General features: G+C 35.2%; 6 protein-coding genes and 1 non-coding gene across 11 annotated transcripts; 2 read left to right on the top strand and 5 right to left on the bottom strand.

The window, feature by feature from the left end:
* Positions 1-2,753: 2,753 nt before the first annotated feature.
* LOC129246146 (raf homolog serine/threonine-protein kinase Raf) lies at positions 2,754-13,250 on the bottom strand. Its single transcript, XM_054884716.1, has 6 exons — positions 13,143-13,250; positions 12,893-13,047; positions 8,555-8,670; positions 8,384-8,490; positions 3,676-3,907; positions 2,754-3,611 (listed from the first exon to the last, which is right to left on the bottom strand). Exons 1-6 carry the CDS (start codon positions 13,193-13,195, stop codon positions 2,898-2,900), a joined length of 1,377 nt encoding a protein of 458 aa, XP_054740691.1. The 5' UTR covers positions 13,196-13,250; the 3' UTR covers positions 2,754-2,897.
* Positions 13,251-17,235: 3,985 nt separating this feature from the next.
* LOC129245070 (tafazzin) lies at positions 17,236-53,582 on the bottom strand. 4 transcript variants are annotated; one of them, XM_054883038.1, is made up of 6 exons: positions 53,251-53,582; positions 42,537-42,687; positions 21,005-21,133; positions 18,653-18,760; positions 18,172-18,560; positions 17,236-18,100 (listed from the first exon to the last, which is right to left on the bottom strand). In XM_054883038.1, exons 1-6 carry the CDS (start codon positions 53,371-53,373, stop codon positions 18,056-18,058), a joined length of 945 nt encoding a protein of 314 aa, XP_054739013.1. In that variant the 5' UTR covers positions 53,374-53,582; the 3' UTR covers positions 17,236-18,055. The 4 variants fall into 4 exon arrangements, with proteins under 4 accessions (XP_054739013.1, XP_054739011.1, XP_054739015.1 ...); XM_054883036.1 differs by having other exon boundaries at positions 42,537-42,699; positions 53,251-53,581; XM_054883040.1 differs by lacking the exon at positions 53,251-53,582 and adding an exon at positions 48,127-48,599.
* A 391-nt stretch (positions 53,583-53,973) lies between these two features.
* LOC129246052 (39S ribosomal protein L18, mitochondrial) lies at positions 53,974-54,713 on the top strand. Its single transcript, XM_054884571.1, has one exon. It carries the CDS (start codon positions 54,098-54,100, stop codon positions 54,680-54,682), a length of 585 nt encoding a protein of 194 aa, XP_054740546.1. The 5' UTR covers positions 53,974-54,097; the 3' UTR covers positions 54,683-54,713.
* Positions 54,691-55,146, bottom strand: LOC129246053 (cytochrome b-c1 complex subunit 9). Its single transcript, XM_054884572.1, has 2 exons — positions 54,930-55,146; positions 54,691-54,855 (listed from the first exon to the last, which is right to left on the bottom strand). Exons 1-2 carry the CDS (start codon positions 55,059-55,061, stop codon positions 54,820-54,822), a joined length of 168 nt encoding a protein of 55 aa, XP_054740547.1. The 5' UTR covers positions 55,062-55,146; the 3' UTR covers positions 54,691-54,819.
* Positions 55,147-57,919: 2,773 nt separating this feature from the next.
* Positions 57,920-78,235, top strand: LOC129244603 (uncharacterized). 2 transcript variants are annotated; one of them, XM_054882325.1, is made up of 3 exons: positions 57,920-57,951; positions 62,853-63,305; positions 77,796-78,235. In XM_054882325.1, exons 2-3 carry the CDS (start codon positions 62,969-62,971, stop codon positions 77,897-77,899), a joined length of 441 nt encoding a protein of 146 aa, XP_054738300.1. In that variant the 5' UTR covers positions 57,920-57,951; positions 62,853-62,968; the 3' UTR covers positions 77,900-78,235. The 2 variants fall into 2 exon arrangements, with proteins under 2 accessions (XP_054738300.1, XP_054738301.1); XM_054882326.1 differs by lacking the exons at positions 57,920-57,951; positions 62,853-63,305 and adding an exon at positions 67,673-68,141.
* Trnas-cga (transfer RNA serine (anticodon CGA)) lies at positions 58,252-58,333 on the bottom strand. The gene has a single exon. It is a non-coding gene; the product is annotated as a tRNA-Ser (tRNA).
* A 477-nt stretch (positions 78,236-78,712) lies between the features above and the next one.
* On the bottom strand, positions 78,713-83,327 carry LOC129244604 (oocyte zinc finger protein XlCOF6-like). The gene is made up of 12 exons (XM_054882327.1): positions 83,141-83,327; positions 82,941-83,068; positions 82,699-82,868; positions 81,183-81,335; positions 80,977-81,120; positions 80,782-80,911; positions 80,549-80,716; positions 80,202-80,489; positions 79,902-80,127; positions 79,600-79,835; positions 79,341-79,525; positions 78,713-79,268 (listed from the first exon to the last, which is right to left on the bottom strand). The coding sequence occupies exons 1-12, from the start codon at positions 83,253-83,255 to the stop codon at positions 78,764-78,766; spliced, it is 2,448 nt and encodes an 815-aa protein (XP_054738302.1). The 5' UTR covers positions 83,256-83,327; the 3' UTR covers positions 78,713-78,763.
* Between the last annotated feature and the right edge of the window lie 60,852 nt (positions 83,328-144,179).

Raw genomic sequence — 144,179 nt, forward strand, 5'->3', positions numbered from 1 at the left:
ACTGTTCCACAAAGAAGCCTTCGCAATGTTTACCCTCTTTATGGGGAAAACTTTAAGACCAAATTGGAAGTAATGCACCTAGAGACTATAATTCATTATCCATTTCCTGCTTGAATTCGCTTTATCTAGACCTTGTTCGTAAAAATTTTAAATTTTTTTACTTTATATTGAATTTATATTGATTGCTTATATTTTAGCTGCCAAATTTTGCTTGGTTTTCTTTACATTTTTATCTAGTCTGTAGGAAAATTTGTACTGTAGATTATTAAAATAATATAAAAATTCGCTTCTAAAAGTACACAGGTTAGGTTAGGATAGGATAAATAGCAACCCAAACAATCACCCATTTGGAGAAAGAATCAAATTCGTGCATTGTGATGTCATAGAGAGGAAAAACAGAGGGGGAAAACAAAAAAAACCGAAACGCAGGGAAAAAGGGAAATGATGACAAAACGCTGACGTTAACCACTTCAATCTGCTGATGAAATTGACTAGATGCGTAATGTTTAAATCTGCTATATCCGCAGGTGTAGCAAAATTATTCCACCTCGTTCTCAGAACAACTTCTGCAGAAAGGACTTGAGGTAATCACAAGTCTCACCGCATGGGAGATACAAGAGCTCCGGCTTTGTTAGCCACAGAAGTTTCCTTGAGTGACCCCGATCTACCCGTGGCCAGCAGGACGCCGCGATTCTGGACGTCTGCAGGCTGACCCAGCGTTTATTGAATTGATGCGAGGCCTATCTTTCCAGGCTACAGGCTCACAAGCGAACCCCAATCCTCCATTTTCCGGTGAAACCATCTCGAGAGGTCCCTGTCTGGTCAGGCCTAGCAAAAGTAGAAGTTTAATTTTTAATTTTAATTATTATGTTTTTTGTTCATAAATTACTTTAGACGGCTATAATTTTGTTTTGTAATCAACTTTGAATATACTCTGCTTTCAATGCTTTATCTTACATTCACTTAAAATTTTCCGTTCCTGAGTATCAATTGGGAAGTAAAGGCATTAAGTGCAAATAATACTACACTCTAGTATGAGCTTGCTAAGCTAGGATCCCCCGTAAGCTCGCCCGAAGCGAAGCCAGCAAAAGTTCCCTTCAGACGGATTACTGCATTGCAAGTAGATGATGGAAGGACCTACCAACCGTTTGGCCCACCCGACATTGCAAGACTAACCGCGGTTCGCACAGGGCACTGGAAGCACGCGGCGTAGTTAAACATACCACACAGCAAATGTGCCGCTGTTGTAGAGAAGTGGGGGAGAACCAAACTCCTGCTCACTATTTTTACTCTTGTCCGAGTTTATCAGGAGCAAGATTGCAAACTTTCGGCAAACCATATCTCAACAAAATTGTATAAACTTCAGGCTTAGAATTGAGGTATCTTCTTTTCTTTCTAGACACAATGAAGTGGCTATGGGAAATAGCACTTTAAAGAACTCCGTCGAAACTAAAGGAAAACGAAAACTTTAATAACAAAAGTAAAATGAGCCTGCATTTTCCAGCGCTAATCTTTTATGAACTAATCTTTTATTTACCAATAATTTTTATTGCGGTACCTGCTTTAAAAAGGGTTTATTTTTTTGAGGTTTTGTTATTAATTTATTATATAAGATAAGGGAATATCGATTTTTGTATGGAAAAAGGGCAGATAAGTACGCTGATCTTCATCATCTGAATGAACAGCGCGAGGTGCGTCGAAGCTTCCTTCATAATGCTGCCCGAATTACTGGATTTTAAGTTCAAAACCCAAAACTATATTTCGAAAGTTACGACCATCTTATTATTCATCCCATTAAAAATTGGTGCACTTGTAAATTAAAAAAATGCTTTTATTGGGTTTTTGCTTAAGAACTTGAGAAATGAAAATTACAACGCAAAACAGAAATATTTTTGGAATGCATTTTTTTTATTAAAATCTGCTAGATAATTTCATGGCATTTATTTTTTGAATGATATCCGGGAAATGTCTGCTGCGGCCTCGAGTTACACAGTAAATTCCTTCGGTCCAAATTTTGCCTACTTTTTCCAATATACACATATATTAGGCACCCTTTTTGGGTGTTTGGCCGAGCTCCTCGTCCTGTTTGTGGCGTGCGTCTTGAATGTTGTTCCACAAATGGAGGGACCTACAGTTTCAAGCCGACTCCGAACGGCAGATATTTTTTATGAGGAGCTTTTTTCATGGCAGAAATACACTCGGAGTTTTGCCATTGCCTCGTTTTGGTGTTTCACCGAGACTCCAACCTATGTTCTCTCTGAATTCCGAATAGTAATCACGCACCAATCCATTTGGCTACGGCGGCCGATAAGTCCAATAAATCTGAATAATAAACCTAAATGAGCCCACTCAGCAGAAATGCGATGCCATTCTATTGGTTTCAACGAGCTGTATTTTCTAGGCACGTAAGCCAAGATCCGTATGTAGAATTTTCCAAGTAGTCGAATGGCAAAGCCAACAAGTTGAGAACGACGACGGTCGACATTTTGGCGTCTTCTTCAACACTTCGCTCTATAAACTTCACGAACACATTCATTTTTCTTTTTTTGGCAAAGTAAATTTCCACAAATTGGAGGCGTTAGTCTGGCCTTAAACGATTCACGATGATTTGCCAAACCTGACTGAACTCAAAAACCAACACAGTTTGTCAAACCATAGGAATCGATATCTTTAGTTCTCATGCAGCTAAAAAGACCCTATATTTACTATTGTATTTTTGAGCTTTTTTTAAAAACTTACAAATTGGATAACAAATTAATTAATAAAATTGATTATTTAAAATAATGTAACTATAATACACAGTTAAAATTTGTCGAACAAAACGTAGTGCTTATAAAAATCTCATACACACTAAAATATAATATAAAAATTCCTACACAAACAAGTAATACCATATATTACAACAACTCAACTAATTTGTTGCGCAAAACCGACGCTTTCACTCGCAGCACTGGCTCATCACACCAGCAAGCCCTACAAAGCGTTTCGTAGCTCTGCTCCTTGTTGTGATCGTGCAGACTCAACATATCCCCGAACATTGCCAAGGGATCAACAACATCATCCGGCGTGCACTGCTTCTGCTGATGCTTCAGCTGCTGTTTTACCAACTCTTTTGTTTGTTTCAATGGCGAACGTTGAGCAACCGGTGATTTCATGGAATTCAATTCGACATTCAAATTGCGCATGACATTTATTTTCGTATTCAATGAGGCGAATGGACGACGCTCAACCACCTGATGCACTTCATCCACGCCGCAATCAGAGAAGCGTAACTGTTCTTCTGGTTGTTTGGTGCGATTTAGTACATTTGTCAGATGCACCAACGAATGATAGGTGATCTCCTCGGCTGGCGAATTGGCGCAATGGCATTTGTGATGCAGTGGCATAGTTGTGAGCAAAGCACTCTTGCAACCATTGGCGATGTTTGCGATATCAGGACGTAATTTGTTCTTGACCACTTGATAGGCGACCACTTCATTGCAAGCGATCCAACGATAGGGCAGACAACGTTCTCGCATTTGCCACATTGTAATGCCTAACGAGTAGGTGTCTGCGGCGGGTGTAAGCGACTCCTCGCGTAATGCTTCGGGCGACATGTAACGCATAGTGCCCTGGAAATATAATAATAAAAGTTATGCATGCGGCTCCAAAATAGTTAATCAAAGTAAGATTTACACGCGCATTGCCTCTTGGTGCTAGCTTTGGAGAGTCGATCTTCAACGACGCACCAAAATCGCATAGTTTGCAAACATATTGCCGACGGGCGAATAGAGTTGATAGGGTTTCGTCGCGCAGTTGCGGTTGGATGCCAACAAAAGATACCAGCACATTTTGTGGTTTTACATCAAGATGTAGCAGACGCCGCTTGTGGCAATAAGAAAGTGCAGATAGGATATCCAGTGTGATGCTGAAATGGAGGTTTCCAAAATTTAGAATTTTAACAAAAAGAAGATCTACAATTTTTACGTCGAAATGTCAGTAATGAATAATTCCTAAACGGCATAGAAAGAGATAGCATAAATCTTTAACATTTGTCAAATGGACAGATGTAAAATTTTACACGATGGAACAAAACGTAAAAATTATTGAAACTTATTATGGAAATAGTCGATCTCTAAGAACAACGTACTGCAAGATTCGTGTTTCGGCAATAATATTCATATTCAATCTGGTCCTGCACACAGCAAATACCGAACTAAATCCAAATTGGACTTTATGCAACAAGTCGTTCCAGCTTTGTGCGTATGCAGACGATATATGGTACTTATCATGGCGAAAAGCAGGAGTGAATTACACAGTGCGTTTAAAAAACTAGAAAAAAGTACAAACTACCGGGTTAAAAATTAATACAGAAAAAACGAAATTTATGGTCCGGTCCAGCTCCGGTTTAACACATGATGACCTGCTGATCGGAGACTATACCTTCGAGAATGTACAAGAATTTACCTATTTGGGTTTCAAAATGTGAGCCTTATTACTCTAATTTGAAACTTCTTCATTCGAAGTTATTATCTCGCGACCATACGTTAAGGATATACAAAGCCCTGATCCGCCCTGTGTTTTCCTATGGGTGCGAACTATGTACACTAAAACCTACTGGCATTAATCAGCTAATACCATAGTCTTCGAAAGAAAAATTTTACGAAAAATGTATGGACCAATAAGACTGTAGGACGGTAATTATCGAATAAGATATAATCATGAGCTGGAACTATTAGCAAAACATGAAACTGTGATAATATTTATAAAATCTCAGAGGATAAGATGGCTTGGACACGTGTTTAGAATGACCAAGGAGAGAACAACCCGAAAGGCAGTTCAATTACGCCCTGTTGGAGGCCGAAGAAGAGGACGCCCCAGAAACAGATGGCGCGAAGTCGTTGAAGATGACCTTGCAAAGCTGAACGTGCGGCGGTGGAAAGAAGTAGCCATAGCTAGAGGCGGGTGGTGAAAGGTTCTGGTTCTGCCGAGCATGGCAGGCAAAAAATTGGACGATCAATTGAGAACATTGTTTCTGTAGGGCAGAATCCTACTGAACAGCTCTCAACATCGATATCTCGACGTTCTCAACAATTAGGCATTCATGAAGCGACTTCGACTTTTTGGCGGATTTTACCTGTTGACGTGCTCATGGTGGATAATTAAATTAAAATAGTGAAAACTGAAATAATCTAAACTTTTAATTTTTTTTTAAACCAACATCTAAGCGCGCCTTTCGAAAAACATTTTATAAATGCATATAATTGACGCCCACATCCTTTCAAAGATTTTTGGCAACTCTCAAGTGCCTTTTTTCGCTTTTGGCCTTTTTTCGTTTTTGGCCATAGGATAAATTTTGAGACTTTAGACAGCTGTAGGTATTTTTTCCTAATACGTTGAAAATGACATACACAAGTGCTTAAGGAAGGAAAAGTGTCTAAATGTTCTGATGTTCGACACTTAGTTTGCATAGATAGATGAAAATTAATAAGTAAATAAAATTGATAATTTTAATATATTTATAGAAAACTTCCTAAAAATATCTTAGATTAGATTTGTGGGGGGCTGGACAAGTCCGAACACTCAATCAGTAGACCATTGTACTACACCCGGATAGATATCAGTAGAAAGAATAGAGATACGAAAGATAAAAGGTGGATGGTAAAAACGGATAAATTAGTATTAGGTCTTCAAAAAATCTCTTGGATTCATTGATGAATTTTAAGAGATCCGGAAGAGAAGAGTATAAACTTTGTCCATACTCAGTGTATCGCAACCCAATATCCGAAGTCTGATTCTGGAAAATGCAGGACAGCTACAGAGAAAATGCTCTGCAGTGTCGTCATTCTCATGACAGGATAGGCATATCGGGCTGTCGACGACCCTCATGGTAGCCATATGCTGACCACAGACGTTGTGCCCTGTGATTACACCCACCAATACTCTCAGGCCCTTCCTGTTGAGTTTTAGGAGAAAGGTCGCTGTTTTCCTGTTTGGTTCTTTCACAAAGCACTTGGCTTCTCTGGACGAGTTCAACTCAGACCAACGACCTCATGAAGTCCTCAATCCATAGTTGAATCGAAGCGGAATTGACACCTAGAAAGGGTCCTAGCGGCATACTTGCAGAGCCTTCAATTGCCAATTTATCAGCTAACTCGTACCCTGTAATACCACAATGTCCAGGTACCCAAATAAGACTAACTTTGTTGTGTTTTGCAACTCTGTTCAGTTTTGTCTTACATTCACCGACTAACTTCGAAGAGCAGCGTGGGTTAGCAAGGGCTTTCAGTGCAGCTTGACTGTCACTACAAATTCCAACTACAGTGCCACTTTTTCTCAATTAGCCAGTATGACACATTCAAGATGGCATAGACTTCCATAAGGAATACCGTGGCCATCTATCCTGTGGCATAGGAGTACTTAGTGTCTTCGTCTAAGTACCACCCAGATCCGCTTCCATCGCTGGTTTTGGATCCGTCGGTGTAGAAAGTGTGCTGATATCGCGTTAATATGTTCTCTGGACTTAACCATTGATCTATATCTGGGATCAAAAAGTCATACTTCCTACCGAAGCCAACGACAGGCACCCGATTGTCCACCGGCATCGAGAACAGTGTGCACCGCTCTGACAACTGGTGGTATATCTGACAGTGGTCAGTGCTTACTTCATTTCCCTCCCTTTCGAATTTGAAGATCTAGAGGTTGTTCCATTATGACAATACCAAGTTCAGAATGGCATTAAGGGCATCACCAGATGTCGTACTCATGGCACATTTGATACCCAAGCACACCCTTCTCTGTAGCCTGTTTAGGGGTTTTACTCTGGAATTAACCATAGTGGCTTTCCACCATACTACAGAGGCGTATGTAATAATGGGTCTAATCAGGGTGGTGTACAACCAGTGTACTATCGCCGGTCTTAGATAATAATAAATAAATAATTAAATGAATAGTTTAGAAAAATGTTCACAATTACATTAAAAATGGAAGTGAGTAAGGATTTTTGCGATTTACTTTTCTGGGGAATTTTAAACTTTTTTGAGCATCTCGCCGTTTTACTAAAATCTATGTATCAAAAAAATAAAACACACTTCTATAACAATAATTCATTATGTATTATCGAAAAAAATAATAAAATTATTGTTCACTTGTCTCTCAAGTTGAATCTTATAGTTATAGCTAATCCGACCGCACTCTTTAAAAAAAGTTTAGTCGAAGAAACCGTTATTATCTTTTCTATTCTATTGAAAAATTTTTGAAAAAAAAATGTATATTGATTATGGCTTACACAATAAAGGCTATAATCTTGATTTCGAGCTTATTTCATTGCCTCGCTGAAGAAGATAAACATAGGTATATTTAATTTCGGGAGCGTGTCATTATTCTGTTTTACAAAATTCTGGATGACAAAATTCTGTAAATTGCAAAAAAATTCTGCTTTTTAAAATTCTGCTTTTTTAAAATTCTGCTTTTTAAAGTTCTGCTTTCTAAAATTCTACTTTTTCAAAATTCTGCATGTTTAATGCGAAAAATTCTGCTTTATTCAAGTTTTGTGATTTTCGTCATACAAGAAGTAACAAAGTAAGCATTTATTCCATAAATATACATACATATGTATATGTTTAAGCGATAACAATATTTTAGTTTAGCCAATTACAATATTTTTTGGAATTCTTTTTAAATATATAGTGTGACTTAATTAATTTCTTATTTTAATAATTCTTCGCAGCTGTTCGTGTTTTTTTTAGAAGAGTTCTACGCAAAAATACGGTGGATTGCGTAGCCGGAGTCGGACTGATAAGGGTTATTTTTTTAAAGCGTGGCCGAAGGCCGCCCACGCGAAAAGAAGTTCGACGCAAAAATACTGTGGATTCTATCGAAACTGAAGAAAAAATTATTATTATTATTTTTTATTTAATATCTCGAATAATAATAAAAAATAATAATAATAATAAATTAAATAATTGCATTACCTCTTTAACATTGTTAACATTGTATTTTAATACAGAATTTTGTAATACAGAATTTTGAAAGCAGAATTTTAGAAAGCAGAATTTTAAAAAAGCAGAATTTTAAAAAAGCAGAATTTTAAAAAGCAGAATTTTAAAAAGCAGAATTTTATTTATTTATTTAATATATGGAAAATAACAATAAATTATTATTTTACAATAAAAAAAGGAGCACTAGCTGCCAGGGCTTACGGCTCAAAAGCAGAATTTTGTTTTTAGAATTTTGTACAGATAGAACTTCGACACCAACCCTTTAATTTCTACAGCCCAACACTGTAAGTATGACGAGAGAACCTTTGTGTGAAGACATCTATGTGTGTGGTGAGTATGTGTGTATAAATAATTATTAATGTATATATGTGCAAATTGCTTTCTTTTAAAATTGAATAACTTACAAAATTCTATGCTCCAGCGGCAACTGTGTAGCCTCTATTATCTCCTGCAAGCTCTTGCCCATGAACTGTTCCATTATGACAATACCAAAATTTGGCGTGATTTCAACCTTACAAATTATTATTTTTTTTTTTTTAGAAAAAATGTTATTTTATATTTAGTCCATTTATTACCTTGAAAATTTTTATTATATTTCGATGCTTCCAACCCAAAATTTGCATCTCATTGCGCATAGATTGAGCATTTGCCTTACTTACATTTCGCACGATCTTCACAGCCACTGGTTGACCTTTCAATGAAAAATATGGAGCATACACATATAAATATGTAGGTCAAAGTTTCATAAATAAATGCATATTTCGAAAAAAATTCGAAAAATAGAAAAATAACAAAATGTAATTATATTATGTATAAAGTGGTTTTGCTATCTAAATTCGTACTCGTTTTTTTATAATAGGAGCTTATAATGATTTATGGGCCCAACTTTAAATCAATTTTCGACATATGTACATATATATTTTATTTTCTTAGCACTTCTGGATGCTAGGAAAAGTATCAACAGAAGTAGCACGGGGTGTAACAATTAAGTTCCGGGAAAATTCCATTACGTGCATCATTTTATTACTGACCTTCACAATAGTATTCCTCTACATTAGAGTCACCCAAAGGAGGTAATAGTCAGAAGTTGACCCGTTCAGTATCGCAGTTGTAGCTTTCTTTACCACCTGTACGCTGCTGTGATGAGTTTTCTTGATGAGGTACGACTTCTTCATAGGGAAAAGACAAACATAAATGGCTTTTTTCACCAAAAACTCTTGCACAGTGAACGAGAAATGGACCGGCGCATTGTCGTGGTGGAAGATCCGACCGTTCTTCTTAGCGGCTTCAAGCCGCACACGGAAAATGTTGTTGATGATTAGCTCGTCTAATAACGCACGCAGACGGTTGATAGTCGCGTCAGTGCGAGAGGTGACGGCAGCTCCTTCACGCGAATAATCAGCTACCGAATCAGACGCCCATTCTCGACACCAAAACATAAACATACCTTCTATTGGCCTCAAACTTCGACTGGAACTGGTAAAAGGGTGCCACTTTTCCAGACATACAGTGAGTAAATAAAGCACCTAGAAAAAATCCATTTAATGCACTCAGTTGTGCACTTTGTTGGCCATGTACGGGATAGCCGAAGTTAGCTTTGACAAATAGACTGGAAATAGCCATTATTTTTTTAATTTTATAAATTATAAAATTTTTTTAAAAGAATGAAAAGAGTGCAAAAATCAACTATGAAGGCAATGCAAGTGAGGCATGCGTCGAAGATTGCTTAGAAAACAAATTTAAGGAAAATATTGGATTGCGTCGTAAATAAAATCGTAGAAATTAACCAAAGTGTACAATCCTTGCGAAAGCACAAATATTAGAAGTTAGTAAAGAAACTGTCATTGCTATACAAAAAGGAAAAATGGTACCCCTATGAGAAATAAAGGCGCCCGTACAAGATTGTTAAAGGGCTCTGAGGCCTGTCTAATGATGCGGCAACTATTGAAAGAGACTTCGAGAAAACAGAAGCGTTGCAGAGTCTACAAATAAAAACGTTAGAGCCTACAGCGCCCCGAGGACACTGAATAAAATTGAATTTGTTGCAACAATTGACCGAAAAACCTTGCCTTAATCCGGAAAAATATAAAAGCGAAGGTTAAAATTTTGCGGAGCCCATGGAAAAGGATGTTTAGCAGTCTGAAACCACGATATTTTGTCTGATTTATTGCACAAAATTAGTTATTTTAACACCGACGGTAAGGAATATTGCCGGCATTGACCCCAACAATGAATACTACGCTACTAAGTTGAGCCAAAGGTTAAACAAAAAGGCGAAAGTTTCATGTTATGGAGCTGCTTCACTTGTGTCACCAAGCCACTTTTGAAAATAGAATCAATAAATTAAGAAAATATTTTGCAAACAAATTTATCCAACTTTCGGGTTATCAGGAGATGATATTCCAACAAGGCAACGATCCGAAGTACCCTTCCGAAATTGTAAAAAAATGGCTAGGGGAGCAAAAAGTTCAGTCCTTGAGATATGTATGAGATATGATTGTCCACTTGATTAGAAGCCACAATTTTTATGGAAGAAAATGATTATTAAAGCAACCGTATTTGATCTAGTAATCCAAGGTTTCCTGTTAATTCAAGTGAAGACCGTACTTTTCTCGAAAATAAAGGGGTTTTCAATTGGCGCGGGTCGGTTTTGGCGCCCTGTGGCAGCCATTATGTTTTGGTGACATCTGTCAAATCTTTTGTTTATTATTCAGTTGCTTATGCCAAATCATCATGGCAAGTTACTCGACTGAACAGCACGTTCAAATGATAAAACTTTATAATCAAAATGAGTGTTCATTAACGCAAACGTTGCGCCCATTTTTCGGTAGACGTTTGGTGGCCAAATTTGAGACGACCGGGTCAGTAAACAATCAGCCAACACCCGTACGTTCAAGGAACGCAAGATCAGCCGAGAACATTACCGCGGTCCGTGAAAGTGTACAGCAGAACCCGAGGCAGTCTATTACTCGCCGTGCACAAGAACTTGGCCTTTCGCAGACTTCAACTTGGCGAATTTTGCGTCGGGACTTGGGCCTACACCCGTACAAGGTCCAACTGACCCAGGAGCTCGAAGTTGATGACCATAGACAACGCCGTTTGTTCGCTGACTGGGCTTCGAATCGTTTGGAAGAGGACCCCAGTTTTGGGCGAAAAATCATCTTTAGTGACGAGGCGCATTTTTGGATGAATGGCTGTGTTAACAAACAAAATTGCCGTATATGGGACGACACCAATCCACACGAGGTTCACCAGGTGATAATGCATCCTCAAAAAGTTACCGTTTGGTGTGGATTTTGGGCCGGCGGCGTCATTGGTCCGTACTTTTTTGAAAACAACGTTGGTGAGGCGGTCACCGTCAACATATGGACCTAGACGACATGTGGTTCCAGCAGGACGGCGCTACGTGCCACACAGCAAACACCATTTTATTCCATTTCAACATCTACCCGCCCTTATTGAAAAACCCTTTATAACACTGTGCTTGATTCATTGGTCCACTTGAATAGAGGCACTCAGTTTGACTAAATTATTTGCGAATTAAAGCTGTGAAAAAGGATCGTTTTTTTAGGATTCGTTGTATCTGGTCGAAAACTCTTAATTCTAATAAAATGGGAAAGCATAAAGCGATATCTTATCTCAGAGGTACTTCCACATGGCTAAATTGTCACAAAACTTGGTCAAAGCCCAAACGTTGTGGACCTTTACGTTATAAACATTTTCTTACATAATAATTATTGTCTGTAATCAAGAGAACCGGACTTTAATTGGCGCTTACAACTTTTTTTGGGTGTTTGGCCACTTATTTGTGGTGTGTATCTTGATGTTTTTCCACAAATGGAAGGACCAACAGTGGCAGAAATACACTCGGCCTGCCGAGGCGCGACCGCTATTTGAAAACAACTTTCTCTAGCATTTCATGTTTCATGCTCGGAGATTCGAAGCAGGGCGCGTCCGTATGGTACTCACACATCAACCCATTCGGCTACGGCGTCCGTTGGAAAGGACACCACAACATACGAATCTAAATGATGTCGAGAATTTGTCGACTCGTATCAGATGAAGATCGAAGAAATTTGATAGATATCCCTCTAATATGGAGGAGCTCACATCTCATTTGCAATATGAATGAAATAGTTTCCATGAGCATGCCTGGACTAACAACAAGTGTGATCCAAAATAAGGGCGGATATATTAAAAATGCATTATTCTTATATTTTGTCAACGAAGTACAAAACTGAGCGCATGGAGTGGATCTTTTTTAATATCCTTTTCTAAGTTTTGCTCTATAATTTAATTTTTGTAAATATGGGAGTTTGTTTTAAAATAATTGAAATATTAATACAAAATAAATAATTATACAATTAGTTTTAATATTGGCATTACTATTAAATGAAATGCGTGAACGTGGCTAATATGCACTCTGCTTTGCTTCCACCTGTGTGCCTGTTATTGACAGTTTAAATTACAATCAAATTCCCGTGGCTTAATTGCTACACTGAGTACACAAAGCAGAAGACAGTATTTGGTAGCTAAAGCGCGCTAAGCAAGTAAAAAGAACATCAAAAATATAAAATTTAATTCCTGGTTGGATTTTAAAAGAATCCTTAACCAAAGGCAGTCGCCACCAAAAGAGCAGTACTGCCGAAAAGAGTTGAAAATAAGCAGACATTTTTTTAATGCAGCCAATATCAAAACTAATTTCGTAACTTTTCGCCAATTGTCTAGCAACACCCTGTTAACTGGCTTTTATACACTCTGTTAAACACCTTTTTCCTTCAAGTGCTAGATTTGTTTTTGTTTGGAATTTTACTTCCCACATAAAATTACTTCAAAATGCAGAAATTTGAAGCTCCGAAAATTGTTTGTAAATAGTTTTTCATAAATAGTAAATACGAAAAAAGTTGTCTTACCTCGATAAATCGCCTTAAAGACGGTGCCAAAGGCGCCTCTGCCCAAAATTGTGTATTTTGAGTGCGCTGGTACCCCCTCCTTGAGTATCTCATTGCGATTTGGCGTATTCAGCACGATTGCCTGCTCATTATTTGGCGGCAATTGTAACAATGCCCTGTATAAAGTGTGAAGTTAGAAAAAAATGTGCATATATTTACATATATATATTAAAACCAATATGATTCGAGGCGAATAAATGAACTTAATTACATTTTACGAGTGGTATTTAGTTTCGCCGCTGCAGGATTTTTGTTTTTCCACATTTATTTGACACTTATTCCGTGTACGCAGCACTAACGGAATATTTTTATTTTTATTTAGTTGTTTGTGTTCCATGTGAATATGTTTATATTTTGATTTATTTGACAATAAACAAAAAAAAACTTTGTTTATTTGTCAGTGTCTTGCTTGATTTCAATGTAAACAAGTTAAACTGTCCCCAGTAGTTTTAGTAGCCTAAAAAGTGTGCGAAAAAAATGCAAGGCGAATGCCGAAATGTCAAATATCAAATAAGGCAAAAAAGAATAGCAAATAAATAAAATAATAAAATCAAGATAATTCGAGATTAAGCTTCCGTTAGGCGCAGTGTCGTTAGCAACAAATATGCACCGCACCAATTTTGATATAAATGCAGATAAATTTGTGTCTGAGAACAAACAAAAAAACTTAAAATAATACTGTTTCCATAAAAAATTATTTTATAAGCAAAATAGCACACTATTCAATTCAAAATATATGCAAAAAAAAAATATTTAGAAAATATTTAAGTACGGACTACATCAAAAAAATCATCGCCGGCATCAACTACAATAGAAATTCGATTCTTGCGCGTAGTGAAAACCGGGCTCGGTGCAAGTTTCCAGGTTGTCGCTAGTACTGAAGTATTTTTCCCTACACATTAAAATAGTTCTTTAACTGATAGCAATTCAAGGTTATTTGTTTTTATTATGAGAATTGGGTGCAATTAAAAGTGGCGGCCACAGTAGCCGAATAGGTTGGTGCGTGACTACCATTCGGAACTCAGAGACAACGTAGGTTCGATGAAAAATCAAAATGAAGAAAAAGTTTTTTCTAATAGCAGTCCCCCCTCGGCTGGCAATGGCAAGCCTCCGAGTGTATTTCTGCCATGAAAAAGCTCCTCATAAAAAGTACAGTTTGTGTCAGAAAAAAAGAACGGGTTTTTTTTGTAACTTCAAGGTATATTTCGTTCTGCTTTTTGCTGCATAATAGTCCCACTCAAGAGCTACGACGCCAGTGCTAACTCAGTTTCGTGTCGTTCGAAACTTTCCCGTAAACTTACCAAATAAAAATGAGTGAGAAGTACGCCAAGCGTTTTGAGGCGGTATTTTTATGCGCGTATTCGAAAGTGCCGAAATTATCTTACGCCGCGGCTGCTAAAGTAAGTAAAAAATCAAAAAATTTTGTTGTGATGTGGAATCAGCGGTATAAGGTGCACAAAAATGTTGATGACTTTTCCGAGCGCGGCTTGAAGCGAGTGACGACAAAAAAGCAGGATAAAGTGATCGTTCAACTTTTTAAGTGAGACCCTTCTTTGTGACTACGCCAAGCCCGATCAGTTCTTGATAAAAATGGAATAGATGTGACAGTATTGGACTGGCCGTCCCAGTCCCCAGACGCCAACCCCATTGAAAATGCGTGGGGAACTATGAAAACGCATCCTGCCGGAAGGACAGTCCACGGCTTATTGAGTATTTGCGACTCGTAGTTTTGTACATACTTTCATGTAAAAGAAATTTTAAATGTATATTATTTATATTGCATGAATAATCGCGGTTCCTTTTTTCTGACACAAACTGTATTTGCCGTTAGGAGTCGCCTTGAAACTGTACGTCCCTCCGTTTGTGAAATAACATCACGACGCACACCACAAATAGGAGGAGGAGCTTGGCCAAACACCCACAAAGGTTATATTTAATTTAAAGCGATAAGTTTCATTTGAAATTAAAGAAATTTTCGTTTTTGGTGCCTCTGCAGCGTCATAACATCGTTTAGGCAAGCACTGTTTTCCTCTGCCCAATCCAAGCATATATTGAATGCTGATATTACCTTCTCCAATGTAATTTTATTCGTATTAAGGATCACGTCTTTAGTTCCCTCGCCGACTGTTTCGTCGTCTTCATTACAGTATTCTTCATTTAAAGCTGTAGGTTCCGAATGAGCTTCACAATCCATTGCTCGATTTCAGATTGGGGGACTTGCTGCAATGGTTCCACTTCCCGAAGCAAAGATGCAATGAATTGAATTTAGGGTGCATTATCAGCTATCTGTAAACGTAACTCCAAAAGAGGAAAGACAATGTCACAGTCCCAGTCAGACGCTCTTTCAAACAGTTTTTTTAAACGCTGACTGAATTGAAGTTGCAGTCAGAGTATCCCATGCTTTATCTAAAACGCATATTGCATTTTTCAACTCGATATTTGGCAATGACTCATCGAGCGATGACTCAATTTCTCCACGAGCAGTAATGTGACTTAAGATGAATTTTTTGTAGTTCAATTTAGTAAGCCTTATACGTTTTGATCCATGGACTATATTAGAGCCGCGCCGTTTAGAGGAAAGCACATTACCGATATTTGGCCATTGTAACTCTTTAAGGGGGTATTCTAGTCTAAAAATTTGAAAAAATCGAAAATTTTTTTTTTTTGATAGTTTAACTATTCAAAAATATCTCCCTAAAAGGATTTTTCAAAATTCGAATTATTTTCGAAGCTACAACTATTTTAGTGACGCGACAGCTTGACTGGTTTGAGCGGACGCCGAACTTCAAAAGTGTTTTTCTCGAAACTACTTCGTTCGATACGGTCGGCACGATATCCCAAGTTCTAATCAACCGATTTGCTTGAAATTTGTCATGAATATTCCTTAAATATATCTCTATCGTATGAAGCTCGAAAAACTGGAAATTTCAATTTTTTAATATGTGTAAACAATTCGAGAAAGTTTAAAAATAAGAGAAAAATCGACCTCAATTTTTTGAGTAGCCGCCATTTTATGGAAAAAATTTTTTTTCCGTTTTTTCTGGTTCATACGATAATGACATTCATATTAATTAAGAATTTGTATTTTTTTTTTTTTCAGATGACCATAAGGGTAGAAATCGTGAAGGCGGGGACATAACTTTTTTCCCCCCTTCCACTTCAAGGACGCATAACTCCATGAAAATTCATTTTTTTTCTTTCAAATTTATTTTGTGTGCTCCTAATATATGAATAAATAAATGATAAAAAAATGTATCGTAAAAATATCAATAGCTTTTGTTTTATTCATCGTCAAAAAATGCTCGAAATTCGGGCCTCTAGACTAGAATACCCCTTAACTCTCCTTCTTTGGGATGACATGGCGCATTATTAATAAGAAGAAATGTTTTTTTCTGGAAACCGAAGGAACTATTTTACCTGTTTCTTTAAAACATTTTTGTTTCATCGGAAAACACTTACCACCTTCTTAAGCTCCCGACCCCCGAATGCCGTTATCGGAGTCCAACCACCACCCATAGCAGACGAATAGCTCCAGCTAACCCGTGAGACCCGCGTAACCTTGGCACACTTACGTTCTGAATACTGTAGCAGGTTAAACCTCCCATCCAGAGTTGACCCCGACATCCTAAGCACATCTCCAGCATGTGAAGGCACCCCGCACGACACTAACCACCATTTCACATGCCCAATCAAACCCACTCATCTACCACCCCTTTCCCTGGGCCTACCTTTAAATGATTTAGACGAAGACGACCGGTGATTTACAGCACAATGTCAGGGTTTAGTATTGCTGCTACAACAACAACAACAGCCTGTAGTCTGCAGAAATATATTTATTATATATTTGGAGTAAAGGCGCAATTTGTATGCTCCGCATTTGCGTCACTGAGCATTTTCAGAAGTGGTTGTACAGCAAACGGTGTTGCACCTTAGTCAAGATGGGGTGGTATCAAGGATGTTCTATATACTCAACTTCCGCTTCGATACTGCAACTGCGACAAAATTGATTTAATTGGAAATCCGTACCCTTTCTATGCATCCTCATTAGGCAGTTCCCGATTATGATTATTTCAAGTGCTGAATCTAAGGAGATATGCTGGAGGTACATTCACGGCCTACACCTGGTAGTCATATTAATGATGTTATTTCACAAGTGGATTAAATCAATCTTGACGAAACCGGGGGTTTTTTTACACTTTTTTACCGGAGTGACAATTCTTAAGCGCCCTATGAGTAGTGTAAATGGTTCAAAACTCTACTTGTTGCCCTACATTTTATTCTTTTTCTAAGTAAACGTTTAAGTATCGAGTTTTTAGCACAATTTGCATATATTTATAATACTTAAAAGTTTGACAGTGATGCTCGTTTTTAAAATAAGATTTTTCTACATGCAACATTTTTCACAGGCTCTTTTCACAAGCTCGAAGTATGTTCTTGCTCGCTTAGACATACGATTCGCACAACGGTCACAATACGCTTACAATTTAAGTATATAAATATGTTTTATTTTAATTCGCATACCTATAAATTTCAGTTGGATATTTGGTACATACATACATTCGTTATGTATTTATATTATAGCTAGTCATATTTACATAATTTATTTCTACATAAAACACAATATGTAAAAGTGTACGAATACATGAGCCTAGGTAGTGTATTTCAGTTTTCGTTTATTTTTTAAAAGACAAACAACTAAAATTTTAACTAAAATAGGCAAGATACGATGGTTATAATATAATACATAAACCTCTATGCAAAGACACATTTTAGGGGGCGTCAGATTTTTTACATTACTTTTTGTTATAATACAATAGTTCTGTTATATTTTTAATAAATGAGCGTCTTTACTTTTAAGGAACAAATCATTTGCAATGAAAATTAAGGAAACTTGAATTTCGCTTGGCGTTATAGCTACATAAATTTTAAAAGTTTAGATAGAAAGCTTTGAAAAAAGTATTGCACTTTTTTGTTCGAGAAACTTAAATTCTATAATATTTTCGTGATAAATTATTTACTTTTCTTGTATTTTTCCTAAACACATAAGAGCTAAAAAGGCGCAAGGCGCTTGTCTGTGAGTATAATTTTAATTAAATAATTATATACAACAAATTTACTTAATTTCTATAGCCGCTTTTTATGAAGTTCTTGTGTTTCTTTACGTAAATACTGCAAGAAAGAGAGGAGTATAGATGTAAATATATATAAAGCTCACTATTAAGCTAATCTTTCAAACTTACATGCAACACATCCTGTATTTTATCGGTTATTAATTTTCTTGCCTCCGGTTCAGGCACTTTGCGATCTTTGAGATCCTGTATGAAATCGTGCAAGTCTATTGGTTTGCCAATATTTAGTGTCACCTTTTTGCCCCACTTCAGTATGTAGGGCTCTGTGTTGGGCAATACCTCATCCATGCCCTCATGCCACATGGGTATAATGATCGGAATACGTGGCGATTCGTATATAATACGACCCACACCCCACTTGAGGCGCATCTCCTCTTTGGTCATGTTAACTTTACCCTCGGGAAAGACGTGCACCCAATGGCCGAGCGCACATTTTTGTATACACAAATTAATTGCATCCTGATAGACACCGGAGCCACGTACCACTGGAATGCATTTTCCTGCATAAACAAAATAATATAGTAATAAAAATTATTTAGTTGAATTCCCTCATAATTAGTTTGTGTTATTTATTTTAAAACGTTTCACTTACCATACATAAAGAAATTTGAATGAAATTTATTGGTAAAACAAATGTCATGCGCTGCCATCGACCAACGTATCCTAAATGTGTTGCATAAATATTTTATTGGAAGCACACCTGCAAATCAAAAATATTTTCGTTCAATTGTATATGTGCACCTGTGTTCAAAATAATAGCAGCGCGACACATTGCAAAGTTTCGGCAACTTATTACAATATTATTTTTATTTAATTATTTTATATTTTTATAAAAATATTTTTTATATATTTTTTTTGAATTTTTTATTTTATTTTATTTCAGAAATTACAATATATAATTTACATTTTAAAACTATATACAAAATTTATAAAATTTCAAAAAATGTTCACTTTCATATCCCATTGAATCTTGGAAATTCTGAAGAGGCTCAAAAATCGCGTTGATTTCTGATAATTTTTCGATCGCGACGGAAACAAATGCAAAACTTTCTACAAAAACTAAATAGTCAAAGTTTGTGCAAAATTAAAAAATAATCAACATTTTTCTATCAAAATTTCAAACCTTTTAATCGGAATATTTAGAATAATTTCCAGCTTGCAGCCCATAAAATTTTGGTATAAAAAAGTGCAAGTTTGAAGTGGCTCAAAACACACGTTGTTTTTTGACAATTTTTTTTTGCTGACGGTCTTGCATTTTCTCCGTATAAAAAAATCGAGTTTCGTCGTATGGAAGAAAATGCATAGCATTGTCACCAAATAAATATTATCAACCATCCTCGCGAATTATGAGCGGCTTTAAACTGGCAGAATATTGAGTTAAAATTGAATCGGCTAAAAAACTGTGTATTTAGAATTTTCTAGAAAACTCAAGAATTTAAAATTTTGATGAAAATTTGTTGAATTTTTAAATGTTGGATAAAATTTTAAACCTAAAGTTACATATACGGCTTTTGTTGTGGTCAGAATTTTGAAAATTTTTATAAAAAGATAGAAAATAAGAAAAAAAAAAATAAATAAAGAATATTAAAAATAATTCCAAAAAAATTATAAAAAAAAATAAAAAAAAAATAAATAAAATAAAATAAAATAATATTATATTAAACAAAAATATACATACAAAATAAAAAAATAAAAGATTTGCGGGTTTAATGGGGAAGTGATGCATATAAGACAGCCACTCCTTTACAATTAACAACCACCGCCCACTGTCTTCAACTTACTGTTTTGTACTTGGTATGCCCTGTTTTTGCTAACGAGGCTCTCTCGATCGAGTCAAGGCGGTATAACCTTTACATCAGCAAGGAAGCCCCGGTTCCAGGCTCGAATGCAGAAGGCCAATCTACCTGCTCATCTTTAATCTCTAGATTACTGAAACCCACACAAATAAAGATACTGCTAATTCTGATAAACTGTTGAAGACCTTTAGCATGAAAATCGGATCACGAAGGGGAATATGGAATGTGCGCTCACTGCTTGAGCCAACCAAGCTTCCGCAACTCTGTAAAGAGTTTGAACGATGCCAACTTGTTGTGTTTGGTCTCTGCTAAATCAGGTGGCCCGACGCGAGAGAAGTCACCTGGTAACCAACCATCACCAGAGAAGGAGTGGAGTCGGTTTCCTCCTGTCCAAGTCAGCTGCTGCAGCTCTGATAGAATGGAAAGCGCATACTGAAAGAATCATCTCGATAAGACTGCGCACAAGAGCAAGAAAGGTGTCCATAGTCCAATGCAACGCGCCAACAAATTTTGCAGACCTTGACACCAAACGACGCTTTTACTGCAGACTTACGAATGTGATGAACAACATCAAGAGCGGCGACATAGTTAGTCGGCCAGAGCAATATGGGTTTAAAGGGACGATAGAGCGCTCACTGAAAATGGTGCTCTAAACACAATCTTGTCATTGGTGGCCCAATATTTAATCAAAAGCGCTTTCACAAAATAACATGGACCTCACCCCATCGCACAACCGAAAACCCAATTGATCACATTGCAATAAAAGTCGCAGGTGGCGTGGTTTCCTTATGGACGTACGCAACAAACATGGCGCTGATATATCTAGCGATCACCATCTTTTCATCGCGATAGTTAAACTTATAGCAGCTGCTGTCAATAAAAATACTAAACACAAACTGCAAAAGAAGTGCAATGTTGAGAAGCTCAAAGATGCAAAAACACGTGCAGTTTACAAAAGCCCTGCTATTACCTCAGATAACGCACATGCAAACGATTGGCAGCGTCAAGTTATTTAAAAAAAAAATATAAAAAAAAATAAAAAAAATATATTATATTATATATAAAAAAAATAAAATAAATTTAAAAACAAATAAATTGCAGATATACCATACATATGTACTTATGTATTATATATATTTACACCTTACCCCATAATCCTGGATCATCGAAGCATGAGTGATGATTTGAAATTGTGACTAAGGGCACACCGGTTGGACGTTTCCCTAACTCCTTTATCAGTCTTTCTTTGTTGTACACTTTTGTTTTGTTCAGAAAAACTGCAATTAATAAAAAGAAATTAAATTATTATTATTTTATGCATTAAAAGGCGATGGCAGCTCTTAGAAGTTAAATAAAGCCAATCAATACTAAAATATATTTTGAAAGCTATGAAGATTTTGTTGAAATTGTGGCTATGGGCCTTGCATAGGGGCCCATACTGACTGAAATTTCCATACTGTACTGAAATTTGATGCGAAGACATCCCATGCGATGTCAATCCCATACCTATGGAGAAGAAATGTGGTTATCGGAAAAAAGGCACGGCACCTCCCATACAAGCTGAAATTTCCGTACTGCACATGTTTGAGATGTGGTATGAGCCATATTTGGTTAATGCCACATAACTTAATCATAGTTGGAAATACTAAACCTTGGCAGAAGTTAATAAAATACAATTAGATGGTCAGGTGCGGAGTAAAGGACACTCAGAACCCATTATGTCTATTATATTGTACATACACACTTTTAAATGATGTAACGAAATCAGTTCGTGGTCCAGCACACCTTAAGCAAATGTTGAATACTTGAAAATCGCAAAAGTTGTTTACAGTTCAAACTTTTCAATCAACAATGATAAAATACAATTCTAGGCACATTGAATTGGAAAATTGAGCGTAACTTAACCGTGACGTAATCGTAGATGAGATGAGTGAAAGAACTGACACTACTAAAGCAGTTTCAAAGTTTTGTAAACAGAAATGAAAAATTGGGTTAGGTTAATGTAGATAAGAGAGACAATAGAAAAGGCAATGGATGATGTAGAAAAGGGAATGGACGAATGGCAAAAAAGTTCTTTGCCCGAAATTGCCAGTAGAAAAGATTTCAGAAATCAATGTGATAAGAAGTGTGATATTTTGATGGAAACTTGTTGAATATTTGTCAAATTTGCACAAGGTTTGAAACTGAGATTTATAGGTTTTTGTAGTTTTGAGTATAGTTTTTTTGTATATAGTAGTTTAGTGTATATTTGTAGTTTTGTGAATAAATCCTAGTGTTAAAGTTATTTAACACCATACAGGTATTTATATATGCACACCTCACCTCTAACTAATCGACACCTCATTTTCCCCTAGCTGAACATATTTTTTTTTCGTTTTTGCGAAAATAAATAAAAATGCTGACTGCAACATTGTTTTCTACACTGCGTGAATCGCAGAACGGTAATTAACTTTTCAACGAATGCAATGAAAAATGCGTAAAGCCAGCTTAGTTTAGATTTACACAAATCAAGGTACAGGTCAAACAAAGCATTTAAGTACAACATCAAATCCGCACATTGATCATTGCTTAGTGTTTGTGTGGGACGACTCTACTCGCACGCTTCCACTGGTGAAACCTTAAAAATGCAAAGCAAAACATCCACAAAAAATATTCAATGCAGATGTCGATTTTGATTTTGTTTTACATATTTTTGAGAAGAATTTACTAAATAGCGAAATTAATTAAAGATACAAAGTAACTTATAGATGACTCAGGATTTATCAAGCACTTATTGACCATATTAACGTAGTAAGATTAAGTTTTGAGAAAAGCCCCTTTGATGGGTCTAAAAGTCCTTTTTTGCAGAACGGCAAACTGTCTGTTACGCTCCTAAATCCCTATGATGTTCGACAAAGATATCATTACCAATCTAATCTAGCAAAAAAGCCTCGAAACTCAGCGCCACAATTCGTATCTATAATTTACGATGGGCGTCGACCACGGGAAAATAATAAAAAAAAATGTCCAATACCTCACGCACAGCTCATTTCCTCCACTAACCAGAGTGATAGGATGATTGTTAGATTGTCAAAGAGGAAGAGTGCTCCTGATATCCATCGAGACATTTTTGTTCACCTGGAAAAGCCAATAACGAAAAGTTGGGCTTCAATTGGTAGAAGCAGAGCTTCACAGTCAATTGGCACGGAAGAAGCAATGACAACGCCGAATTGTTACTGCTACAACAACAAAAACAACGTCGAAATGAATTTGATCGAGAGCACATATCCTGGACCCAAAATCAGTGACTTATATTTTATTCAGCGATAAAATAAAAATAAATAAAGTTGGTCGATGGTAGGAAGTACCTGCGGCGGCCAAAATGTGCAGCATTCGTCTCACCAATCATAAAGCAAGAGGGGGAGGCTCAGTAATGGTGTGGGCTGCTGTTTGTGGAACGGTTTCGGGCCAATTCATCACATTGAAGGTAATATGGATGCCATTCAAAATTTTGAAATAAATTATTACGAAAATATGAAGATTAAAAAAGTGCGCAAATCGAACAGAGAATGTAAGAGTTATGAAAAATTAAATAAAAGCGGCCACTTTATATTAGTTTGGGGACAAATAAATACATTATTTTCTCGGTAGATGTTTGTAGAGATGATACGTTGTGAGTTACAAAGTGTTAACAATGGAATTCTACAAAGAAAAAATTCGATAAATTATACAGTTTTTCCTTGATAAAGGCGAAAATGCAAGCCAGGCCGCTGAAATTGTGAATGGCGCTCCTGCTGCTGATACTGTAAAAGCTAATTACATATAATTTTGGTTTCGTTTATTCCGTTCAGGCATTTTTCATGTTAAGGAAAATGTCGATAATGTCGATAAAATCGCAGAAATAATCGAAGTTGACCAGCATGTTAGTAGTCGTCGCATCGCCCAGGTGCTAAAGATCGACCATAAAACAGTTTTAAGCCATTTGCGCAAAATGAAAAATAAAAATAATGGATTAATTTTCCCCCAAACTAATAACTTTAAAAATCAAATATGTTTTTCCACACAATTTAAAATCTTTAATTTAAACGCCTGTGATTAAAATAAAAAAAAACTGCAATATTTTTAGCACTTTGCTAATATCTTGAAAACGTCTGATTTTGAAAAATTAAGTACACAAAACAAAAAAAGAAATAGGAGAGTTGTATGTCTCTTAATTTGATCTAACAGTTTATTTTGTTCGGCCAATGGATTCTCAAGATGTAATTTGTATGATCTACCAGCTTTCTTTATTCTAAACCCGTTATTTGGCGATATATCGAAAACCGCAACTGATTTTAAATACATAAGTATGGGATGGTCTTGTTCTTGTGCTTTTTCGGCTGTAAACTAGTGTAATCACTTCAACTACTAAACAAACAAATTTATAAAAATGGTGAAAATGTGAGCCATGGACAAAAGTTACATAAGTATGCAAAGCTAAAACGAGCAGCGTGAGTGCAATATCAATATGCACATGCATCTTCTGCACATATTTACTTACAGCTACGTATGTATATACATATATGTACGAGCAATTATTTCTATAAGTTTTGCTTATTCGACGACATTTGCGATTAGCTATGCTGATAATAAAGGCGTCTCTAATGCCGTTCCATCAAGTTCAAACTGCAGTGTCCATGAAAAATTAGCGAGCGCATGGAAGCAAAACTAGGCAAAGTAAAATAACGTAAACAAGAAGAAGAAGAAAACGCAACAAGTTCAATCGCCTCGAAAAGAAGCCTCAACATGTTACCTCATCTGCATACGGCAAGTCTTTTGCTGGGTTAGGTTATATGATGATGCAACATAAGATATAAATAAAAACAACACCAGCATAAACAATGTATATATGTATGTATGTATGTACGAGAAGTGATTTTTTGCCAACCAAATTAACCAAGGCTACACAACAAAACAAAAAATAAATAAATAAAAAACGAGGCGACGATAAATATATTTAGAACAACCTTAAAACCGTCTAGTCGACACAAGAACAACAACAGTGACAACAATGACGAACACGATAAGCGCCGTCCAAAAGAGTCGATGATGCTGATACGGGTATTGTAAAGTGCTCGTACAATAATAAGACGTTTGTATGGGTCAGTTTATTTGTTGCATGTGCAACAATAATTACTACAACAATAACAAATACAGCCTAAAAGGGTACTTGTGAATAAAAATAGGAATATCATAGTGAATAAATTTGCTTAATAATAAAAAGGCCAATTGATGGCAAGGTTTTTCACAAATCTAAATTAGAAGAATTAAAGCGTAAGATATACATAAATAGCGGAATAAATAGAATATGAACATATTTTAAAAGAGTTTGGGAAGGAAGTTATTTGCATATTTGCAATATAAATAGATACGTTTTCATAGCATATGCAAAAAAAACTCGTAGCCTCATTAAATGCAATACAAAATCAAAACGCTTGTGGGTATACATACATACATATGTATGTATGCAGTCATGTAATATGTGGACATATGTATGTATGTAGTGTAACTGTATATTTTTCCAAAACTATAGTTTTAACATTTTTGTTTTGTATTTAATTTTTTTATGTTTTTTATATAAAGCTAGAGTGCATTCTACAGGAAAACAAAACAAAGAATCCAAAGCTCCAAATTTCGCACAAAATTCAAAAACATTTAACAAATTTCTCCAAAAAAAAATAAAAAAAAATTTCTAAAAAACCTGGAAAATTCTTAGTACGTCGTTTTATTAGTTATTTAATTTTAATATATAACAAAGTGCAATTTTGAAGTTTCTCAAAGGTTTCGTTGATTTTTGTTAATTTTTCACCATTAAGGTGTCAAGCATTGTGGTTTAAATTTTGTGGGGTTGCTGAATTTAAACGTGAACGTACAGCCTTGAAGGCGATCCACGTCAACGACGTCCAAAAACAGCAACAACACCAGAAATCGTAGAAAAACAAAAAATATCGTAATGGAAAATTATCAAGTGACTGAAAGAGATTTAGTAGAAGCCTTCGGCACCTTATTGGGCAGTGTAAGCAGTGTTTTGACTGAATTATTGGGTTTCAGAAAGCTTTGTGCAGAATGGGTATCGCATTCGCTAACAATGGAACAAAAACACATTCGAATGGCTCTTTCTCAGCAAACATTTAGAGCATTTTCGAAAGGATATATTGAGTCTTGGACCCATTGTCATGATCCTAAATCGAAACAAGAGGCTAAAGAGGTAGGTGAACCTGCTCCGAAACGAGGTCAAGCCCAGAAATCGGACATGAAGGTGTTAGCATCAGTTTTTTGGAACGCAAAAGGAATTTTGTTGGTAAATTACTTGCAAACTGGTAAAACAAATAAATTCTGAATATTATTGTAACCAGCTGAAGAGAAAAATTCGTGTTCAAAGACCCAGTTCACAAAATAAATTATTTTTCCATCAGACCAATGCACCATGTCACAAGAACATTTTGGCAATGGCTAAAATCAATGAATTAAAGTTCGATTTTTAGAGCATTCACCGTATTTATCAGATTTGGACCATAGCGATTTCCATCTGTTTCCAGACGTAAAAAATGTATGCGTGGAAAGCATTTTTCATCAAATGTTGAAGTCATAATAGGTGTGGAAGAGTATTTTGCAGCCCTTCTAGATTCTCACTTTAGGGTTAGAATTCATAAATCTAGTTGAAACAAGTGTATTGATGTTCAAGAAGACTATACTGAATAATAAAATGTCTTTCAAACCATAAAATTGTGTTTTTCTTATCGAACCGCAAAGCTTATTAAACAACCTAGTAAATAACAGAAAATATATAAAATAACTGAAAGATTTCATATATTTCCAAAACGCCATTGAAAATCAAAATCAAAAACAAAAATTGCAAATCTTCGATAGGGTGATTAATTTTGTGCCATCTTGTAACTATAACTATAACTTACTGTAAAAGCTACTTTAATACAGAAGAGGAGAATGAAGGATTAGCTAGAAGAAGACTTTACACGCTTGGTAGTGCATCTTAAACTAACGAAGTTAGCTTAACTTATAAAAGCCACAGGATGGTTTAAAAGGGATCCCATAGTGTAAAGAAGAAGGTCCAGTGGTATCACAACGGACCTACGACAGGTCTATGTGTGTCATATTGGCAGCCACCAGACTTACCTACCTACCCTACCTACCATCGCATGACATGGTAAACATAGGTTGTCCATTCATAGTTGGCTGAAGCAATAACAAAGAGCAAAAACAACAAAAGCTCTTGTGAATACCCCGATTACTAATGTTTCCCCTCCTCTCAGCTTTTGTTATTCCCACCGATACTAAACAGCGGGTTGACTCACGTGTCTTTGTTATGTTTTGATCAAAGCAAACACGACCGTGAGTACATTGACTGCACGTCGCGGTATTTTGATCAGTGCATTGCCTACACTTTGCTTTCTATAAATACCTTAGTAGCACGCACATTTACTTATCTAACTGATACGATTAACGTATCGTTTTAGTATGTAAGTACGTGCATGTGCACACACACACAGAAATACTCGCACTTCATTTATTCGGGTGCCAATAGGCTGCTGAATTTGGCACAAAGAATACTGCGCACATAGTACTCCTGAAAAAGTAACTTTGCTTATCTTGAGATACGAGATTTATTTTATAAAAAAGTTATAAAGTTCACCTGGTAATATATGTAAGTGATAAACAAAAGAATGATGGTAATATAATACTGAGTGGTGGAAAAAGAGTTATCACATTTGAAAATAGTTCAGTAAATAAAATAACAATATCTGTAAACATATTTCTAACTCTTTCAAATATCACGTTCTCAGCAAAATAATTTCTGGAATTATCCAGCAGATTGTTTGCTGAGCATCAGCAACAGAGTATTACGAAAGTAGCAGGATTGCAATACACTCTAACCTTCCTTGACTTGTGAGCATTGAATATATTTAACACGTTTTAAATAGAGGTCTTAACCATTAATTGAGCTTTTCCGTTACTAAATGCAATAAAACATGCAAATTTTTACAGAAAAGCTGCTGAATAAAACCTGAATTAAAATGCTTTAATGTCGATACAGCATAACCTCTATTACCCGGACGCTTTCCTTGAGCGGACATTTTTTTCTATACCAGATCTTACGTATCGGAAGAAGTTACCTCCTTTTGAGTGGGACGGATAAAAGCTGACTGACGATGAGTGCCCGCCCAAGGGAGGTTTCACTGTAATAGGTAGAATTAGCAAATACAACTAACACTAAACAACTAATCACCCAATTTGGTTTTTGAATAACTTTTTTACTAAATAAAAATTATGGTGGCCGCGGTAGACGAATGGGTTGGTGCGTGACTACCATTCGAAGAATCTGGGTTCGAATCTCCGAAAAACACCAAAATGAAGAAGGAGTTTTTTCTAATAACGGTCGCCCTCGGCAGGCAATGGCAAAACTACGAGTGTATTTCTGCCATGAAAATATCTACCGTTCGCTGTCGGCATAAAACTGTAGATCGCTCCATTTGTGGAACAACATCAAGATACACACCACAAATAGGAGGAGGAGCTCGGGCAAACACCCAAAAAAGGGTGTAAGTGCCAATTATATACATACATATATATAGGATTTTCCAATAACAGGTGTTACAGCTGAATGGACTGCGCTATCGAGAGATGATTAACGATTTTTTATGGCCGGAATTGGATGGTATTGATCTGGACAACGTTTATTTTCAACAAGACGGTGCAACGTGCCACACAAGCAACGAAACCATTGATCTTTTATGGGAAAAGATTCCGGACCGTGTTATCTCTCGAAGAGGTGATCACAATTGGCCACCGAGATCTTTTTTCTTTGGGGCCACGTGAAAGAGAAGGTCTACGCCAACAGGGTCAACTCAAGAATTCGTGAGGCTATCGAGGACATAGGGCAGCCACTTTGCAATTCGGTTATGGAAAATTTCATGAAAAGGATATTGTCCTGTAAGCGTGGTCGTGGTGGTCATTTGCCTGACGTTATTTTCCACTATTAGCGGCATACCTTCCTCTTTATAATGAAATAAACATCCGATCATTTATATTAATAAAAAGCATTTTTCTTTGAATATGAAAATAACACCTCCTATTAAAAAACCCTATATAAATAAAAAAAAATTATTAATTATGCTTGTCTGTTTGTGTGCTGCAGATCCCTACTTCACAACTGTAAAATATGATTGACGTACGACGCCATTTGCAAAAATTATAAACCTTCCATGATTCAATTTGTGCCACCTTGTATATGTATGACCATAGTTGTCCCGTTTTGATAACCTTCATAAAAACCTTTTATAAAAATTATAAACAAAAGTTTTTAAGTAGAAAAAATTATTCAGTTTTATTGAGATTTATGAACGTTTAAAAAAATGCTAACTAAGTATTGATAAGAATTTCAGAATGATCAAATTTGTTTTTATTATCAGCTCGTTAAGTTTCACTCATTCAATCAGTGAAATTTAAAATATACATATGTAAATGTCCTACAATGTAGTAGTAGGCTTCATGATTATATTTTGAATAGAAATGATTTTTTCCAATTGCACAAATCTGGTCACAAATTTTGAGAGTTTATCTTGATACCAAGGAAAAGGCGTTCTAAGCTTAATTAAACGCGATTTTAAAATTTGCTTGCTTTATTCACTCTAAAAAAGCCTTTTTACTATATAGCTTTAATAGATCCATAGAGGTATTCACCAAATCGAACGAATCGACCGGCACTCATGCGAAAGAGCTGATTAGCTTAACCCCTTCGGACCTCATGTGCAGAGTTATGCACATAATGTTTAAAGCCTTATAATATTTTTATTTTACTTTGTTGACAACACTTGGGACCTAATGTGCATAATTGTGCACATACCGGAAAATTCGGAAAACTTAATAAATATGTACGATTTTTCACACATTTGTTTTTATGATGTCCTTCTTACTAATAATTAGTAAGAAAATAATTTTATTATCCATTAACAATAATTCAGGTCTAACAAAATATGTACACTTAAAGCAAAAGTAGCATTTATTGGAAGAGCTAATATCATTAAACAGGTTGGGTCAATTTCTGTTGTAAGTCTACCGCACTTATAACGTAACCCTGCATTGATTTCAAAAATTTCTCTATTTCTGAGTTAAGGGGGTCTTCTACCGTCACGGTTTGAAAAAATCGATTTTTTTTTTTAGATTTTTTAAAAGCTACTAATGTTAAGAGTATGCTATAAAGAGGGTTTTATGAAAAACATGTTCCTTCATGAGCATTTCGGGGAGAATACATGCATGCTGCAATCATGTGTTATACCAAACTTTATCTTTAAACGCCTTTTCCCGAAAGTTGACTTTTTTCAACTTTCTGGTCACACATCTACTATAAATATTTGTCGAATTCATTCCATCTTTTTTCCAGTTATTCAGTGAACATCTCGCTATGTTTTCCCAGACCACTTTTTTCAATTTTTGATTAGTTTAATTTTGCGGGCCTCTAAAGTGTAAAAAAAAGAGGAAATTTTCAAACTTTTTTTTTAAAATCACGCATTTTTTACAAATTTCAAAATATTTAAAATCGCCACTGGGAAAACATAGCCAACGCTACACTTTATGATAAAAAAAAAATTTTTTTTGATTTCAGATAAGTAAAATGGTCGATCGCGTGCAACAAAGTCGCCTAGGACATTTTTACAAGGGCAACCTCGAGGACGGTTCAAGGACACAGGGCCAAAGAATTCGATTTGAAAAATATATTTTTAAATAGTGCAAACTTGAGCAAATTAAATAAAAAAAATCTGATTTCATTATCTCAAGTGGTTGCTTTGTAATTAATTCCCAAAAATAGGCCCGAGATTAAGGCGCGACGGTAGAAGACCCCCTTAAGTTTTAAAAATGTATATGACTTAATTGACGTTTTCACTGCATTGGGGAAAAGGAAATACATTATTTTCTCGGTAGATGGCTGTAGGGATCGATATGTCGGAAAGTATCGAACAAATAATTTAAAGTTTATCCTCGTTGTCAAGGTGACATTTCACACTAATAAAAATTGTTATTACAGGGTGTTGACGATGGAAATCAACAAACAGAAAATTCGGTACATTTTACAATTTTTTTTTTTTTCTTTTTGATAAAGACGAAAATGCGAAAATGCAAGCTGAAATCGTGAAGGTTTTTATGATACTGTAACAGCTAATTACGTACAATTTTGGTTTCGTCAATTTCGTTCAGCAATTTTTAGTCTTAAAGACACTATCGATAAAATCACAGAAATAATCGAAGTTGACTGGCCTGTTAGTAGTCGTAGCACGGCCAGGAGCTAAAGATCACCCATAAACAGTTTTATACCATTTGCGCAAAAATATCGGATGTATTTTTCCTCAAATTAATACATAGGGTGTTTTTTCAAGAGCTTGAGAACTTAAAGTGATAATATATACAAAACAGAAATATTGTTGGAATTAATTTTTTTTTATTATAGTCTGGTAGATTTATTTTTGAATATAAAATCCGGCGGCCATGGCTACGAGTTACATAGTACATTCGATCAGTCCAATTGACGTCATGGTAGATGGTTTATTGCAATAAAATGATTGTTAAGCGCGCGTATGGCAATTTGCGCCGTCTTGTTAAAACTGAATCGCGTCGGTTTAGCTGAATAGTTTCTGGAAACCAAAATTCAGTCAGCATGGCTCGATAGCGCTCGCCATTTATCGTAACGGCAGTGCTTTCCTTATTTCGAAAGAATGTCAGTGTTCTATGAGATTCGCAAGGGGTTTTTTTGTTTTTTGTTTCAAAATAAATTTCCACAGTTGCAACGTATTGTTCGAGAGTTAAACGATTCATGATGATTTGCCAAACCTTACTGAACAGTATTGTAAAACACAACAAAGTTTGTCTTATTTGGGTGTCTGGACATTGTGGTCTTACAGGGAACGAGTTGGCTGGTAGACTGGCTAATGACGGCTTTGCAAGCATACCACTAGGCCATGAACGCTTTCTAGATGTCAGTTCTGCATTCGATTCAACCATGGATTGACGTTGGTCTTAGTTGGACTTCTGCAGAGGAGCCAGGTGCTTTGTCAAAGAGCCGAACATAGTACTGGTGGGTGTACAACGCGATGTAATGAGTATGGATAAAGTTGATACTCTTCCGAATCTCCAATGATTCTTCAATGAATCCAAAAGATGCGCGGAAGGGCGACCTCAACCCAATTTTTTTGTCTTATCATTCATAATGTATCCTATGCTATCTCTCTATTCGTTCCACTGGTGCTGTTGTTGTAGCAGTATAAACATTGCCCATACATTCGCATGCTGCTGAAGTGACAGTCCTTAGCCGAAAATAAATCCGGGTCATTCCGGTAACGTAGTACCGCCTGTTATGGCAACGATTCCTTCCACTGTAATCTATCCGGGTGTAGTACCATGGTCTTCTTACTTGAGTGTTTGACTTATCCAAACCCCCACAAATCTAATCTTGTCATTCTCAGCTGTCAAACCATAGTTATCGATACCGATAGTTCTCATGCGATGAAAAAAACCACCCTTTATAATAAATAATATAAAAAGTTGTAATATATAACAGCTACTCTATCTTCAATCAACATATGTACATCTCTTACAACAGTTTTAATTAAAAAGCGACGATTAATTGCTTTTAAGTGGTTTGGCACTAGCCTGTCAGGCCATTCAATTTGGCGAATACCCTTAATGCTATTAAAATATATCAGTGTACGTTGAGAGATCCATTCTGGCATGCATTCAAACCAGACAGAAGGAGTTCGGCGTCACACGTGGCTCAATTACGTTCTGGATACTGTAGCAGATTAAACTCCTACTTATACAGAATCGACCCCGACATACTAAACATATGTCCGGCATGTGAAGGCACCCCGCACAATACTAATTACCTTTTCACATGCCCCATCAAACCCATTCATCTAACACCCCTCTCCCTCTGGACCCAACCTGTCGAAACAGCCAGTTTCCTGGGCCTACCGTTAGATGAGCTAGACGAAGACGACCGGTGATTACACTACACTGACAAGGCAAAGTTACTACTCGTACTACAACAACAGTTCGACGTAGTGCTGTGAATTTTTCTTCGGTGTTTTTATCCGTTCAAGGTTTTGTGATCTTATGAACTTAGGTCTAAAATATTAGATTTAAATAATGCATAGACAATTTATCAGGTACTGAGTTACTTAATTATCATGGTTCTGTAAGAGTTGACTCCAATGGAATAATTAATTAAATTGCCAATCAAGTTATGGAAATATTTTTTTATTATAATTCCAAGTATTTTCTTCTATATCTTTATGGAATTATCCTTTTTTCAAGTATAATTTATTTACATATCATATAAATAGCACTCTTTTTTGCGCGCTACACATATTAGAGCTTAAACTAAAAAAAAACTCTCATTGGCAATTGCCTATAATCGATAAGCGAGATAAGTGGTGATATTATCCACAACTATTTATTTAAATTGTGTTAATTAATATTATTTATAACATTTAAGCGCATATGCAACGGCGCGTTTATGGTTTCAATCGTTTCACAGAATCGCTCTCTACGTGACGTCACACTTGTGCAATTGATTCGTGCGTTGTTTTGGTAATCTTCTTTTTCTTGGATTCTTGGGCACATTCCACATGCCCCTCGAATGGGCACAATCTTATATTCTATCATTCTTGCGTGAGTGCCAATTTAGACTGATTCACTCAGCGAATAAAGATTAGATGGCATCTTACGCAATATGGCGTGGGAGTATAAAATAAGGTTGCACTTGCCTATGAAGCGGACAATTGAATGAAGGCAGATCGAATATGAAAAGAGCACTGCTGTCGAATACTACAATGTCGATGTTACTGAATTTGCTGTATTTTGCAACGGGTGTCCACAAATTTCATTATTGTGCCGCAAATGGAGCATATATGTACATACATACGTACTTACATACATGCATACGTGGTTTGTGCGTAACTAAGAACGGGAGTGCATTTCTGCCATGTCAAAAAGCTCGGCCAAGCATCTAACAAAGAATATGTGCGTCAATGCATGCATGCACTTGATCAAAAAGTTCCCGGAATATATTCAGAACATTCAAAATACAAGTTTATTCCCCAAAAACAATATTATCGCCTTCAAAGTATTCCCTATTAACTGCAACGCACTTATGCCAGCGTTTCATCCAGCTCTCAAAACATTTCTGGAACTCTATTTTCAATATAGCCATCAGAGCCGTCGTCGATTTTTTCATTACTTCCTTTCAGCTGTTAAAACGGATTCCCCGTAGTGGTTGTTTGACTCGATCAAACAGAAAAAGTTCGCAGGGAGCCATGTCAGGTAAATTCGATGGCTGTTGGATGGTATTCGTTTCGTTCTTGGTCAAAAATTCACGGATAATGATGACACTGTACGACGGAACTTTATCATAATGAAAAATCTACGAGTAGTTTTCCCACAAATTCGATCGTATTTGGCCAATTGCCTCACGTAAACACCTCTTAACATGCAAATAATAGTCTTTATTAACTGTCTGGCCTTCTGGCACAAATTTGCGGTGTACAAAACCGTTGTAATCCATAAAAACCGAGAGCATCGCTTTCTTTTTCGACTGAAATCGTCGTGGTTTTTTGGTATTCGTTCATTTGGAGTTATCCACTCACTCGTCTGATATCTGTCGTACTTATAAACCTCTCCAGTAATGATGCACTTGATGAATGTTGGATCGAATTCAGACAAAGAAATCATGCTTTTGGCGATATCAACGTGGTCCCTTCTTTGCATGAAATTCAGGTCTTTTTGGACCAACTTTGCAGCAAAACCCTCATTAACTACCATGTCCTGAATGGATCCATAGGCGATGTTCAAGTCCTTTGCCAGCTCTTTGATGGTTATTGAACAACTTTTTTTCTCTTTATTGATGCTTCCCCCAGTTTTCGAACGATCTATGGACTTACGATCTCTTCTGAAGCGTCCATGCTAGTATGTCTCTATTTCCTTTAGAACATCATTACCGAAACAGTTTCCCAGTATTTCTACGGCTTTCGCACCATTGAATTCATTTTTAATGCAAAATTTAATACAAACTCGTTTAAAACTGGAAAAATCGAGAACACGTACAGAGATAGATTTACACAAAACGCCGTAACTTTTACAAATGTAAAGCCATGGCTACAAAATTTTGGCAAGAATGTTAATCATAGATGTGGTCACCTAATAAAAAACAGAACTCAAATCAGTTGACTTAGGGCGTCGCCTGGCGGTTGTTCCAGGAACTTTTTAATCAAGCTGGTATGTACATATTAATATGTCTAACTAATAGTGCAAGTGTGAAGGCATTAATAGTGGAATGCCCCCGCAGTCTGTTCCCAAGCGAAATGCCATATACGATTTTGACCCAGATTTTTAATTATGAGTAAAGCATTTCTTTGTACTTTCATACATACAGTAGCGCGCACTAAAATCCAGACATCTGTGTAGCGATAAATTATAATTGAATTTTAACGGAATATAGGTGACTCGCTGAGAATTTAATGCCTTCAATAGGACAACTCTATTCACAACAAGACGAGTTAATTTTATGTGCCATGTCAATGGGCCAAATGTGTACGGATTCTATTAAGTAGTAAGACTATAGGTAGTTTGTAAGTTTTTTTTAACTTTTTCGCCCTTACCTTTATTTATTCCTTATCAGTGCTAAGGATTATTTGTGGCGGAGAAACGGTATTTTGGCCAAAGAATGGTCTGGAAATAGTCCCAATCTCAACCCGTTCGAAAATATTTGGTACAATTTGAAGCTAAAAGTGACGAAAAGGAAAACCAAGATGCTATCAGGAGCTAGATGTCATTAGCGAAAATGTTTGGTATGATGGCATTACCGACGAAACCATACAAAATTTAGTTGACTGCACATAAAACAGAGGACCAACTAAATTAGAATTTTTCTCAAATTAATTAGAACTTCCAAGCAGCGAAAATATTACTTTAAGGGGGTAGTATGGTTAATTCGGTGTAAAACAAGCATATTTTTCGAAATTTTTTTTGTCGACACAGTTGATTTATTCAAAATTTTAAAATTACTTCATTATAAAGTCATATTTAAAGAATATTGTGTGAAATTTTCATTGATTTTTATGAAGAAATGAGTTGGTGGCAGCGAATCTTCGCGGACGTCTCATAAAAAAGTTTTATTGCGGTGTCCCTCAGAACTCATTACTGGATCAACTAAAATCAAAAAACCAAATTGATTTCATCAGCTAATAAAGTTTCGCAGGTAACAACGTCGAATTTTTTTTTTTTTTTTTTTTAATTTTTTAAAGCGCTTTGAAGTCAAAACACCGATTTTTCATAAAAAAAACTTGAAAACTTTGTTGTTTTAAAATATGACAAAATTTAAAAAAAAAAACTCGACGTCATTACCTCGTGAATAAAGTAAAGAAACAAAAAAACCAAATTTGAAAAGAATCGGTGCAGTAGATATGAATCTACAGTGGACACCGACCGTAAAAAAGGCAAGTGTGAGAAAAACGCGTTTAAAGATTTCGGCAGCGTGAAATCCGGTTGGAGAGGTAGATACTTAATCCTTTGTGTCTTTGTCAATTTTACTCCAATGCATTTCAAACTTTCACACAATAATCTTAAGATGTTATAGAATAATTTAAAAAAAAAAAAAAAAATGAAAAAAAAAAATACCATACTACCCCCTTAAGGAATACTCTCATTGAAAGCTATTAAAAATTTAATAAATTCGTTTAATAAATAAATTGCAATTTCCGCCAAACGCTCTAACATTTATTTTATTTTATTTTTTTTTGTTGGAAATTTATAATAAAACAGCTAAGGCATACAGTTGCGGCCAAAATAATAGTAGTGCTAGTACCGCACATAATTTAATATATGTATTTATTATTTTTCGTTATCTTCTTCGTGCTGTATTCTTCTTAAGATATTGATGTATAGACAGAGTTCAAAAAAAAAAGTATCGTTATAACTGTATACATTAGTACTTGGTGACGTAATTTCATTTATTTTCAAGTGTATTGGCTAATGAGTCAGTCAAAATAATTATTGTGCAAAGAGTGAGCATAGAAAAAAATTTACAAAAAGGTAAGTATTACATTTTTTTATGTATTTACACATCATTTTGTGAAAACCTGATTGAAAAATTTTCAGCTGTGGTACGAGGCAAGCACGCACCGCTGAACAGTGCAGTCCTATAAAAAACTAATTTTGAAAGCGAAAGCTTGCAAAGAAGTTGAAGATATTGTGGGCTGTTTACCGACAATGTTTTGTAACGCATAAAAATATAAATCCCAACCAGAGACACGTGGACAGCGTCCCGCATTTACTGCTAAATCAATTAATAGTGTGGTTAGGTATTAAAAAAATAATCCTTTCGCGCCTGCTACTAAAATTAGAAGTGAACTGGATTTGGAGGCAAACGTGGAAACTATTCGTGGAGGTTTGCGGGAGCACAACTTGGCAGCTCATAGCCCAAGAAAAGTGTCATTACTAACTAAAAGGCATGTGGCACAAAAGCTAAAGTTTGCAAATAAGCACTTCGATTGGCCCACCGAGAAATGGAAAAATATTTTGTATACAGATGAATCCAAAATCGATGGTACCAGAGGATCTCGCTAATACATTAGACGACCCGAAATACACAACCACAACTATTAAACATAGAGGATCAAGTATTATGATTTGGGTACGGTTTTTCATTTTATGGTGTAGGACCGATATACTGGATAAAGGAAACCATGGCTCGTTCTGTGAATGATTTAAATATGGAGGATATCGAGCTGCCATATGCTCGCGAAGAAATTCCACTGCTTTAGGTCTTCCAACAGGACAATGACCCAAAGCATTTAAGCAAGTTGACGCAGCAGTGGTTTCAGAGAAATAGGGTTGAGGTTATGAAATGGCTTGCATAGTCTCCAGACCTCGGTCCAACCGAGAATTTGTGGTGCGATACGAAGAAGAAGGCAGTTGCTGATGCTCATCCAACAAATATAATAATAATCAGCTTTGGGAAACAGCTGAGCGAGCATGGAAATCAATACCTAAGGAACGATGTGAAAATCTCATTAATTCGATGCATCGGCGATGTGTTGTGGTAATATCGAACAAAAGATACGCTACTAAATACTAGTTATTGTTATGATTATTTAAGTATTATTTTTCCTTTAAATGTGATGAAAAGAAAAGGTGTTTTTTATTCATGAAAATCGTACTACTATTTTTTTGACCGCAAAAGTTTTGATGCAAGAATGCGTATGAAATTTAATTATTTTTCTAAATTTACTTTCATGAATTTATTATTAACAGTCATAATTCCTTAAAATAAAAACAACAAAAATATTTTGCATAAAAAATCTTATTTCTTCTTCATTTTTTTCCCACAGTGTGTGCACTAAATTATATTGACCGCAGCTGTATGTATGTATATAAGTATATCCATTCTTAAAATTAATTTCAACTCGGTTTCTGGTGACCAAAAATGCAATAAAAATTTTGTAGATTTTTGAGTGTCCGGATTTCCGTGTACGCTACTGTGAACACTTAAACTTTTTTTGTTTTCTGCATATTTTTTAAAAATTACGCTAAAAATGTCGCAGAAATGAGCAAAGGGAAGTGTTTGAGTATTTGCATAGGATTTGAGACAATAAAAAGACAAACGCGCTCGGGAAGGCTATTTAGTATGTAGATATGTGTATTTATTTGTATTGTAGTAGTACGAATGCCCGCGTTACTGCACCTTTTGCCATAATTCACTCGGCCACCTGTCATGCTTGAACTGAGCCGTAATCAATTTGAATCAAGTGGACGAGCATAAACAATTGCATTGACACTGAGAGGAAAGGATATATGTGTGTATGTATGTATGTACATTAGGGCGACTCGCCGTACCTGCCAAGGAATAGCACTGCTTTTTTAAGCGAATAATAAATGTTTAAATATTTTATGACTTGCGCCAAAATGACTTAAGTGCACATTATTAAAGTGAAACTTCGTAGGCGTCGACGGACGAGCGAGAATGGAGAGTAAAATTTCAACGCCATGCAACGTTTTGGGCATTTTCGTTCCGCGAGAGAGAAAAAAGATATAACATAGAGGAAAAGGAGATACACTTTAGGCTATTTTTCCTGAGTTTTTCCTTGTGGTTGCTAATTTAGATTTGAGAAATAACACTGCCTACTGTTTGGCGCTTGTTTGTTGGTGCAAACTTGTAGGAAATATATTTTTGGTGCCTACTGTTTGGGGCGTTTTTGATCCCATTTTTTTGCGTTTTTTTTTTTTGGTGCCTACTTTTTGACGCTTATTTCCGTTTCCTGGATAGTGCTTGTGCGTACTATAAAGTTCTATCCATTCCGGCGTCGGATTTATTGGTATTGCGGTAATTTGTACCGTTGCCACGGTCCTGGAATCGCTGCGTTTGTGCGTGTACATATGTACATACACCGATCGACCCTTCTCCGTTTTTTGTAAATTTTGTCAATTAGTATTCTCTGCAAATGTTGTAAATTTATTTAGATATATATTCTTTCTCTCTCTCTCATGCTCTCTCGGGTCTCTCCCTCTTTCTTTGTCTGCTGTTTCTCTTCTGTTAAGTGTACTACGCTACACGCACTTTTTAGTAAATAAATTGTATTTTTATTCTAAATCATACTGTTTTATGGGTCATGGCATATCTGCCCCGGCCAACTTCGATATTTCGACATTTTCCTTAATATCAAAAATGCCTGAAAGAAATCGATGAATGGAACAAACAAAAAAAAAGGTTAAGGATTTTTTAGTGTGAAATGTCACCTGGACAACAAGCATAAACTTTAAATTGTTTGATCGTTACTTTACGAGATATCGATCACTACAGACATCGACCGAGGATATAATGGATTTCTTATCGCCCAAACTATAATAATATTTAAAATTCATTGCTCATGGACAATGTAAATTTATTTTATATGCATATGTATGTGTATATATTAAATACATACAAATATAAATAGAAGTCATTCGCAGAAATTACCCAAAAATGGCTTAACTTAATCCAAGAATTATATTTTGTATATTAATTCTTTTAATTTGAAAGTAGATGGCCAAGTTGCGATGCTTCGACAATATGAAGTTCTCATGTTACCTGAGCAAATTAGGATCATAATGAATTATTTCATAGAAGAAGCGTATTCATCTTAAATTTGATTGAGTAAAAACGAACTCCTTACTTTTCTACACTTTGTCCCCATAAATTTGAACGTTTGATCCCAAGTCACATTTTTTTTGTTGCATTTTTAAATTGATTACACAGACCTGCGAAATCTCGCTTTTTTACAGTTTCTAAAACCGCTATGGGTGTTTCCTCAAGGTTTTTTTATGCTGAAAATGAAAATGACCTTGAAAATGCTCCAGCACGTGAGGATTTTTGGCAATTTGAGGTTAAATAGTCAAAAAATTTAGATTTTGGCCATTTTTTAAATTTTTTTTGAATGTTTTGAATTCGCCCTTTACAGAGGCGTTAGACATTAGAAAGGTTGAATTTGCATATCTAAAAGCCTCCAATTCAAAATAGAATAACTTTTTTATATTAATCGTAAAAATATTTTTAAAAAAGGACCTTAAAGCTAAAGAGTAGTACTTTGCGATGCCGTTGTGGAAAATTAAAAAAAAAACTGTACTTTGCTCAAAAACAAATTTAAAAATGGCCAAAATCTACATTTTTTGACTATTTAACCTCAAATTGCCAAAAATCCTGACGTGCTGGAGCATTTTCAAGGTCATATTCGTTTTCAGCATAAAAAACCCTTCAGGAAACACCCATAGCCGTTTTAGAAACTGTACCTCGCAGGACTGTGTTATTATACAATATTTAAAGGGCTTTTTAACAATTTCTTATATTTAAGATTTACACGTTGTAATTGCTACATTCTTGTTTGGAAAATTCCTTTGAATACTAGCACCATTTTTTTAGCAATACTCAAAAGGCTGGAACCAGGCTTTATTGAACCTCTTGTGGACTTCACTTCATACACCCAAGTGATGGTAACCTCATCGGAACATGTTCCGTCAATCCCAGTGTTCTTATAATGAAGCCGACAATGTATTCAATCCAGTGCTCGTGGCGACTATACAACTTTGCTTCTGCTGTAGCCCCATTTTTTTTTTCTTTTGTATAGTGTCTTGCAAAACACGGAACATGTTGATATTTTTTTTTCCGCCCATTATCTTATGGCACAGTTTATAACTTGCTTTTGTCATGTTTGTTTAACTAAATTCGTAACAAAATTTAATTAGCTGTTTTTACTTTTCTAACTACCAGGTACACAAGTATAAACATTGCCCTCAAATTACACAACAACCGGAGCAAAAACTATGGTGACTAGAATAAATTTCAACTTAAATAAACTCAATAAGTTAAGCTTGTTTTATTTGTTGGCATACATTCGTGCTATAAAATTGGAAAGGGCATTAGTTATTGCTCTTGTTTGCTTTATTGACTGCCTTTATTATTACCTGTCTGTATTAGTTCATTTACTGAAGCTAATCTTATCATCTACCATGAATAAGTAAATATTAAAATTATAAAAAATAAAAGTGCATATTTAACTTTTAAGCTAAAGAAAACAGACTACAGCCGGGAGGCAAGAAAATAGGATAGAACTTATGTACACATCAATGAAGATATAGACTGTAGGACACAGAAGGAGAGGCGCTGTAGTTGGGCAGGTAGAAACCTGTAAGCACAAAGGTTCACAGCGAAAGAGTTAAATTCTAATATGTAAACTATCGGCCACTTGTTTAAATGGAACTTACACGTGGATGTGTGGGTGTGTGTGCGAAAGGGGTGTCGCTACACTGGGGCAGAAAAGCCTCAAAGGAAATAACATGATAAATGCAAATTTATAATTTATTCATTAAATATTTAGGTTTTACTAGAAAACTTACTAAAATTCAAATTTCAGCGAATATAAAAACAAAACAGCAAATAAGTGGTGATACCAACGGAATGTTTGTCCTACAAACTTTACTTTACCTCCATTTTTGTTCAAAATGCCTAGAATTAGCAACACAGTGTCTTGCTAAGGAAGCCGATTTGTCAAAAGGGAACAAGAAATTTGTTTGCTGGGCAAACCTTTTATGATGGAATCATGGCTGAAGAGAAGATTTACCGATTGACTGTGTGTAATTTTTAATCTTTCTTTTTTTCGTAAAACTTAGAAACAAAATACGTTAAATACGCCGGCTGTAGATATCTCACTGTTAGCGATCTCATAATAGTATCAAAACGGCGCTTTAGTGCTACATTTCCAGACTGATACTTCAACCATTTCACCTACCGGCCTACTAATTAGCTATTTAACGTATTTTTTCAGTACCTTTATACATTCCCATGGCAGCCGATTCTACGTTACCGGAATGGCTCGGATTTTTCCCGACCAAGGGCTGCGGCCTCAGTAAACTAGCCCTGTCTAGTGAACCATTTATCATCATCGTTTATCAAAGGAAAAACATGTTTCCCTCTTTCTTCATGCTTCGTAAATGTAATCCCTATAAGGTAGTGTCAAACCCCTTGTCATTATTTACCTATACTTTTATAATTGAATCATGCTAAAATACGGCTTTTGTGGCAAATCACAAATTTTTATTTTCTTTTCAAATTTCGCTTGTACTTACCCAGCACGAATTTGGCAAACAATCCCACCGCTGTGATGACAATCTGACTAACAATGAGCCAGAAACCTGAATGATACCGCATACGGTTGAATACCCAATCGATGTTATAGCTCATAGCGAGTTGTGACTGTGGTTGGGGCTCTTGCTGAGGCTGGATGTGATACTGGCGAAATGCAAAGGCGATGATGAAGGCGAGATTTGGTTGTCGTTCGTTTCGTTGTTGGTTGTGATGATTTTGAAATGGTTGAATAGAGAGAATAAAAACACAAGGAAATTAAAAATGTATGAATTAATTGATTGCCGTTTTGTTGTTTTTGATTTTTAATAAAGTAAAACTCTCTATCTGTATTTCATTTCAATTTGTTGCACAAACGAAAATGCAAGAATTGCGTGTTGCACAATGACAGCGAAACGCGGGCGTGCTTAAAATAGCTTCACAAAATATACATATGTATGTATGTATTGTATATGTATGAGCAGGCAATACGAGTATGCTTCTTCAGAAATAATTTTTTTATTTTTTTATTTGATAATCGCACTGGGAATTTATTGTCACTTAAGGCAGAAATTTCATAGAAGATCATAGTTTTTCAATCATCAACATTTTATGCACTGGCAAAAAACGTAAAGAAGTAAGATTTTAATATTACTTTTTTTCTTATTATTCAGCTGCTATTTTATTAATAAACTTTTCTGTTTAACCTTATCGTTACAAAGGCGTTTTACGCGGTTTGCAGCGGAGAAAAACAAAGCGAAAAATTCGAGCTTACAGGTCAAATAAATTTTTATTCATTTTCCATTATACCTATTTAATTTTTAAATCATTTTTCGATGGAAAAAATTAGGGTTGGTGTCGAAATTCTGTATGTACAAAATTCTAAAAACAAAATTCTGCTTTTTAAAAGTCTGCTTTTTAAAATTCTGCTTTTTTAAAATCCTGCTTTTTTAAAATTCTGCTTTCTAAAATTCTGCTTTCAAAATTCTGTATTACAAAATTATGTATTAAAATATAATGTTAACAATGTTAAAGAGGTAATGTAATTATTTAATTTATTATTATTACTATTTTTTATTATTATTCGAGATATTAAATAAAAAATAATAATAATAATAATAATAATTTTTTCTTCAGTTTCGATAGAATCCACCGTATTTTTGCGTAGAACTTCTTTTCGCGTGGGCGGCCTTCGGCCGCGCTTCAAAAAAATTACCCTCATCAGTCCGACTCCGGCTACGCAATCCACAGTATTTTTGCGTAGAACTCTTCTAAAAAAAACGAACAGCTGCGAAGAATTATTAAGAAAAGAAATGAATCACACTACATATTTTAAAAGAATTCCAAAAAATATTGTAATTGGCTAAATTAAGATATTGTTATCGCTTAAACATATATTATAAATATGTATATTTATGGAATAAATGTTTATTTTATTACTTCTTGTATGACGAAAATCACAAAACTTGAATAAAGCAGAATTTTAAAAAGCAGAATTTTAAAAAAGCAGAATTTTAAAAAGCAGATTTTTTTGCAATTTACAGAATTTTGTCACCCAGAATTTTGTAATACAGAATAATGACACGCTCCCAAAAATTAGCTAAGGTTTAATTTCTTTAAACAAACATATGTAAACACATATGGACAGTCAGTGTCACTAAAAATCGTACAATAATTATTTTGATAGTTTAACTTTTTGTTAATTTGTTATCTATACTTTTATACATTCTATCGAAAACAGTAAAACCTAAAAAAGATTTCTAAAGTTAAAAAAAAATTCCATGCAAATTAGAACTTTTCAAATACATTTATTATAGAGCATATTATTATAGAAACCAAAAATAAGTAGAGAATGTTAAAAATTGAGATGTCATAAGGTTTCTAACTCATAACCAGACGCATTTTCTCCATATATGGTAAAAAATTAAATATTTTCGTGATAATTTGAGCTTTTAATTTATTATATCAGGTTTATAAGAATACATACTATATATTTATAATAAATTCGTAAAAATGTAAGCATATCATACAAAGTAAAAACTAACTGTACGATTTTGAGCGATACTCACTGTACATGTTTTGAAAATTATTTTTCTAAATGAAATATTTTGCTATACCGCAGGTGTTGTGACAATAACAATCTTTTGATAACAAGCTTTTGCAATATATGCAATTGGCGCTTACACCCTTTTTTGGCTGTTTGGCCGAGCTTTTCCTGCTATTTGTGGTGTGCGTCTTGATGTTGTTCCTCAAATGGGGAGACCTTCAGTTTCAAGCCTACTCCGAACGGCAGATATTTTTATGAGGAGGTTTTTCATGGCAGAAATACACTCGGAGGTATCGTCATTGCCTGCCGAAGGTCGACCGCTATTATAAAACAACTTTTTCTTAATTTTGGTAGTTTACGGAGACCTACGTCTTCCGAATGGTAGTAACACACCAACAACTCGGCTACTCGGCTACAGCTACTATACAAAACAAAAATAGCGAAGTGAGAATTTGACAAAATTTGTAGTAAATATCAGAAAAAAGTACTAAAAAGCACTCAGTCTATACCATGCAAAGTTCACAAGGACAAAGCTAAAAAATACAGTATCTGAAAAAAGAAGCACCAGAATTTATTCACAAATTGTGGTGTAAGAGCCTAGGTAGCACAGGCCCCAAAGTATGAAGAAATTTCACTTCTATAGATTTCTCACCTTAATATAGGACAACACGGTCTGGGAAGCTTGGAGCAGAGTAATAAAACTGACAGAAACCCTTTTCTTCGAAAGTTATTTTCTTGCTGTAATTATTTTCTGAAATGTTACCAAGAAATTTATCGTAATCCTAATTACGGGCACCTTAAAATATTTTAATTTGCAATGAAAGAATTTGTTCTTACTTCTTTTGGAATTATGTGTGTGTGTGATTTCACTTGATATTGTTTGTTATTTAGAAAACAGAAATTAATTTGATTCGTCTTGGGTAAACAAAATCTTGGACGTTACTAATCGAAAGTCTTTACAGAGCCGCATCGGTTTGCCCCATTTGTCAGTTTTCTTCCACCCTAACTGTCGTTTTCTTAAGCCAGGTTAATATTGCATTTATGTAATCGACGGTAACTTAAGCGAATGATTACTTGAAATTACAATTTCATTTTCACCAAGGTTTAGTTAGCAAACGTCGGCTTGATCGATCATTTTGAATATATGTATTAGAAACGGACCCACAAAAACAAATTGTGAATAAACAAAAATTACACAACAGCTGCATTTTTTGTTGTTACTAATAATTAACTTTAATGATAAAACAACAAGAAATCGGAAACCAAATTTCTTGAATGCCGAATAAAAAATGCATTGACAGCCGAGCGACACGCCACTATTATTAAAAATTAGATGACGGGCATGGTTTCTTGGAGGCAGAAGCGAAAGTTAATTTTAATAAGATTCTTAGATAAATTCACAATCGCAGTGGACACTTTATTAATTAGTGGCTACACTTTTTCCAGAAACATGAGCTACAATAATTAAAATGGTTAAGGTTTTTAAACATTTTTTGTGTCAAAATTTCAAGGCGATCGGAGAAAAAAAAATTAACTAAATTTTTTCACATAAGTCACCAGCTTTTCCAGACAACTGTTTTGGTTTTTTTAATTATTTATTTTTCAAAAACAAATTTGCCAGTTTGTTTCTTGTTTTTTTTTTTTTTTTGCGAAAATCTAGTTTGTGCAACGAAAAATTGGAAAATAGAAAAAAAATTCTCCCTGGAGTGGTTCGAGAGAAACATCTCCTCTAACAAATGCATTTTATTTTTTCGTTCCAGATGATTCTGTTGCGAGTTTTTATACAAAATCAACTTTTTTCGAGAACCTCCGGAGATTCACTGCCACTCGCTCAATTTTGCAATTTTGAATTTCCAAAAAAAAAATCTGTAAAATATGCTTTTTTCATCGAATTAACCTTACCCCCGCAAACTAGATGGAAAGTAAATTCGGGTGAATAACTGAATTATTAAAAACAACTTCAGTAATTTTGCAAACCGATAGCAAAAAATAATGTATTTTTATTTTTATTATTTTTCTGCTATCAGCTACCAATTTCTATTTTCTGTTTCTGTTGGCAGCTCATCTTCCGTTCAACTTTTTTAGAAATTAACCGACAAATATTTGCGTACTAACTTTCTTCTTTATCTATCTACCGAGTTTCTTCTGATAAGATAACAGATATTGAGAAAACGGTTCTTAATAATGTTACGAAGGGTAGCACCGAGACCTCGGTTTTTTTGTTTACTCTAATACCCATTAACTTGCTTTCATTTTATGCTTAACCTTTGAATGGGTATTACTTCTAGGCCAATCTATATTAAAACATAGAAACATAACGAATTTGTGACTTAAAGTCCTAAGGTCTGTTCACGAAGCAAATAGTTTGTTACAAATTATGACGTTTTGGTGTTCATGTACCCAAAATAATAGTAGGGGAAAGTGAGAGAGCAAAATCACATCTCATTTTGAGAGGAAGTCTGCAAATTTTGACTGGATAAATTTTTACTTGTAAGAATTTGCAGCTGATTGCAAAGTAAAAACAAACACGAATTAAAATTGGCGAATTGCTTCTTCAGCTGACAGCAATGATAATCTGAAACAAATTATTGTGGACAAGATGAAATCATGTGATTCTGAAGCTCGTTATTTTACATTTTATTTGCGTTATTTTTTTTTTAATTTTATACGAGGCAGCTCTAGAGAGATTTTTTATAAGTTTTGTGATTTTTCCTGCCTGCAATTTAATCAGCTGTGCATAAAACTTGCAAATCGTTACTGGTTTTGCCTTAATACACTTTTTTAAAATTTGTTCTCTTTGAGAGAGAATTCTCGGAAATTAAGTTACTGGCAAGTTACTGGATAATTTTTATATGAACAGACCCATTGTCACCACAGCCAGACATGTTGCTGCCACCGTATGCATCCCTTTAGGTGATGGCGCTTTCGCTTTGGCTACTCTTAACTCTAGGAAACATGTGTGCAAAGATATATTTTATTCAAATAAAATGTTATGCTAGTAGAAATGATAGCATAAACAGAGCTAAAAACAGGTATTTAAGCGGAAATATTACGTGTTGTTATTGAAACATCAATATTAATTTTTCACTTATTTATTCGCTACGTAAAAGAAAAAATTTTGCAAAACAAAAAGACAAAACAAAGCAATTCAAAAAAAAACAAAACAAATACAAAAAAAAAACAGCCACTGATGACACAAGTTGTGAAGCTGCGATTCATTTTATTTAAACCGGCATGCGTGAGAGTGTTGGCAGGTGATTGCGAGAGCACGAAACAACAAATCCATTGAGATGTTGAACTTCCTGGCTACAGCGTAACTCCCTAGTCGCCTATTGCGGCGGGAGTGACACAAACATAAATAAAATTGTAGTATCTACTCGGGGTGTGACGGAGCCAACGAAAGGCAGAAAATTAAGAAAATGGCACAACATAATTTTTAAAATCATTTTTGTCACTTCATTAATAAAACAATTTAGTTTTTTCCCACATTCTTTCCGTGATCATTATTTAAATGAAATTTTGAAAACATTTAAATTAAGGCTATTTACCGTTGTTAAGTGGCAAAAGCATACGCCAATTCCATAACTAAGCATATAAATTAATTTAGTTAATTTCGGTGGGTTTCCTGCTGCGGCTGCTGCTGCTACTTCTGCCGCTATTATATTTGCTTTTGCCCGGTCGTTGTCGTCGGAAGTGTGCGACGATTTTCATTACTAAATATAGCACAGAATTTTTGATAATTTCTCTAATCAAATTTGATTTTTTACTTTATGTATTAAAATTTCATTTTATTTTAAATATTTTTTTTGCATATAGTTTATAAATAATTTATGCTGACGAATTCGGCTGCATATGTTACACGCTGTATGCTATTTCGATCTTTGATACGTTTTTTCTGACACAAATCTTAACTGCTTGACACTATTTTACTGCAAAATTTCCTTTTTTCTTCACGCAAATTACCGCACGATGCGTTCGCGTTCCTACGCCTTTCCAAACGGTGGAAGCTAACAACAATAACTGACACTCATCTGCCAGCAAAAAGGCAAGCAACCACCAGCTGTCGCGAGCTAGCTAAAATCTCCCAATAGAGCGTACAAGTGAGTGTGCAATGACGCTCCGAGTAGTCCGGTTGTAGTTGTCGGCTGCTGATAGCAGACTATACTCGCACACCTGTGGACATTTCATATTATCAAACTATTCGTAGTAGCGCTCAAAGAGAACAAAACTTTACAACTTCACAATGGCATAGTAAGAACTTTGAGCTACCCCCAAAAGCATGCTGGCGTCTCGCCTGCAGTCGCGCACTTGACAATGTTAAACAGAGAATGCAATTGCTTATGTATGCTTATTCACGCTGAGGAGGTATCGTATACGTTGTGGAGGGTTGACGAATACACTGACGGTGGGATAAAATAACCCATTATATATTTACCAAAAATAATTTTTATTCAAAAAAATATATATATGTATATTTTCACTGTACTACTATAGTATCATACTTCTACACAGTACGCTGTTAATATTTATGAATATTACAATAAAAAAATTTAAGTAAAATACATACAGTCAGCGAAAAACTTGTAGTACCTCAACATTTTGGCTATATGTAAGTTTTGACTATTTATTTTTTAATTTAAATTTTTTTTTTATAGAAATATACTTCCTTCTGTAAAAACTCGACAAATTTTCATCAAAATTTCAAAAATTTAATTAGTAAAAAAAAATTATTTAATAAAAGAAGATACCCATTTTATAGCCCATTAAATTTTAGCATAATAAAAGGAAAATTTAAAGTAGCTCAACGTTCTCATTGATTTTTTATCATTTTTGCCCCTGACGGTGCACACTGTGACTTTTTATTGTTTTAGGATGCCAAAATTAAAAAAAAAAAAGTTCTGCGAAAATGATTTTCTTTCGGTATGTTGTGTAAAAATGACCAAATTTTACGACAGTGTACTAAAAATTTGTCAAAACAATAGTTTTAAGAAAGATAACCGTTTACAAACACAAGCCGGTGCGTCAATTGAATAATTTTTATTTATTATCCGAACATCGCTGTGAAGTTTGTCAAAAGATATAATACGAATAAGTATCAATTTCATAAAATTGAGTATTTGCTGATTAAATTTCTACAATTTTGTACTTCAGGGGTAAGTAAGAGGATTATAAAGTTTTTACTATCGATACAAATCCGCTCAGTAAAATATCACTAAAACAGCCATAGCTTAATATTATTTTTGATATTTTACTGAGAAAAACTTATATTGGTCCATCGAGTTCCGTCCATTCTTTAACAGCGAAACGACCTTTAGGATTCTGTGTTTCAGCTACTGGAATAAAATTTTGCTACAATTTGCTACCACAGCTTTAAAAGAAGTTTTCATGGCGATTCCTCGGATAGAACTTTTTGAAATTTGGCTGACGAGCTCAAAAGAAACGCGTCGTGATGCTGTGTTAGAGAAAATTTTTGCGGTGATCGGAAGAGACGTGGATACTAAAAAGCTAGGAGAGCGTATAAAAAAACTGTGTTACCAATTTTCTTCAAAGTGGGAGGGGTCTTGCCGAGTTAAGGCCCGTGTTCTAGCCCGTAATTATAGTTGGTTTTCCAAGAGTGAAGACTTTGGAAAATACCGTCTTGATGTTGGGCCATCAACTTCATCCTCTATTAGATCCAATGTAGGTAGACCACATGTGGCGTTTTCCGATTCTTCTCTTCGCACAAAGAAAAGAAAAGCAAAGAGTCTTTTAGCAGTATCAAATAGCGAACAAGTGTTAATGGCGGCAGAAATGGGACTTAGATCAAACGGTAAGAGAAATTCCGCAATATTATTTAAAGAGCTGTGTTTGTCTTCAGCGTCAAGAGGTACTGTGTTGAAAAAATCTCGACTTTCGAAAGAGCGCAACAAAAGTTTATCGCCAGACCAAGAAACGAAACTGGGCTTTTAATTGATATGCCAAAAGAGAAATCTGGCAATACAAATGACGGAAACACAGCACGACGTTTTTTTAGTAATGCAGAAGTTACTGCAGACATTACAGGCATTAACTTATGTCTCTTAAAAAGGCTTTTCGCCATATTGTCTTGCTTAGGGTGTGAATTTCAGATAAATGCTGAGGCCTTTGAGGTATACGTGAGAGACACACGCGATCTTTATTTGAGGGAATGTGAGGGGTACAATATGCCAGTCAGTCTGCATAAAATACTGTTCCATTCAAGACATATAATATCGTTATGCATGGTTCCTATTGGTCAGCTTTCCGAAGAAGCGCAAGAATCGAGAAATAAAGATGTCAGAAATTATCGCGAATGGTATACAATGAAAAGTTCACGAACTCAAACCAATGAGGATTTATTGCACAGGCTTCTAATATCATCCGATCCCTACATTTGCAGCTTACGTAAGCCATCGAAAACCAAGCGCGGAACTTTGCCTCAAGATGTAATTGCATTGCTGGCCCAGGAAGAAGTATTATGAATAATTGCTTCTGAATAAGTGTTTATGTTTTGTTATGTTTAATCTTTAGAAACTGTTTATTGGCTTACTATTAATAAAATAAAGATTAGTGACATATTTATCATTGAAACAATTTGTGATTATCTCCTTCATTGAGCAGTATAATGTAGTATAAAAAGGTATCCAGGGGCCGAATGGAATCTTTTAAATATTAGTCATAAGCCTCTAAGCTAAAGTTAAGAAATCTAAACAATTTGTATTTAAATTGGCACTGGAAAATGCTTTTAAAGTAGAAAATATGATTATGTGAAATTTTACCTTATATGTGGGCAAGAAGAAAAAGGGGGCGTATCACGCCCATTTTTATTCTCAAATCAGATTTAGGTATCTGCAACCACACTGCAAAATTTGAAATGAATTGCTCCATTGGTTTGGCTGTTATTAATTTTGGCATCCTAAAAGTGAAAAAAGTCACACTGTGCGGTGTAGCGCATTTTTTTCATGTAACAAATGCATGTTACGAAGGAAAAAATTATGAAAAATGAGATTTTCTACCAACTTGAAACTTCCACAATTTTTAAGTTCTGATTATTGTATAAAACTTGAAATTTGAATTTAAACCATGATTTTCGAATATATAGTGTTACATTCTATTCAAATCAAACTGCACAGCGTTTTAAGGGTTACGTTACGTTTCAAAAGTTCTTTGGTGCGACTAGTTGCAGCATTTTAAAATTAAAGGTCTGAACATTTGACGGAAAAATTTGTGCTGTTTATGGATCGAATAAAGTTACGAATACAACAGCAAAGCGGTTATTCCAATGGTTTCAGTCTGGTAAGTCAATTGTGAATAAAATCTTATTAAAATTCATGGAAGTCGTCGAATCGAGTCGAGCCGGTATATGAGCGCTTATTCCAAAGATTGAAGCAAATTGGTTAGAAAACGGTTCGAAACCATTTGCATAACTTAATCAATATCCTCGTTTAAATAAAGCGGAAAAACGTTGAGCATTTCTTATTCCGCCTAATATAATGGTAGAATCGGGCTTTCGAATCGACAATTGTTGTTGTCATATAATATTAACAAAAACAAATCAAACCTGAATATGTGAACAACAATTTAGCCCTTCTCACGACAATCGGATATTCGCTATCGAAACTTAGCGGATTCGTATCTGGCCAAGGGCTCCTAATCAATTTAAATTTAAATATACGTTTTTTTAATAAAAAAAAAAAACTTTTTAGAAAAATTTCTAGTATGCAGCTTTATACATAATTCATTGAATTTTGACATAACAAAGTGTAAGATTAAAGTGCCTCAAAATCTCGTTGATTTTTTACAATTTTCTTTCCTAGGGTCTTATGCATTTTCTCTATATAAAAAATTTCAAGCATTTGAATGTATACGCATAACACCGTCAACAAAAAAATTATAATAAAAAATTAACGCTAATTTTTACCCTCTTTGAACTGACGCTAAATCATATTAAAATTTACAAGACTACATACCCAGCATTTTTCTAAAAACTCTGACCAAAAAGTTTGAAATTTTCATAAAAATTTGTGCAATTTTTTAAAGTTTGTACAAAGTTTGACTTCAATTTCTATGGTTTTTGAGTGATATAAACTATATTTTTACAAAAAAAATTAAATAAAGATAAATAAAAAATCAAAACTTGGCAATATGTGGCGCTGCTCATTTTGTGAACACAGGTGTATATATTTTTCCTTTTAAAACACTATTTTAATTTAGATCCTTAAATACATCCTTTTCCAACGCTCACAATTTGGGCATGTGGAATGTTGACATTTTCATAGATGTTTGCTTAAATCGATAAAGAAATTGGCAGTGCTGTGCGCAAACTTTTAAGTTTTCATTTGTACTTTTTCAATTCTGTCCGCCTTCAAAACAAGAAACGATTTTTAACCTTGATAATAGCCTCTGTCAAAAGCGCTATTTTCAACCGCTGTCTCTTCCATGAAAATAATTAAGTGTGTCTTCGAACAAAACAACAAATGAGAACATTGGCCGTGAAAGTCACGCCACTTGTGACAAAAACGCAACCTTGTCTGCACACAATGTTAATAGCTTATAACCAAAGTGCCTTGGAGAATAATTGGATTTATTTGAAGATTTTCTGTTTTTGGATTTATTGAAATTATGTATGTATGTATGCATTTGAATATGTCCAGGATGTTCAGATATTCACTTACCCGTTTTGATGAAGTTGGATATCCAGCAGCGCAAGGTTTTTGAAGGCGCACAATTCCCATGTGACTCGACGCACCCATGAGCCGTAAACGGCTGCAAAAACTTGATCCAGCCAACCTCAACATCTCCTTTCTGATATGTTGCCTTTCCTGCTAATGAAAGATCCTAACAATACTGTTAGGCAATGTTGATCGGAGATGTGCACAACAGAACGCCAACGTCTCCGAAACCGCACTTTTAGCTGCAATCCGCAGCCAAGTTAGTTAATATATTAACTTTAGTCAATGTCTTTTGAAACGGAACATAACTAAAATTGGCAAATATAAATAAGTCTGATTTGCAGAGAACGTCAAAGTTCTCTGTTATTTGGCATTTTGTTTTGTATTATTCGTTACTTTTGCAATTCATTCGTAAATATTTATATTTTCATTGTGAATGAGATTGTTAGTGTTACCTCTATTCATTAGCTCCCTTGGTTTCTCTGCTTGGTGTTTAATTAAGCAATAATAAAAAAAAAAAAATACATATACTAGTTATTTAGCACAAAAATACATAGCTTCATTCTTTACTAAGCGAATTCGTCGATCTAGATGCATGTAAATATTTTCAAATTATTAAAATGCAAACTTATTTCACGGATTAAGAAACAGAAAAACTATAAATTGACGCCGTTGTATTAAAAGACACGGGCGTAGAATTCTCGTACTCTCTGTCGGCACTGTCATCGGCGTTTATCAGTGGCATAACTATTCGTATAAGAAGTTAACATTTTGCGGCTGGTGAGTGGTTTGTTTTTCCAGACGAAGTTATTTTATTAATACTTGAACGGCATATATACCAAATTACATCATGTCTGGACATTTCCAACCACTTAAATCTTCACGTGTGCTACGTAAAATCAAAGAAATCACCAAACCCACAGGAGAACCGGTGATAATTAATCGTAATCCCCGTAATCTGGAAAGATTGCGTATTGCACTTAAGCCCAACGGATATTTTTTGGAAAAACCAGGACGTTCATTTTGGCACAAATTGGAACTCACTGTAAGTGGTCGCTACGCTACTGCAGAAGTCAGGCATTTCCAAAATGGACCAGTTATCGGCGCTAGTACATCGGAGTGGGCCATTAAGAAACATCTATACAAAACATGCGACACACCTGCCTTCGTAAATCTCGCACGCGTATTTGCTATGAGATGCCTTCAATCTGGTATTACCGAAATGGCCTGCAATATCGACGCAGTTCCTGGTGGTAAAATTGACAAATTTCTCAGAACCTTAGAAGAAAATGGTCTTAAGTTGCAAGAACCTGAACGATACGTTGCACCACTGCCGTGGGATGCTGTGAGACACGAAAAACCATGGGAAGTAGTGGAAGACGTTTTACAATCCGAACAACAACCGAAGAAAAATGTATCAAACAAAAAAGAATAAACAATGGGTTTTCCTTTTTTTTACCGATAAATCGTTTCATTTTTATTCAAGTTGAATGTATGTATGGTTTTAATTCATCGGCAGCGTGAAGAATATTCCCTTGACTCGAATCAAAAACTCATCAAGCACCGGCTAACTTATTCATATTTGTCCTTGATATCCTTCCACAGTTTCTAGAAAAATCGTAAAATACATGGTCAAATATATGGTCTTACATAACTGCACAGGCTGACGAATCTCAACTTACTCCTTTATTGATCGAATCGAAAATTGTGTTCGACGTTACATCAAGTGCGCGCTCGAAGAAAAACACTGATGCCATAATTGCCACGGCGTAGGTGGAGGTCCTTTTGAACAAAGAGTTGTAGATAACCTTCATTTTCCCACAATTATTTTAACGTTTTCCAATTGACTCGCAAAATCGTTTCGTAAACTTACGTAGATAATTATCAAGTAACAGCTGTTGTCAAAAATAATGTGGTTGTCAAATTATCCAATCACAGTAGATCCGATAAACATCGATTAATTGTGCAAGGTTTTATGCTGTGTCTCCACCCTACGGAATTCGCCCTACTTTCACGCCGCATTCGTAATTCACCTAGGCAGTTTTGTTTCCCATTCTTATTTGTTGCTTGTTATTATTATTTGCTGTGAACATTAGATTGGGAGAAATAAATATTTTGCAGCGAAAAAACTGAATTAATTTACTCTTTTCAGCAATAAGAAACCAGCAAACGACATTAGACCGTCGAAAAAACCATAATAAAAATAGATTTGATGTGGGGCGAAAAAGTAAACGGAATGGTACTGGAATTGCAGAACCAAGGATTTGTGTAATCGGTAATGGAGATGAATACAAAATTTATAGAAAGAAAATATAGAAATATTTTGTATGGCGAATTACGTAATTCGTAGCGGGACTATAAAGAAACTGGGCTATAAAGGATTCCAAGCTAATTCCAATGACTTAAATATTTTTGAATATGAAAGAAAGTTTCGCATTTGGCCCGGGGGTGGAGAATTGTTATTTCGATAATTCAAAATTGTTAGTGCCTTCTGTATGTTGAAATTCACCTTAGAAAAACTGGTTAAACACAATTTTCATTACATAAAAAAATTACTTTGTGAAGAGAGAAATTCCTGATTGAGGATTTATTTAATAAGTGTTTTTTATTGTACTTCAGAACGGTGCATAATACTCAGTCTTCAATGAATCTCATAGAAAAAGGTTTTGACCTGACATAATTAAAGAGTTTCATTATATTTAACATACTTATTTCAGTATTGTGTTTGCTAACAACTTATTTCGTATGTTTATAAAATTTACACATGCTCATTATTTTAACATCTTCCACCGGTTTCTTTTACAATCTATCTAAAATCGCGTCACGGGAAAGTAACTCCAAAATTTTTACTTCAATCTGCAAAATCTTGTGTTCTGTCATTCTTACGAACGCTTGCTATCGAATTTTAACTTTTATTGCTCAAATCTACCATTGTGAATGCTTTTATTGTTTTCTTGAGCTTTTTAACCATCTTCATTGTACGTCACAAGACTGCAAAATCCAATTTGAGTTATAAATATTCCAACCAAGTGAAGCTTTGCTGAAGCCGCCAGCTAATTATTATAATTAAAGCACAAATATTAATAATTTAATTTGTAGTTTCTTTCTGTTCATACACAACAGTGAAAAACATGGTTGATTTAACTGATGCATCTTCACCATTTCAACAAAGTATTCCCGATCTGGCAGTTTATATACCGGCTGTGATTGTATTTGGGATTGCAGGTGAGTGAATGTAAATGAATGGACCATTTCATGAATTATCAATATTTTTCCACAAAAAATCTTTCGCATGCAATAAAAGATGGATAATACTGTTACCCGTCTGCTACTAAGACGTTTCGCAATATAATCAGATAATGTTGATTTCCTAACTAATTCGCCATCTATAATTCTAAGCTATGTTAACTTGCGTAAGCTAACTGTTCCCTAATTGTGCTGAAATTATAAGCATACCCATTTGTTGCTGAAGGATCCCAAGGAAATTAATGTTCTCTGATATAATTAAACCCAACTTACTGTTACTTTGCAATCAAAAATTATGCCACGTTCCAACCGAAAACTAGCTGTTGTTTTCAATTGAGTTTTGCAGTCATTCACACCTTTTAGATTTTAGTACCGGCGGCATGCTTTTTTACTTATTTCATATTGAAGTTTTCTTGCTCTTAGCGATTTGAAAAATAAGATGGTTTTGAATGTGACGTTTCTATTTTGTTTAGTTTAGTTGTATGATATTTCGAATTCTTCCTGCTGTTTTGCTAACTTCCTAATGAGTTTGTGTTTTATTGGGGCTTTATTCTTTCAATTTTTATAACATTTTCTTTAACCCAACACAATAATAATATGAAAGTGAGAAAATCTGGAAAAATCGCGATTATAATTTTGTTTGAGTCAGAATTAATAAAATGCAGAAAGTTCTTTTAAAATTGACATCTTTTTTTAGAATACAAATTTTTAAATAAAGCACAATAGGTACAACTAAATACATATAAGACGAGTCTTTATTTTTATCAGTTCATATTCGTTATACGGGCAAACTTTTAATGCTCTAATCTACAAAAATATACATACAAAAATATTTGAAAAGCAATGTCGCGCTCCCATTTTTAATTTGTTTAATGCATGCGTGTTTACATGAATATACACATGCACTATATTTGGTGATGGAAAAATGCCGGCAATTTGTTATATTGAGGCAAACGAAGCTACGAACGCCAGCCTATCAAAAACACAAAGCTTTTCATATCTTATCACAATTTATATGATATGCGTTCCTTTGATTTTTCATATATGTACATACATATGTACATATATGCATATTCGTACATATATGTACATATGAATATGTATGTACATACATATAATCTGTTTTAATTTTTTTGTTGTTGTATATTTTAAATAATAGCGTTCTATGTACATTATACAATACGTATTTTATTATATTTCATTCGAACACGTCGATTTATTTGCTTTGCCGACCATCGCATGCGTGTTGGTGGTCAGAGAAGTGCTGACGTTGTCAAAAGTCTGCACCTTTCAAATAAAGTATAAATTATTTTTTGCGTTCAAGCAGATTAGCGCTATATTCTTTTACAATTTACCTCAGAGAAAAACCCATTTCTGGACTTCTATTGGCCACAATGCTTTTTAATTATATTAGTATCTTATTTAGTGAACTACTGTGCGGCTGTGCGTTCAGAAATTGTAATTCTTTAAACTAATTTAATAAATATTTTTTTAGTTGCGGTGCAATAATTTAATTGAAAATTTGCAGTTAACGATGCTTTCTGGGGAGGCAGTGATACCTCGAAATTATATTATTTTTATTAAACGCTTGATTTATTAGTTCGATTCATTTAAAATTGTGGTTGATGAACTATGAAAAAAATATCACTTTTTACATGCCACTTGGGACATTAATATAACATTAATAATTGATTGATGAAGAATTTAAATGCATATATTAAGAAAATTTGTTTAAAAAAAAAGAATAAAAAAAAACTCCGCAGCCGGTAGGATTCGAACCTACGCTCCCAGAGGGAATCTGATTTCGAGTCAGACGCCTTAACCACTCGGCCACGACTGCTTATAATATTTTATTGCTTAAGTTGCCACTTCAATCGGTTGTGCATGGCAGGCAATTATTTTAATGTGTAGAATAGCGCAATAGCAATGCTGCCGGATAATTATAAATGGAAAAGCATTAAAGTTGGGGTGTATCATCAGGCAACTTTTATCTATTACTATTGATGTTAATGCACAAAAACACGAACTCCTTTTTTTATTTATTTATTTGGATTACTAATTTATTGCTAACACGAAATATGTCCTTTAGTTCATGTTTGTAATTTTTTGTTAATTTTAATATAATAAAATCTTTTCTACAGTCTTGAGCAAAAAAAAAACCATAGGTTATATATGTACATTTGTAAGACTGAAAAATCACGTTTTTTTTTGAGAATTTTTTACAAAGAACGATTTTATTAAACAAATACAATTTTTAATTATTCAAATAATGTCTACTTTAAAGTTACTAATAGCACGTAAAGTTAGGGAAAATATTGAAGTGCACGGCACCTGCAGATGATCTCCCAAGCGTCCTAAAAAAAACAGCGTTCGGCGGTGGACAAAATATCTCCGGTTTGGATTATCTGAAATCGAAAAACCAATTAGATTCTTTTTGTTGATAGATAAAGCTAGATATTAATCGAAGGAATAGTCAAAATTTTAAACTTTGATAAAATGACGGCTATAGGAAAAAAATCGAATTTTCTACAAAAATTTTCGCGAAAAATTGCCTAAAAAAATTGCAGCATTCTTATTCCTTTAATTATTTTAATTTATTAAAACCTGGAGAATATATCTGAGAAAGTTGTGTTAAAATTTCAAGACGATCGGTTCAGCCGTTTTTGAGAAATCGTGTTCACCGACTTCGAAAACGCAGTTTTGAGAAAAACGCGTTTAAAGTTTGAAAAGCACTTTACATAGGGTAAAAATTCTCTGAAAAGCCTTTTAAAAATTGCGTGTAACTTCGAAAATATTCACCGGAACGATAATAAATTGTCTGTGTGCATTCTTAAATATATGTACATTAAGAAAATAAAATAAAAACAAAATCGATTTTTTGAAAATTCTAACTATATATAACCCCGTAAACATCTCTCGATAGCGCAATCCATTCACCAATAACACCTGTTATTGGAAAACCCTTTACATTGTTCTGTTTGAAAATTTTATATTTCGTGGGAGTTAGATTTTCAGCCAATTATCATTGCAACAACAATAATTGATTATCGTGTCATATCTCCCAACTTGTTTTTTTTTTTGTTTTTGTAAATTATCTCCTGATTGTGATCAAAAACTGCTTTAGTAAACTTCTAAAATCATAATTTGTCGTACGTAAATTTGACATAAAATTAACTGAGTTCAAAAGTGATTCAACTTTTGAGCAAAATTAGTAATGCAATTTATTATATAAATTATTAATTCTAGTTTCTCACAGTTCTATTCTTCAGTACTAAATACTTACATATTATAAAAAAAAGAAAGAAATTAAAGACCATAAAAATGTTGACTTGCTAAATTAGCATTTTTAAATTCAACTTTAGTAGCATTAAACTTTGTGCGAAGCTGTATTTCTTTGTTGAAACCTTAAAGTGTTGGCATGCTTCCATCTAATTTTTTAAAGCATGATTTGTTTTGAATAATTCATTTAAGTGAGAAAAAATTTACACTACTACTTTTTGCAGCGTTTTAACATATATTTTTTTCAATTTATAACATTCAGTAATTGCTAAGAAATACTTTCAATTATTCTTTATTTTCCAAACGCATTTATCGTAGCAAACGTTTTCCAAGAAGTACTTGTTGGTACTACTTTTAGAAAGAATCCTTACCTATGAAAAAAAAAATAGCTTATGATTACATTTTGTAGAATTCCTAAATTTTTGCATGCTTCCATAGTACTCGTATATATACATATATAGGTTAATTCTAGCTAAATTCTATAAAAGAATAAGAAAGAATAGTGTCTTATAAACCAGAGGCCTTGGTAGTTAAATTGTCCATTCAGTTTCTCATTTCCTCAGCATGTGGCTCATCATGTAAAGAAAAGAATATTATAATTATTTTGAATACTCTGACAGTAACTGTAGTACAAAGCAAGTTTTTAAATACAGGATAAGATTCTCTCATTTTTTATCGCTATTTTATTTTATTTAGTTTGAACAGAACTTTCAATGGAAAATTCTTCGAAATACAACTTTCAAAAATCGATTATTGAAATAAATTTATATTTCATTGTCTATTCATCTTGTTTAGGCCCCTAAGACTCTGAATCGTTCCTTCACGCATGTTACCTATAAGGAGGCACAAAATTAATCGTCCGTTTTTTTTTTTTTTGGAACAACTTTTAACTAAATACAAAAAACAAAAAAAAATTGGCTTGAATGATGGGAATTTTTACTTTGACTTTTGCGTGCTCCATAGACCAGCTATGTGCTATCTAGTTCACAAGTGTCAAATTCTGATTGACATACAGGGTGGCTGATGAATTTTGCTACATTAAGAAACTCAAATAACTTTTTTTTAGTGTATGGAATTCATTTATTTTTTTTTCAAGTTGAAGGTCATTAAATTTTATTAAATGTAGCTTAACTAGTTTTAAAAATAATTGAATTTAAATGCCCCCCATGCTCGTTGACACAAGTGCGGCATCTTAGTAAAAAGTTGTTCATTGCTGCTTTGAGAGTTGCGACAGGAATAGCCGCAATTGTTGCCCGAATGGATTGTTTTAGTTCATCCAAATTTGTGGGCTTTGTTTTATAAACTTCTTGTTTACATAAACCCCACAAGAAAAAGTCAGGTGCAGTAAGGTCAGGCGACCTGGGGGGCCAACGAAATTCGGAGTTTCTTGAAATCAGTTTATTGGGAAATTTTCGTCGCAACTCTGTCATAACAGTCTGGGCTATGTGAGACGTTGCCCCATCTTGTTGAAACCACACAGAGTTGAAAGGAATTCTCTTTCGGCGTAGTTCTGGATAGAAAAACTCTTTCAGCATTTTCAAATAACGGTCTCCAGTAACCGTAACGGTGTGACCATTTTCTTCAAAAAAATAAGGTCCGACAATACAGCGTGAAGAAACCGCACACCACACTGTCACGCGAAGAGGATGCAATTCCGTCTCGTGGAGTATCTGTGGGTTAGAAGTACTCCATATTCGACAATTTTGTTTGTTCACATTGCCGTTTAAATCGAAATGGGCCTCATCAGACATGAAAAGGCAGTTTAACATGTTTTGGTCTTCTTCCACCATTTGCAGGATCTTCTGGCAAAATTCCAAGCGAATCGGCAAGTCTGCTGCATTCAGTTTGTTAACCATTTGAATTTTGTAGGGAAATAAGTCTAAATCTTTGTACATTATTGTTTGCAAAGACTGTCGGCTGACACCAAGTTGAGCAGATAAGCTTCTTGTTGAAACCCTTGGATTGCTTTGTATAGCTGCAGCTACAGCAGCGATCGTTTCCTCCGTCCGATCTGGTGGGTTTCGATGATAAAGCCTTCTTGCGACTGTTCCTTGCTCAGCAAAATTATTCACCAGTCTCATTATGGTCCGTCTGCTCGGGGGATCGCCGCCAAATATCCGCCTGTACTCTCTCTGTACCAAAACTACGGACTCCAGTGCGGGATAGCGGCGGACTATCCAAATTCTTGTTTGCGTGTCCCAGTTATCCATTTTAATAAATTTTAAAGATCAATCTGCAAATTAAAACAAAAATGGAACAGATAACTTAAAAAGAAAAAAAGTTATTCAATTTTTTTTTGGTAGCGGCTTTCATCAGCCACCCTGTACAACGCCATTTGCAATAATTATAAATCTTGCGAAAGGATGATTAATTTTGAGCCACCTTGCATATTCACTTCACGCTAAAGTTAGTACGCTCAGTTTAGTTACGTACTTCCACTTTCACAATATTTTCTATCATTCTTGAAATGTTCCTGTACCGGTCAGATTACAGAAAATATCGCCACTGTAGGTTCTTGAATTCAAAATGAGTCTATTCTATAAATTCCGTTCACAGTGACTGGGGAACTATTGGACTTATTTTTAGTAAATTTAAAGAAGTGATAAATTATGAGAGCGCTCTTGTTTAATACTGTCAGTCTTAGCGCCAATTTTGCAGTGCTAATTCAACTGTTACAAAATTTTAAATTAACTTTTAAATTTGGGAGGAAAAAAATTGGAAAATGGATCTAGGTTAGGTTACGGTCGTTGCCACACTCCATAAGAATATAGAATAATTTTTTTTTTAATGAAAAATGTATGTATGCATTACTTTTGGTTTAACATCGGTTTTCAATTTTAATTATTATGCATTTTTTTTTTTTCAAAAAATGGTTCGTTCCAGTACAAAATTTGTATTTGTGTAATTTGTAAGCTCTCATCATATACGAGTATTCGTCCTCCCTTGCAAGCATAATCGTATGATCCTTTTAATGCAATTATTTAAATGAAATTACCTTTTCTACTCATAAAAATAAAAAATAAATATTTTAACCGAAATCACATGTACAACAATAAATTATCACATACGGATTGCATTAGAATTTCGTTAAAGTGCCAATTATCATATCCTGAGCAAGTGCTTCGCGTATCGCAGGAGCAGTCACAAAACAGAAAAACGAAAATAACGCATTAAACAGACAATTACTTTGCTCACAATGGCCGATGATCCAGTAAATCAACAACAGTTTGCCGAAGATGTGGCAGCACTTGCCGCCGCTGGTTCTGGTGATAATCTTGGTAATCCGTATGGCAATCTTGGTGACCCTAAAGGCAATTTTAAAATGCCTAGTGTTGATGAGGTTTGGAAATTGATCCAACAGATGGAGGGTATAAGCGACGAGGAAAAGGAAAATTTAAAGGAGAATCTTTACAATCCACAAGAAGGCACAGCTGAGGATTTTATGCGCCGCTATGCTGAGCCCGGCCCCGCGCATTCCTCCTGGGATTATATGATCTTCTTTGCAATGATTGCGCTTATTTTGCTCGTTTTTGGTAAGCCAGGAAAACAGAGGAAATTTCTATACTAATTAACAAATTTCTAAAAATTAAAAAGGTTTTTAAACTGTATATGCATATATATTTTTATTTCTAAGAATGTGTGTTTTTATTAAATATTTGAAGTTAGTTTTAAACGAAATCACGCCAACAAGATTTACTACCATAAATTACTAAATTCTTACAGATAAAGTTCTATATCTCCGTAGTTTTTTTTTCTCGGCTGGCTCGACTTTTTGCGACAAAATTAAGAAAGTGTTAGGACTTAAAAAAAAGGGGGGAAAATAATACCCGGTTTCTGGGAAGAATCCTTAAATGTGCTTAAAGTCTCACTAGTTCACATTTGCCCTTACTAAAGTAAGGTAAAGGTAAAGTTCTATATCTCCACTGATAGGCTTGAAATTTTTACATAATGCGGAGGAAGTGTTAAGCCTTTGAAAAATTAATTTTGAAATAATTTGAAATTTATTATATTTTAAAATGAAAAAAAAAAAAATCCAAATAATAAAAAAAAATTTTTCTAATTGCGATTGTTCTGCGGTTCCTGCCATAATAATAAATACCGTACTACAGACTAGTTCGTTGGAGGACTGCTCCTCTCAGAAATGTTCTCACAAAGCTAAGTGCACGCACTGCGATTAGGACTTACTCGTATTTGGAGAGAATTAATATTTCAAATATTTTATATCATTCCTACGCTTCAATAATCAAATATCCGTACCTAAAGGCAGGAAGGTTCATCGTTGGAAAATGAACTTGCAGCTAATAACTGTTTACTAACTTAATAACTTCCACCGTGATCCACTGATTCCAAGATCGCAGGAAGAAATCAACGCTATAGACTACTAGGGAGGTCTTAACATATCATTTAATTTAGACTTGTTTATACTTAATATAGTTTTGTATATGGACTTGAATTGCACTTAAATTTTTGTCTATCTTCTAATCTGAAGGGCCGTTTTCCAGATTTTGCTGTCTGTTGATCACTTCAGTTTTTCATGCAGAGATGAGACTTAATACACGGTGGCGCAAATTAATCATCCTATCGGAAGATTTATAATTTTGGCAAATGGCGTCGTACGCCAATCATATTTATTTGAATTTTGTGAACTAGAACTAGAGTATACAAACAGACAAGCAATAGAGCGCGCAAAGGTCAAAATAAAGATTTGCATCACTTAAAACAATTTGCGGTATTTAATAAAAAAGTTATTCAAAAACAAAATTTGATGATTAATTTTGCGCCACCTATGACATACCTATATCATTAGTCAAAAATTGTGCTTTGCCCTAGAATCCAGGAGTAATTATGAGTAATGTTTTCTGATATATATATATTACATATAATTGGCGCGTACACCCTTTTTTGGGTGTTTGGCCGAGCTCCTCTTCCTATTTGTGGTGTGCGTCTTGATGTTGTTCCACAAATAGAGGGACCTACAGTTTTAAGCCGACTCCGAACGGCAGATATTTTTATGAGGAGCTTTTTCATGGCAGAAATACACTCGGAGGTTTGCCATTGCCTGCCGAGGGGCGACCGCTATTAGAAAAATGTTTTTCTTAATTTTGGTGTTTCACCGAGATTCGAACCGACGTTCTCTCTGTGAATTGCGAATGGTAGTCACGCACCAACCCATTCGGCTACGGCGGCCAATGTTTTCGGATAATGCAACATATTTTCGTCCCTAACAGCGGTAGTCAGACGTTGAAACTTATTCGCAGTAAATTTCTCCTACTCAGTGATAAGATCAAATGCATGCTTAGGTCTATGGGCCGCGATCTGGGTCTATCTATAGCAGAGAACGGCCGGACATCTATTTTTGAGGTGGAACCAAGCATCGGCCAATTTCGGCCGAAACCGAACTGAACATTTTCAAGGGCCAAAGTAATAAGCATACAATGATTTTTTAAAAGTTCACTTATTTAATTGATAAAAAAGCTAAAAAGCTACATAAATTTTAATTAAATTAATTGAATCTCTTGTTGTAGCAGCATAAATGTAAATGCTGGAGTGACAATACTCTGGGTCGTTCCGGTAATATATAATAGACTGGCATGCGAACGAATTTAAGCTCATAATGTACACTAACGGGCAATAAAATTGTTATGCAACATATGAACAAGTTGTTACATATTTTTATTTAGTGTTTATTCGTTTTTTTTTATAAAAGTTTAACTCATTATACAACAAAAACCATGTGAATCGTTTTTTCAAACTTTTTGCAAAAATTCTGCAAATTTTCAAGAAAATTTCAAAATTTTTCAGCAAAAGTTCAGCCATTTTATATAAAGAATATATAGAAGAAAATGCGTGACATTGGCAACAAAAACAAAAAATTTCAAAAATATGTGGTCAAAATGTAACGCACCTATTTTATTCTCCATGAGTGTACTTCTAGAAATAGATGCATAGACAAGTTGTATCGAAGTTATGAACGCCCCAATGACTATTGAACGACACCTTTTCCTTACTTCAGAATCATCAGTCATATGTAGAATGTACTCATAATAGTTATTTGTGCATTAAAGGATATAAAGTTTACTCCAGAAGCGGTCTGATGCATGTACACATGTAACACATGCGCTGAAAAGTCCCAGGCCTAACAAAGAAAACACGTTTCTTTTTTTTCAAAATTAGCTTTATTCATCAACTTAATTTCCATCAAAAACAACGCAATCATTCCAGCGCCGCTCTAACATTTCAATACCATTTTTGTAGAACGATTTTTTTTTGCCTCAAAATAGGCCTCAGTTTCAGCGATAACCTCTTCATTCGAGCTAAATTTCTTACCGGCGAGCATTTTTTGAGGTCCGTAAACAGCCAGTAGTCAGCCAATTTGGCGAATACGCGGACAAGGGCCGTTGTCTTGAAAGTGAGCAAACGCTAGATCCACTTTGAACAGAACTTTCTCATAGCCAAATGCTTATGCAATATAAAGCCAACACAATCTTTTGATATCTTTACGATGCCAGTTAACTCACGTAACTTCACTTTTCGATCATGCAAAACGATTTTGTGGATTTTTTTTATGTTTTCTGGTGGTACCGCCTCATTTGGAAGTACACTGCGTTGTGCATCATAGGTGTCTCTACAACCAAGTCAGCAAACCATCGTTTTGTTGTTGTTCCTGATGGAGCGGAGTCTCCATAACGCTTTTCAAGCCATCGATTCACGTGAGCGGTATTTTTTCCCATCAAAAAGATGTGTAAAATTAAAGCACGAAATTCTTTTTGATTCATTGTTTCAAAAATTACAAAAGTAGCATCACTCTTAGCACAATAACTCACGAACTATGAATAGAATATAATGAAATTTTAGCAGCTAAGGTTGGTATTAACTGCAAAAGAGGTGAATGCAATAAAACTGGTGCCATCTATGTGTTAGGCCCGGAACTTTTCAGCCCATGTGTTACATACACATATGTATTCTTTAAACATTTTCTTCGGACCCATTCTCCCTAAGCTTATCAAGTGTTTTATATGGAACTCAAGGCATTTAAGGTAAGGGCCACCCTATAAGCAAATAATGCTTTAAGAAAGAACATTTCAATTAGAAGAGTTCCAGCCTGCGGGATGAGATAAAATAGTATACTACATATATTCAAGAATGTTCGGGGTTATTTATATCTGGTCCCAATTCTTGTGTATAAATCTATAAGCTGTTATTGGTTTTCAATAACTTTCTCATACGATGCCCACCAAAGTGAAAATAATATTTTAAGGTGCTAAAACCGACTTTTAATATGTTATATTTTCTCATGCCATTGCGGAAAGCAAAATTCCTAACTTCCTAAATAAGCTTAATATGTTTCAACTCCAACTATCTACCATTCGCTTATCGGCCATATAAGTACGATAAGTTATACGATATTCAATGTAAACACTATCGGCAAAATGTTTTAGGTCTTACATACTGATGTATAGAGCGCAACGCTCATTCGCTGGAAGAGTAGCATATCTAAAAAGCATTTTTTTAAAGATAATATGCAGAAATGTCAACCAGCCTTCCGTCTATGCTGTGTAAAATATAATGAGCTCAGAAACATAAAACAATAAAATATGAGTTGTTGTAATAGAAAGCAATAGTAACGGAAGACTTTAAGCCGGTTTTTTTTTGTTTTTTTTTTTTGATATTTTGATTTGTTGAATTATGACGTTCTTCCAGCAAACGTGCGACATGTATACTCCAACCATTACATACATGAAATACACAATAAATGGAGCAAAGCTAAAACAAAAATAGAAAAATAAAAAATAATAAAACAATAAAGCGCGCGCCAACTTCTATGCGACTGTCTTGCATTTTTTACGCTCCCACCACGTGGTTCCTTTAACGACTCGCGTGCACTTAGTGTTCAGCAGTTGTCGGTCTCTCCGCTTGTTGGACGGGGATTCGTTAGCAGTCGAACGCCGTCACTTAAAATATTCGTACACAATTTTTCGTGGCATTGCTCGCTCGCGTGCACAAACCCATAGATAGTTTTGTAGATTCGTCCAATACGTGAGCGTATGTTCTGACGGTTATGGCAACCGGCGGCGGTGAACACCTTCACATAATCGATCAGCTGCAAAGCACTGTGCAATCGATCATAAGGCAAATTGGCGGCGATAATAGTTATGCAAAACGGCTGGTCGACAAAATACATGCCCTGCAGGAGAAGGTGGAATCGCTTTCGGGCCAGGAGCGCATCGAATTTCTACACAATGCTAAGGATACGCTGCGCAACACTATCGAGCATGCCGAGCAAAAGCTAATGCAATACACGAACTTTCAGCAGGTTTACACATACTCGATCGTGGCGGCTGTGATATTTACAGTGCTTTTAGTGATCGGTTTGTTGGAATTTTAGCTGAATTACATATTTTTTCTTTGTTGCTTATTACGATTATTGTTAAATGATTAGTATGAAGAAGCTTTGAAAATTTGAGTGCGCGTACTTGGGTTGTAAAGTTCAATTATATTTCTATTTATTTGTGATCGCTCTGGGTGTGAGAGACTATGAATCAGCTGTGGCAAATGGTTTCACTAATATTATATTATTGTTAGATGGCTTTTAACATGATTACAAACGGAAATTTATTCGACTACTGATTGTGTGTGTGCACTTTGATCTCGCCCGAAACAAGCAAGCAAGCAAGAGCAAGAAATGCTCTGAAATGCATGAAAATGATGTTGCGTGTTTTGATTACAGTTCGACGTTGTTTATTTAATGAATAACGTTAAAAAGAAAGTGGTTTAACGGGTTTTGTACGATGTTTGTTTCCAGCCTGGGCACGTAGTAACCATTTCTTCAATTCACTAATTTGTTTTGCTGCTGTTGACTTGTGTACTCACGCACGCACATACGACTAACGACATTAATACATGTATGAAAAGTCATGTTTTCTCGGTCAATAATTAGCTCTGTATTTATATAATATAGTATATTAGGGCGAGCCATTTTGTATGAAACTATTTTTTCGACTTCGTGCCTGGCAGATTCGAATTTTAAGAATTATAAGAAAAAAGTCCATTTGAGTCAATTTTGAGTGCCCCAAATTTTAAAAGTAGCTTCACTTGTATTCACATGTCACTTCATGTTTTTACAATATTCCAAATATTTTCTTGCTAAAAATATTTTGCGTTGAATTTTGAGAAAATTCTTGTATAACCAAAACCTTATAAATCAAAGTTCTAAATTTTCTAAAATTATTATCAACATTTCCCATTTTCTAGTATTATCATCAAAATTTCAGATTTTTTAATCAGAATTTTTAAAAAACTCCTGGGTAAGCAGTTTTATATAAGTATAGAGCATTCCTCCAACAGCCAGTTCTGCGTTATCGGAACGACCCGGATTTACTATATATCCGGCCAAGGACTGTCACCCCAGCAGCACTCCCCGCACATGTATGGAGAATGTTTTTGCTGCTGTTGTTGTATAGAGCTCATTAGCTCCTTCGAGGAGTATGTTTTATACAAATTTTTTTCAACAGAAAATACGGATATCATATGATACAGTATTAAAAAAAATTTCCAAAAACTAAGAGTTTAAATAACTCTTGAAAAATAAAAGAAATATTCAGCCAAAGTTCAGCTATTTCTTTGCCCAAGACGAAACAAAACCGAAGTGATCTTTTGTGACCGAACTAGGTCGAAATCGAAGCCGAAGCCGAAGTTCGGTCGTTCTCTAATCTTTGGGCGTAGAAAATTTGTATCGAAGTTATGGATGCCCCAATTACTATTGAGCTAAATCTTTTCCAAAAAAAGGTACTTCGGCAACCCTTATACGTATGTATAATATAAGTACTTTCGTTTATTTCAAGTCTAGCACAGAATTATAGTTTGTACAGATAACTCAGAGCGAATGTGAACTTAAATTACTACGGATAATTAAATTAAAAAAATAGTTCAGATTTCATAAAAATCATTTTTTGTCACCGAAAAATCACGAGGGATAGAACTCGAGATCTCATTGAATTCTCTTAGAGCGCGAGCAATAGGATAGAAAGGGAGTGTTCCTTAAAAAGGATGAGCAATCAATTTCTCCTTAAATTATTAAAAACAAAAGGCAGTGAGAGTATAGACCTGCTCTCTAGAGACTTTTAGTTAATTAAAATCAAATGGGACTTATAGGAAGGGATAAGATATGAGAATATAACATTTCAGAGCATATTTGAGGAACACCTTCTGTACACGTTCAATTCTGCCAATTGCAAATTGGTGGCAAGGCCTCCATACTCTAATTTAGAGCGAATAAAGGAAATAAAAAGTAATTGGTGAGTGTCAGGGTGCAGGAATTTCAGGCTATTATGCCGTATAAAAAGTGTGCCTATTAGTTATTAGGATGTGCCTATTAAATGAAAAATGTGAGTCAAAGATCACTCCAAGATCTTTGAATTCACGGACAGATTCAAGAAACATTTGGAGTTTTGGCGAAAATTACATGAAAACATTTCTTGATATTTAGAGAAATGCCAGAGTTACCGCACCAGCGAATGAGCGCATTAATTTCCGATTGCAACATAGTTCTTCTAACCACAGAAACTATTTTCAAATCATCAGCATAAAGAAGGAAATTGGCAAACGAAAAACTAATACTACTACTAATATCATTGATAAATAGAACGAAGGGTAGAGGCCCTAAAATACTGTCTTGTTGCAGTGAAAGGTTCCGTTCATCCATCCTCAATCATGACTACACATTGTCTGTCGGATAAATAAGATTTCAATCATTGAATGAAAACAGAATGAAAACCAAGCGAGGCTAACTTACGAATTGCATAAGAAACTCTATCAAATGCTTTAGAAAAGTCCGTGTAAACACAGTTGCCTTGAAAACCTTCAGCAAAAGTTGAAAAGCAATATTCACCAAAAGCAGCTGTAGACCTACCCGTGAGAAATCCATGCTGATTGGGCGAAATTAAACTCTTAGTCACAAAGTACATCTTATCTTTTACAATTCCTTCGAAAATTTTGAATATAATAGAAAGAAAGTAATTGCACACATCATTATTTTGGCCGCTTTTAAAAATTGGGGCAATAGTTGTGATTTTCCAATAGTTGTTAAGAACTCCAGAAGATGAAGATTTTTTAAAAATTACTTTCATAGGAATAACAATATCCGGACAGTTTTTAAGACAAATTTCGGAGAGCCTATCCTTATCAGTCCGCGTAGAAATTTTTAAACCCATGGCCCCATTCGCAATGTCCAAGGTTTAAATAGCCAAAATTAAAAGGTGAAAGTAGATTAACATGACAAGAAGAAAATGAGTCTGCATCATCAGTAGTGGAATTAGATTTTGAAAAAAATCGGCAAACAAGTTGGCTACGTAGTAGTACAATGGTCTACTGACTGAGTGCTTGGACTTGTCCAACCCCCACAAATCTCAAATCTAAGTTGTCTACGTCCGCAGGTGTGGTAGCAGATTTCTCATTAAAACGCGCCGCAGAAAGGACTCCAGCGCTTGACTTTTTGGGTTTAACAAACCGCCAAAAGGCCTTGGGATTTGACTTAATATTCTCTTCAATTTTAAGAATATAATTTCTATTCAGAAAATTGTTTAAAAAGTTGAATTTTTTCAAGCATTACTGGTAATTTGTAAAGATAGTTTGATTCTTAGATTCTAAAAATTGTTTCTGAAACTTGTTCTGCTTGTTTTTAAGTTTTTTAAGTTGACAAGTGTACCATGGAAGCTCAAAACCTTGTTGTTTAATTTATGGTACATATTTCATGAAAATTTCGAGCAACTGAGCTTTAAAGGCAGAATAGAACTCAAGAATATCTAACCCAGATAGCAAATCTTTCCAGCTAATGTCAAGTGAAACGCTGTTCAATCTAGAAAAGCACAAGAGTAGAAATAGAAAGCAAGTGCCTCGTCTTCGTGTCTAGTCATGGCAGCAAAAACTCCAAAAAAAAGACATTCATAATAATTAAGTAAATATTAATTTCGATATAACTCTCTTCGTATTAATTAATCATAGCATAATTTGACATTTAGGGGGCTCGAAATTAACTTTAGAGCTTTCCTCTACTGGACTTTGTTTCTTATAATTTTAAGTACAATTCGAATCTGCTTGAAACGATATCGGAACAAAATGACCCCGCCCTAATATACATACATACATGTGTATGCAATAGGTGCCTCTTTTAGAGGTATAGAACTTTTTTCTGTAAAGAAAACACAAAAAACAATATTTTTATTCTGTTTTCCATCATTTAGTGTTTATTAATAATTTCCCGCGCGTGGCCATCACCACTGTGCCCTTTAATGAGACTCCGATCGCTCCAATTTTGTATTTATACCTGCATAACCGACTTAACCTGGCTAATAACGACCCGAATGCAGGCCTCTAAGTCGTCAATTAGAACAGTGTGTTGACGTACCCTCACAATAAATAGTCCAAAGTATTTCAATCACATAACCCAGGCGGCCAATTTACAATTTTATTTGCTGACTATGAAAACGATTTGTTCAATGAATTACACTGCACAACAGTATTTCTGATGATTGGGTTATGATATATGTTTTTAATCCAATTTTTAATGACAATTTCAAATCTGTAACTGAAATTCCTGTATCAGCTCTATATGACTCTATATGACACATTTGATTTTTTGTAATAAAACACTATAGATTTAAATATTATTTTATTTTATTGCCTTCTTAAGTTTAAAAAAATTTTCTTTTATATGATTTCCTTGCTGAAGTTGAAGGCATAGAACTGTTGTTAATGCTCCAACAATAGTCGGCCATCATGTGTGTGTTCCAGTAACCTTGATAGCGTTCCTCCATCGTACGAAGGTCCTGGTGGAATCGCTCGCCCTGTTCTTTGCTGAGATCCCCAAGATTGGCTGGAAAATAGTCCAGATGGTTGTGAAGAAAGTGTAATTTAATGCTCATATTACATCCAACCCTTTGGAAGTGACCCATTAGTTGTTCGACGTGCTGAGAATAATCAGAACTTTTCTTATTTCCTAAGAAATTTTGAACAAGCCAAACAAACTCATTCCATGTCATTTTCTCAATCACTGTCATAGTGTCTATGAAATTTGAGTCTTTTATTAACGGTCTTATCTGTGGCCCGTCAAAAATACCCGCTTTTATCTTTTCTGCACTCAATTTTGGAAACTTTTTAGACAGAAAAAGAAAACAATTTCCATTTTTGTCAAGAGCTTTAACAAATTGTTTTATAAGCCCCAGTTTTATATGTAACGGAGGTAAAATTATACGATCCCTTGATACTAAAGGTGGGTTTATCACGTTCTGTTGTCCTGGTACTAACGCTTCCCCAGCAGGCCAATCTTTTTTAATCCAATGTTGATTTTTAGCTCTACTATCCCATTAGCAACGAAAACAGGGAAACTTTGTGTAACCACCTTGTTGGCCTAAAAGAAAGTTTACCATTTTTAAATCGACACATATGACCCAATTGTCGTAGGGCTCAAAACACGTCTATATGCCAATCGTATGAAGGATATTCCCATTTGCCTCGATTTTTTCGGTTAATGCCAGTTATTTTTACCATACAAAAATAACAGTCGTCGTGGTGGTTCACAGGTTCAATCCAGATCATAGCAGTTTCGTATCTAAATTTATTCTTTTTCTTATTCGTCCACAAACGTAGAAACTTAACGCACGTTTTGCATACCTTTTGTGGAATTCAAGGCTTATTTTTCATTTCCATTGGGTGACCGAAGTAATTTTTGTACGCCTCATTTACGAACGATGTCACATTCAAACGGTTTTCTTGAAACATATACTCTCCGCAAATAAAACAAAAACTATTCCGGTAATTTATACAAACTCGTCTTGACGATGCCATAACAAATAGTATTAAGAAAACTTAATATTTGTTTAAATATTCGTCAATTAACACTGAAATATAGTGATTTTTTTGTGATAGCTATAACTCGTAAACAAGAGCTGTTACAAAAAAAATGAGGGTATATTTAGAATCAGCGTTGTCAAATTAGTAAACATCAAGTATCAAAAGTCATTCATCAGACAAAAAGTGCGATTTTGTTTTTTTGTGTTATGGGTGTCCATAGAAGTGAAATTTGTATATCATTTTACGTAAAAGCTGCTCAGTTGGATAAAGTGTTCAGTAAGTTTAACATACAGAAATTCGTTTTAGAAATAAAGTTCCACATTTTTTAAAAATGGTTTTACTGTGAGCAGTGTAAACATAACAAAAATGTGCCTTTATTAGCGACTCGCTTAACAGATAAACTCTATCAAAAGTTCATCAGGTCTAAAAAACTCTCGTTATTTATTATATTCAGCGTATTAATTAAGGTTTTTCTCTTTTCCAACACGTTTTTATTAGTGTTTGGTCAGGAAGGGCAAAAAATGTATTCGTGTTTAGTTAATTAGCGACTCAAACTGAGCAAGTCCCATTTCAATGCAAGTTAGGGTGCTTGATTTTCTACTTAATTTATTATAAAAGTATAGAAAAATAATTAATGGGAAAATTTTACTTTTGAAAATCAGACAAAATAAACACCTTAAAGATTTAAGCCATTTGAATAAATAATTGCTCGTATTTGAGTTTCTACTAGGGCTTCTAAAATCCAAATTAATTAATTTATTTATTTATTCAAAGGGTCATAAAAATATAATTTCCGACTGACTACTAAAACTAAAGAGTAATGGAAATATATACATAATTCAATTAGAAACTTACATCTAACTAAAATATAGAGTCAGTAGAACAGAAAATTCTTTCTTGGTAACTGAGAAAATTAGAATTGGAGATGTCATTAAAATTACGAATAGCACGTTCAGTAGGAGCATTGCGGGCACAATTTGTATTGAACTTATCGAAAATATTTAAATAGAAAGGAAGGGAATTACGAAGAATTCTGTGAGGTGTAAGAAAACTTATACTTTGCTCTGCTAAGAAAGCCCTAATCCAATATTCACTAAACACAGCGAGATTATACCCTGTGGACCGTCCAGTGACGAATCCATGCTGATTGCACGATCCTTTTAATGGCAAAGGACAGACATATTTTCTTTGACGATGGTTTCAAAAAGTTTTGAAATTGTCGAGAGTTTGGAAATTGGTCGATAATTACTTACTTCATTCTTATTGCGGCTTTTAAAAATTAGGGATATACTTGTTAGTGTCCAGCCATCAAAGAAAATTCCACAAGATAATGACTTACTTTAGATTATTTTTAGAGGTGAAATAACTGCCTGGCATTTCTTTAGAAAAATTACAGGAAGCCCATCGATATCTTTCTGTGATCAGGGGTTTTAAGCTTAATATGCCATGTTCGACATCATCATATGATAGACTTAGTCGCCTAAAATTCAGAGTTGAGGATTGATTTTTAAAGATCGATCTAAAAAGCGATCAGAATCTGAATCACTATCATTCTGAACAAAATTAGATTGGAATATTGGCATTATTTCCAATATACTCAGACATGCCGAAGTTTTGGTGCACAGTATGAGCCCTACTCGCTTAGGGTAATGCGACTATCACTGCAGCAGTATTTCTCAAAAATTGAAGGGGGTATTTTTTGCAACAACAAAAATAACAGTTCAATGTTGCTTAATTCTGTTAATTCTTGGCGTATGTGAATTCGTAAGCGGGATTTTCATGGGAGCACAGCGTCGCCGTTACACCTGAAGATGTACGAGACATTCCGAGCTCCATAAATATGTAGATCGGACTGGACCTTTGTACATTTCATATTGATAAACTAATTCCTTTCTATGGTACATATATAAAAGCTAACCAGGCCTTCTTTCTATCGCAAGAAATGTGAAGCTTTACTGGGCTCCGCGACATAAAGTAAAAAGGGAATTGAAGAGCGGCGGGTTATCAAGCTAGTCAAGTAAGACGTATGTCTAAAGGGTGGACCTGTCAATATTTGCAAGTTCTTCTCAATCTCGTCTTCTCCGTTTTCTTTGGAACATTATATTTCCTTTTTTTCAACTCATAATGACGTGCTTACGAAGTTCCTGTTCTGCTTGATCGGCAAAATTGTCGCATCAATCGTTTTTAGACATAGTTCATGGCATCCACCAAGCGAGCAAAGTTTTGGGCAAACTCCAAGCCGTTCAATGGATGTCGACCTGTACAAAAAACCATGCCATGAACATCAAATTCCACTTATCCGTGTGGTTGCACACAAGAAATTGGGTGAATGGTGTGGACTTGGCGGATGTGCTTTTGTGGTTATTAAGGATTTCGGGCAGGAGACTCCTGCTTTGGATATTGTGAAAGAACATTTGCGACAAAAATAGCTAAATGCGTTCTGAATATTTAGTTTTAAATAACGTGGACCAAATATTGTATTTTTTGCTGCGGTCAAGGATAACAAACTATTATATCAAATTCGTGTGCTTTTGAGTAGTAGAATCCTTTCATAAATAAAAAATTGAATTTAATAACATGCGTGCCGCTCAAAAGTTGGATCGCCATATGTCTATGTTCTATTAATTATTATGGCCATCTGTGTCATCTATATGTTGTCCCAGGTGACGCACTGTTTCGAGGAGTTCAGATTAAAAGGTGAACCGGAAATGCCGTACAGAAATGTGTTGAATCTATCGAGACCGACTTTGAATAGGTGGGCGTTGAACCAGCTACTGCATCCAGCATCTCTCAGTGTTATGCAGCTCAATGTTGGTCGTTGTTGGATTGCCTCGTCACACAAATTCTTCTGCTGGGGGAATGATGCTGAAGTGGCAGTCTTCTACTTTACATAGATGGCACTACAACCGTATATCGGTTTTGGCCGAAGCCAAAGCCTTGTGTCATCTAGCTCGGTTCGCTGGCGTCAATTGGTGACACCGAGTGCTGCCTCAGTGCTTTGATGACTCACTTGGTCTCTCCAACGTAGATTATGTATTCCTTTTCTCGTCGTCCACAGGTAGGTTTCCCCGCACTTTCGTTCATCCTCGAGACATGGCCAAGTCAGCGCAGCCGCTGTATTTTAATACGCTTCACAATGTACACATCTCGGTATAGCTCATACAGCTCGCTGTTCCATTGGATACGAAACTCATTCTCCCCTACGCGAAGAGGACCAAAGACTTTTCGGAGAATTTTTTATCTCGAACGCTCCCTGTGCTTTGTCATCCGTGGTCGTCATCGTCCAAGCTTCTGCGCGGTATAAAAGGACGGAGATGCTTTTGTACAGTGCTGTTTGCGTTTTTCAAGAGAGACTCTACTTCCCAATTGTCTACTGAGCCCACAGTTACACCTGTTGGCAAGAGTTTTGGTTGTTAACACTGGTTCCAAAATAAAAAAAAGGGCTTCACCACTTAAAATTCGCATTTGCCAACAGTGACGTGTTGTCCAAGACGTGAGGACTCTTTGTGTGTTAACAGCAGGCACTTTGTTTTACTCTCGTTCACGGCAAGATCCCGTTTTTCTGCTTCCTTCTCCAGACTGGAGTACGCTGAACATACGGCGCGGTTGTTCAGGTCGACAATATCGTCGCCAATAGTATGACTTTTTTGTAGTAGATAGGGCCAAAGCGATTCAACAGCACGAATAATTTTTTTCAGTAGGAGATTAAAGAAATCACACGAAAGAGATTCGCCATGTCTGAAAACTCGCTTGTTATCGAACGGCTCGGAGAGGCCGTTTTCGATCCTGACGAGGCTTACTGCAGCGCTCAACGTCATTTTACACAGCGACCCGGATTTATATCCGGCCAAGAACTGTCACTCCAGCAGCATTCACCGTATATAAGTATGGGGAATGCTTATGCTGCTACAACAACAACAACAAATACAGATATAAATCCAAAGCATTCCGGTGAAGTAAAGCCAAGCCAACTGTCGTGTTTGGCGTATCTATTTCCACAGTTTTGTATTTTGCAGAATTGCATTTTCTATCGTTTAATAGAAGATTCAGTATTTCATTACTTTTAATCAGCACTTGAGCATAGTCTAAGAACTAAATTTTTGAAATTCTGAACTCGTTAAATTAAACAAAAATTATTTATCACTTATTTATGTAAATTTTTTTATTTTTTTCAGCGCTCTTCGGCTACAAACTATACAAGTCGCTAATGGAGAAGGAACTGAAAAAGCAAGAGAAATTAAAAACCAAACAAGCCAAAAAGTTAAAAAAGACAAATTAAAGTAGACAATTTTAATTCATATATTTACACTAAAGTTACGAATATAACATTCTAAACTGGAATATGCCAATTTTTCTTCACGACGATGCTAATTGCGTTGTATCTTGATGATATGTAGATGAAATCAAATTTATGTATGGCAATTGAGCGCAATTAATATTTAATACCGTAAGTTGTAGCGTGTTTTAAAAACTTATAATGCAATATCTATACAAAAGCTCTATACACCAAATCAAAGGCATATGTACGTAAATTTACGGATACATACAAATATATATATACAAATGAAGTTGGATGTAGTTCAATAAATATATAATATATACAAATAATCAAAAAGCGCACGTGATGTATGGTGTTCGCACCGGGTAGAAACGAGAAGAAATATAGACCGTAGACCGAATCGAGCAGCCCTTCGTTGTTTCTTTTTACTGCCAAACATTGTAGTTTACATATGCAATGCCATTGATTGACTTTTAACAAGTCTTAAAACACCAAACAATAAATACTCGTCAGAATGTATTGCGTAAGTAATATCCATATATCGCCCCTTAGTATTAAAAGAGCCTATAAATTTTTTGATGTTTTGAGAAAATGAATTTCAAACTTTTTGTCGAAAGTAGCTCTCACTCAAATCTCGTTATGTCTGTAAATATTTATTATTTTTTGACTGACGTTTCGACCCACTTTGTGGAACTAGAATTTGACAAAATTTTGACCACATATAGAATCGACGATGGAGAATCCAAAAATGCAAAAAAAAAAATAATAGCCTATGAGCACATAGGTTATTGTTATACTAAGGGGACGATATATATGTGTGTGTAAATTATTTTTGGGGCAAAAAGCAAGTGGATTAGCAAACATTCAGCTGGTGGGATATTCGACGTTTTCAAGTAGAATAAGTTCGCCATTACTGTTGTTAACCATTTCCATAGTCTCATCGTCCACTACCACCAGCATATACGTCTCGTTATTGCCACTCGGTAAAACTTCAGCAGCCATGAAGGATTTCTCACTCGGCAGCTCCACTGCAGCAATGCTCGATTCCTCGGTTTCAAAAACTATGTCAACAGCGCCTGTATTGGATAGTGTAATATCGCTGTTTGCATTTACATTCTCACACTTTATTTCTTCGGCTGTTGACTTGGACTTGTTTTTCACTGTTTCGGTTTCGGTTTCTGTTTTGCTTTTTGTTTTTGATTTTGATTTTCGTATTGAGGCGGTACTTTTCTTTTGCTGACTGGTAACACTATTTGCTTTAGTTTGTTGCGAATGCAAGGAATGTTTTCTTTTAATGTGATTATTTAGTAGATGTTGTGTGACGTATGCAGCATCACAGCCATCAACAATGGTGTCTGAACATCTGAAGCTGTTTGAGGAAGAGATAATGATAAAGTTTTCTTTGAAATTTTCAAATCATTTCTAATCGCGAAATACTTACGGCTTATCAGCCTTATGCCGTCTGATATGCATATTAAGCGCGCTTTTACGTCCAAATTTTTTCGGGCAATGCGGACAATTGAATTCGGAAATTTCCAAATGCCGAGCAATATGGATATCTAATGATTTTGCATAGTTTGTTGTAAATTTACATTCGCCACATTTGTAAACTGCGGCCGGGTGAACCTGAAAAATACACATAAATTCGCATATTCAAAACACATTTCCAATATTAATTTATTTTGCTCTTATTAACATACATTCTCTTCATGCAATTCTTTTTGCGAGCGATGATAGAAACCTTTATTGCAATGCGTGCAAAAGTATCTGCATTCACTAACATGAATTGCTCGCATATGAACCTCTAAATATCGTCTGCATTTGATTACTTTTCCACAAAGTGTACAAGGGACAGGCACGTGTACATAGTCGATATGCTCTTGCAAGGCCTGCTCATCTCTATATGCGGCTGAACAATGCGGACAGAAGACATTCTCTGCAAGAAGAGTAAGGAATTATTAGCAATGAAATAAATTAAGCGATTCTAGGCGCATGTACATACTGTTATTGTGCCTTCTAGCCACATGCACGGCCAAGGACATTTTGGTCGGACATACTTTTTCACAAAATTGGCAGGTTAATGCAGTTAATTGGCACTGTGCGATGTGCTCTTGAAGTTCATTCGAATTCGCAAACTTTTGATCACATATCCGACAGGTATTTTTTTTGTGAGCGTGACGTTTGTGCCTCTGCAATGGAGTCCATTGCTTGTAACACTCGTCACAATCCTTAAAATTTAAATATTTAAAATAAATAAGGAATTTTTAGGAGTTTTAAAACCCATTGAATAATAGACACTTACGCCCACATCACACATCAAGAGTCGTTTTAGTGGCAGACTTTCTAACCAACTTTTGTAATTTTTGTGCGTAGCCATATGTATACGCTTTGCTTTATGATCTTCGAGTTCTTCATTGCATAGGGGGCAGAAAAACATTTCATTTTCATGGACGCCCGTAGCACGATGCTTTCGAAGTGAATCTTTGTCTTTAAAATCTTGTGCGCAGAAATGACAGCTGTAAGCTACAATGAGTATTTCCTCTTCAATTTCACCATAAAAACAGTCAGTGCTGAGGTCTGAAGTGTGTTTCTGCAATTGCGTGAAAAATATAAATGGAGATATTTATATCTAAACAAAATTGTACACACCTCTAAACTGTCGCAGTCACTTCCAATCAAGCCACAACTTGTACAGGTAAACACTCGCACTTCGGCATCAGAATCATGCCATTTCAAGTGATTTTGAAGGATGGCTAAACTGGGAAATATTTTCGGACATAAGTCACATTTATATTCAATATTGGTGTGCACACCTTCCTAAAAGTTAAAAATGGTACTAATTAAAATCGAAGAACAAAAAAAAATGATATTTTTAATCATACCTTGTGTGCTTGTAGTAATTTTTTGTTACGGTAAGTTCTTAGACATTCATCGCACTCATACTTAGGCTTTATTTTATGCGAATTTTGATGCTTGACGAACGGCTCCATTTCTGCGAATATGCGATCACAGCTAGCAGTGATGTGGGGTAAAAAGTTAATACATTTCTTAAATACTTCATTACTGCTATTACTTACATGGTGCACGCCAGTGTTCCCGGTGGTTCGTGCTCATAATTTACATGCACGAAGAACTCGTCTACATTGGTAAAATCTTTGTTGCAAATCAAACAGATTTTAGAACGCCGTTTTGCCAAATGAAATTGCAAGTGAAAAACAAATCTTGATTCAAAGTAAAAATATTTTTAGTTTATATGGAACAATATTGTCAAATCCGTATTTACCTTTTGTGTGAGACGAATTCTTGTTTGCAATATTGGCAATAAGGCTGCGTGCAAGCTCTGCGCGTTAGTTTGCGATAACAGGAATGCTTATTCAGTTGATGAAAGTTTGAGAACCGTAGATCGCAATAGGGGCAGCTACCGTATATTTTTATGCTAAACGATCAAGAAATAAAGGAATACAAGTTCTACAGTATATTTTTGCCAAATATTAAATAGATATACATTCTGTCAAAAAAGTACCGGGGATTGTTCAATAAAACGCAAAATGATTGTTTAATCATCAAAATTTATTTTGTCGCCTTCAAAATAGGCTCCATTCGAAGCAATACACATATGCCAACGATTAGTCCAGTCTCAAACCACCTTTTAAACGCATTTGAAGAGATCTTCTTCAGCTCCTTCAGCGAATTCTCTTTAATGGCCTCTATCGACTCAAAGCGGCGTCCGCGGAGTGGCAATTCAAGTCTTGGGGAAAGGAAAAATCACAGGGGGCTAGGTCCGGTGAAAACGGAGGTTGTTCGATGATATTTGTTGAGTTTTTGGGCAAAAAAGTGTTCACAATATGAGCCTTGTGAGGCGGTGCGTTATCATGGTGCCGTTTCCTACGCGCATAACTTCCAAATAATATTCTTTATTTACCCTAGAACCATTTGCAACGAATTTGAGTGCAAAACACCATTATAATCAAAGGAAACGAGTAGTATGGCTTTCACTTTTGACCGACGTGGACGTAGTTTTTTGGGTTTCGGCTCAGGTGGATACCACCATTCAGCCGCCTGTTGACTTGTTTGCATGTAAAACTCATATATCCACATCTCATCACCTGTTATGATGCGCTGGATAAACGTTGGGTTCGAATTTATGTCTTCAGCCACCCTCTTTTGATGAATTTTTTGAAAGAAATTCAACTCTCTTGGAACGAGTCTGGCAACCACGCGTCTCATGCCTAATTGACGGTGTAAAATGTTGCGAATTGATTCGTGAGACACACTAAGATCACGAGCTACCTCCCTCAAACTTAAGTGATGGTTTTCCAGTACCATTTCCTTGACTTTGTCGACATTTTCATCCGTTGGTGGGCGACCAGATCGGGGCAAATCTTCTACGACTTCTCAGCCCTCTGCAAAAGCCTTATACCACTCGTAGACCCGTGTTTTTGATAAAACACATTCGCCATAGGCTTTCTGCAACATTTTCAACGATTCGGCACACGAAATTGCGTTAAAAACTCAAAATTTTAGACAAATACTTTTTACATTTTTATCCATAGTGAAAATCATAGAGCACACCTGTGGTTGACTGATATAATTAAATGCCAAAAACAAGGTAATTGACAGATCACGCTCAAACTCTGTGACACTAGAGAGAACCAACATTCCAGCAAAAAAAAAAAAATTTAGACGCATGAAACTCGCACTTCTTAAATGAGCAATTCCCGATATTTTTTAGACAAGTTGCACATTGGAATTCTTTCGGCACAACCAACATTCACACCTGCCCTGGTATTCATGCCTACCTTTGCAAATCGCTGTGTCGCAATACCAAGTGTCTGGCAAGTGAGTACTCACTTCGAAACACCACATCACAATCCTGCAAGGTGCATGCATATTCGTTGAACTCATTCTCATGGAACATTATGCAATGTTGCAGCAAGTCTTGATACTCTTCAAACTGCTCGCAGCATATCTACGAAATTTAAAATCACATTGAATGTGTCGTCTTACTGCTATTCCTCCATTCTATATTGCGATTATTTACCAAACATTCACTATTCCATTTGAATTCCAATGTGTTAAAGTTACTTGCGACGGCTTCATCTAAATATTCCCTAAGGCTATCTGCATTGTCGTCTTCAGTGTTGAATTCATACAACAAATCTGGATCATCTGCATACGAAAGGCATTAATATACTATGTACATATGTACACAAGCACGTGCATACGTTCGATTTAACTCACCTTTTAGATTGGGGAAAGCAAAATTTGGTAGCGCTTCATCATCGCTTCCGATACTTTCAGGAGCGTCCGAAAACTGTTCATCTTCGCTGGTATTTTCTGGCATTTCTTCAGTCATTAGAAAACTATGATTTATTTACAAAAATATTTGACGTGCACTTGCGCGTAAAAATTTTACTACTGAAGAACCAGCTGATTGTGTGATGTGCATGGCGACATCTACTTGTGAAATTATGGCGAGATGGAGAACAGGGAGTCGCTAAATTCAGTAAAAGAATTATAAGAAGCAAACAAAAAATTGCTGAAAATTAAAAAAATAGAATAAGCGTTTATGCTCTTTATTTCATATATCGCTGATTGAGAAAAACTATTTTTCCGTGTTGTTTGTAATTCTGTTTTGGGAAAGATGCAATTTTACAATTTTTATGTTTGATATTCTATTAATTTCATTGCACTTTATTCATTGGCTTGTCAACAAGAAGCAAGTATGTACGAGGTCTGTTCAAAAAATAAGGTGAATTTTCAAATCTCGTGGGCTACGTTCATTTGACTTTCGATTATTATTTTTTTTTATGTTGGTACACTCGTCTGGAAGATATATTCACTTTTTTAGCAATATAGCATGTTTAGTTTGTTTGTAAACGGCATAAATAAGACAAGTGTTTTGCGTGTTCGGTGATTTTCTGCTATCGACTCTTGGCTCTGCTTGACTCGGTTGGTTTCAATGTCATAACCTTTTAAGCAAATATGGATAATCGACGATGCTCCTGCGACGTTGTTTTTGGTCAAAATTCAGCAATTTTGTAATGAACTTCGCTGCCACACGCTTCATGTCCAAAATTCCCGAAAAGATTGCATGGCATGAGCCAACCGATATGCCGATATCCTCAGCAACTTCTCTTATTGTGATTCGACGATTCTCCACAACAATTAAAATTGAACACATTTTCCTTGTTAGTTGCAGGAATGTCGCATTTTGGAAGCGTTGAAATGCTCCGTTATATGGAAGGTGGGCTAGGTTGTTGACCGACTTGGGTCATTTTAAACGGTAACTTACTTCATCTCAGGACTTTCATTAATATATCTGATATTTTACTTAAGTTATTGGTTGCGGATACATACGTACAGTGGTGGCCAAATCTTGTACAACCATTGCTCTATTATACAGGGTCCGGCACTCGAAGCGTAACCAATTAAAAAGGCCATAAATTTAGAGTGGAAAATTACTTATATTCAATTCAAAGTAAAAAATGTGTGAAAATAATGCAAAATTAAGAATCAATTTACTTTTGCCCGATATGACCACCTCTTGCATTGACTATGGCCTTGAGACGGTCCAGAAACGAATCGCAAGCTGCCCGAATGTGACTTGAAGGTATTTTGGCCACCTCGCGAGACTCAGCCCCTCGAGACTGGTGAATCTTTTAGTTCGGACCTTGCTCTCCAAAATGGCCCAAAGAGAAGAATCCATCGGATTCGCATCTGGTGAAATTGAGAGCCGTTGTGTGGCCATTATGAAGTACGGAACGTTATTTTTTAGCCATTCTTGGTTCTCTCGAGCTTTGTGAGACGGTGCCGAGTCGTGTTGAAACGCCCATGGTCTGCCACCGAAATGTTTGTCTGCTCACGGGTTCAGGCTCGATGAAAACGATGACTCAAATTCTCGAGTGAACGGTCCGTGAAATAAACCCTATCGTCTTGGGAGTTTACGAATTGCTCAATTTCTCGTCAGAAAACGCAATGTTCGGGAATTGGCCGTTTTCGGCCAAGCGAAGCAACTCCTTCGCTCTTTCAAGTCTGACTTGTTGCTGCTTTGGTGTGAGATCATGCGAATTTTGGATCTTGTAAGGCTTGAATTTGAGATCATTTTTCAGTATGCGGTTGATGTTACGGTCAGATACTTTCAATTCTTTCACCATTTTATTGGCACTTCGTCGCTTCTTCACTTTTTGAACCATTTCACGTGACGTTGCAGTCTCATTGTAACGAGTAATGGTGCGATAAATAAAAACTTTATTTACTTTGAGGTGCTCGAGCTCACGAACAATCGTTGTGATTTTCCAGCCAAATATAATGCAATCACACTATTACAAAAAAAGCTTGGTAATATTTTCTATCTGATATTTGTTCACGAGAGATCGATTTTTCGATTACAGGAATGTAAGGTTCCCAATCTGCAAGTCTCATATGCATCGTGTTCCTCTCACTTTAGTTCTCCAATTCTTTGACTCGGCTCCACCTGTAATAATGGCCACCGATCTTTTAATTTCGGGGACGCAAATTTTCACTCCATAAACACAATCATTTTAGAAATAAAAGGGGTCTCCGTTTTTCTATCGGAAAATATCTGAGTGCTATGAAACCTTTTTATTCAGGATTCTTCGAATTTTAGAATGTAATCTGATGGTATACAACAAGTTTGAAAATGTTTAAAATTAAAAAAAAAAAATATTTTAATCTATTCAAAGCCACTAAAACAACATTTCTAAGGAAAAGTACATTTACATTTATGAATCCATTCAAGGAGCCTGATAAGAGTACATAATTTAACGACTATATCTCGCGATAAGAATATGAGCTGAAGCCAAACGCAAAAGAATTTTTAGAAGTACATTCCGTCCCGGAAAGGGTGTTAAAATATGACAACTTTTATGACTTTCTATGATAAACGCTCTGTTAGTTTGCCTGACCCAGTAATTCTTTTTGTGGACTTTTTCAAATCTAGGGATCCCCCGTTTGCTAGGGATCCTGTGAATATTCATAAGTCAAACTGTGCTACTTCACAATATGTAGACAATAAGGCGATGTCTGCCACATATTAGATTCAATATCGTTATCTCTTTCGTGATACAATCTTTGAAAAGTGATCGTAATGGGCTTTCCTCTTTTTTTTGGTTTTTTCCTGTCCCCTGGTTTTTAATTTTTTTATTTCACTTTTTATTGACCATTAAACGTTGGGTTCAATTACACCGATTTTTAAATCTGCTAACAAAAATTTAGTTATATTAGAATTTATTCTTCAATATCTAAATTAACTATTTCTCCAAAAATTTTCTAAAAAGTGGTTAAAAACAAATTTTTCTTTTCAATTAAAGAAATAATTGAACCAAATTCACATAGTTTCGTCTGTGTTTGTCGCCACACAGCTACCGAATTGACAGTTTTCTCTGAGTATTGGATTTCAGCGTTTAAGAGTGGATAGCAGATAAATACCAATTATCTGACAAAGCATGAATGCTTTGGATTCTATTCAATGTTTCTAATGTGGCTGCGCTCTTCTCTCACCAAAAGAATTTCGTTTCTAGAAATTGAAAATAATAAATTATAACCCTCTGTGGCCTTGTGTGGTGTGTCAAGGTAGTATTCTGGAACTGCTCCCTCTTCTCTTATTATTATTATTAATAGCATTGCACTCTCTTTTACGCATTCTAAACTTACGTGGTTGTCAGATGTTCTTTTACTATAAAAGGACTTAAATAATCTAAATGAGTGGAGTATCAAAAATAAATTATCGTTTAACATTAATCAAGTTTTCATATGACCCTGCCGAAAGCTCATAATCGTATCGCCACAAATTATTCGAATATTCGAAATTTCAACTTTCTATTGTTTAAGAATTATTGGGTTTAGATGTACTTCTTGACTCATGTTTTACTTTTATTAACCATATTATTATATTAACCATTGTACTACTCCCAAGACTTCCAGTTTAGTTTTTTTTAAGTGTCATGCGAGAGATTTAAGGGGTTCTAATACTAGAAAATCGGCGGCCGCCGTAGCCGAATGGGTTGGTGCGTGATTACCATTCGGAATTCACAGAGAGGTCGTTGGTTCGAATCTCGGTGAAAGCAAAATTAATAAAAACATTTTTCTAATAGCGGTCGCCCCTCGGCAGGCAATGGCAAACCTCTGAGTGTATTTCTGCCATGAAAAAGCTCCTCATAAAAATATCTGCCGTTCGGAGTCGGCTTGAAACTGTAGGTCCCTCCATTTGTGGAACAACATCAAGACGCACACCACAAATAGGAGGAGGAGCTCGGCCAAACACATAACAGAAGTGTACGCGCCAATTATATATATATATATAATACTAGAAAATCGCGGAAGCAAATCAGAATTATTTTGTAGGTGAGGTAGGTATTTTTGTTGTAGCCGTTTATGACATAAAGCCCTCTTAAGAGCAGTAAAGTATTCAGTTGTTGCCGTCGATTTTATCTAACGGTAGTTCGTGACAGTGGTGAGGAGCTCCCTGTGAATGTGGTTAATAGACTTGTCGAGGTAAGCGTGATTATATTTGTTTCACAAATTTCAAAATTTTCAAACATCGTGCTTGACAAAGTCAAAAACAATGCGTGAACGATTGAGTTTGAGAAAAAAGTTTCATATATATTATAGTTTACATACATACATATATACAAATTTACTCTAAAAAAATGAGCAGTTTTTATTGCTCTGATATCCCGCATACACAATTTTAGCATTTTTGCCTTAATATTGCTGAAAAGCGCATTTTTTCATTCGTGAAAATTAATGCCATGTGGTTAGTGGGTGTGGATAGTGCCCGATTTTTCGCAATTTTCAATACATAATATGTATAACATACACTTGTGTTCATACAATTAGGCCACTACATAGAGCATGTGGATTTAACAAAAACACAACATATATAATATAAACCAAGCTTTTTCATAACGATAATAAAATTAAGAACTGTTACCTATGACGAAAATAAGGAGACAAACAAAAACAAAAGTTAAAAATGCATTTGGGTAAAGTTCAGAATAGTATCAAAATACGTAAAGCCACGTGTGCTCACAGAATTAAGCCAGTGCATGTTAAGTAAAGAAGATAATAATTTATTATAAAAGTTATAAAAGTAAAGCACAAAGTAGTTACTTTTAAGTTATTTTGAACTGGTTTTCGGATAATTTAAATAATTTTTCGTCAGTATGGGGAAAAATAAGAGTTTAACTCCTCAGGAAAGAAAAAATATTTATATGGGAATGCTTTCAAAAGCATAAAAACGTTACAAAAGTAGCAGAGCTTCTGACTTTTTCGAGAGGAAGAGTTAAGAATGCACTCAAACATTTCAAAACAAAGAAGAGTTTTGAAAATTTGCCGCGTAAAAAGCCAAGAAAGACCACGTGTTACGATGACAGAAAAACTGTTCACATGAGTAAGGTGGATCCTTTTTTGACTTCTACTGAAATAAGGACTCGAATGGAGGAGTACCATAACGTAAAAGTTTCAGCTCAAACCATCCGGCGGCGTTTACAAGAAAATTCCTTAAATGGGCGAATCGCATGAAGGAAACCTAACGTGTCCAAAAAAAACATTGCAAGAAGACTTAGCTTTGCGAAGCAGCACCAACAGAAAGACGCGAAATTCTGGGATTTAGTGGTATGGAGCGATGAATCCAAATTCAGTGTATTTGGAAACGATGGCAGACCCTATGTAAGGCGACCCCCATTAACTGAGTTAAGTCCAAGGTATACTAAGAAGACTGTGAAACACGGGGGGTCTTCTGTAATGGTATGGGGATTTTTCAACGCATCTGGCGTGGGCCCAATTGTTAAAATAGATGGAAAAATGGCAGGTGTTATGTACAAAGATATCCTTGCGGAACATTTGGATGGCGACTATGCTGATGATCTGCCGTTAGCTTGGATTTTTCAGCAAGATAACGACCACAAGCACTGCTCCAGGGTTGTTAAGGACTGGTTTGTGGCAAAGAAAATAAATTGTATGGAATGGCCGGCTCAAAGCCCCGACTTGAACCCCATTGAAAATTTATGGGGCATTATTAAAAGGTCAGTTTCTGCTAGAAAACCATGTAATAAAGCAACATTGTGGGCAATGATACACGAGGAATGGGGTAAAATTACACCGGACCAATGCAAGACACTAGTCCGAACAATGAGCAGTCGCTGTAGGGAAGTTATTTTGAAAAAGGGTTTCCCAACAAAATACTAATCTAGCTTTGGTTAGTTTTTGACACGTTAATGTCGAATTTCCTTTAACTACAACAACTTTCTCACAGGTGGCTTAATTACATGAGCACTGAAATTTCATCATCATGAAGATATTTTTTTTTATTTTTTTAATGCGTACTTTGTTGCATATTTGTAAGTTAAAACAATTAAATAAAACTAATTTCCTTTCTTAAAATGGTAATTGTTGTTTTTATTTGCTTTGTTTTAATGAATTACCATGCCACGTTGGTTTGGTCATACGAGTGGCCTAATTGTATGAGCACAACTGTACATATGAATCCCGATTGGTCTGTCTAGGCTATTAGCGTATCTAAATTTTCGAGTTATCGTGTGCTCGAATGGTCAAACAAACATTGCTTAGCCGATTTCTCTCTTTTTTCGGAATATTTTGGTATGTCCCGTTATGGTATACAAACAATCGTTATGTTAACAAAGTTTTAATACCCTTGCGTACTAGTGCGCTTTTGTATAAAAATAAAATTATAAATAAGTAAGGCAGGATTAAATAATACAGTTTATCAGAAATTCTCATCCTATTACATGAATATTTCCAAAAAATTTTAACACATTTAAAATCGCAGTCCACTAAAACAATTTATAAAACGAAATAGATTCAAACAGAATAATAGAAAAAAAAAACAAAAACAAAAAATATATAAAATACCAAAGTATTAGGTAATATAAAGAAAAATTAAATAATGAAATTAAATCAAATAAAACGCCGTTACACACACAATCAAATAGAGAAGAAACATTTGTACATGCATATATATCTTCCCACATTTCGATTTACAAAATTACATGACGTTAATCCAATAAAGGCTGTAATCGATTGTGACATCACCCGCAACCAACAACAACATCAACAACTTGCCATAATTATATAGCCTACCACACTTTTTAATTCAATCATAAATATCGCAAACCATTTCCCAACACAATACGTTGATGCCAACGTGAAGGTGTACAAATGAAGCAAAGCAAATTTATTTTCTGTCAATCCAGATACCAACTCGTATTCACCGAACATCAAACAAAAATTATCTTCGGTTAACAAAGTAATTGCACAATCCGTATAAAATCGCCGTTTAATGCCCACAATTGTGACTAAATTGTAGCAGTTTTACCAAAAAAATACCTCAACAAATTCATACTTCAACATGTACGTGCAACAATTGTAGCGACGATGGAGCGGCTGCTACTGTGTGTGTGTGATTGTGGTTTGTGGGACATCAACAAACGACCAAGTATGAATTGACAGTTGACTATTACGCTAGCAGCGACGCCGATACCATCATGCACACATACATATTGCGCACATTCTCTTGAGCGGCGTAGAATTGGGTTTTTGTTGCTGGTATGCATGTAATGATGTTACACTTTTGCCTCCTTGGGGATTGATTTAAGCAAAAGTAATAACAGCTACAACAAATTCACGTAATTGGGGTCAATTTCTTCATGAGTCCTGACAAATCTAGGCTCCGAGCCATAATTAGTTGCTAATTTGGCAAAATACTTACAGCAGTCAGCTAAAGTGGAAAAATAAATTGAAAATTAAATATGATTCCATTTTCTATGCATGCACAGGGTGGTTCATCTAGTGTGTGGAATTGAAAACATCAATTTTTTCGATTTTGGCAGTTAATATGAAATTGGAGATGTTTAGATAAAATTGGTCGTTTATCGCTTGATTAAAGTTGATATTTTCAGCTGCAGCTAATTCTCCCCTCAGTGGCATGGCTATGTTAACAACCAGACTTTACACATTTAGGAGGGCGGAAAACTCACACGGCGCCATGGGGTAGCTGATGCATTCAAAACGAGTGAGTGTTTGATGTGCATTATTGGATCTGTTTTTTGTGTTTGTGCAAACAAGCAGAACGGATTTAATGATCTGTTAATACGGTTAATGTTACTATGAACATATCTTTGTTGCCATAATTGCAGAGAATGACAATGGCGGCTGCAAGTTGCGATTTGACTCTATTAGACTTTTTTGTAGTATCCTAAGAGACAGCTATCCAACGACGATTTAAATGTTGAAACGTGAAATCTAATTGCAAATGCAGATACAACAAGTGCTGAAGCTCGTGAAAATGTGCTGATCAATTGAGTTTTCCGAATAGGCTACTGTAGAGCCAACCGTGAAAATCATTTCAATGAAATTGTATTCTATGTTTAATGGTCAGCTTTTCTCCTTCTTCTTCATATTGCAATCGACTGAAACTGAACAAAAATTGCATTTAATGTAAGCACACAAAAAGAAAATAGCCACAAATATAGAGTTGCAGTGCTTTTAAAAATTTTAACTTAGTACTGGAGCGTAATAAGTTTAACGATTGAAATAAAAATATTAAAGGTCGATAGGGTGTATTTTTTTTTTAATAAAACATTTACTCATAAAATGTTTAGTTAAAAATCTGTAATTCCAAAAATATTACTCACTTTTTATCTCTTTTATTTTATTATGTCTTGAGTAACTTTTTCTTCATTTCTTAAAGTAAGAAACCATTTAAATTATCAAAGAATGCTTTGAAGTATTCAAATCTAATTACTGAATAGAGCCCTATAATGTCAACAACAGGAAACCCCAAGGAAAAGAAGACAATCAGTTTGAAAAAAAATTAATAGAAGTAGTAGAAAAATAGTAAAAGTAAAAAAAAACTACCGGTAGATTTTAATTCGATACGACACAAAGCGCTTAAATTTTTTAGCTCTTTTAAAGAAAAGATAATACGGAATTTAGTGCAAGCAAGAGATGTTTTGAAAACTAAAAAAAAAAAAAAAAATACACCATCTGCATAACATTCAACTTAAAAGTGAAATCGCCTCTGATGATGAAAAATCTGCAAAAGAATATCCGGCAAAACTGGCAAAAATTATTAAAGGCAACTCTTACGTTCCTGACCAAGCATTTAACGCTGATGAGTCCAAGATATTATGGGAAAAATGCCCAAAAAAATTGTTTGTGAAAATCTGAGAGATCAGCTGAAAGATTTAAAGCAGCTAACGATAGGGTCCCTTCACTTCTTTGTAGTAACGCATCAGGTGATCGTTTTTTGAAACCTTTACTGATTAATAGATTTCAAAGGCCGCGTGTGATGAAAAGTAAGAATTTGGAAAAACTACCTAATCACTGATTTCGTGCCATCCAAAAGTAAATCAACTTTTAGTAACCAAGTGGAAAATGTAGCCAACATCTCAATAAGTGAAGCTGCGCCTATGGAAAACGTTGATGAATTTTCCTTTAATGACTCGGATAATAATGTTACACAAGTCCTACAAAAAAAAAAAGAAGAATTCCAGCTTTACAAAGCTCAGAAGGAGAGTAAAGACTGATTTTGATTGAAAACTTTAAATAAAAAAATAGATTCTTAAAAAAATGTTGGTTCCAAGTTATTTTTAATTCGCATATAATAAAACATAGTTGTGTTACTTACGGTTAATTTACAATTTTTTTTTATTTTTTATGGTTTTACAAGAGTAATGATGGTAAAAATTATATATTATTGCGAAATAACCAAAGGTAGCGGCTGCACAACAAAATAACTGCCCGTGAGAACATAATTAATATATGTAGCACAATCTGGCTAAGGCCTGTCCACTGAATTAAAAATGTTCATAGAACTCAAACAGAGAATTTAAAGACAATTTAAGTTAATTCACTGACTAAATAAATACATTTTATTTAAAATCTAATATCAGATTCAATTCAAATATTTTTATAATTTTGTTTCCAAAAAAGGCTTTATTAATACTAGTTTGTCTCTTTTTCCTTTAAGATAGTCCTTTAAAGCTTCAACTTCACATTTTCGAGGAGCAAGTATACCCATTATTAAGATAATTCGGCCCACTTGACAGTTTTGCCAAAAGCTGTGACAGATTCTGACGCCATTCTAACACATTTTTTATTTTTATTTTTATTCATTAAACTCAGTACAAAAGAAATTATGTGCTCACACTACAGAGTACTCATTGAAAGAGATTTGGTGTTCACTCCATCGAGGATTTCAATTAAGTCGCGGTTCATCCAACACCGATTGTACTGTAATTGACTACTCTTCCTTCCGAGCTAACGCCTGAAACTATGCAGCGTGTATCTAGCTGCCGACTTTTCTGACCGCCTGGTTTCTACCGCAAGTGCAGTGATTTCGTAACACCGAAAAAATGAAAATCGTATTGGAATAGAAAATAAGAATCTTTAATTTCTATACTGTTTTTTATATAATTTTTTAGAAGTTAAAGGACCTTTTTTAAGTTATATAATGGAATATGAAAAATAAAATACAATTTTGAATACGTCATATTGCAGGAATTGGGTAAGTGCAATAAGGTAAGAGTATTCTCAGACGATCCCAAACAAGTTTAATGTATGATATACATTACATGATTTTACCCATGACATATTTAAATTTACTTTGGTAAAATTCTTTCAAAGGCAGTTTGAAAAAAAAAATTAATTAAAAATTTCTATTTGATGATTATGACACATTACAAGCACAAGTAAAATGACAGCTAATATCATTAAGTGGAGCTACCTTCATTATTAAGACATTTTTTCACATTTTGAAAATCAGCTCTCAGTTTCAGCTCTTTTTATGAAGTTTATATCCCGTTCGTCATGATTTCCGGCTGTAGATTGTCGATTTCTTGACGAAAATTTTTCACCATGTATGTTTGGACCAGCTCTTTTAATCAACCCACAGAAGGCATTCTCAGTTGCAATTACTGTACGCCATATGATTTTGCCAGTTGAACCATCATGAAATTTTCACCGATACATCTTCTTATCTTTGGTTTCTTTGAAGGGATCGCCAATAAATTGCTGATTGCCCTTCATGGTTCGCGCTGATATTAATGGTTGCCAATAGGGGTGGGATTATTTTCGAATAATATTCGAATAAACATTATTCGAATAAAACGAATAATACTATTCGTTTCAAATAATTCGAATAGTTCATTATTCGAATACCTTACTATTCGAATACCTCACTATTCGAATACCTTACTATTCGAATACCTCACTATTCGAATACCTCACTATTCGAATACTTTACTATTCGAATACCTCACTATTCGAATACCTTACTATTCGAATACCTCACTATATATTCATTTATATCAGGGAGAAAATGCTTTTAAAAATATAAAAATTACATTGGCCCTTCTCATGGTGCTAATCAGTTTTTCTCGAATTTTGAACATTGTGATTTTTTGATTTGACCGCTTCATGTTTCAATTAGCTAATATGATAATATTTCTTTGGTATTGTTCTTGATAAAACATCGACAGGTATACATACTTATATGTATGTGCATAACTAAATGTGCATAAAAACATCAGAGCGTTTCTAAAAAAATATTTGGTTTTCCCTCGTAACAATTCTTGTGTTTAGACGCCTTAATATTAATATTAGGGTGGCCCGCACCGCACTTTTCAATTTCCCATATAAATTCTATGGAGAAATATGATTTCACATTTTCTATGTCCGCATCGGTTTTAACATTGTCGGTAACGGATCGAAATAATGGTTTTCTCTCAAACGATAAATATGGAGCCTTAAAATCTTCTTTTGCTTAATCTACAGATTTAGAAGTTATTCAAGGCCAATAATAGGATAGAATTATATATGTACTTATTTATGTACACATGCAGATTGCTTTGAAATTGGATTGATGCGCAAATGCATGTGTGTATGTATCTATGTATGTATGTAATTTCAAAAAATTACGCAATAGAAGAAATTAAATAAAAATATCACTTACTTTTTGTTACTAATGTGTGTACAACAGATACATGACAACAACAACAGATACATACATGACATATGTATGTATATGTACATGTACCTACCCTGCTGAGTGGTCAATAGTAGGTAGATATTTCTTTGTATATTTAGTTATAAGACACTATTTGTGATAAATAATTATCATAGTAAATGGTTTTTGAAGTATTTATGTATGTACGTATGCTTTTGCTAACGCTCTTCCTTTTAAAGTAAACAATTTTTTTTAATTCGATAATAAAATATATATTTTTTATTTCTCTTAAAAAGAAGTCTGAAATAGATTACGTATTTCAGTGTCACATGCAGTTTATTGCCTGAAATGTCCATATACATACATATATAATTCTCATCGCCAGTTACCTAAGCGTATGCATGGTCGTAGGACTGTCTGCACTCGTTTATCGGGCTTAGGTCAGTCAGTAGCAGGTAGAGTATAAGGGTATATGTATGTATGTGCATATAATAGTACTGCGAAAAGCAAAAAACCTAAAAGATAATAATTTCATGCCTCAAGCAAGAGTAGTCCGCTAATCTAAGTAAATATTTACCAAAATATGAAACAAAAACAAAGCGCCGACACATTAAAAAGTAGGTAGTATTTTCATTTAACACGTTCCCTGTACGCTTAGCCACATATGGTTCAGTAAACGTGCGCCTGATAAGCACTGATACGTTCCTGAGCCATATGTGTGTCAGCATAGAAAAAGTTCCCTGAACCACATGTGTTTCATGAACATGCAGAAGCAAAAATGGACCATATGTGTTTCAGGTAGAAATACCCTGCATCCGTTTTTTTTGTTTAGTTATTATTATTACTAAAGCTATCCTATGACTACAAAAAAACAAATTTTTCAAAAAACCCTGTTGGACTTGACGGTCAATTTTGCATTTTTGTATTGGGACAGGGAACGTGTTAATATAAGCCTTTGCGTGGTTTTTGAATTTGCATACATAGGTACATGCACTTGTACAGAAACCGATTAGTAGTCCGCTTATCTAAGTAAATATTTACCAAAAATATTCGAATAGTGAAGTATTCAAATAGTAAGGTATTCGAATAGTGAGGTATTCGAATAGTAAGGTATTCGAATAGTGAGGTATTCGAATAGTAAGGTATTCGAATAGTGAGGTATTCGAATAGTAAGGTATTCGAATAGTAAGGTATTCGAATAGTGAGGTATTCGAATAGTAAACTATTCGAATAGTGAGGTATTCGAATAGTAAGGTATTCGAATAATGAACTATTCGAATAGCATTATTCGAATAAACGAATAAAAAATTCGAATAAATATTATTCGAATTACGAATACCTCTCGAATAAAAGATTTTATTATTCGAATAATTTTTATTCGAATAGTCCCACCCCTAGTTGCCAATCGTCACTACCCTCGCAGCTTGGATGCCCTCAAGTAACCGATTAACTTAGGTCATCCAGATGATTTTCGATTTCGGCTTGGCCCAGCCTCTGCAAGTTAAGCCATCTGCCATTCAGTTCAGCAAATAAGGAATTTGTTACGAAATTCGCGTTGAGTTAAACCCACCGACGATGTATTCCGCAAAAGCGTTGAAGATTTGATTTCATTGTTTATTTTTGTAATAAATTTGATTCGATTGCTTCTTTTTTTACATTGTTTACTGTAAGAAATTTGATTTTTGTGTTAAGCAATCAGTAATTAACGCCCAACACAGGGTGCACAGCAAATTTAAATTTAGCTGTGTTAACAACCATATCCGTTCACTTGACTTCGCTAAAAGTCGCCTGAAACCATGCTGCTTTTGATTAGTTGTTTGCAGAAATATTTGACCGGCCGACCGGCTGCGTGCTCCTGTTCGCCTGGTAAAATGCAAGTATAGTGATGTCGCGAAATCGACTTCTGCGACTTGTCGATAAAATGAGAAAAGATGACCGACGACGTCCGACCACCGATATGGGATGCGGGCATGTTTGATTTGTTTTTTGTTAAAATACCAAGGAGAAATGAAGTTCAAATTACTGTTGAAAGCCATAGAAACATGAAAAAAATTAAATATTATTAAGTTATTTAATAATATGACAGACATTATATGAGAATGAATAAAAAGGGCAACTATACTGAGAAATTTAATAATGTAAAATACTGAAATTACGTATAATAATTTTTTTTTTTTAATTTGTGCTTTATTTTACTTTATGGCTTATCAAAAAAATATAATATTTCACAAAAATTCATCGTTACACTATTTTACAAAATCAGAAATTTGTCGTCATTTTAATAATATGAAAAAATTTCGTTGGAGAATGAACAAAAAGGACAACTCTACTGATGTTGTATGTAGAAAATAATGACAAAGTAGAAAATTCTCAAAAGAAAATAAATTTACAATATTTTTTCATGTATTATTTTACTCTTATAGCTTATTAGGAAAATACACTATTTCACAAAAATTAGTTTATTACTACCAATGAAATATTAAAAAAAAGTGTAACTGAATAATTTATAGCCCGAAAATTAAACATTTTTTCATAGAACAAATTTTCAAAATGAAAAACAGAGTTTCGCAATCAAACAAAAAAAAAAACCAAATATGATATTCATAAATTTAAGTCGTTTGAAAAATATAAAACTTCATTTTGAAAAAAGCTACGTTGTACTCACTAGTGTTTGGCTTTATGCATACATGGCGGATACGCAACATTTTTTAGCAATTCAAATTTTTAACACAGGTGTGAGTTTCGTTGTTTAGATGGATTATTTTGCCTAGAAATCATACGATTGTCATGGCCAGGGCGAATTAGTACAGCAAAAAAGCCCAATTGCCTTTGTGTATAAGTTAGGAAGTTGATGGTTGCCCAGAGAGGGCCCACTTGGACGAAAGATGTTTGGTTCATCCTTTGTGATACCATTGCAAGAGGGGGAAAAGAGGTGAAATGAAAGGACGATAGGACGAAAGGGAAAAAGGTGGAGAGGGTTGAGAGTTTGTGACTAGTCTGCGGTTGTGTTAGCCTCTTTATGCTGCTGATGAAGTTCATCAGATTTTTGTTAGCAATACCTGCTATATCAGCAGGCGCAGAAAAGAAGTGAGAACCAAGATGCTTAAATCTTAGTCCCGCGAGAGCTGGGAAGCTAAAGAGCAGATGCTGAGATGATTCCACCTCATCCTCCATATAGCTGACGCAAAAAGGACTCGAAGTAATTCCGAGTCTCACGGCATGTGTACCCCTCGGGCAGTGTCCCGTGAGGATGCCCAAGAAATTTAAGTATAATCCAAAAATATCATTCCTCGTCCATTAATTTTGAGTGCTTAAAATGAGACTCAAAACATACATAACAATGCAAAGCAGAATAAAATTAAAATTTGTCCGATTAAAAGAAATTTGTTTAAGACAGTTTTAATTCGATATTAATACATTTTTTTTTTATAATAACAATTAATGATATACACTTGCGCTCACATTCTTTTCGAGATACATTTTTTTCGTAAATTTTTTATTAAAGTAAACAGCTGTTTCATGAACTAGATACTCATAAAAAACCATCTGCCATTCGAAGCCGGCATAAAACTGTCGGAAACATCATAAAATTGTGGAAAAACATCAAAACGCACACAACAAGTAGGTGGAAGTGCTCGGCCAAATACCCAATAAAGGGGGCGCGTATACCCAATAAAGGGGGCGCGTACACCCTTTATTGGGTATAATATATGTGATCATATATAGATAATTCATTGCATAACAAAAACCTTGAGAGTCCTTGAGTTCCCAACTTAGAACGGAGTTCGCAAAAATTCAACAAATTTGAAAAAATTGTTATATTAATTGTTTATTTTTATTTTTTTAATTAGAATCTTAAGAAAACCTCTGAGTATGCAATTTAATAGCCCATTCAATTTTATTATAATGGAATATAAATTTGAAGTTGCTCAGAAATTGCGTTGATTTATTCAAATTTTTCTGCAAACGATGCTCAGAATTTTCTTCCATATAAAGCGTGTGTTCGGAATAATTGTAAGAGGTGAGTAGTAGTAGATGGATACCTGTAATGTTTAAATCCATTTCAAATTGCAAGTATTTAGAAGAGTTGGAAAGTAGCTACTATGATTCAATGGCCAAAGGGTATTGGGAAAGGAAGTTTATGCTTAAAAACACTGAATGGCTTGTATCGCGAATTTTGTGTTTTTTTTTTTTCAAAAATAATTTCTTTATTCATTAATATCTATTTTGTCCCCTTCAAAGTAATCCCCATGAGATATTATGCACTTGTGCCAACGTTTCTTCCAATCTTCGAAGCACTTCAAAAAATTTATTTTTTATCTTGCTCAGCTCCTTCTTCGATGCCGTCTTTATCTCGCCAATCGTAGCGTAGCGTCGTCCTTTCATGGGCCTCTTCAGTTTCGGGAACAAGAAAAAGTCACGGGGGTCCGATCTGGGGAATACGGTGGCTGTGGCATCATTCGTGTGTTGTTTTTCGCCAAAAAGTCGCGCACAAGCAACGATGCGTGAGCAGCGGCGTTATCGTGGTGCAAGAGCCAATTTTTGTTCTTCCACAAATCCTGGCGTTTTTGGTGGATTCCTTCGCGCAAATTGCGCATAACTTGCAGGTAATATTCCTAATTGACCGTTTTACCCTGTGGCAAGAACTCATGATGCGCAACGCGCCTGCAATCGAAGAAAACGGTAAGCAAAACTTTTACATTCGACCGCACTTGGCGCGCTTTTTTCGGTCTTGGTTGGTGCGGCAGCTGCTATTGAGGGGATTGAGCTTCGGTTTCCACGTTATAACCATAAACCCACGATTCGTCATCAGTTATCACCCTCTGGAGCAAATTTGGGTCGTCGCGGACAAAGTCCAACATCTCATTTAGCAATGTTCATGCTTTTGGTCGAAATTGAGCAGTTTTGGTACGAATTTTGCGGCGACCCGTCTCATGCCCAAATCATTGAAAAAAATCGAATGGCACGAGCCAATCGATATGTCTAGGTTCTCAGCAACTTTTCTAACGGTGATTCGACGTTTGGCCAATACCATTTTCTTCACTTCATCAATTGTTTCGTCTGTTGTTGAAGTGCTCGGGCGTCCGGCACGCTTTTCGTTGTTCACATCTTCTCGGCCTTCTGAGAACATTTTGGATCACTGATAAACGTTGCTTTGGTCCAAAGGCGCTTCTCCGTATGACACAGTCAACATTCGGAATGCATCCGCGCACTTAATTTCGTTTTTCACACAAAATTTGATACAGGTTCTTTGCTCCATCTTTTTGAATAGGTAAAAATCGAAGACGAGCCGAAACACGTGCAAGCAAAGCGGCTGTCAACAATTAACTGAACATTCAAAATGGCCGAATTCGTCGGCATGAGTGAGAGACATGAATACCAACATATTGCCGCAAAAAAATCGAAATTCGAATATACGTAACCTGCGAAAATTCAAAATTCGCGATACTTTTTCAACACACCTCGTATATGTGAGGTGTCGATCGCAGTAGTTGACATTCGTTTGAAGCGTAAAGATCCTTTTTTATCTGACGTCAAAAATGTTTACGTTCGTGTTGAAAAAACAGCATTTCCCACACGCTTCATTATTACCTTTTAAAGAAGAGTGCAGCTGAAACGTGTCGTATATTGATCAATATTTACGATAATCATGCTCCATCAAATACCACTTGTAAAGAGTGGATTCGATGCTTTTAAAGTGGTAATTTTGACATGAGTGATAAAGATCGTGAAGGGGCACCGAAAAAATTCGAAGATACTCAACTGCAACAATTATGGGATGAAGACACATGTCGGGAGTTGGATGTTGACAGATCAACCGTCGATAAACGTTTGCACGCGATGCAAATGGTCCAGAAAGTAGGTAACTGGGTGCCATCTCAATTGAAGGAGAGGGATATCAAGAGACTTTTGGTGACTTCTGAGATGCTTCTTGAACGGTAGAAAAGAAAATGTTTTTTGCATCGCATCGTCACTGGTGATGAAAAATTGATCTATAATGACAACCCGGCGGCCGCCGTAGCCGAATGGGTTGGTGCGTGACTACCATTCGGAACTCAGAGAGAACATAGGTTCGAATCTCGGTGAAACACCAAAATTAAGAAAAACATTTTTCTGCCCCTCGGCAGGCAATGGCAAACCTCCGAGTGCATTTCTGCCATGAAAAAGCTCCTCATAAAAATATCTGCCATTCGGAGTCGGCTTGAAACTGTGGGCCCCTCCATTTGTAAAACAACATCAAGACGCATGCCACAAATAGGAGGAGGAGCTGGGCCAAACACACAAAAAGGGTATACGCGCCAATTATATATGTCTATATATATAATGATAACCCTAAGCGTCGAAAATGTTGGAGCCTGCCAGGTAAACCAGGTTCATCGACACCGAAAAAAAATATTCATGCTTCAAAGGTTATGTTGTGGGATCAGAAGCGTGTCGTCTATTATGAACTCCTTAAACCATCTAAAACGATCACTGGTGATCGTTACCGACTGCAGCTAATGCGTTTGAATTGAGCTCTCAAAGAAAAGCGGCCGGAATTGGACGGGATACATGAAAAACTAATTTTTCTGCATGACAACGCCATGTCACACGTTGCTAAGTCGGTCCAGAAATATTTAGAGGGACTATTGAGAAATCTTGCCCCTTGCCGTATTCCCCAGACATTACACCTTCGGATTACCATCTGTTCCGATCAATGCAATCAGCCCTTATTGGGGAGCGGTTCACTTCTCATGAGAGCATCGCAAACTGACTCAATGAATGGAACAAGATAAAAGAACTCGAATTTTTCCTCAGAGGATACCGTATGCTGCCTGAAATATGGAGTAAAGTTGTAGCTTCCAATGGCGCATAATTCACTTAATATCATGTATTATTTAATTGTTTAAATAGTTCGTAACTTTGGCTAAGAAAGGAAGGAATTTTATTCCCATACCCAATAAAAAACTAACGGCCACCAACATATTCCCACGACAGTCGGCTCTACCTAACTGGAACGATCCGGATTTATGTCCGACCAAGGCCTGTCACTTCAGTAGCATTCTCCGCATATGCATGCTGCTACAACAACAACAACAACCACTTGCGGCAGTTTTATTTTGCTTTAGTAGAGCTTGGCACGAACATACTAGTGAGCAATTTCTTCAAACAATGCTCCTTTCAAAATTTGTTTCCTATTGTTTTCAAAATTTTAATAGTTATAGGAAATAATAGATAAATTTGATCAAACAGAGTGATAGTAAATATCTATTCATTTATGAAAACGAAACTCGCATAGAAATACTTCAATAGGTTGGGTAATTCTCGATTTCTCATTGTTTCAAACTTAATTTAATGATTTTTCAACATAGTTCGGCTTATAGACATACCTCTTTTGTAAGTTTATGCAATCTATGGTGAAGAAAACCTTGTTTAAAATACAAAAACCATGTGCAGGTCGGGGCATACTGTGCAAAGTTATTAGCGTACATTGTACAGGATTTTCGGAATTTTCAGCAAATTTTTTCATTAGCTAAACCATAGCTAAATTAATATAATATTATTGCATTTAATAGCATCTGGTCTTCGAGCATCCTCAGCGTACATAAAAAATTACGGATCATTAAGACAAATGTACTATCAGAACTCTTGTATGGAAGCTGTGTGAACAGATGTTTACGCAGGATATTGAAGATCTGGTGGCCCAACACCATGAGTAACGACGATCTACAATATACGAGAGGTGCAAAATCCAGCCGGTATCTCACATGATAAAACTGCTAAAATGGAGGTGGATTGGGCATACGCTTCGCAACGACGCAAATTAAATCTGTCGTAAAGCACTGGACTGGAATCCACAAAGTGCTCACAAGGTTGGTCGTCCAAAAATATCATGGAGAAGAACAGTCCTGATGGAAGTTGAAACGTCAGGAAAAACTTGGAGCGAAATCACGCTTCTTGCAAAAAATAGAATCAGATGGTCCAGTGGAAGAAACAGGAACCGATAATGATTTAATAGCATCGTGCGACAAAAATCAACTTTTTTGTTATCTCAAAATTAATAATTAATAAATACAAAAGTTAATTTAATTTACAAAACCTTTAGTATACATTTTTCCTTAACTATTTTTTTTACCCTCTAAGCCTAGCAAATTACAAAAAAGAAAGAAAATCAAAAGTGTTGGTCTATGAAATTCATGCACTGCTATGTACGCATGTATTTACAGGCGTACTTATGTTTGCTTTTACTACGTACGAATGCACGTAGGTTCATAACTAAATTGCAAGCGACTTGTTCGAATTATGAATTATGACCGTTGATTGGACGCGCAGATTATAAATTTAAAGTGCGCTAACAGCGGCCATTTGAAAGCGCCAACAGCGAGGATAATCTTTATGACAATAAATTCTCAACAGCGGCAACAAGTATACACAACAACAACAATAAAACAATAATATCACAGCCTCAAACCTAAAAGCAGCCACACTGACTTTGGCGCAGAATTTCGTGGCGCAAACAGTACAGAGGGGCAGGCGGTACACATAAGTGGTCAAAAGTTATTTATTTTTTATATATTTATTTTAGAAATCAATAAGCAATAGTTCTTACTCACCACTCATTACAAAAGTATATTAAGCAAAAAAAATTAAGTTAAATTACAATTTTTCTTACTCACTAAATACTACAAAAATGACGTTATTAAAAAGTTAAATTACAATACAGTTTAATTGAGCAGAAAAACATCAAAAAAATCTAATTCGATAGAGTTGGACTTTCATAATTTCATTTTTATTCCAAAAACAATTAAAAAATTTATTTAAAATTTATAAGTTCGGGATATAATAAAGTAGCACATTTTTCCATCTTCTTACTAATGGGACACAAACAAAAAAATTAAATTAGAATTTTCATTTTATCAAATTTCACATAAAGTAGCGATTATTTTCGAGTTACTCTCGCTGTAATTTGATATTATGATACTTCTGCCAGGCATAAAACAAAAATCAAGTAATAACTATCTCTATAATTATTAAAAACGATTCAGGATAGACTTGCTCTTTTTTGATTGGAAATACTTTGGAAACAAGTTCACCCACTTAATATTCACAAACTAATATACAACTTTTGAATCATAATATATGTCCAAAGATATGACGGGTGACAGATGATAGAAAGCGCAGTCAGAAACACTCTGTTGGAGACATTCCATTCTTTACATAGTAAAAAATATATCTGATGAAAAAGCTTGACTCTTAAAATAGAGCTTCAATAAAAAGATGCCAAGTGTGAGAAATTTACCACGTAAGTGTAATAGAATACAAAATATGCAGATTGAATCGAAAAAATTAGCCTCACTTTACCGTGACGCAAATGAGTGTTGAGTTGCGTGAAAGAGCTAAAAATAAAGAGACAAAATATTAAACTTTTGTAAACATAAATTATCAGTTAGGTTAGGTTAATGTAAGCAAGGAAGAAAATGGGGAAGAGAAAGGAAAGAAAAAAAAAATTGGAAACAGAAAATGTTAAGGGGGGAGCTTGGTTTATAAGGTCAAAAAAATCAATTTTTTTTTTGTTTTAAGCGATTCCTAATATATTTCAGAATATTCACACAAAGTTAACGAGCCTAATTCTCAATATTTCCGTAGATACAAAGCCAAACGTAGGCGAGCGTTAGGTAGTTACGCTGTGACCGGACAGCTATAGTACAAACTTTATCTTCTTTTGTCGACTTTTCATTTTTATGATTTCTTTGAATTGGCGTACATGAATGAAAAAAACTAATGAACCTTTTGAAATGAATCATAGCTTGTTCCCTTCAGTATTAAATTATCTTCTATTTGAACTAACAAAATAGATAAAAAAAAATTTTCAAGATTTTTATACCAAGTTGAAGTGAATTTTTTTTTTATAGAAAGGCATTTTTTTCTTTAAAACCTCCAAAAAGTTGAAATTTTGGAATTTCTCTCAGTTTTCTTAGTTCATCTAGAATAAAAAATCATGGTAATTAGAAATCCATTTGAATTTTTTGCTTTAGATAATAATTACGAGCTGTATCTTGTACGCCAGTTGGAAAATCCAACGTTGCAGCGCTCTACTAATTTCTATGTTAAACATTTTTTTCAACTTATTTTAACCAGTACAAAAATTTTTTATACTTTTTAAATGTTCATTAAAAAATAGAAAAAACTTTGCAGTGCTAAATTATTTTTATCCTTAAAAAAATCGCAAAGAGATGCAATTTTTAGACCTCATAAACCAGGCATAAACCAGGCGATATTTGTAATATTCTCTATTCCTCTAATTATGTCAATTATGATCTGTCCAATAGAATTGAAATTTTTACTAATAGGACTATGAATAAGTTCGTGCGGTGTTACAACAGATGGCGTAACTTGATTATTATTCCATCGATCCACATTTCCAAACATTCATTGGAGAGCTACTGTCGTAAGGCACAAACGTCAGTATAAGTTTTTTATTTGAAGCGTAAACAACAATATTTTTACCACACTTGAAAATATCGAATTTCGTGCCAAATAATGTGTTTTTGCGGGGAATTCTTCTTCATTATTTTAATATGAAGAAAAAAGCAGCCGAAAGTCATCGTATCTTGGTGGAAGTATATGGTGAGCATGCTCTAGCTGAGCGAACGTGCCAGAAGTGGTTTGCACGCTTTAAAAGTGGTGATTTTGGCTTGGAAGACGAAGAACGCGAGGGTGCGCCGCCAAAGTTCATGGATACCGAATTGGAGGAATTGCTCGATCAAGATCCGGCTCAAACGCAAGAAGGTTGCAAGAGGTTGCAAAAACTTTGGGAGTTGATCAATCAACCATTTCCAAACGTTTAAAAGCCATGGGAATGATCCGAAAGGTAGGCCATTGGGTGCCGTATGAATTGAAGCCAAGAGACGTTGAACGCCGTTTTATGGCATGCGAACAACTGCTTCAACGGCACAAAAGAAAGGGTTTTTTGCATCGAATTGTGACTGGCGATGAAAAGTGGGTCCATTACGACAATCCAAAACGTCGGGCAACGTATGGATACCCTGGCCATGCTTCAACATCGACGTCGGCGCAGAATATTCATGGCCTGAAGGTTATGCTGTGTATCTGGTGGGACCAGCTGGGTGTTGTGTATTATGAGCTACTGAAACCGAATGAAACGATTACGGGGGATGTCTACCGACGACAATTGATGCGTTTGAGCCGAGCACTGCGAGAAAAACGGCCGCAATACGCCGATAGACACGACAAAGTTATTTTGCAACATGACAATGCTCGGCCACATGTTGCACAAGTGGTCAAAACATACTTAGAAACGCTCAAATGGGATGTCCTACCCCACCCGCCGTATAGTCCAGACCTTGCGCCATCCGATTACTATCTCTTCCGATTGATGCAACATGGCCTGGCTGACCAGCACTTCCGTAATTACGATGAAGTCAAAAAATGGATAGATTCGTGGATTGCGGCAAAACCGACCGAATTTTTCACAAAGGGAATCCGTGAATTGCCAGAAAGATGGGAAAAAGTAGTAGCAAGCGATGGACAATACTTTGAATATTAAATTTGTAACCATTTTACGTCAATAAAGTTTCAAGTTTCGAAAAAAAACCGCACGAACTTATTCATAGTCCTATTACGAAGAAGCAAGTGACGATGCCGTACTGCCTGGCACATTTATTGTAATTGTGTAGATCATTTCATGGCATTTATTTTTTCAATATGATATCTGGCATATGTCCGTAGCGCCTATTAGTTACATTACCCATTTTAATCAGTCAACGTTTATACTACTTTTTCCAATAAGCCTGGGCGTATGGTGTCAATGGTGGCTTGTTTATGTATTGCAATAAATCGAAGATCGAAGACGGTAGTCTTGTTGGAACCAAATGTTGTCAAAGTTTAGCTGAGTAATTTTTGAAAACGAAAATTCAGTCAGTATGACACGATAGGGCTCGCCATTCACCGTAACGGCAGCTTCTTCCCCAGTTCGAAAGGGAAAAGGACCGATGTGCTCTATGAACTTCGCGAACAGATATACATATTTTTATCAAAGTAAATTTTCACAATTTGGAAGCGTTGTTCTGGCGTTGAACAACTCATGATAATTTATCAAACCTTACTGAACAGAAATGTTAATACAGTTTGCCGTTCTCAGCAGTCAAATCATAGTTATTGATATCGATAATTCTCATGCAGCTAAAAAAACACCCGATGCTTGCGTTTTCTATTATACTTGCTTTACCCACTATTAATTCGTACCACTGGGATCTCTGCTTTTATACACTTCGTTGCAAAATTATATATGCATTCCTATTTTTTTATAAAAATTTAGTTCCTAAAACAAAAAAAACATGAACGCCGAGTTTCAAACTTTTTTTCAAAATTTAAAAGCTATCAACATTTTAACCATAGTTTTCGGAATTTTTTTACGCATGCAATTCGTTTCAATTGACTACAAAATAACGTTAATTTTACGCAATTTTTTTGTTGACGGTGTTAGACTCTTTCTGCCAAATAAAAAACTTCGATCATGGGCTTTATGCAGCATAAAAGTTGTGATACTCCAGCAAAAAAGAATTTGTCACATTTGTCGATATTCTGTAGGTATAAAAATGCGAAAATATTCTAAAAGTTCTGGTTAAAAAGTTGAAAGCTTTGACGCAAATTTGAAAAAAGTTTGAAAATTTTGTGCGAAGTTTAAAACTCAGTCGTTTCTATGAGCAGAAATCGTAACAATAATAATAAAATAGTGGTTAGGTCAAGTATAATAAAAAACGCTGCTTTTACAGCTTTAAATAAACAAAAACAAAAAAACTCGTAGACCTAAAATGAGCTTTTTTTTATTTTTTATTTTTTTTCCTTGTTCACGTCTCTCGGGAGCATAGGACCTCGACAAGACTCCGTCTGGCGTTGGTTTCATTAATCTGTTTCGATTTCTGACAGTGTAGGTGATTAGCCTGCCGCTACCAGTCCTAAGTAGTGGGAATGCCCACTGGTCTTTGCTTAGGAACAACGCCTTCTTACTGCTTGGAGCGCCATCTGTGTGTCACATTTTTCTGGCAGAAGGATCGCTCAGATAGTTGAGGACTTCGCTAAATTTCGTGTGTTTACGCTATTACCGCGGTCGTCCGCTTCCTGTTGCTGGCGCCACTGATGCAATGTGTAACTGTGTGTTTTTTTGTTTTTGTTTGCTGCTTGTTTTAGCAGCCACAATGCAAATAATGCGCAGAGTATTGTGCGGGAGTAAGGATGGATAGGATAAGTTTTTGGGGTTGAGGAATGGAATTGGAGGATTTTTTTGTTTTACAAACAGGGAAAGTAGGCAAATTTGGAAAAGTGCGAGGACCGTGCTTTAAGTGGGATTCGAACCCACAACCTCTGGCATGGCGGGTTAGTGCACTTATGCTAGACTCTCGAGGCAGCTAGTAATAATATTTATAATTTTCATTTTATATCCGCCACTTCGCATTTTGAGCTGCACCTTGAAATTCATAAACAGCGCTTCCAAAAACTTTTGAATACAAATTTTAAATGAAATTTCCTTGATTTTAATCGCTTTTGCACATTATGCGGCCCATAGTGCATAGACGCACAGTGGTGGACAAAAGTCAACGAACCGAAGGTATTTTTTCGGCATTACAAGCATCCACTAGTGCATATATATGTACATGTATGTATATGCACGTACGTGTGTATGAACATGCTTACAAAGAAACAGATAAACACGTGTAACTCCCGCTATATGCAACAATGCATACACAACGCAATATAACACAATTATTGCATGCCACAAGCGAAATGCTCGCGATGCGATTGAATTATTTCTAGCTGGTCAATTGGTGAATTGGTGCATGCAGACAATTGGTCAGTCGGTCAAAGCGCCAACAACAGCAGCAAAAGGAAAAACAACAACAAACATTTACCGGCAGAAAGCAATGCTTCGCTTTTATGTCTGAGATTTTGCTTCACCACCAAACTGTCTGCCTGTTGGTTTTTTGCTTGAGTTCATTTTTCAAATAATTTTTTCTTCTAATTTTGATTTTATTTTTTTCATGCCACATTTATTTGATCAGAGTTATATTATTTTGCAACAACATGTTTAATGCAAGAAAGTGGTCACTTACAGTAAAATTATATAACATCGAGCTGGATGTCTGCTTTTGTCTCTTTATTTTAGCCTTTGTTGCTGGTGTTGTTGTGCATACTTTCTATTCGCTCATATTGGCTTTTTCTTGAGCATGTCTAGTTGGGGAGTAGGAACTACTGCATCTGTTGCTAGTTAGTCGTTTGCTACAATCTATGTATGTATGTACGTATGTAAGTATGAATGCATTTGTTTGGTGTTGCAAGCAATGCGATAAATGCCATTGCAAATTGACAATAATGGCATAAAAGAGTTGCAACAATTATGGTCATTACAAGCATTTTAAGTCTGCACTCGTATCCATGTGCACGGCAGGCAATATGTTTGTGTGTGTGTGTGCATATGACTGTATGTTTTGCCCGAATTGGTGAGACCGTAGAAGAAGTTAAAAAATATACTAAATAAAGCTTAAAAAGAGTTAATACAAAATATTATTTACCAAAATGATATTTATAAGGCAGCCTTTTGTCGCGAAGGTACACAAAATAATTCACTCGTAGTTAATAACACTACGCAAAACTCAAAATGGTATCGATTAACAAGCGGGTGATGCAGAGTGATATGGTCCGTTTTGGAACTATGAATCCAAAACCATTCACATGGCTTTTACGGAGCCGGACAATTTTTATTTTGGCGCTGGGCCAAGGAAGGCAGGAGTGAAAGCATGGTTGGTTGGTTGATTGGTTAAAGCGGTGATTCATCCAGAATCCAACTAGCGTTTACGCAACATTTTGTTGCCACAATCGCGCTACCAACTTGTTTTATGCTTATTTACAGTTTGTGCGGTTTAAGAACCTTAGTAGGTTGTTGGGGTCTAAGCCAAACAGTTGTTCAAGACTCTCGAGTGGTTTGCCCAGGGTTGACATTCTCTCCTTCCATGGGGCAGGACATTCATAGAGGAAATGGAAAATTGTTTCCTTTTCCCCGGTTGTTTACAATTGTGACAGTGTGTGTTGTAAAGGATTCCGATTTTGGCTGCTTGTTTCCCGACATCCAGTTATGACTTCCGTGAGTCTTCAAGCGACCCCTTCGTTTGTTTGAGGTTGTAGGTGAGCTATAGCGTTTTTCTAATTTTGCATGTAGTCTGGTCTTTCCATTTACAATCCGCGATTCGGAGGTATTTTGTGAAAATTCTATTCTTCATTGCACCCAGTGGTGTGAATACCGATTCTGCAAGAATGCTTTTCATGGCAGATCCCCTTCTAGCCAGTTCACCTGCTGTTACGCTACCTTCATTGTTCCGATGTCCCGGGACCTAGATTAAGGTAACTTTGTGGTTTACACTCAAGATGGTAAGGCTATTTCTGCTTTACTCCCCCAGCTTAGAGGTTGTTGTAGCCGAATCCAGTGCCTGGATTGCAGCTTGGCTATCCGAAAGAATAGCTATATTGCCATTAAATGAGGAATTTGCGATAAGTATTCCACAAGCTTCCACATTTGCCAGTAGTTCCAACTGGAAGGCCCTACAGGCATTAGAAAAACGTACGAAGCTTTCATTCTAAGCTAATGATAAATCGTCTATGCCTGCTACCATCTGTATAGACTGAAGTGTCGATGTTGTTTAATGAGAATTCCTTACTCCATATCTCCTGATATGGAAAGAGAGTGGCAAAATTCCCGTTTAATGTTACCGTCGGGACGATGTAATCAGTCATACACGAGGTGTGCTCAGTTTGTCGCAATAATAGACTGGCATAACCATACGTTTTTTCCTTCCAGTGACCCGCTTCATTTAACCTTAATGTACTCATACTCGTCAACCTACTGTCATAGATGACTAGATGTGAAACTCTTTTTCTCGTGAGAGCGCTGAAAAATGTGCATTTTTTATAACATTTTCTAATATTGCCACACCGGTAGAAACATGAATTGGGTATTTTTGAACTAAAGGTCTGGAATTTTTAGTTTCCACACCACCATTAAGGTTAGTATTTAGTGTGCGGTTGCCCAATAGCCTTATATCACTCGTAAACACCTACATATACTAAAAATAAGCATAATCCGTATGAAATATGTACATAAATAAGCAAAAAATTTAAAAATTTATATGTAAATTAAATTATTTAAAACTGATATACAAAAGTAATTTAATAATAATAAAGTAATGAACGCGAAAAACATAAGTTATAATTAAAAACATGACTTATTGCGATTTTTTAGTATAACACAGAAATTGGGTAACAAAAAAAAAATTCTCAAACAACGAACAGAATAAGTTAAAGCAGATTACCTTTAATTTTTGTAAAATATCTCAAACAGAAATTAAGTTCCCTTACCTACGCTTTTCAACCATAGAATATTTACGTATATACAAATTTACATAAACCAACACACAATTTTCAATAAAACTACATTATGTACATAAGACTAATTAAAAGTAGAAGTCGAAAAGGATATAACGAGCTTTGGATTCTACAAACTCACTTAAATTCAAATTATTACATTTCAATTGAATTAATTTTAAGACAAATAATTATAAACATTTCAACACGTCATTTCTCCATTAAGCAAAAACGAACTGTTTTCGTCTATTATTTTTGGCGCGTTTCTTCTGGCAGTCTGCCATTTCGCCTATCAGCTGTTCAAAATCCCATAATGTGTGGGTGCTGCCAAGTTTTGAAACGTCCTCATGGGCGCGCTCTCTCTCAAAATGAATAAGTTTCACATCTAGTTATCTATGCTATTGTTATGTACAAGGTGAAGTTCAAAATAAACAGGACGGGCGTCATAAAAATGTTTTTGATGATGCCATCCTTTTAATGAGTTATGAGCCATTTGTTCTTACGATTCCAAGGGAATTATCCACAAGGAGTTCGTGCCAACGGGCCAAACCGTCAGTTCAATTTTCTATCTTCGCGTTTTGAAGCATTTGTTGCATCTCATTCGTCGAATTCGCCCTGAACACCGAGAAGGAGGAAGTTGGTGCTTATTGCATGATAATGCATCATCTCATCGATCCACTCTTGTGACTGATTTTTTGACTAGAAATCGCTTTTTAACCATGAATTACTCACCGTATTCGCCTGGTATGGCTCCCTGTGACTTCTATCTATTTGGAAAATTGCATTTGGCTATGTAAAGAAAACATTTTGCGTCCGTAGGGACCATCCAAAAGGCTTGTCCCGACAACCTGAAACACTCTTTCGAAAAGCTTTTAGATCAAAACAGTGTATCCAGGCCTACTAGAGACTATATTTAATAAATAAACTCAAAGTTATAAGAATAAAGCTCCTGTAGTTACTATTTTAGCTCAGTTTTGTTTATTTTTGACTTCACCTTGTAGATCTTTGAATGTCGGGCACTAAGACCCGCCTATGACTTCTTATACCCTTCTTACAGCCTTCGTTTGATGGCTGATAAGCAAATATGATACAAATACCTCGTGATATCTACATACAAACAGCATTACGCATTCATATTTTTTTATGCTTTTCATTTAAAGGAACATAAAAACTAATCTGCGAATCAGTCTCCAACTACATTTTATACGTTCAATTTACATCACCAACGCCGCTAACCTTCATAAACGAGTACTTATTTTTCGATACTTTTATTCTTTCTGAACTGCTTTGCTAATTTGTATGCAATTTTTTTCGAATTGTCTCTAAAAATTGGAATGCGACCAACCTATTGCAACACCCTGCTTTTAATTAGATCTACGTATGTAATTAAGCTGAGTAAATCAATTGATATGGATATTTAATAGCCTGGGTAAGTGCTCATAAACTACACACAGCTCCATAAGTAGTGGAATAGCCGCGTCGAATAACTGAACTTGTGGGAATGTCCTTAATCAGTATTAGTGAGCACCCACTTTGGAAATGACGCCCAAATGAAAATGCAATCTCACCAACTACATACATGCATACATACGTACGTATATATGTGCATATGTACTGAAAAAATACTCCACATTTAGAGAACACATTGTAAATATAATTTTCTAGCTGACAAATTATTTCAACAAATGGCGGCATAAACTTTTTCACAACTACCGTTTATGGTTTTTGGCTTTGTAAATTACGAAATCGCTATTTGATCCGCTTTTTGAGCGTGGCGACTATGGCTACAACTATGTAGCTACTGGTTAACAAACATAAACATACTGAAATCAGCAAACGGTTGTTTGTTTGTTTTTTGGTGGTCCATCGAAATGAATGGAGTGTAGGCAGTGTTTTTTTAGCTGTTTTTTTCGTTTATTTTAAGGTAGAAGGTATCAGAATGTAGTGCACGCCTTTTATTAAGCCTCTATTCTAAAAAATACCAAACTATTTGCATATAGAAACTTCTTCTTCTTAATTGGCGCGATAACCGCTTACGCGATTTTGGCCGAATTTAACAACGCGCGACAGTCGTGCTAACCGACGCCAGTGCTAACCGGTGCCAGTTGGACACACCAAGTGAAATCAAGTCCTTCTCCACCTGATCTTTCCAAAGGAGGTCTTCTTCTTCCTCTGCTACCACCCGCTGGTACCACATCGAATACTTTCAGAGCCGGAGTGTTTGTAACCATTCAGACGACATTTCCCCCAACAACGTAGCCGCTGGATCTTTATGCGCTGTGCTATGTCCATGTCGTCGTGAAGCTCATACATCCCGTTTCATCGCCATATAGAAATATGTTACACAAATTTTTATGTTTTCCAAGTTATTAATGCACCAGCTTAATGATGGATATACCTACATCTCTAAGCAGGTGTTTGCTTGTTTCTGGTCCGCGGGTGGTATTTTATTTCCTACCTATCCCTTCCCCTAAAAGGGTTATACGACGAATTGGTGACGAATCATGGGTATATGGTTATGATATCGAAACCACAGCCCTATCGTCCCAATGGAAGAGCTCAGGAGAGTCAAGAGTCGATAGCAGAAAACAGCCGAACACGCAAAACACTTGTCTTATTTATACCTCTTACAAACAATCTAGAAGTGCTATATAGCTAATACCTTCGAGACGAGTGTACTAACATAAAAAATAATAATAATCGAAAGTCGAACGTACATAGCCCGCAAAATTTGAAAATCTACCTTATTTTTTGAATAAATTCTTAAATTTAACTTAATTTCCAATGCCAATTCACCGGAATAATGTACAAAAGGATGAACACTTTGACTTGTCGTACGCACTGTATCGAAGTTTTTTGAGAATAATTCACTAGCTCTGTGAACTATCTGGTATTTCATAGTTACGATCTGGTATTTACCCGCCTGATATCGCTTGCTCTACTCATGAATCTGCGTATGGGATAAACAATCATAAACATACACTTTTTATAGCATTTTAGATGTTTCGGTAAAATATTTACCAAGTTAAATACAATCATGGCGGAAGTGCATCGGTTCGAATTTCCGTGCATGAAACAACAAATTGACAGAAAACGTTTTTTCTAATAGCAGTCGTCTCTCGACAGGCAATGGTAAGCCTCTGAGTGTATTTCTGTCATGAAAAAGCTCCTCATAAGAATCAGTTGGCGTTCTGAGTCGGCTTCAAAGTGTGGGTCACTCCATTTGTGAAGGAGCAGCTCGGCCAAACCCCCAAAAAAGAGCGTGTAAGAGCCAATTATACATACTTACAAAACAATCAATAGTCAATTATGGCTCTTTGTTTTTCATTTTCGGACCTCAATACAAAATGTACTAACAAAGATCAGGCAATTATTAAGTCGCACTTATTTTATAGTATGGTAATCTTGCACAAGGACTTATTGAAAAGTTTTGACAATTTATTTGTTTCATATTTAATTTTAATATGTACTTCGTTTATGAAAACACAGTTTATTCTCCTATAAAAGTCACATAAATCCAAATTTTTAGCTTTGTGAAAATTAAAAAAAAAATCAATCAATTTCATCAATATTTCACACTTTTTAACCAGTATATTTAAAAAAAGAGTTTGAGTAAGCAGTTTTATAACCTATTGACTCTTTGAATGATAGAGTGGAACAAAACTCGATTGGAATGATTGATTTTAGAGAATTTTTTTTGGCTGGAGGTCTGATGCATTTTCTCCATATAACGAATACTCGATATATTTTTTATTATAAAAAAAACACCCTAAGCCCTATTTATATTGAAATATTCTGGGCTATGAAACTGCATAGCCGAATTTTCTATAACACTCTAATTGAAATCTGTGAAATTTTTATGGAAATTTCTTGATTTTTTTTTTTAATTTGCATTTAAGTTTTAAGCTTAGTGTATATTGAACTCAAAGAATTTTCAGAAAATGGCGCCATAATTTTTTTCTATTTATGAAAAGTTCGGTTTTTTTTTTAATAGACAGTGCAGTAGAATTCGTTTGTGCTGCTGTTACAAAACTGTGGTTGGGTGATACCCTGCAGTCTTATGTACTTGCTCTGAACTAAAAGGAATCACTAGTTCGTTTTGAAGTTCAAATAGTTCGCATTGTATCTGGTTTCAATGTTAGTAAATTGTGACTTTCACTTGACATTGCACCAGAATATACCGTTTACCAGCTTTTGCTACGGTATTCTATTAATTACGTTCGAGTTCATAGCAGACAATTAGGAACCGGAATAAAATGTACCAAACGAATGTTAATACAAATTTGAACTTTAGTTCAGATAATAAAATGAAATAGGAAAGCTTAGTATTTTATTATTTTCAACTAAAATGCAAAATGCAGACAAGAAGTATTCCCCAACTATAATAATATTTTTTTAGAACTGGAACATTTTCTCACTACATATCAGATTACATTCCTTACTTCCTTCGCTTGAGAGAGACATCCTAATAGACATGTTGTGGTGTTAGGGCAATAGAAATATTTAGTTTTTTATATAAGTGGCACAAATTTTTGTGTTTTGGTCTCATTTCCTGAGAAAATTGGTTCGACACTCCGCCTGCCGATATGACTATTTCATCCATGTAGGGGGACTCAAGGCGTGATGATGACATAGGTTATGAAGTACATTTATGGGTTTTTCTTTCCTGTTAACCAATTACTGCAAACTTTTTCAGACTAATGCTTCATCATCAACCACATCAATCCATGCTAAGACTTCCTCTACTTGATCTTTTTAGTGCAAGAAAAGGTCTTCTCTCCCTATGCCACCATCAGCAGATACCATATTGTTGGTATCCAATCGTACGACATGACTTCAGGAATTTTAGCTAGCTAGCCATTGAAGTCTTATTCGCTGAACTATGTCTATATTCCTGTGAAGCTCTTCCATGGTGAATGGAGGCCTCAAAGGCGGCTTTGGCGGATATTGTTATCTTCTAAGCTTCTGAGCCATACATTAGGACGTGTATAATGAGCGGGACTTTTGTTCGGCGTGGGTGAACTTTACTGAACAATTGCCTAATTAGCACTTAGACTACTTGCACTTGTTGGCTAGAGGGGGATCTCCGTTCGATTTCAAGGTTGGTATTAAGCATTTTTAGTGCTATTTCTGAAATAAACGGAGTGTTCTGCGAAACCAAAACTATAATTGTTAATATGTGTAACGTGGGTGCCGAGTCCGCTGACAGTTTATTTGTGATAGGGGATAGTTCATTTTATTCTCGATAACCTTCTTTACGGCGGCCGCCGTAGCCGAATGGGTTGGTGCGTGACTACCTTTCGGAATTCACAGAGACAACGTAGGTTCGAATCTCGGTGAAACACGAAAATTAAGAAAAAGTTTTTTCTAATAGCGGTTGCCCCTCGGCAGGCAATGGCAAACGTTTGAGTGTATTTTATGCATAAAAATACTATTGCGGAATACTATCCAACATTATTTTGAAACTTTTTCTATTTTCTATAAGAAGTATTCATATTTTATGCTATGCTTTGCATACAACATGAATTGGGCATTTCGCAACTCGTCCGGTTCTAGTTATAATGTCACTAGTGCCAATCCACTTTATGTATTAGAATGTTTATTTGCTCGATCGCATTCTCACTGCAGGGTTACTACTGATTCTTATTGTTTGTGCTTGGAGTGTCGACTGTGGCGCCGCTGCTTGTATGGCACTTGCAAAACTCTCTTACAACACTGCGTCCGGCCATTGCTGACACAGGCACCAGTGTGATTGTATGATTGCATCCACTTGTGCATTTGTTTTACACACAGTGCAGTTTAATGAGATGATAATTTGCCTGCAGACACGATGTTGGCCATTCTGATATGTAGCAAGTTGAAAACTGTCCAATATGGATTTATGGTTTCGATTTATTTTTGGCCAGCAACAAGTGCTGTATTGTTGGCGCGCGAATCGGTGAGTCGGTGTACAATTGGTTGTTAATGTAAGCCATGCACACGTACATGCATGAATTTTATTTTTGTGTGCAAGTGTGGCAACTTTCATTTATAAAATTATGGCCAGCACTGGATTTCTCAAAAGCAAGCGGTTTTTCTTATTCGGCTTTATGAAATGCATAGCATTAAATGCTGGAGCAATATTAACAGAATACAAAAACAATAAATAAAAAAATACCACACATGCACTCATTGCATTCAGTTTTAATTTTGCATTTTTATGCAGAAGTCCATAATGCTAAAAATTCAAACAAAAAAAAAAAACAAAAAAATTTAATTAAAAAAAGAACTTGCAACATAGGCTTGTTTATTTGTATTTATGCAGTCACATTTATATGCGAAAGCAAAATAAATAATTTACAATAAAGGCATTCATGCAACCATTAGACTTCATATAGCGGCAACATGCAACAATTTTGAGGAAGTATAGCAGCGGCGAAACATGTCCGAACACTCATAAACACATCGATTTTATGGTTTTCATAATTTTTTCTGCATTTCGAATGCATACACGCACAATAAAATAAAATACCAAAAAAATTAAATGAAAAAAGCCAAAATAAAACAAACAAAAATATAATGAAAGGAAAACAGCACAAAAAAATCTAATCGACAAGCCCACTCAAACGCAAATACAAAAAAAACAAAAAAAATGTCCATATGTGTATGTTTATCTGTGTGTGAAATGCAACATATGCGCATTTGTTTATGTGACGTTAAAACAATTATGAAAATCAATGCAACGCAGCTTGTAACATTTTCCTGTTGCTTGTACATTTGTATTTGCGCCTATGCATGTATTGGTGTATAAGAAATTTACGAGCTTATCGCTGCTCGTCTAGCATAATATAATAGCATAGTCGAATATTTTATTGTATCATTGTTCGCGTTTTCCCGAAAATCATATAAATAATGCATTTTATTCATAAAACAAATACAAAGAAATACGCAAGAAATGTGAGAAATGTGCGAATTAGTTACTTTAGTAAGCAAATATTATGTTGAGTCTGTTGGAATTGAGCTGGAAAATTAATGTTCAAAGATACGCATTGCTGACATAATAAAAATAAATTTTGTTTTTGGGTTTGATTAAAAGTTATGGGAATTTCACGGACGGTGCTGGTTATTATGAAAAATTGCTTTGGCCAAGATAGTAAACACATACATAGGTAAATGCAATCAGTTTTTTTTTAAGTAAAGGGATCATCGGATAGTCTTTTTTGCCAACAAGTGCTATTTTGGACTAAGTAGACGATTGAGAAGTAAGCCTCTCTTCGATGAACATAACCAACGCTTTATAAGTCTATAATCATGCCCGTCCAATAGTATGGCGCAGAAGTTTAGACAATGACAACATCCGATGAAGCGTCCATTGAAGTGTTTGAGAGAACGATTCTGCGGAAGATTTTTGAACCTTTGCACGTTGGTGACGAATCGAGTATCGTAGACGAGTGAACAATGAGCTGTGTGAGCTTTACGACAACATAGGCATGGTGCAGTCATGCCATCCGAGTAGTACAAACGCTGCGAAGTATTCTATGCGGTATCAGCTGGTGCTACCACAGGAAGGGGAAGACCTTTTCTGTGTTGCAAAATCAGGTGGGGAACGATCTGCCTTCACTTGAAGCGTCTAACTGGCGCCTTTTGTTAAACTCGGCCAAAATTGCGTAAGTGGTTATTGTGCCATATCAAAAAAAAGAAGAATCAACAGAGGTCTAAGTGCGAAGCTTTAAGGGATTAGGGGTAGTCAGAGGCCCCAAAAAATAATGATTTTCAACAAATTTTTTTTGCTAGTCAATTGTTTTATTTTACAAAAATAAAAACATAGCATTAATACATCATGTATCCACTTGACTTTAGCAAAATTTCAAAAACAAAAATTAATAATTGTAAAAGTTATCGCTGATTGTGCGAAGCCCGTTTCCTCAGAAGTCTCTTGCGGTGATCATCAGATCTTTGGAGATACATCTAAAATCAATCGGACAAGAGAAATTAGTTTTATTAATAGACTAGCGTACCCTCGCCCGCTTCGCTAGACGATAAATTCAATGATTTGCTGAAAGAGAATAAAATTAATACGAAACAAAGCAAATTCTTTGATACAATTTCATTCGAACTTTATTGTAACACTTTTTGGTAGACAACGTTTTTGGTTTTTTCATTTTTCACGTGAATAATGACGATGGTTTGCCAACTCGTGAGCAAGCTACATACAATTGTCCATGAGAAAAAATTGGGTATTCTAAATTAATACCGCACATTTGTAGAGACTGTCCTTGCGCCTTATTAATTCTCATAGCGAAGGCAAGGCGAATAGGGAACTGCAAACGTTTGAAATCGAATGGTAAATCCGCCGGAATCAGTGGAATTCAGGGTATCAAAATGTCTTCTCCTTTGTACTTCCCTTTCAAAATTGTTGCTTCGATAGACTGTGCAAAAGTGCAGAAATTGTTAGGCAATGTTATCATTCCTGTTGTTTTTGAAAAAAGGTTTATTTTTTTTGGTTAAAAAGTGTTTTTTGAAGTTTTGAAAAACACTTCGCTCTAACAAATTTCTTCTCAGTTAATTGCTGAAAATTAAATATTTTGAAAAAAACTATTTTTTTTTAATTTAACGTTTTTGAGAAAATTTTGTTCTTGAAAAAATTTCATACTTTTGTAAAAGTTTAAATTGATTTGTTAAAAAAGATTTATTTCCGCTTTGAAAAACACCCCCTCGAAAAAATGTATTCTCTATTAATAGTGGAATATGAAATGCTTTGAAAACACCACTTTTTTTTAAATTTTGTTTGGTTTTCAGAAAATTTTGTTTTGAAAAAATTTCATACCCTTGAAAAAGTTTTATTTTATTTTATTTGTTTAAAATTTTTGAAATTTTTTTTTTGTAATTTTAGAAAAACACCTCTTCGAAGAAATTTCTTTTATCTTTTTGAGGAAAATTTGGTTTTGAAAAAATTTCATGCTTTCGAAATTTTTTTATTTTACTTTATTTCTTTAAAATTTTTGAAAACAATTTTTTTTATAATTTTCGAAAAACACCCCTTTGAAAAAATGTTTTCTATGTGTCATAGTGGTATTCCATTAACTTTTAGGATTATAGTCAAATACTTACAAATATCTACGCTTTCACAAATGCAACAATAAACAAATTTCCTAAAAACCAAAAAATTTACTTTTTTTCTAAAAAAATTCTAAACAAACAACGTAATAAATTTAGAATTTTGTGTTCACGAAAAAACAGTATTGTTTTTATTGTATTAACTGAAAACCAAAATGTTGCAAAAAATCAAAACAAAACTAAATTATTTTTTTGTGTTTATTTGGTCCATATGTTCCATAAAAAGTTGATATGGTAAATAATATGCAGGGTCTGATACACGCAAATTTCCATTGACCATTATAGTGAGAAAATTATCGATTACCAATTCCAACAGGATTTCAAAATCAGAGTTGGAATGAGTTGTTGTGTAGTGTACTTCTGAAAAAATGAAAAATAAACAAAATAAATCTAAAAATTCGAATTCTAACTTTATCTTGTGTATGTTGTTATTACCTTTGAATTTTTCCAATGAAGCACCATTCATTTTAAATTTTCCAAGAATTTTTTTTATCATTTCGCGTTTCTTTCCTTTTTCATTCGATTCCAACATTTGTTCATAGCCGAAAACATCGTTTGCAAACGCATTAATTTCCATATAGAATTGGTCAAAGAAAGCATTGCTCAATTGCTCAATAACGCAGATATTCATCGCGACCTTGACATCGATACTATTGATGAAACAATACAAAGCGCTAGCAGAAGACACATAAATAGACTATTAACGCATACAAATCCTATGATGAGAAGACTACCAAATAAAGAAAAATCTACCCAAAGTCGGCTTAACCGTCAAACACCAACAGATCTTGCAAAATCCTTGTAATCAATTGTCAACTAATCGTATATGTCATTGTTTGTTAACCACTTGTTTTTAAATAATATGTATATATTTCTTCTAAATGAGCTTGGGTGCATTGGCCCTTCAATATCACTCTCATTCCATCTTTTTGTATATCAAATTACTTATTTTCTAACGACAGGTGTAATATTTTATGGAAGAAATAAAAAAAAAAAAAAAATTTTCATTCGAATCATTTGAAATTTCTGTATACAATAACGAAAAATTCAAAAAAAGTTGTACACATAAAATGAATGTCGATTCGAAACTTACTTTAATCTAAGAATCGAGCAAGTTTTGTTTTGTACAATATTTTGATTTTTTCTTTTTTTATATGAAGAAAATATTTAAAAGAAATTTTTTTTTGCTAAAAGCCTTCCCCTAGTGGATCCCTATAATATGAAAAAAGAACGAATAAAATTGGCCTCGTATCGGCCCAAAAAAATGCGTACAAACGAACATCATTTCATTTTTATATATATAGATATATATATATTAGGGCGGGTCGATTTAAAAATCTCTCATTGCTCTGTGAAAATCGTATTCTAGGGATCAAAATAAGAAACTTTGCCGAAGGAACCATACCTCTAAAACGAATTCTGATGTCCTCCACAAATCGACCCGGTAATATACATATATATGTATATTTTATTTCGTTACTAATGAAATAATTTTTACCCATTGATTTATTATTTACTATATGCAATTTTTTTCAAGTTTAAATAAAAAACGAGATTCCTAAAATTCTGGAATCGTGAAAAATGAAAAAATTGGCACCCCTAATATCTACATTTTGATTTTGTGAAAATACATATACATATAAACAAATGCAGATATTGTTATTTCTCTTGTTCAATTGCCAAAAGCCAATTGTCCAAAAGTACCGCCAAATGCCAATATGACTGACGAGCAGACTGAAAACCGCCTAAGCAAATTTTACCATAAATTTGTTGAAAAAAGAAGTGTTCGATTTTTTCAAGCCACAAAATAAGGCTCGTATTGACCAAATTGAATGGACACGAAAGTAAATCAGTGCTCTTTTTCATATACCAACACACATATATTTATTCATATGTATATGTACATACATCTACATATATTACATGCATTATTTAGTTAAGGAAAATCCACACAGCTGAAAAAACTATTTAAATGAATAGTTTCGCTATATTAAGGCGGCATATTTTAGAAAGTAGCATTACGTGCGACTAACTACGCCCCCTTCACTGCACACCTACATACAAATAAAAAACCTACGTGGCGTTCAATAAGCCCGCAGGTGGTTGGGTGGCGATTGCTGATGAACGTTTCGGTGGCGGAGGTGTTGCCGTCGGTGCTTAAATGGTTTGGTGTGGTGGCGGCAATCGATCTCCTTGCAACTACAATTACTTTTATTGTTGCACTACGCTTTGTTGTTGCACTTGTTGCACTAAATATTGCCCGATTTGTGTGAGTTATGCGCTGCCATAATGATTGCTCTGCAAATTTCTGTGTGCGCAAGTTTTTGTGTGAATTCGCATTTGCTTGTAAATCGATAGATTTTCGCATTTCGTGAATAATTCGTGTAAATATTTCATGCACCACATTTAGATTATGGCTCTTTGGTGTTGCCACCATTTAAAGTAATCATATTTTTCCCCACTGCAACCATAAATGGCAAGCAGTAGCACAATGAACAAGCAACATGTTGTAGACTCTTGTTGCACAGCACGCCATATGCCACACGCCGCATGCCTTATAATCAATTCTGTGCAGGCTGCTTAATTTGAGTGACTAACTTTGGGAATTGGGTAGCGCGCTACTATTTGAGGTGTGAGGTGTGACTGGTGTATCTTTGCCTGCTCCCTACCACCACCTACTACTTCTATGTTACGTAATTGTGTTTGAGGGTGGGTGAAGCTGGAGGGGGCGCATCGCCGCTGCAATGACCAATAACGGTGTTACCATCATCACACCAACTAAATCGCCGCCATTACTTATGCTCTTGTTGCTGCTGCTGCCACTATTTCAGCTGCTCAATCAGCGGGTTGTTGCATTGCTGTTGAAACATTATTGGTCAAAGTGCTCGAACGTTGTCGTCATACGTAATGAATGCAGCACTGCTTTGCCTGTGGCCGATTGGCGGTAGGCAAGGAGCCGGCCTAAAAACGCATGCGCCACACCATACGCCAATTTTCACAATCACTCGCAATAGCATTCGCACACGCATTTTTTCGTGCGCAATATTCTGTTTTTCTGCAATTATACTAACGAATATATAAACATAAATATGTAAGTATATTTCTTATTTGCAACTGATTTGTTTGGCCGCACGTTGATTGACCATAAAAAGCTTTGAGTAAAAGTTAAATCGCATTTGCGATAGTATCACAAATTTGATAGTCGATATACTGACTTATTTATGCTAGGCGCGTGTGCAACTAATGATTTTAAAATGTTACTTAAATTTTTATTCGCGAATTTATGTACATTTTAATTAATAAACTCCGGAAATTGGTTATTGGGTGTGTTGGGAAAAGTGATTTTCAAATAAGTTAATAAATAGGCTTTCATAAACTTTTACGAAAGTGCATATTTGGGAGTTTGCACATAGTCATAATCGAAGTTGTAATAATTGTAAAGCAATACGATCAGATTATTCCACGCAATGCAACAAATAGAGTAATTACAAATAATTAAAACAGATTTAGATACGAGCGAACATTCAAAGCTCGTTCGTGTATTAATCAGATGTAAAGTTTTTCAATTTCTGTGATCCCGAAATTTTCGGGATTTTACTAATTCTTCTTTTTCTTAACTTCACAGTCACAGTCTTAACTTGACAGTCACAGCCATAGCTTCATCAACAATCTTCCACCAGTTCTTCTTATTTTGCTATATATTTCCAATTACGAGCGTTCATCACTTTCTGCCTCTTTTTCTTCCTCTTATAGGACGTAAATTAACAGGATCATGATCCCGAAATGTCCGGGATTTTGCTACTATAGTCCCGGATTTCAGGGATTCCTCTTGGGATTCATTACCTTGTAAAAACCTAACTCGAAAAAATGCATCGATATTGTTAGAGAAGCCCTCCAGTCCTTATTTATGCTAGGCGCGTGTGCAACTAATGATTTTAAAATGTTACTTAAATTTTTATTCGCGAATTTATGTACATTTTAATTAATAAACTCCGGAAATTGGTTATTGGGTGTGTTGGGAAAAGTGATTTTCAAATAAGTTAATAAATAGGCTTTCATAAACTTTTACGAAAGTGCATATTTGGGAGTTTGCACATAGTCATAATCGAAGTTGTAATAATTGTAAAGCAATACGATCAGATTATTCCACGCAATGCAACAAATAGAGTAATTACAAATAATTAAAACAGATTTAGATACGAGCGAACATTCAAAGCTCGTTCGTGTATTAATCAGATGTAAAGTTTTTCAATTTCTGTGATCCCGAAATTTTCGGGATTTTACTAATTCTTCTTTTTCTTAACTTCACAGTCACAGTCTTAACTTGACAGTCACAGCCATAGCTTCATCAACAATCTTCCACCAGTTCTTCTTATTTTGCTATATATTTCCAATTACGAGCGTTCATCACTTTCTGCCTCTTTTTCTTCCTCTTATAGGACGTAAATTAACAGGATCATGATCCCGAAATGTCCGGGATTTTGCTACTATAGTCCCGGATTTCAGGGATTCCTCTTGGGATTCATTACCTTGTAAAAACCTAACTCGAAAAAATGCATCGATATTGTTAGAGAAGCCCTCCAGTCCTATAATAAATCTATACTGATGCTTTCCATTTAAATTCAACCGGGCTATTCGGGTCATGTTCTTCGATTTCGATGTAACTTAAATATGTTGCTCTCTGGTCAAAATAATGAGACACGTATTTTTTTGTTCGCCCGAAAAAATTTTTTTTCAAGAGTTATCGGCAATTTTGTTTTTCGCCTCAAACTCGATTTTTTTTAATTATATAAGAAAATTTTTTTTTAAATGCCCATAACTTAGTCAAAAATGAACCGATTTTAATAATTTTGGGTTCAAAATGATCGTAATTACATACACAAGCGACTTCATGTAGAAACAATTGCAAAAAAGTAGTTGAAATTTTTTTATTTAGCAAAAAAGAAAAAAAATTGAAATTTTTTCGAAATTCAATATTTCAAAAAGTGTATTTTTTTTTTTTTTATAACTTTTTCCAAATCAAAAGGACATCTCAAACTTTAATTGAGCTGCATGCCTAGTAGCTAAAATGAGTTGTTTTTGAGTAATGAATTTTTGAGTAAACACCCTGTTTCGCAGTTTTTGTTTTTTGCAAAAGAAAAAATTTTCAACTACTTTTTGCAACTATTTCTCCATGAAATCGCTTATGTAAGTAATTACGATTATTTTGAACCCAGAATCATTCAAATCGGCTTATTTTTGACTAAGCTATGAGCAATTAAAAAAAAATTTCTTATATAGATTCTTTCCATTTCAATTCAAAAGGGCTTTTCGGGACATGTTCTTCGATTTCGATGTAACTCAAATATGTTGCTCTCTGGTTAAAATAATGAGACACGTATTTTTTTTTTCGCCCAAAAAAAATTTTTTTCTAGCTTTATCGGCAATTTTGTTTTTCGGCTCAAAATCGATTTTTTTTAATAATATAAGATTTTTTTTTTTTTAAATGCTCATAACTTAGTCAAAAATGAACCGATTTTAATAATTTTGGGTTCAAAATGATCGTCATTACTTACACGAGCGATTTCATATAGAAATAGTTGCAAAAAAGTAGTTGAAAATTTTTTATTTTGCGAAAAACAAAAAGTGCGAAACAGGGTGTTTACTCAAAAATTCATTACTCAAAAACAACTCATTTTAGCTACTAGGCATGCAGCTCAATTAAAGTTTGAGATGTCCTTTTGATTTGGAAAAAGTTATAAAAAAAAAAAAAATACACTTTTTGAAATATTGAATTTCGAAAAAATTTCAATTTTTTTTCTTTTTTGCTAAATAAAAAAATTTCAACTACTTTTTTGCAATTGTTTCTACATGAAGTCGCTTGTGTATGTAATTACGATCATTTTGAACCCAAAATTATTAAAATCGGTTCATTTTTGACTAAGTTATGGGCATTTAAAAAAAAATTTTCTTATATAATTAAAAAAAATCGAGTTTGAGGCGAAAAACAAAATTGCCGATAACTCTTGAAAAAAAATTTTTTCGGGCGAACAAAAAAATACGTGTCTCATTATTTTGACCAGAGAGCAACATATTTAAGTTACATCGAAATCGAAGAACATGACCCGAATAGCCCGGTTGAATTTAAATGGAAAGCATCTACTAATATTATAAAGAGGAAAACTTTGTTTGTTTGTTTGTAACGAATAGGCTCAAAAACTACTGGACCGATTTTAAAAATTCTTTCACCATTCGAAAACTACATTATCCAAGAGTAACATGGATTACATTTTATTTTGGAAAAAAATAGGGTTCCGTAAGATATTTGGATTTTTCGGACACAAACTGAAAAAAATCTTAGATATAAAATAAAGTCAACTTTTTGTGTGTATTCGCTAACCGGCCGTGTCTGCACCGAATTAAACCAAACTTACAGTTTGGATACCTATTGGTGGATAGGGCTCGAGATATAGGTCAAAACGTGGACCCGGGTAACCTTCGGATGTGTATGTACAATATGGGTATCAAATGGAAGCTGTTGGTGAATGCTTTATTACAGAGTATTTTTCATGCCGCTCCGTGACTGGGGTCTCGAAATATAGGTCAAAACGTGGACTCGGGTAACCTTTGGATGTGTATGTACAATATGGGTATCAAATGGAAGCTGTTGGTGAATGCTTTAGTTCAGAGTATTTCCATCCGCTCCGTGACTAGGGTCTCGAGATAGAGACCAAAACGTGGACCCTAGAATGTGTTTGTACAATATGGATATCAAATGAAAGCTGTTGATAAGTGCTTTAATACGGGGTAATTTTCATACCTATTGATGACTAGGGTCTCGAGATATAGGTCAAAACGTGGACCCGGGTAACCTTCGGACGTGTATGTACAATATGGGTATCAAATGGAAGCTGTTGGTGAATGCTTTAGTTCAGAGTATTTTTCATGCCGCTCCGTGACTAGGGTCTCGAGATAGAGGCCAAAACGTGGAGCCTAGAATGTGTTTGTACAATATGGGTATCAAATTGAAGCTGTTGATGAATGCCTTAGTACAGAGTATTTTTCATGCCGCTACGTGACTGGGGTCTCGAGATATAGGTCAAAACGTGGACCCGGGTAACCTTTGGTTGTGTATGTACAATATGGGTATCAAATGAAAGCTGTTGATAAGTGCTTTAATACGGAGTAATTTTCATACCTATTGATGACTAGGGTCTCGAAATATATGCCAAAACGTGGACCCGCCGTGTCTTTGCACCGAATTAAACCAAACTTATGCACATTGTTAAGTAAGTATTGAAAATGGGGTTCGTAAAGTTTGGTTGTAATTCGGAGCAGTGGCAACGGGTACAGCGTTCTTTTGAGCCAGCCATAATGTCGCTTACTTTTTTAACGCTTGGGGCGGAACTGAACTGTCAAATTGACAGTGTTAGTTACAATGTGTCAATATTTCTTTCTGATTTGGATGCCATAAGGAAAAAACGTAAGTGCAACATGTAAAAATTGTTTGTGAATTTTTTTGGAGTGGATTTTGGAACAGTGAATAATTTCTTACGAAATTTGAGAATTTAATGTGAAATCCGAATGAAATTATGTGTTCGTGGAAAAAACAATTTTTTTCGTTTTTTTTTTTGAAAAATATAAATGGATAATGGTTGAAAAAGCTCCAATGCTTAATAAAACATATAAATTGAAACAAAAAATTCATGGATGATCAGGAAAAAAGACGATTGTTTATTCATATGCGTTGATTTGAAATTTAAAAACAATCTTCTTTTTTCCTGATTTTCAATTTATATTTTATATTTACTCGAAAACAAATAGAAAAACAAAAAATATTGTTTATGCCAAAGCGCTTGAATAAAGAATAAAGAAATAAATAATATGAAACCCATATATTTTCTGTTCTAAACCATATCTATTCTATTTTAGTGTGCCCAGCGAAGGGGGCCGGGTTTGCTAGTAATAAATAAATGGGTTTCAAGTACAGTTGTTCATTTTAAATGAAAATTATTCTTATTTAATAATGCCTAGAATGAATATAGCTGATAAAGTAACTTAAGGTACATATGTCGAAACATTTTTTTCTTTTGCAAAATGTGTCTTTTTTCACGAATTTCTTCTTTCAGCTGGTCTAAAAAATTACAATAATATTCAGAATTTATTGTTTTACCAGTATGCAATTGATCCATAAACGAAATTCCTTTTGTAACAAAAAAAAAACAAAGCTGATGCTAACAACTTCTTGAACGATTGATGGACTCGAACTCGTTTCGGAGCTGAAGAACCACGTTGGCATCACTGTTTAGCTTTTTCTTTTGATTTAAAATCATGCTGATAGAACCAAGTCTCATCCATACTGATTAATCGATGCACAAAATCTACTTTATCTTCTCGAAAGCGCTCTAAATGTTGCTGAGAAAATCGCATTCGAATGAGCTTTTGTTCCATTGTTAACGAATGCGGCAGTCATTGTGCACACAGCATTCTGAAACCCAATACTTCAGTCAAATATTGCTTACACTGCTCAATAAGATGCCTAAGGCTTCTACTAAATTTCTTTCAATCACTCGATGATTTTCCAATATGACATCCTGTATTTCTTCTATAACTTTTGGTATTTTTCCTGTTTTTGAATGTCCTTGATCTTGACCTGGATCTTCTTCAAGGCTTGTACGTTCCCCTTTGCTTTTAAACCTTCCAAAAATAAAAATTCAATCATTGCACCTTATCTGATTTTTTCCATTGACATATCAAAAAACAAAAAAAATGTGGGCTAGTACTAACGCCTACTCTTATCGAATCGCAAAACTTATTAATAACCTAGTATATAGGTTCCTTCAACTCCTATCTGGATCACAGGATGTCAACTACTCCTCTTCATCAACGAACTCGATTCCAAGTCGTTCCATGCTAGGCCAAGAATTCTCATTTCTGAATTTGGCTCTTTCTCAGCTTGTGGCCGATCCGCTGCAATTTCCTTTGCTGTATTTTAGTGAAGCTTTTATCAACAAATCGGTATTGATTATTGGTCGCGGCCAGAAGATTTGCAAGATGCGCCGAAGACAGAGTTGATAAATTTCTGTAGTCGTTTCGTGATCGTGATACTCCGTTTTCGGAGTTGAATATGCGTAGATTTGTTCGAAGACCAGTGTTATTGTTTTGCAACATTGGAGTTCGAAGTCAGCTTAAAACTGAGGGACTACCTTTGTGACTCAACATCAAGAACGCACGCTACAAATAGGAGGAGGAGCTCGGTCAAACATCCAAAAATGGTGTAAGCGCCAATTATATATATTCAACATTCACGACTTCCGCGAAATGTATTTTGTGGTTGAAAAAAGTTCATATAATTTTTAATCTCGTACAATTTAAACGGAATAAGCAGAAAATATTTAGAACTTATATTCATTTTCGTTAAAATTAAGTAAATCAATGCAGCGTTTTACAACAGGGACATACATATGGATGTATGGTATTGCCTTTTAGAAAACAAGAACTTTCAAATACATTCATTTTTGCTAAAAAGTTTAACTCAGTGTTGCTTTTTTTTGTTAGAAAAGGGGCTTTTTCTGTCTTTGTTTCATATGGTTTTTAAAAAATTATAAAACCCGAAATTTTCGGGACTTTAAAAAGCCGGGATTCCGGGACTGACATCTCTAATGCATAGCGTTTTCCATTTCATTTCGGATTGACGTGGAAAAATTTTGAAATTTTGAATCGACTTCAAACTCACATGACATCTAACTATTTTATTTATAGTTAGACATTTTCAAGACACATTCATTAAAAGTGGTGGCACTAGACCAACAACAACGTTTGTACGTTTGATTATCTAACCAAAGTATTGGTAAAGAAGAAAATAAAGAATGAATTTCCCTTGTTTCATTCTGGGCTGACAGCCACATGGACTCGCTGCAAGAAAAAAAAAAACAACATCAGCTGATTTACCGATACCACCTTTAAGAGATTCGCCTTGGAAATTTTTTAAACAAATTCGCACAATCACGTTCGTATTTATAGGAGATTAATTTAAAACCACCTACAATATCAAACTATTTTTTTTGTGTAAGTTACATTTAACTCATATCATACATTAGGAAACGATTTTAGCAGCTAAGTGACGCAGGAGTCGAGGTATGATAATTGGTAAAATCGTATTTTTGGTCTAATTTAATTCATATCGAGAAAAAAAGTTATCAAAAATCAATGAGAAGGAACCATTTCAAACTTCACCTTTAATTCAATGCTATAAAGCGATATTATTCTTATTAAAAAAGGTTAAATTTTTAAGAAATTTCTTAACTTTCTTCAATTTGTACAATTAATAAATTATCTCAAGAACGAAGTAGCCGTTTTTGAAAAAAATGTGCGTACTTACATTTTTTCTTTTGCTGAGAAAGTTTCTTAAAAAATGTATAAACATCCGAAGAAGTGGAATCTTTCCCTGTTGTTTTCCCATAGTACTGCTAAGCACATCATTTATCTGAAATGCAAAGTCACATAGTTTCCTCGATCGGCTATACTCGTATGAATGTGCAAGAAGTGCAATTTTAACCTAAAAAAACTCTAACCCAAAAAATCCTAAACTCTAACCTTAAAAAATATTCAGACTTGAACTTCCACTTGGTTTGACTGCTTTCCAGACCGGAGTAAACCGGTTTGTTTATTTGAGGACAGAAGTTAATTCTTGCAGTTATTGATCACCACACGACTCTTACTACTCACTGCAATACGGAAGAAAAAATATATTGAAGTTGTTTCCATCGATATTAGTAGCGTGTACCCGCAATTCCAAACCTTTTCGTGCTGTCGAAAATGACTTTCCAAATAGGCGTCACCTTTTCTTCACCCAATTCAATGAAACGATGTAATATGAATGTATGAGAAGGTAATCTAAATTACATTACTTTTATCACTTCATCAGTACTGTTTTGTGGTGATCACTCGCCTATGCAACTACTCTTAAACCAATTCCAGCCTACTCGAAGTCACATGAACTCAAATAGACAACTCTTTTGCTTCTTCACTGTTCAAAAGTCTATATACATACATTCACTGACTGGTAGTGTAGGAGTGAATGATTTTGTTTAATTTAACTGGAAGTACGCCACACAAATCTCAATGGACAACACATTGCCTTTACTTTGTTTAGTTCTTTTTTTTGCTTTTATTTTTATTTATTTTTTTTTGTATTAATTTACTCCTGCCTATTCGTGTATTTTATCACCTTTCGTTGGCCGCATGCAATGCGAGTTTTGCTCAGGTTTTTATTTTTTGGCACAACACAATGAATTTGCAATTTGTTCCTGTGACGTTGTGTTCCTTTTAATTGATTTACATATTCGTACATGAAATTTGTTCGCTTGTACACTCATTCGTTTGCCCAGTCGTCAGTCGTTAGTTTACGGAGCTGAGCTGAGCTGAGCTGAGCAGAGCTTAGAGCCATTTGTTGGCCATGTTCACAAATTTGTTTTCCACATCGGTATGCTGTAAATTGAATAATGAAAGGCGTTCACAACAGGCAATGCGGATGTGTGTGTACGTAGGTCTATACACACATGAGTCGAATATGTAAGTGCACATACATATGCATCCATGTACATATGTGTTTTTGTTCACGCAAAGCTTTACGGGCTTTGATTTTGATATAATTGATCGGCAGGAAAATGCGTCTGGATTTATAATATGCAAATTTATGTAGTTTTTGCGATGATTTTTTTTTATTTTTTCCCCATTCTGTGCTGGCTCATATTTTATTTACTAAAAGCCTTAATGAATAGTTAACATTCATGTAATTATTAAACATTTTTTCTTCGCAAACACTGATTGATGAGTTTTTGAATTTTGGTTTACAAGCTGATAGGTGGGCAAAAATTTGATTTATTTATATGTGCGTGTGTGTGGTGAAAGGTAAGGAAAGGGAATATAATATTCAAAATAAATAAGAAATACTAAAATTTTACAAATACTTACCTCCAGTTTCTTATCATATACACCCTGTTGCAAAATTATAAACACACCACTATTTTTTGTTATAAAGATATAGTTCATACGGCAGCAAAAACAGTCTAACGCAAAGTTTCAAACTTGCTGCAAAAATTTTCAAAATATCATTTAAATTTTCAACTTTTTAACCAGAATTTTCTGAATTTTTTACGCAACTATTAGATATTCAATTATTATTATTCAGATATTCTTGCACTAAATTTAATGGACTATAAATTGAATTTAGTGCAAGTTTCAAGTGACTAAAGAAAACCTTTGATTTGTGGAACTTTTTTTGTTAACGTTGCAAGGCTTTTTCTTCCATACAAAAAAACAAACTCGAGTATTTTGCATGGAAGAAAAAGTGTGACAGCATCCATCGTTTCCTTACCTTCATCACTCATTAAAGAAAATTAAAAGTCGTCCTCTTCGGCCCAAGTAGAACACTGACGAAAGCCAGCATTTTGAAGCAGTGGACGATGGTTTGTCAAACAACGTTAATATTCCAAGCTTTTTATGTACGATTGATGCAATCAATAAGTGGAACACCCTGTCTTTTGTTTTCTTCTACAAACCAAAAGGCTTCTCTTATGATCGTGTTTGGCTTACCTCTATACGCGTGGTCTTTTACGATCCTGCTACGATAGTGACGCTTTATATTTTGAACCACACCTTGGTCAAGTGGTTGAAATTTGGAGGTCATATTCGGTGTAAAGAACACCAACTCAATGAGATTCAGTATATTTTCAATATAGCACCTTTCACTTTTCAAGTTGAAAGTGTTTATCCAGTTTCAAAATCCATTTTTCAAAAAGGTGCCGCCCGGTCATCCATGCTTTGAAATTTGGGTAATCACTTAACGAGTAACCACTTAATACCACGAAAGCATCGAGGTTTGGTTCATCTTCCAATCAAAAGAATTTAAAGCTTTTCTAAACCATCCATATTTACTGCCAGCATTAATGTAACTCGCTGTTTATTATTTCTGCCACTAAGACATTTTCCGTTCTTGAAAGCTAAAGTTGTTTTTGGTAAAAAATTTAAATAAAAATATTGCATTCATTGAACTGTTTTAGTAAATTCGGCAAAATTGTAGTTTTCCATTTCTTACAGTCCTCGTTGGTAACATCATTGCTATTCCCACGCACCTTTTTATGGCTCACACAATACCTAAAATAAAGCAAACTGTCCACTTTAAACAAATAATTCACCTGTTACACTTTACTTAGTATCCCTCCTCCCATTTATGAAGCCAATCTGTGCTTTCCTTGAAGTGTTGATCGCCAAATCGCCTTACGAGCTCCATTGGTTTGCCCTTTAAAATTGGTCCGGATATTGAAATGTTTTGATTTCTAGTTGCAGTTAACCATTAGTCGATAGTTTTATTCACACTTTTAACGCTGCTTTCTTCATCATACAAAAAATTGGAGGTAGGATAATTTCATATGCCGATAATATTGTAATAGCAATCTCAGGCAAACACCTTCCAACACTGTGTGATCTTCAACAAAGAGCTCTCAGCAGACTATCACTTTGGTGCAAAAGTCGAGGACTAGAAGTAAATACAGAAAAAACGGAACTGATACTGTTCAGCATAAAACATAAAACACCTGCTCTTCAACAAATATTTTTAGGAGGAAAACTCCATAAAGTAACAGAAAGCGCTAAAACTGGGGGCTTACAATCGCAGGTAGAGTACGCAAAACTACGACGGTGTTATACTCCTGCGGAAGCCTCATTGGGGAAAAATGGGGTTTGAAACCCAGAATGATACACTGGTTGTTGTACACAGCAGTAATAAGACCAATTCTTTACTACGCTATTGCAATATGGTGGAGTGCCCTTGAGAAGGGCGTGAACATTAAAAGAGTTGACAAGGTCCAAAGACTTGTATCTGTTCTTATGAGCGGTGCATTGTAAAGCACACTATCGAAAGCTCTATATGCGATATTAAACTTCCTTCCGGTAGACCTGCAGGCAAGGTACATTGCGCGCAGTCCGGCAATAAGGCTAAGCACTTTAAGTAAGTGGTCAAACAGGGACTATGGCCACGGTAAAATCCTGGTTGGCACGTTGGGGTTTGCCGGACAGGTGGACTATACAGTCCCGCCTATACTTGTCATTACAACGTTCATGACCCTCCTACTCTCAAGGGAAGAGTGGGAACAGGACAAGGTAAGTCAGGGCAAGCCCATCCATGTATACGCAGATGGCTCAAAGCTCGAGGGCAGGGTGGGCGGAGGTGTATATTCCAAACATCTGGGGATCTCTTTCAGTTTTCGGCTTCCCGACTACTGTAGTGTCTTTCAGGCTGAACAGATGGCAATAATGAAAGCCGTGACACTGGTACAGTGTGATGCGATACCTGGAGATGATATCTACATTTTCACTGATAGTCAGGCGGCGATAAAATCCTTTACAGAACAGTCGACAACCTCCAAGGTAGCCATGAAATGCCGCACATCTCTTAACGAGATGGCTGAGTCATTTCACTTAATGATAACATGGGTTCCTGGCCATTGTGACATTGAGTGGAACTGCAGAGCCGATGAACTAGCGAGACCCGGGACCAAGTTGAACGATGAGTACATAAGCAATGATGTAGGTATATCCTTGCAAACATGTAAACTACGTATTCTCGAAGAAATTGTAAGAGTAGCGAATGAAAGATGGCGTAATGAAGCCACTTGCAAAATCGCCCGACAGATGTGGCCGACTCTCAATGCTAAACGCACGGAACTTCTACTAAGAAGAGATAAGCACAGTCTTAACACAGTGATTTCAGTTATTACGGGGCACTGCCTAATCGGTGGAATGGGTGTGCAAACACATGACTTCTGCAGAAGTTGTCTAGACGTCTAGACTGTGTCACTGTCCTACTCTATCCAGACGTGGACTCGCCATTTTGAGTAGATAATCCTTTAATGAATTGAACGATCTCGATCTGTTAAAATTATGGATCTTACAAACTTTTTGAAAAGTACACATTGGTTTTAGGAGGGATAAAGGTTAGTTCCCCACGCGGCATCACAATGGGCTATGAGCCTGAGTGTGTCCACAGTGGACAACCGCTTCAACTTAACTTAACGTAACCTTCTTCGTCATGCAATGCCCTGAAGTAGCACTAGACTCGAACTACACTATTATTGATTCTTTATTTGTTTAAAATTGTGTAAACCATGTTTTCTGTGATGCCATATTTTTAAGTTACTTCCTTAAACTTTTTCTACTTTCGATTCTTTTTATTAGCTTATATTTTCCTTCAATAGGCAAATACTTAAAAACAAAAACTTTCCGAAAACAAATTTTTTATGTCATTTTTGTGAATAAATTTTGAAATTTGCTCACAAAAAAAAAGAAATCTTCATACTTCACCAAGCTTAGCGACAATGACAGTTGCAATTTTTAAAATTAAATGAACTTAAATTTTATTTTACTTTTTGATCGCAGATGCTTTGAAGAGGAATACGTGAAAGTGCGAAATCAAAGCCGTTGACCTGCGCGAGGATGATTCACTTCTTTAAAGAAAAGATGAAGTGAGTATAAATAATAAACAATGCCAAGCTTTATTTTTTTTTTTATTATTCAAAAGTTGTTTCGTCTTTTACATAATTTTAATAGATTCGCTTAAGTAAGGCACATCATTCATTACACTATATTTTCGGTACGAATTCAAGCATTTTATAGCCCAACAAAGATGAGAAAGGAGGGTTCAAAAATAATTTGTTGAAGTGTTACGACTCATCAACAAAATATGGAATTAGCTGCACTGTAGAAGTGTATTTCTTTTCAACTCAAACCCTCCAACCATCAAGTAATGAATCAACCACCAACGGACCGACTCGGCGCCAACCGACTTCTTAATTCAACAAACGCCCACAAAATAGGCAAAAGGGTGAGATGGTGAAGGCGTTGTTGTGGCAAAGTGTAAAGCATTAAATTAGCAGTGATTGCTATTTTGTATTATAATTATTATTTCGTATTATAATTATTATTACTACTGTGCATTTTTTTTCTTTCGAGTGTAGCTAATTTTCGTGCGTAAAGTGCGAATCATGAAATCAAATAAATGAAATACGATAATTTTTTTTTTTATTTTTTCACGGTGATGCCTAACAAATTGACGGACATGATTTTGCATTGTGCTAGAAAAATTAGTCAATAAATGAGTGTGTATAGAAATGAGTTCACGTGCGAATGGGGGAAGATAATTGCGGCACAATTCCGCGTTACTGATTTGGGTCAAAACCCTCGCTCGCCACTGAACGGCCGGCGCAATTGTAGAAGATTAATGTAGGTGTAGTCGGTGATTGTTGGTTGCTGTATTTGCTTGTCGAGATGTACATTTATTAAATGAATTGCTATTTTAGCTGCCCGAAATTTTCAAGCAGGCAAAACTGAATTACAAAAAATTGTAAAATCTAACAAATTTGCATACAAATTAAATGGCTACATTCGAATGTGGAAAGCCATGACAAATATGCAAGTTTTGAAATCGACTCACTTAACGGTATAAAATAGAAAACTTCAGGCACGTAATTGCTTATTAATGACCAACACTCGGCGGATCGTTTGCTCAACTAAGCTTTATCATTGCAGTTCGTTTCATAATGCATACAAATACTTGATTGGTCTCTCCAAAACTATCGGGTCGAAATGCGAATATTTAGAGGTTAGTTGATGGGCACTTTTAAGCTGCGTACAAGCATTACAGTTAGTTTCAAGTGAAGTAGAAATTAACTAAGGTTACAAAATTATTGAAGACCGGGAGCGGGCCTAAATTCTGCATTACAATATTCTTTTGGGTAAAATTTCTGGCACAAATGTGAAACATTTTCTAAACAGCCTAAATTGCTTTGATTAAAATTGTGTAAAGATAAAATAATTAAAATTAGTATTTTGGGTGTTAAAATTATGTGTGAAAATTAATTTCGCACCATATTTCTGAATATTTCAAAGTACCATAACAGAAAAAAAATTGTTGTTACGTTCTCAATGAAAAAAATACTATTTGGTAAAAGCTGAAAAATTAGTGAAAGTAATTGGCAACTCAACAAGAATATATTGATGTTAAAATATATACATACACTTACGTACAAAATAATAAAATAACGATATTTTAACTATTTCATTTAAATTTTTCTTTAATTTATTTTATTCTACAATAAATATCATACCTATAAGTCAAAGTTTCAAAGTTTGTAAAAAAATTCGACATATAACACTCAAAATTTTCAAATTTTTTATTCAGTATCGAAGAAAAAAATTTGGGTACGCCTGTTAATAGTATAATAAAGTGCAGGTTTAAAGTGGCTCAAAAAGCTCGTTGATATTTAATAATTTTTTCTCTAACAGCGTTGCGCATTTTCTCCATATAACGAATGGATGCCATGTTTTTTATATAGAATAAAGATATGTGATATAAAATATAAAGGAAATTAATATGCAGCTGAATTTTTAGCGATTTGAACCGTCTTGGTAATTAGCTTTATTATGTTGCCTTAGATAGAAAAAGTTGTTTTTTAATAGCGGTCGCCCCTTGGCAGACAATGACAAACCTCTGAATTTTTTCCACGAAAAAGTTCCTCATAAATAACCATTTGCCATTCGGAGAACATATTCCGGGATTAAGGTGGTATAAATTTAATAATTTAAATCTGAATCGCACTGAGAAAGCAAACCCAGCAGAAACGGGAAAAAACATCCAAGTTGCCTGCGCTTTCCTGATCCACAGATTATTTTTACTTAAGGGGGGCCTCTTATCAGTGGCTTCAAAAAAAGGTGTTTTTTCCCAATTTTTTTTTCGAGGCGAAAACAGCGACACACAGGAATAATCTTTTGCATTTATTTGAAGGCATGATTGAAGAGTAATTAACAATTTTGTATCATAAATAAAAAAAACAAAATGGCGGACATATGAGGGATCTCGCACAGCTTCTCGTTGCGCGCTAGTAAAACGGCGTTTAAGATTGCGGTCGTAGTTTTCACCTGAAATACAAAAGAAAAATATTGTCTTATTCAGAAGGCTTTTCCGCATATAATAGACTACTCTTGTATAAAAATATGAACACACAATTAATTATTGAAAAAAGTGATTTTTTTCGTTTTTTTTTCAAAAAAGGTGTTAAATAACTTTAAAAAATGATTTTTATTGTTTTTTGTTAGTTAATTAGTTGCGCATTTTAATTATATTTATATAGATTATCGGTTTGAAACGATAACTTTCGTCGTTTTTTTTAATCTTACGCGCCATTTTCAAAAACATAGTTTTGACAGAAGGTAGACAGTATACTCACACGAGGGACGGTACACAGGCCTGTAACTCCGAAATCACTTTGAATTCCGCTATAAAATTTTGAGGGCATATTCTCCTATAATATATCTATCGATTGCAGTAAAAAAAATCGATTTTTTGAAGCCGACTGATAAGGGGGGCCATTAATCATGATGCTATTTTTTCCATCCCTTTTGAAAAATGTAGTTTCGAGCAAATTCTATACCATCATTGCCTAAATTTGCTTACAAGTAACTCTTTATAGGCTAGACAGGGAACTTTGGAGACGGTTTCGTCGCGAAATGAGAGATTTGGCGTTCCCCTGAGAACCTGTGGTCTGCTCCTGGAAAGATGGGCCTCGAGTCAACTCAGCGAGCGCTGGGCTAGTGCGCAAACGTGCAAGGTCGCGAGATCCTTCTGGCCACGGGTAGATCGGGGACGCTCAACGGAGCTCCTAAGAGTAATAAAGCCCCAGCTCTCAAATTTGGTGGGCATCCTTACCGGACATTGTCCGTTAGGTGTTCACGCCGTAAGACTAGGGATTACCTCAAGTCCGTTCTGCAGAAACTGTTTGGAGGACGAGGTGGAATCATCTCAACACCTTCTTCTCAACTGCCCTGCTCTCGTTTGGCAAAGACTTAGAAATCTGGGCTCCCACTTTTTCGCTACGCCTGCGGATATAGCTGGTGTAAATATCATAAATTTGGTGAAGTTCATTAGTAGCTTGTTACGGCTAACTACGAACGCAAATCAGCCCCCGTCGGCGCCGTCATAAAATGTATGGTCATCATCGTATCTAATCCCAAGGCTCCTTCTTCCTTCCCATCTCCTTTCTCCTCTCCCATGTATGGCACCACAACGGACGAATTTCTTAACATTTGTCCAAGTGAGCCCTTTAGCTAGGGCAGCCATTTAACCTAACCTAACCTAACTCTCTATAGGTCCTACTAGAAGGTTGTGGCGGTTTGTCTAGACTCTTTTAGAAAAATGCGATATAATTAGAAGGGACAAAATGAGTTTCAAATCCAAGCAAAACAAAATAAAAATTGAGTAGAAGGGGAGAAAAGTCCATATGCTTTTGCTTCGTGAACATTCAAGTTTGTGTCTTAAGTCTTTAGTTTCTTATGTAAAATCACAAAATGCGTTTCGATTCCGATCAAATTTGTCGGAATCCAAGTTGGTCGGTGTTTTTGATTTCGTTTTCGATATTACTTTTTCGGTTTGAGCAGTTTTGCCTATAAGTAGTCGAAGTAAAAGTAATTGGCAAATTACACCTGAATACACCTGATAAGTTGTATGCTCGCCAACATTTTTTCTCTTAGTCTTTGTTGTGTTTAGAAAATATTTCAGAAATCTTTTTGAGTTATATAAAAATTGTGTTAAAAAATGTCTTGGAAAAGCAAACCTCAAAGGATTGAAATGAAAACGGACTTGTTCTAGATTCTGCTTCAGCGCATGCGCAGTACTAATTGAAAAGTTGTACATTGGCATGCATCATATAAGTAAATAATATTCGTAAATATTTTTTTAGGTATGTAACTTGTTTTTGTAATTTGTTAGAGTTGTGGAATTAACGTTTTTTATGGAAAAGTGTGCAAACATTTTCGAATTTGGACAAATAAGAAAGCATTAATGGAGTGGATTATCAAGCATAAATGCAGACGACTCTAAAACGATTATGTACATTTCCATCTTAAACGAAACAAACCAAATCAACATAAAAACGATGGGAAAAATTTATCACTTTAAATTCAAAGTCGAGTGGAAATGGAGGCTAGATTTGATTAATTTGTTTTAGACCTAGTACATTAAGCTACTTTGTTTGGAAGCATTAACATTTTCGTAGTAACCCTGATTAAGCTTCTTGCTCTAACTGTTGCTATATTTCCATCTACTGTTTTCTTCTTCTCCTTCCTTACTTTTGTTCGGTTTCACTTGACCTTGGGGTCAGCTCTATCGCAATTCATAATCGCCTGATTTTTCGATCTTAACGCATCTCGGTGTTTAAATTTGCTCGTTTCATTTCGCTTTCCATCTGCCCCGTCCAGGTATGTTGCCAACTACTGTTTTCTTAAAATAAATATTCAAAAAATAAACCAGTACACCTGCTTGCCAATTTCACGCTAATATGCACCTGCCACCTTATCGTAATCCTTTTAAATTTGTACGCAAACTTATTTTAATTTTCACACGCATACAAAGTGATCGTAATAATATACATGCGTACAAACATAAATATATCACAACTCTTATTTTCCTTTTTCACCAAATTACGCTTTCTATGCGGCCAAAAAGGCTAATTGAATAAGCTCTTTCTTGATAGGCGCCCCTTCAAATGGCCATAAACTACCAAACATTGTTAAATAAAAATAAAAAATATGAAAAAGAAAAAAAATTGTAAATAATTGCCCTGAAGTGTGTTGGCTAATCCAACTGGCAACAAGTAATTACACTCAAGCCGACAATTAATCTAGAAAATCTTTCAACTCGCATTGCATTGCATTAGATTCGATTTGAATTGTGTATCGCACGCGAAATTTGTGACGGCTGTCCGGTGCAGATGCCGATGCCGATGGCGATACCGATACCAGCTGCCAGGTGATGGTAAAGATTTGGACAGTCCGGCAGCCACATACTCAGTCAAAGTGGACGTTTGTTATGGGCTCACATGTGTGTGTGTGTGTGTTCGTATATAAAAATGGCTAAAAATTGCTGCATTTAAAATTGAACACATACACTTTTGTATATTTGCGTATTTTTTCACCTCTTTTCAGCAATCAAAAGGTGGAAATGATGGAATTAAAGCGTTGGTATGCGGCGCATACCGCCTAATTTATACATATGTATGTATGTATATGAATGGTACATTTAAATTGGAATTATTTGTAATTATAGCAAATCTAGTTGGGCAATACAAACGTACGTACATATTAAAATGACTCATGTAATAAAAGAATTTGTGCAATGAAAATATATATTAGAAAAAAAATACAAATTCTGTAGGCCACAGTAAAATATTAAAAGCTTTGAAAACAAAATTTGTTCAGAGTTTTTAAGTGTTGATGATTGGTAAATTATATTGATTTTGGCAATGACACAATTTTTATAGTAGCATTGGTTAGTAGAAAAATGCAAAAAGTTTTTAATTATTTACATAGACACTCCGTTAAATAAGCATAGAACCATAGAGACTGAATGGCAAATTTTTACAATTTATTTGTTTATAAGTTAATTCTAATAAATTTTTATGAAAAATAGTTCATTCTCCTACAAAAACTATATAAATTAAAGTTTTAAACTTTCTGTAAACTAAAGAAAAATTTAAAAAATTTCATAAAAATTGCAAACTTTTTAATAAGAATTTTTAGAAAAAATTTGATTACGCAGTTTCAAAGCCCATTGAATAATAAACTGCACGTTTTGAGTGACTCGAAAATTGCGTTGATTTTTGAAATTTTGTTTGCAGACGTTGCTCGTTGTTTTCTTCCATGTAAAAAAATGCCGGGCATTCGTTATAAAGAGGAAAAACGCAAGACCGCCAAAAAAAAATTGTCAATAATCAACGCGAATTCTGAGCCAACTGAGACTTGCATTTTATTCACCCAAAATTCAATGTGCAATGAAAAAGGCGAGAAATTCAAAGACGGTTACGCCTCATTTTTACATTTAAGGTCGCATTTACCATAGAGAAAAGATTTGAGAAGGTGTTCTCAATAATAGACCGTTATCCGGCGTTATATCCGTTATATCAGCGAATTTGACAGAATCCGCTGATGGGCTGACGTAACAGGGGATGTGCTTATAAAAACCCTAAGATTGCCTTTTGAACAACGACTGATTAAAGGAGTGCGTGAATTTGTGTGAAATGTGTAATGTGCAGAATTCGGCTGCCGAATCCTTTATGACGTGGCAGCTGAAGTCTTCCAATTTTCTTTTTCACCATAGTGAATGAGTTCCCACGACAGTCGTTTCTACGTAACGGGAATGATCCGGTCAAGGGATGTCACTTCAGTAACATTTTCTGTATAAGTATGGGGAATGTTTATGCTGCTACAACAACAACAGCAAACCTTGAAAATCTATCTTTCTTGGCATTTACTGTATGGTGAGTTACAAAAATGTAAGCGATACAGTCACACAAGTATGTTGAACATGAATACACTTCTGGTACCGAAAAATAATTTAAAATATATTTTATAATAAAATTTAAAAGAATTTTTTTTTTTTATAAAAATGTTAAAAACTCTCTACCGAAATTCTCAAAATTGAATAAACGTCAACATTTTTTCAATTTAATTCTTGTTACATTTACTTACTTCAAGCTTACAAAGAAACCAGTTATTAGAAGAAATGACAACAACGTCCAAATACTTGGATCAGTCGGCATGGAATCACTCCCCTACAACTTAGGAATTGTCCCAGGCCAAATAGGTTGAGGTAACGTATCTCGGCCACATATTGCTCTGGGCGCTGGAATGTGAATATGAGCCCCAGAGGTGGTAAAGCGCCCCCTAACAGAAGGGTCTGGATTAATATCTACCCAAAGCCTGCCGATTAGAATTTAAGTATGCGAGCACATTGTGTGAAAGGCTAAAGCCCAGCCTCAAGCAACTGATTGTACCTTATCAATGTGGCTTTAGACCTGGAAAATTAACCATCGGCCAGATATTCATAATACGCCAAGTCTTGGAAAAGGACCATGAAAGCAGAGTCGATACAAAGGAGTTACCTATATGCCACGATGTCTGAATTTGGTATGCCCGCAAAACTAATAATAATAATAATAATAATTGGCGCATACACTTCTGTTAGGTGTTTGGCCGAGCTCCTCCTCCTATTTGTGGTGTGTGTCTTGATGTTGTTCCACAAATGGAGGGACCTACAGTTTCAAGCCGACTCCGAATGGCAGATATTTTTATGAGGAGCTTTTTCATGGAAGAAATACACTCGGAGGTTTGCCATTGCTTGCCGAGGGGCGACCGCTATTAGAAAAATGTTTTTATTAATTTTGCTTTCACCGAGATTCGAACCAACGACCTCTCTGTGATTTCCGAATGGTAATCACGCACCAACCAACTAATATGGCTATGCAAAACGACGTTGCTCAATACCAGCAGCGCCATCAGAATTGGGAAGGACCTCTCCGAGCTGTTCGATACCAGAGTGACTCGCTATCGTGTAACTTCCTTAACCTGATGCTGGCAAAGATCGTGCGAGCTGCAGAGCTTCAACGCTCACATACAATTTTTTATAAGATCGTACAACTGTTGATGTATACCGATGAAATTGAAATCATAAGGAAGGCTTTCTGTGCATTGGAAAGATTAGGTGGAGGAGGACTTGGCTTCCCTTGGTGTATCCAACTGGCGCCGATTAGCACGAGAAAGGAACGACTGGTTCAAAATCTCGTAAGCGGTTATCACGCCTATCAACAAGAAGAAGAAGACTTATTGGGAACTCTTTAAACTATACCAGTAACATTGACATAGAAATGTAGTTTGTAATGGTTCCTCAGGTTTGATAGTTAATTCTTAAGGAAT

Source organism: Anastrepha obliqua, chromosome 4 (assembly GCF_027943255.1).
Source record: "Anastrepha obliqua isolate idAnaObli1 chromosome 4, idAnaObli1_1.0, whole genome shotgun sequence".
NCBI classification, from domain to species: domain Eukaryota; kingdom Metazoa; phylum Arthropoda; class Insecta; order Diptera; family Tephritidae; genus Anastrepha; species Anastrepha obliqua.

Excerpts from the sequence above, each read along its gene's own strand:
- LOC129245070 (XM_054883036.1), bottom strand. The coding sequence starts at position 53,373 with ATGTTGAGGTTGGCTGGATCAAGTTTTTGCAGCCGTTTACGGCTCATG. Across the intron at positions 21,134-42,536 it reads GTTTGCCAAATTCGTGCTGG|TTTTTCTGAACAAAACAAAA; the intron begins GTAAGTACAAGC and ends TATTAATTGCAG. Across the intron at positions 18,561-18,652 it reads TTCAAATTTCTTTATGTATG|GAAAATGCATTCCAGTGGTA; the intron begins GTAAGTGAAACG and ends TTGTTTATGCAG.
- LOC129246052 (XM_054884571.1), top strand. The coding sequence starts at position 54,098 with ATGTCTGGACATTTCCAACCACTTAAATCTTCACGTGTGCTACGTAAA.
- LOC129246053 (XM_054884572.1), bottom strand. The coding sequence starts at position 55,061 with ATGAAGGTTATCTACAACTCTTTGTTCAAAAGGACCTCCACCTACGCC. Across the intron at positions 54,856-54,929 it reads TCGATTCGATCAATAAAGGA|AAACTGTGGAAGGATATCAA; the intron begins GTAAGTTGAGAT and ends CGATTTTTCTAG.
- LOC129246146 (XM_054884716.1), bottom strand. The coding sequence starts at position 13,195 with ATGTGGAAAAACAAAAATCCTGCAGCGGCGAAACTAAATACCACTCGT. Across the intron at positions 8,671-12,892 it reads CTTTAAGGCGATTTATCGAG|GTCAACCAGTGGCTGTGAAG; the intron begins GTAAGACAACTT and ends TTTCATTGAAAG. Across the intron at positions 3,908-8,383 it reads CCGCTGGAGCATAGAATTTT|CATCACACTGGATATCCTAT; the intron begins GTAAGTTATTCA and ends CCTCCATTTCAG.
- LOC129244603 (XM_054882325.1), top strand. The coding sequence starts at position 62,969 with ATGGCCGATGATCCAGTAAATCAACAACAGTTTGCCGAAGATGTGGCA. Across the intron at positions 63,306-77,795 it reads GCTTATTTTGCTCGTTTTTG|CGCTCTTCGGCTACAAACTA; the intron begins GTAAGCCAGGAA and ends TATTTTTTTCAG.
- LOC129244604 (XM_054882327.1), bottom strand. The coding sequence starts at position 83,255 with ATGACTGAAGAAATGCCAGAAAATACCAGCGAAGATGAACAGTTTTCG. Across the intron at positions 80,717-80,781 it reads AATTACTACAAGCACACAAG|GAAGGTGTGCACACCAATAT; the intron begins GTATGATTAAAA and ends TTTAACTTTTAG. Across the intron at positions 79,269-79,340 it reads CGGCATAAGGCTGATAAGCC|CTTCAGATGTTCAGACACCA; the intron begins GTAAGTATTTCG and ends TTCCTCAAACAG.